At 39.2% G+C, this 116792-nt stretch overlaps 6 protein-coding genes and 2 non-coding genes across 8 annotated transcripts; 5 read left to right on the forward strand and 3 right to left on the reverse strand.

The window, feature by feature from the left end:
• Window positions 1–668: 668 nt before the first annotated feature.
• Window positions 669–3495, reverse strand: ved (ventrally expressed dharma/bozozok antagonist). Its single transcript, XM_084745909.1, has 3 exons — window positions 3140–3495; window positions 1623–1882; window positions 669–1394 (listed from the first exon to the last, which is right to left on the reverse strand). Exons 1-3 carry the CDS (start codon window positions 3372–3374, stop codon window positions 1035–1037), a joined length of 855 nt encoding a protein of 284 aa, XP_084602035.1. The 5' UTR covers window positions 3375–3495; the 3' UTR covers window positions 669–1034.
• Window positions 3496–17566: 14071 nt separating this feature from the next.
• Window positions 17567–22060, reverse strand: polm (polymerase (DNA directed), mu). Its single transcript, XM_084745723.1, has 11 exons — window positions 21533–22060; window positions 20680–20851; window positions 20183–20281; window positions 19918–20088; window positions 19768–19839; window positions 19340–19460; window positions 19130–19262; window positions 18925–19027; window positions 18522–18821; window positions 18359–18442; window positions 17567–17770 (listed from the first exon to the last, which is right to left on the reverse strand). The coding sequence occupies exons 1-11, from the start codon at window positions 21736–21738 to the stop codon at window positions 17684–17686; spliced, it is 1548 nt and encodes a 515-aa protein (XP_084601849.1). The 5' UTR covers window positions 21739–22060; the 3' UTR covers window positions 17567–17683.
• Window positions 22061–22580: 520 nt separating this feature from the next.
• Window positions 22581–22652, forward strand: trnaq-uug (transfer RNA glutamine (anticodon UUG)). Its single transcript has one exon. It is a non-coding gene; the product is annotated as a tRNA-Gln (tRNA).
• Window positions 22653–24479: 1827 nt separating this feature from the next.
• trnaq-uug (transfer RNA glutamine (anticodon UUG)) lies at window positions 24480–24551 on the forward strand. The gene has a single exon. It is a non-coding gene; the product is annotated as a tRNA-Gln (tRNA).
• A 3455-nt stretch (window positions 24552–28006) lies between these two features.
• On the forward strand, window positions 28007–41470 carry gnsb (glucosamine (N-acetyl)-6-sulfatase (Sanfilippo disease IIID), b). The gene is made up of 13 exons (XM_084746092.1): window positions 28007–28422; window positions 31406–31465; window positions 33745–33948; window positions 35097–35162; window positions 35257–35355; window positions 36890–37057; window positions 37154–37236; window positions 37665–37783; window positions 37874–37977; window positions 38071–38172; window positions 38259–38369; window positions 38882–38992; window positions 39083–41470. Exons 1-13 carry the CDS (start codon window positions 28231–28233, stop codon window positions 39230–39232), a joined length of 1569 nt encoding a protein of 522 aa, XP_084602218.1. The 5' UTR covers window positions 28007–28230; the 3' UTR covers window positions 39233–41470.
• A 555-nt stretch (window positions 41471–42025) lies between these two features.
• On the reverse strand, window positions 42026–44606 carry mrps24 (mitochondrial ribosomal protein S24). Its single transcript, XM_084746417.1, has 4 exons — window positions 44357–44606; window positions 43468–43545; window positions 43155–43266; window positions 42026–42500 (listed from the first exon to the last, which is right to left on the reverse strand). The coding sequence occupies exons 1-4, from the start codon at window positions 44396–44398 to the stop codon at window positions 42217–42219; spliced, it is 516 nt and encodes a 171-aa protein (XP_084602543.1). The 5' UTR covers window positions 44399–44606; the 3' UTR covers window positions 42026–42216.
• Window positions 44607–44853: 247 nt separating this feature from the next.
• On the forward strand, window positions 44854–49412 carry nudcd3 (NudC domain containing 3). Its single transcript, XM_084746416.1, has 6 exons — window positions 44854–45219; window positions 46079–46377; window positions 46510–46642; window positions 47056–47199; window positions 47327–47515; window positions 48998–49412. Exons 1-6 carry the CDS (start codon window positions 45022–45024, stop codon window positions 49106–49108), a joined length of 1074 nt encoding a protein of 357 aa, XP_084602542.1. The 5' UTR covers window positions 44854–45021; the 3' UTR covers window positions 49109–49412.
• A 3670-nt stretch (window positions 49413–53082) lies between these two features.
• Window positions 53083–110976, forward strand: camk2b2 (calcium/calmodulin-dependent protein kinase (CaM kinase) II beta 2). The gene is made up of 21 exons (XM_084746715.1): window positions 53083–53315; window positions 59872–59966; window positions 61951–62010; window positions 63945–63999; window positions 64615–64680; window positions 72416–72488; window positions 77698–77800; window positions 79308–79391; window positions 79478–79572; window positions 80342–80464; window positions 82360–82443; window positions 83835–83877; window positions 85969–86040; window positions 90016–90053; window positions 101544–101612; window positions 104234–104278; window positions 104941–104989; window positions 106604–106679; window positions 108288–108382; window positions 108476–108712; window positions 109599–110976. Exons 1-20 carry the CDS (start codon window positions 53254–53256, stop codon window positions 108709–108711), a joined length of 1623 nt encoding a protein of 540 aa, XP_084602841.1. The 5' UTR covers window positions 53083–53253; the 3' UTR covers window position 108712; window positions 109599–110976.
• Window positions 110977–116792: the final 5816 nt, after the last annotated feature.

Below are 116792 nucleotides of genomic sequence, written 5' to 3' on the forward strand. Positions count from 1 at the left end.
CTTTGTGTTGTCTACCAGTTCTTCAGAGACACAGGATGTCATCATAAACATGGTAAAAGCTGCCAGTCTCCTTCCTGTCCTGCTGCCAGAGGACTAACAAAAATCTTGTATGCACAACACTGCATGAACTTACAAATTATCATGTTTCATCATGAACTAAACTAAGTGCAGCTAAAATTATCAATCAATTAATCAGAAAGATTTGGCATCTACTTTTTGTCATTCTTGTCAGCATTACTGTGCTTCTTGTGTTTGCTTTATGTTCTCACTGGTTAGAGATAACTTAGTTTATCCGTTATATCGACAACAACGTGTGGTCATACTGCTGCAACGTGACTAACAAGGATAAAAATGTACAACCCAGGACTTTGAACACTTTATGTAAATTCCTCACCTTTTGTCAAAACTCGCCATTCTAAGTTCAAAACAAGAAAAAAACGTCAGTAACTACATTGGTGTGGATCTGATGAGAAACTGGTTGGAGGGTTTGGGATGAAGGGTGTTCAGTTCACAGTATTACCTCATGTATCTGTCCAAGAGTACAGTGTCTTTATAGATACATTAAGTGTTGATTAGTGTTGCACACTCAAGTAAACAAGTTCGTCTAACTAGTGTGAACTTACAATTAAAAAAGTTAGTTGAAGTATTGTGGACTCAAAATAAACAAGTTATTTTTACTTTCAAATCTCAACTTTACTTAGTGTTTTTGAGGCAATAAGTTTGCATAATTTTTTAGTACACCCAACTTATTAGAATTTACAGTGTGATTTCACAGTGACATTAATAACAAAAATTTGATAAAACACTTCATAGATTCAGCTTTAAATAAATCCAAACTATACATGAGTTACAAGCAGAGATACACACACGCAGACCATCAGTCATCAGTGTTATTGCACACCACCCTGTTAGATTCACAGCAGGAACTGTGCCTTGTTTCTCAGTATTGATCCTATTAGGATAAAAACAAGAACATTTTTATGTTCCAGAATAACATCAGTTCATTTTGTCTGACAAAATATCTCAGTTTAAAGTCAGTAATACTGAGGGTAAGTCGGGTAGGAGCTCATCAGCGGAGTCGTGGCAGCAGAGGGCAGCATCACTCCTGGGAGGCTGCTGTACTGGTAATAAGAGTCCAGGGGCAGACTGGGGACGCTGGGCAGACTGGAGCTGTACTGGAGGCCGTGTGGATGGACGTAGGAGGCAGCAGCCGGGCCCTCGGGTCCTCCTGCTGCTGCTGAGTGGTACCTGGGGTAGGGCCCCGGTCTGTAGGCCTGGTGCAGCTCAGGGTAATGCATCAGCTGAGAGGCGACGTTCGCCTGACAGGCGTGAGCCAGGGCGTCCTGCACCGACCGCTTCAGTTTCATCCGTCTGTTCTGGAACCAGTTTCTGATCTGAAAACAAGAAAAGTTTCATGAGAAAAATATTTTTCTGTTAGTGAACATCTGTATGGAGGACTAAAGCTGCCAAATTAAAGAAAGCAGTATATAAATGACTGAATATAAACATTCATTTATTTATAAAATATGACATAAAGGGATATTTATTTATTTGCATGAAAATCCCATGATGCACTATGAATGACAACCCTCTCAGTGCATTGATGATTGATTGATTGTTACCTGTTTGTCAGACAGGTTGAGCTTCTTGCACAGCTCGGCCTTCTCCTGCGTTCCCAGGTAAGCGTTCCTCTTGAAGGCTCTCTCCAGGCTGCTGATCTGATCCGCCGTGAACGCCGTGCGGGGTCTCCGCCCTGACGGGGGGGACGCCGGCGAGGTGGAGGCGCAGTCGGGGGGGACCGAGGGGGAGAGGGAGTGACCCCCTTCACTCTCGTACCCGGAGGTCTCCTCCTCCGTCCCGCTGCTGAACCCTGCCTCTGTAACTAAAGAAGAAGAAGAAATCACTGTTAGATGATGTTCAGCTGATTAACATGATGGAAATACACTGTTACTAGTGAGAGAAATGGAGTAGAAAGTTCTACATTTTCTCCTGAATTGTGGTGAAGTAGAAGTAAAAAGTAGCAGAAAATTAAAATACTCAAGTAAAGCACAAGTATTTGAGTAAATGTACTTAGTTACTTTCCACCACTTCAGATAATTATGTTACATCAGTAATTTAGCAAAAGGAACATCGCCATAAATTAACTTTAAAAACTCACAGGAATAATGTGGGTGTAGAATTTAAAAACTATTATCGGAAATCAAAATTAATAATCAAAGGATTACTAAGTTCCAATTTTAGAGGATTTACTAAAAGTGCCAATACCACATGATAAAAATACTCTGTTACAAGTAAAATTCCTGTGTTCAAAATGGTACTTAAGTAAAAGTATCTAAATATAATCAGGAAAGTGTACTTAATTTTCGGTCCACTAATTGTTTCAGCTGTACTTGAATGAAATGTAGGTAAAGTAAACTATCAGATATGTACCAAAAATTTTTTTTAAGTACAGTAGCTTATAAAATACGCTATTTTAGCCAGTATTTATCAGTTGTAAGTTCTTTAGAAACATTTAATAAATGGGTTAATGGGTTCCCAAACTTTTTCATAATCAAGAGCCCATAGATGCACATTTGCCACAGACTCCCAGTGTGAGAGAAGGAATCACCTCTGAGTAACTGATAACTGTATCAATAAAGTCTTCATCATCAATCAGTGATCAAACTAGGACCACTATAAATTATATTAAATCAAAACAGCCCACTCTGTTTCTTTCTGTTTCTTTCCTTTGGTCTTATTACAATATTTGTAAGTGAAAAAAAAACATTTTAATAAATTATTTTGAAAAGCAAGTTTGAAAATCACTGCAGTAACTTTTAAACAAACAGTAATAAATGGTTTATAACACATTATTATGTAGTTGTAAGAAGATGTAACTGTTTAAACACAGTTGTGATGATATAAAATGTCTCTGGAGAAGTTATAATCATTTACTGTTCATTAATAAACACTCAAAGCTTATTATAGTGTGTTATAAACCATTTATTACATGTTTGTGCCAATTTTATGAAGTGGGTATATATCTTTTAACTTTATATAAATGTTCTGTCGACACACAATTGTATTTTCTTGCAAAAAGTTAAAGGCCTAAAATGGGAATACTCCAGAAAAGTACAAGTACTTGAGTAAATAAACTCACCCTGGTTACTGTGAGATGTTTGGTGCTGCAGATTGAATCCTGAATGGAGGCCCTCGTGGTTCCTGTTCTCCTCCTGCTCAGATCCGTGCTCAGACTTCGTCCTGCAGTAGAAACCGGGCAGACTCTCCGAATGTGTCCCACAGGCGGTGGGTCCAGAGACGAGGACGGTGTCCGTCCCTGTCCCTGCAGGCTGGCTGCTCTGGGCCATCCACTCGATAGAGAAATGTCCCCTCATGGCTGCAGAGTTTGGTCCTGAAAAAGTAGATCCTTAAGTTTAAAAAACAATAAAAAAAAAAGTTGTGTCCAGAGTTTGCTGGTGTGTCCTGATGCTGCTGGGAGAGTCCTGTCTGTCCCCTGTCCTCACTGCCTGTCTGTATTTATAGGGGATGTCCCTCCTCATCTCGGACTCCCTGAGCCCAGAGATCAAAGCACACATCCTCCCTCCCTCCTTTAGTTTTCACAACTGGAGTAATTAAGACGTCTCATTCAGTCTCAATGAGGCTGTTACAACAAGGCTCCAGTGAGTCTGGGAAGGACCCCCACCTCCTCCTCCTCCTCCCCCCTCCTTCCTGCCTCCAAAAACAGATAATAGACACACCTCAACCCCAAAGTGTCTGCATCTCCTCTACAGACACATCCAGACTGTAAATACTGTAAATACAGACGTGTGTTTCTGTTTCCACTGAGGACTTTTACAGTTTCAGTCTCTAAAAGAAGCTAAACCGTGTCCTCAGACTGTCCACAGTCCTAATATGTGATTAGTAGGCAGTACATTATAATGGAGGGATTTATGTGGCTTGATGACTAATTAAAGGGATAGTTTGGAGTTTTTGGGGTGTGGTTGTATGAGTTAACTCTCCACAGTCAGTGTATTACCTGCAGTAGGTGGAGGTCAATATGCACCCAGTTTAGAGGAGCAGCAGAAGAACCTGGTGCAGGAAGCTAAGCAATGTACTGCTGTGGACAGGGTCAGCAGCAGTTTAAGTGTACACTATATTCAGAATATTTTCATGGCTTTACTTTGCCACCAGACAGCCTTATTTGATTGGAAACTGCTGCTATATAAGCCAAATATTGCTCCCTGTAAACCAACCAAACTCCATAGTCAAAAACAGCACTTTAACCTCACAGAACTCACAAGTTGTTGGTCTACTGCTACATCCATCTGTTAGTTTGTTTGTGTTCTTGGGTGTCTTTGGTGTGTTAAATGTTTGGTCAGATTGACCAAAGTCACACAATAACACAAACAAACTAACAAATCAAGGCAGCATCTGTTGTGTTCTATGAGGTACAGTTACTGATTTTGCAAACAGAGTTTGGTTGGAGAGAGTGACGAAGTGATTTCATGTTAGAAAAGTCTGTCTGAGAGTAAAGTAAAGCAGGGAAAATCTTCTAAATGTAGCATACACTTAAACTGAAATTGATTTTTAGGTGTCTAAAATACATTGTATTGTATTAATACATGTATTACTTGGACACTTTTTGTTGAACCTCTGTAACCAAACCTACACCTTTGTTTATTTGTAACATAACTTTATTTTATCATCATGTAAAGACAAACTAAGAAAACCGGTTGAAAGTGGTGATGTGTGACTTTCACACAAAATCTCACTTTTGTTTGTTTTTGTTTTTTTTTTAAATAAATTATTCATATTCCAAATGCACAAAACCATGTTGGGGAAAATCACTTTACATGCAAACACATATAAAAGACAAGTAAAGACAGGCGTGTTTCTGCTCTATTTGTGTGTATAAATAGTGAAACAACATTTTTTACAACCTTGAACTGTTCTATAATAATATTTTGAGTGATTGTCTGATATGTTTTAATAGTTTTCTGATATCAAACGATTCATTGATTTATCACAGACATCACTGTTGGCTTTAGGAAACTATAATGAACATTTTTCACTATTTCCATTAGATTTATTGATAATCACTTTTTTTCCCCAAACAGCTGATGATCAAACTCTGAGCCAGTGTTAAACTGCTCATCATGTTCAGGAAGTTCTATAAGGTTGATGACAACATAATGAGCAGTGAGTGGATCATTGGCTAATCCCAGGATGATCCCAGATTAAAGACAAACTGTCCCAAAGTTACTGATGACCTGATGGAAACAACACATCTGACGGGCTTTCAGTTCGTCTTATCTGTCTTTTAACTGATCAGGATTTAAATCGAATGATCCTACAGTGATTTTAAATCAATAATCACAAGAAATACATGCAACTGTGCTGTGAACTTCACACAGTCCAAATCAAACCTTTTGCACTCCTCCATAAAACTGCACAACTTCTTCATCTATTTAAACTTAAACACTTGTCACACTTGTAAATATTGTTTCTACTATTTTACTTTTTAGTTTTTTTTTCATGTGTTTATTATCTATATTCAATTATTTCCTTGCTTTAATCTTTTTCTTTTTAAAAAATATTTTTAAATAAACATTTCTGATTCTGTTGCAGCAGAAAATTAAAATACTTAATTTAAGTACAAACATTTGGGTAAATACAGAGAAATACCTTTTAACATGGCTCTTTTTAAACAATTTACAAACAATAATTTTGCTATAAATTCACTTTTAAGTACTAAATACTCAGAAATATTGTGAAATTAGTTTTGATATACAGTAGGACTATAAAATGAAATAAAGATAAATCCATTATTTGGTCACAATAAATTAAATTTTGTTCTTCTCTTCAGTTCAGGTGACTCAAAGTATAAATATACTCTGAACTTCCTCCGTTCATCTGCAGACATACTGACCGTGTTTCACTTAGAAAAGAGAAATATAGTTTTATGTCGCAGATTTGTTGCTGTTGCTTCTAATTTCTAATCTTCTGTAAAACAACTGCACCATTTATCTAAATATTGTTTAATTAATTTGATAAATACATAAATATTTCAGCCTAAATTTCAGAAATAAAGATGTGGGATGGATTTAAATTTAAGAAAACATCTGTCTTTTCATCCATTTATTTATTCATCAGTTCATTACAAAATATGTAAATATATTTGTATTTGCAGTGGTGGACGAAGTTAATTTACTCGAGTACAGTTTTGATGTAGGCTACTTGTACTTAAGTATTTCCACTCACAATATGGAGGCAAATATTGTACTTTTTACTCCACTACATTTATTTTGCTGGGTAATTTAATTTAAATTTAATTTAATCTAAATTAAACTACCCAGCAGTATGAAATAAATATTTAAAATTAGCTCCATGTTTATCAGCTGCAACATTAAAGTGATGATTAAAATACAATAATATAATATATGTGACTCTAAAATGGGACATTCTCCATGATGAGTACTTTTACTTATATTTTGATGCTAATAATTAGTAATTTGTAGAATATTTGCTTTTCCATGATTTCTTTATTTATGTTCATGTTTAAGAAACAAACATCCATAAATGAAGCAATAATAAATAAAATAAAACAAAATAATAGAAATAATGACCAAAGGAAAAAAAAACTGAAAATAAGACAAAAAAAGTTTTAAATTAAAAGAATACATGAATGATGATGATAATAATTAATGTCACTTTTCTATGTAATAATAAGAGCACATTTAACCAGGCTGGGTGTAAGAAAGTGTTTGACTCAGTAAAGAATCCAAATACTTCTTCCACCACTGAGTATATGTTAAAATTAAGGTGAATTTCAACGTTTATAAACAATTAAAAAGACAAAAATGACCCCGGATGAAGCTGCACTGATACTAAAAGTTGTGTAAAACGGGAGTATCCTCAAGGAAATTGTCTAAAGTACATCAAAAGTGCAGTTAACAAGAGTACTTGAGTAAATGTACTTAGTTACATTCAGTCACACATAATGGAAACCGATGGTTGATCTTTTCTGCGGCGCCTTAAATCATCTTAAACCCATTGTGTGTTTCTCAGTGTTGAATTGGGGATTTGGGGATCAAGTTAAGTGACTGATAACGAGCCGCAGACGATGATCCCACCTGTGAAGTGGCTCATCTCGTCCTCCTCCTCCTCCTCCTCCTCCTCCTCCTCCTCCATGATGGACAGACCTGAGACTGTCTCTGCGCAGGACGACAGGCGCTGTTTTGTGTGCAAATGGTGCGTGGATCAAACACATCGACGATTTTAAGGGATTAATCGGCTCAATCACGAAGAAGCTCCCATTGATAAGATAATAGAGGGCTGAGAGGGGGCCGTGCGCGCGATCCGTGCGCCTCCACCGTGCGTAAAGAGGAGAGGAGAGGAGAGGAGAGGAGAGGAGAGGAGAGGAGGAGTGTTAACAGCTCATTAGGGATCATGAAACACTTCAAAGAGTCTCTCTGCTTTGATACCGACACCTTCAACACGAGACAGAGACCATAAACCTGCTGCTCATATCTGCTGGAGGTGGAGACAATGAAACAACCAGCAGAAGAATCAAATAAAATAACAAAAACAAAATCATGATGTTGTCAAAGCTTCTCAGTGCTCGAATGTAACTAAGTACATTTACTCAAGTACTGCATGAAGAAATTTGAGGTAATCGTACTCTGAGTATTTTGTTTTCATGCCACTTTCTACTTCTACTCCACTACATTTATCTGACAGTTAAATGGAGAAAATAATCAGCAATGATCCTGCTTTTACGTTAAAGGACCAGTCTGTAGTTTGGGGCATGTAGCGGTGAGCTTGCAAAAGAGCCAGTGTTTGGTTTGTCCGTTCTGGGCTACTGTAGAAACGTGGCGGAATCCGTGTAAGAGGATCTGGTCACCGTTCACTTCCACTGTTTGAGATTCTGAAACATTGTTTTCCTGTGAAACTCCAACAGAGTTTTGTGGACTGAAAAACTAAACTTGAGCTTGAGTCAGCGTGAGGATGAGTAATGACTGAATTTTCATTTTGGGTGAACTATCCCTTTAAGTAAAAGTAATATAAAAATACTCCATTACGAGTAAAAGTACTTACTAATCGGCAAAACATATTTCAGAAGCAAATATTTTTCACACAAATCACCCTGATCAGCTTAGAGCTGCTTGACACGTGTTGTTGTTTCCGCGTCCCGTCCTCTCGTCTCTCTGTCTGTATCCGTCCTTCCCCGTCTGTATCTGTATCTGTATCTGTCTGTGTCTGTCTGCCACATCAAAGAGCTGCGAGTCCTGCGTGTCGCGGAGCAGGACGGGAGCTGAGCTGATACCATCCAGTCCACAGACGGAGGGGCAGCGAGCGAGGTGACGATCAGGACCCCTTTGAACTCCGAACTGTTCCAATCACCTGCCTGTTGTCTCTCCGTCAGCCACGTCCAACTGTCTGAGATACTTTACCTGAGTATTTTAATCCACTTTATACTTGTACTGCACAACATCTCAGAGGAAAATGTTGTACTTTTTACCGCACTACATTTATCTGATCAGTGTAGTTTTTCACAGTGGTGGATACTACTTAAATACAAACACTACAAGCTACATTACCAAAATATTACTCAGTTACAAAAAAAGTACATAGAATTTGGTGCAAAAACTGCTCAGAGTATTAGTTACTTTTAACTGTTGATTTCAACACTAACAATCGATTAATCAGTACTAATCGATAAGATACGAAACAAGTTTATTTCCTCACTTTCAATTGTTTTTCTATTTTTTCATTTTTATGTCCTGGTTTTCATTGGGCTGGTTGGAATCAGATCATCTTATTGGCCATAAAAATGCAGATTTTGGATATTAATTCAATTGACTCTTTGCTAAGCCCCGCCTCCAATCATAGCTTAGCTTAGCTTATAATATATATATTAAAAAATATATATATTAGGACTAATTTCCTCACAAAAGTTAAAGGAAGTTAAGGGATAAACACAACAACATTTTATGATTTTGTGTTTATATATTGTTAATATTCTTCTATTATGTATTATTCTGTTCTTTCACTTTTAACATTTACTGTTGTCTGTATGTCGTACTTATTGCGTCTAATATGAGATTTTGTTTTTGGGACAAGTTTGATCAAAGACGTCACGCCAAAAAAAGAGCTGAAAATATCAGAAACTGCTTCAGACATCACCCAGGTGGTACGGAGGAGTATTAGTGCCAAAAGGAAAACAATTTTTTACTTTATATTTGGAGAATAAAGTCAAAATGTCTGTAATATTGCTTATATTATTATTATTGTGTCTTTTTTTTTAATGTCAAGAATAAATTATTTATTTTGACTTTGTTCTGGACATGTAAAATTAAAAAAAAAATCTTCCTCTCATTTTTCCCTTTATGTTTGGCACTAACGCTCTTTTGTAAAGGCGAGATAAATTAAAAAGTTTGGTGAATAAAAAGTGTCAAAAGGGGCAAAAGTTGTGTTTTAAATTTTAGAAAAGATTAGAGAGATTTAAACATTTGGCCAGACGTTACTTTACACGTCAGGGTGGGAGGATATTCACTGTTACCTGCCATAAAAGCTCATGAGCCCTCAGGTGAGCTGCATCGCGGCCTGCAGCTCGGAGATTTTAGGAGAAATTTAAATTTCACAATGTAAAGACCTAAATGCCTCACTTCATCCCTGCGCCCCCCCCCCCCCAGTCCTCCCCACCACCACCATCCATATGATGAGGGGAGTCGCAGCGCCCGCTCGTCCACCAGGACCAGTCCCGCTGGCCCCATCAAAGCCCCGGGAGCCTTTGATGAGGTTGATAGGGATCAATGGGACAGGGGAAGAGGCCTTAACTGACTGTGTTACAGACGGGGCGGGCAACTGCTGGAGACTGCCGGCGGTGGAGATCAATGATTATTGGGCGTCATCAGCACCTTCATCTGCATAGAGGAATCCATTCAGCATCAGAAACAGACTCATTTTAACTCGTCTCTTAGCTCCTGTGTGCTAAACTGCACCTCCGTTAAAGGAAAAGACCGCTTTATTATTTCTTTTATTGTTACCTCTGAAGGAGGCTGATGTAAGGTTTTGTTTTTTTTACTTTAAGGAAGAGAAAGTATAAAATAGATTATGTTTTTTTCTCCCTTGTTATTTCTACTTTATTTGTAATTTTACTTTTCATGCTTTTCAATGAGAATGTTTTTAATTTATTGTTTGAATAAAAACTAAATAACTTTTAAAAAGTTCTTAAAATGTCATATTTATTTTTGTAAAATTTAGGATGCACTCAGCGGAAAATCTCTTACAATGCTAGTTAAAGTTAAACATTCATAGTGATTTATAACTTGATGCCAAAGTGACAACAGTGTTAAAAAGAAGCCACATAAAACATTATGAATGCTGAACTTATAATACATTATGCCCACCACTTATAATACTATACTAAAGCTTTATACATGCATTATAATGTCCAATGAAAGTGCTTATGATGCATTATAGACATGATCGTGCCAAAACAACAACTTTAGTCAGTTATAGACACATAAAGAACTGCTTTAACATATCATAACAGATGTACAGTGCTGTCAATTTACATGAAGCTCACCAAGTCTTGCTATAGTGTTTTATTGATGTTTATAAAGCATTATTTCAGAAACTTAGAAGTCTTAAATCGTTATGAATCATTATGTCTTTATAAGTGGCTAAAGTCATTGTACTTATTATCTGCTGATGATTGTTCTTTCAAACACTGTTGTCTCTTTTTCATGGAGTCATGTCTATAATGCATCATAAGCACATTCATAAGACATTATACATTTAAAATGCTGTCTGAAACCAGTCATAAATGAGTATAATCACATATGAAGTCTTATAGCAAGGTTTATAAAGTATTATAAGTAGTGGACATAATGTATCATAAGTTCAGCATTCATAATGCTTTATAACACCATCTTACAGTGCTGTCCTTTATAAGACATTCATTTTCAGAAACTGTATAATCTGTTATGATACGTTTGAGCAGAGCTTCAATTTTTTTTCTGTGTCTTCATAAGTGGCTAAAGTCATGGTAGTTATAATGTGCTGTGAAACCCAGGATTCAGATTTGTCTTTCAAACACTGTAATGCATTATAATGACATTCGTATACTGTGCTAAGAAAGCTTTATGACACTCTGTATACATTTTTCTAATCATGCATGACAACTTTTAACAAGGTTTATTAAGTTTTATAAGTGGTGGACATAATGTAAGCTCAGCAATCATAAACATCATACAAATGCTAATAACCTTATACCTGCTGTGTATTATAACAAATTATACATTTTAAGTGTCTGAAATCCAATCATGTCTTATAAAACTTTAATAATATGTTATAGCAAGGCTTTTTGAGTCTTTTGCATAAGTCTATTGTTTAATGTTTATGAATGCTGAACTTCGAAAACATTATGTCCACCACTTATATTACTTTATAAACCTTATCATAAGTTGTCGTGCATGATTATTAACATTAATAGAATCTTATAAAGCCTTTTAAATGCATTATAATGCCTTATGAATGTGCTTATAATGACCTCATTATGACCACCATAGGACACATAGAGAACCGTTATCCATCATAACAGATTAAAAATTCTAAGTTTGTGAAACAGAATGTCTTATAAATGTCAATAATACACGATAGCATGACTTTGAACTTTATACAAGTGAGGGCTCTGTATATGGTTCATAGCGATTATAAGATGTTTATGAATGCTAAACTTATATTACATTATGACCATCACTTATAATACTTCAGAAAACATGTTCAAAGTTTTCATGCATTACTATAAGAGTTAATAAAGAGTTTCATAAAGCTTTTTTAATGCATTATAATGTCTTGTGAATGTGCTTATAATGCATTATAGACATGACCTTCATAGAAAGTGTTACAGATGAGTTTTATTTGGCTCTGACTGTAGAATTTTATCTGTAAAACACAGATGGAGACAGACAGCGAGACCAAAGGAGACACTGGCTCAGAGAAGCAGAGATCTGAGCAGCACCAGGTTGGGACATGTGTCCCCTCTGGTCTCCTGTCAGGGCCCGAGGTGGAGGGGTGGGGGGCCGAGGCATGGAGGGGTGGGGGCCGAGGCATGGAGGGGTGGGGGGCCGAGGCATGGAGGGGCCGAGGCATGGAGGGGTGAGGGCCGAGGCATGGAGGGGTGAGGGCCGAGGCATGGAGGGGTGGGGGGCCGAGGCATGGAGGGGCCGAGGCATGGAGGGGTGGGGGCCGAGGCATGGAGGGGTGGGGGGCCGAGGCATGGAGGGGTGGGGGCCGAGGCATGGAGGGGTGGGGGGCCGAGGTGTGTTTGTGTCCATAACAGAGCAGCAAACAGGCCCATTAGAGATGAAAGAGTCTGAATGGAGCCAATCAAAGACGAGCCCAGCAGGAGACCGTTACCCCACAGACAGCAGCAGCCTGAGACTGGGGCCGACGACGATGAATGACCCCTCATCATGGATAAGGAGCATTTAGACACACACACACACACACACACACACACACACACACAGAGTCAGGGTTACTGTCTGTGTGTTCACATATGTTTCTGTCTTTCAGATATTTACACACTGAGTCTGGTGTTTGAACACAAAAGACAAAAACAGACGCAAACAAAGATCACAGATTGAGCAAAAAGCCTCAGAGTGAAAAAAGTAAAATGTTACCAATAAACACAAGTTGGCGTTTTAAAGGGCCAGCTCACTCAAATAATACAAAACAAACAAAAACTAAAAAAAACTTAAAAAACTAATTGTTTTTTGTTTTTGTTTTTTTTGGTTGCTGTGTTTGTATTAACTGAGTTCACTCTTCCTTTTCTATTTTCATATGTTTATATAAACTACCAGCGTAAATTCTAGACATTATCAGATGGATGAAGGAGTGAAGGGGCTGCTGGGAAGTGTGGGCAGATACAGAATGATGCATATGTGACTTGCATCTGTAAAAAATATTTAGAAAACAAACATAGATGTGGTTTATTAACTCCACCACGGAGATGATCTTTTCAGAATTGTTTGTTTGTTTGTTTCATCAGCAGGATTATGAAAAAAAAAACTACTGGCTCAACTTTCCTGAGATTCATATTCCACATCAAATGATGATAATTCAACTGATTATTGTACACTGGAATTAAAACTTCGCCTGAGTGAAACAGAATACATTAAAAAATACATTATGTTAAGTAAATATACATAAATTATGATGTTGTCTTTACACAAACACACTCGTTGTTCTTTTAATATTTTGTCAGGTTGAAAAATTGTTAGGAACCACACTAATATTGCTACTGGTTGTAAATTCCTTTCTTTCATCAGTTTGGGCAGATTTTTGAGAAATTACTGAGCTGAAAAAATTTAAAATCAAACCAACCAGACAGTTCTGGACGTCATTAGTTTTTTTCCAGGAGCTATTAAAGTCCTTCTTTCACAAGTGAAATAAATTTACATTTCCATAAAGGAGCTCCTGTCTGTTCTCTGTTCTCACAGACTGGAAGTCTCCTCGGCGCGGGACGACGTCACTCTCATGTCTCCTTCTCCCTCAGAAACTTTTGGTTCACACATACGGTGTTAAAAACAGCCACGTGTCGACGGTGATGCAACAACATAAAATAAAACTCGCATTTCTTCCTTATTCTGCGTTTATTTCATTTTATACAGCATGTTTCATTCATGTCACGAGGCTCACCTGTCTTAAATTTGAAAATGACAGTTTGTTTTTGTTTCATTTTGAAGAAAATACCTGTAGAGGAAGAAGTGTGTGTGTGTGTGTGTGTGTGTGTGTGTGTGTGTGTGTGTGTGTGTGTGTCATGTCAAAGGGAGTGGATGTGAGAGGAGACAGAGGTGTGAGGACTGACGCTGCCTTTGATGTTAAACTGGTATTTAGAGGTTAATGAGGCTGTTAGGAAGAGGTGAAGGAAACGCCTTTAAGTTCACACACACACACACACACACACACACACACACACACACACACACACACACACACGGGAAATGTATGCGCAGCTCTTGAGAGTCCTCTGCTGCTAATGAGGATCTCTGTTCCATCAAGACAAGAAAGTATCAGGAGGTTTATTTAGATTATTACTCAGGATTTAATACGAGAGCTGCTGTGAAAGAAGTTTTAAGACTCTTGTGAGTAAAAGTAGCACTGAAACTCCACTGAAGTACAAAAGTATTATAATCAAAATGTACTTTCAGTGGCAGAAAGAGAACTGAAAATCTGTTCCACCTGTTTTCACATGTTTGGATCTATTTTTCAACTGACAAGATTGTGATCAATATGTCCTGGTTTTCATTGGTCCGTTTGTGATCAGATCACCTGATTGGCTGCTAAAATTCAGATGAAAGGTTTGGATGTTGATTCAAGTTGCAACTATGGGTGTTAAAGTAACTAAGTAGATTACATCTTATAATGAATACTTAAGTACAAGTAAAAGTACAGACTTAAAAACATTAACTCGTAGTTTGGTCCAGTGGTTCCCAACCTAAGGGTTGGGCCCCTCCGAAGGGTCACAGGATAAATCTGAAGAGTCATGAGAAAAAAAACAAACAAAGAATTTTACAACACAAACAACTTTTCAGAATAAAATATAATAAATTCAGTTTTTCATGATGCCTTTCATTCATTAAATTCAAAAATGACACATGTTGTTTTTTAGGCATGTTTTTGCAATGAATTTGCAGACACTGGTGAAAAAAGCTCAGAAAAGTTGTGAGTTTTTTTAAAATATTACAATTAATTAAAAAATAAAGTGAGAATAAAGCTCTATGAAACCTCACAACAACGGCTCAGAATTACAAAAAATCTAACACAACATATATTTTTTATAAATGTAATGTTTAGAGCTCAAACTCAAGTCAAAACAGCACAAAACTGCAAATAGAATTGATAAATGTCAGTGTTTCAGCACCTGTGACAAAATAATAAAAGAAATAAAAATATAAAAATAATGTGAAAGCCTTTCTGAGACGTGCAGGTCTGACTCTGACATTTGTGCAGGAAAGTGTTGTGATGATAATGAGCTGAAATGATTGGTCAGATTTGTTTCAAGGGAAACTGGGCAGAATTACAAACCTGTGCTCTGCAGAATTCATGGAGATCAGTTGGATTTGATCAACATCGTAACCTCCTGGACTGACTGATTATAACCATACCTCTGGTCTTTTTTGATCTTATATTAATTTTAATTGATTATATTTTATTTTTTGTTGTTTTTAGATGCAGTTCTTACACGTAAAATTCACCTTGTGTTTGAAACAATTCATGGAAAAAAGTTTGTTTTGCCACAAACTGATTTTACTGATAAAATACAGAAATATTATCAACAAAACGTCCCGAATCTGTAAGAGAATGTGATCTCTCTGTAGTAAAAGTTGTCATTTTGCAGTGAAGTGCCTCCTGCTGTGACTGATTTCTGATCCTTTGTGAAATGATCAGATTGTTTGCACTGATGCATCGATGTCAGAGCAGCATGTGACTGTTGGAGCTGCTGCAGGTGTCATGAACACACATCAGCACTGTTTGTGTAATTACACTCACAGCCAGAAGGGGGAGACAAACACTGCAGGTTTGAATGAAAACAGAAGTTTGAAGGGAAAATGTCTCTTGACATCTGAAACATGACTGGAGGAATAAACTACACAGTGATGTTGTTGTTTTTCATTTCAATAAAAGCAGTTTACAAAGAAAACTGGTTTAGAATCAGTGATTTTTCATGTTGTTTTGTGTAAAATCTAAATGTGACACACGACTACAGTAAAAAGTATAATACAGTTTGATATTTTCCTCTGAGACGTGCTGGATTAAAAGCACAAAGTTCCTCTGACTTGTATTTAAGTTCAGTAAATGAACTCGATGACTTTCCTCCATGTTTGCGCCTCGTGGCGTCTCTGTTGTGGTTTTGTCTTTACTGTCTGTTCAGATGAGACGAGGAGGACGTTGTAGACGACGGGTCACCGGGTCACAGGTGTTTATGAGAGGAAATGTTCCTCTGAAACCAGACGACACGCGGGAACATCAGCATGATCACGACTTGTTTGCAGAGCTCTAACCGAGGGCTGAACAATTTAGAAAAAGTGTCTGATTGTCATAATTTTTACTGATATTAAGATTAATTAATTTATAATTTTTAATTTTTTAATTTATAATTTATAATTAATATTACAGGGAATTCCTTGGCAACTATTTTGATAATCGATTCATCAGTTTGGACCTTTTTTCTTTTTTTTTCTGATTTCAGCTCCTCAAATGTGAATATTTTCTGGTTTCTTTATTCCTCCCTGACAGTAAACTGAATATCTCGGACTTTAGGAAACACTGATCGACATTTTCTGATATTTTATGGACAAAACAGATAATCGATTAATGATATAAAAGACCTGCAGATTAATTGATGATCATCAGTTGCAGCCCTACAGAGAAGAATCTGATGTGTAGACCAGCGATTCAAATAAACTTTTGATTAACTGTTCAGCCTTATAGTCTTTACATTTGATTTGTTAACAGAATATAAAATATCAGCAGACACATCTGTTAATATTTAATTGAAACATATTTTATTGCAAAAATACGAGCAGAGCAACAGATCAGCAGATAAAACAAACATCTTAGAGGAACTCATGTTACAGAGGCAGCAGCGTTTATTATCTCAGTTTATCAGAAACATGAAGCTAAAATTACTTCAGTCAAACACAACAGTCCTGCAATAAATCCTCATCCTCTCATTGTATTTCTTATTGTCTCCAATATAAATACATTTAATAAACTAGAAAAAATAAACTAGAATCACAGACGTTTTTTTCTTTTTTTCTTTTTCAAGTAAGTTTTCACATTATAAGGAATTTGGCTCAAAGAAAAGAAAAAAGGCAAAATCATAAATACAAAATAAAAATGTACAATTAACAATATGTAAAATATACAGTATATTCTTCAGTGAGCAGAGCTGCAGCTGCACAGTGTTTAAAATAGGATATTGATCCTTTATTATATAAATTATTAATTTTGCAAACACTAATTCAAATTGTTGCTGCTAGAATATTAAAACTGATAGTTTGTTGAGTCCCGTCTGCACAACAGTTCACTTTAATAAAAACAACTGAAGTGAGATGAACGGACTTAAAAAAAACTTCATCTTATTAGACAAAACTGATGTGACAAAGTTTTCTTTTGGAAACATAATCAACAGCTGAAAAAATTAAATAAATTACAATAAATGTTTTCACAATAATGCAATAATTTCATATTGTAACATATCATGTTGTGATAAAATTGTAATGTGATTCAGAGAAGTGTTCCTCTTATTTAAACGAACCCTGTTGATATAAACAGGGTGGACAAAATAATGGAAACACCTGCACTTATAATGCAATACAATTCAGCAGCAGCACAAACTACATCCTCCAAAATGACCCTGCAGCTGCATCAGAACCACTAAAGGAGGATTTACTGCAGGACGCTGAAAAAAACGGAGTCTGAAAGTATCATGAACATGCAGCATTTGTCACTCAGTTTAATTTCATTATCTCATCAGTACCTGAAGCTAAAACCCAGAACGATGCACAGCTCTGTTTCGGGTCTGAGCAGCTGAGTCTGTGTGAACTCTTCACCCTCTTGTCTCCACGTTAAAACAATCCTCAGATGGTTCCAGCGTCGCCCTCCTGCAGGAGATCATCGGGTGCGTTCAGGCGTTTCTCTCTGACGGTGGAACGAACTCCAGACCGAGATGAGCGAAGATCTCCTCCTCTGACGTCGCTCTCAGATACGTTCTCTGGAAGAACAAAGAAAAATAAAACGACATCCTGCTAATTCTGCAAGAAAAAAGACAAAGTATAAAATATGTTAAAGGGTAACTTTTTTCAGGGAAAATTAAATAAAATAAAAGAGTTTTTTTTATGTGGAACCTGTTTTCAATAATTTAGTCACAATGAGAATGAGCTGTGAACCCGACTCATCGTTATTTCAGTGCCTGAAAATTAAATGATTTTAATTAAAATATTAAAATCACAACCATTGATTTTAATCACTTTCACTTAAATGAACTGACTGTATTTTTTTAAATACATTTTTGAAGTTTCTAAAACTCAAAGCTTTAAGTTTATTTAAGGATGAAAAGTAAATTATCTCAAAGTTCAGAAGTTGGTAAAAACTTTTTCAAACTTTGAGAGTTTGAGTTGAGCTTAAAACTCAAAAATCTACTGAAGTTTGTCACCTTAAAATTTTCTCAGCTTTTTTGTTTTTACAGTGTAGAGCAACGATAACTGGAGATTAAACTGCTGGTTTTAAGGCCTGTGTGTGTGTGTGTGTGTGTGTGTGTGTGTCTGTGTGTGTGTGTGTGCGTGTGTGTGTGTGTGTGTACCTGTCTGTTGTCATACAGAGCGTGGCTGCTCAGAGACATGTTCTTCTCGTGTCCGGCCCAGCGTCGCAGCTCTCTCTCAAACAGCTGTGGAGAACATGGAGTCAGTGTCTCAGTCTGTTTTCACCGTGGAACCTCGTGTTCTACATCATTCATGAACCGTCACCTTGGATCCCGTCCAGCCCAGCAGAGCAAAAGCAAACTGGCTGATGGGAGAGACGACCAGGTCCACTCTGACAGCTCTCCACGGTCTGCGTCCGGCGGCGGGTTCTGTCTGATTCGCCTTCGGTCCGCCTTCATCCGAAGCGCGTGGATTTGGATCAGGTGTCTCTCGTTTCTCCTGTCTGCTCAGTTTAAAGATGGACAGACACCTCTCGAAGCGGTCCATGTTGGAGGAGGGCCGAGCCGGACCGTCTTTGGACTCCAGGTAAGAGTTCCTGCTGGTTTTCTGGTACAACAGGAAACCCTGAAGAGACAAAAAACTGTTTGGTGCAGAGAGAATGTGGCAAATACAGATCCAGTTTCTTAAAAAGAGACACGACTTCAGCAGCCAGTGACTCTGAGCTCACCTGTGATTCCAGCCGGGAGACCACTTTAGGCATCAGTCCCACCTCCCTGCCCTCCTCCGGGTGAGTTATCAGGAAGTCAACATCATGGCCGCTTGACTTTCCCCTGTGAGTATTATTTAAACAATTTACTCTCTGACACTGAACACAGAAAGATGAGACTCTCCTAGAAAACGTAAAGACGCTTCAGGTCAAAACTGGCTTTCACCTCCTGAATCCTCCAATCAGAGTCATGCGTGCGCCTGGTAACACAGACCGAACAGCCTCCTCCACGATCTCAGCGATGACGTCAGCCTCAGCCTTAGTGACCGGCTGGTTGAGGTCATCGTAGTGCTCGAGGCCTGAAAAGACGAGAAACGGTTGATTCGGAGGGAGACTTGATTAAATACAGACTGAGTTCAGACTGAGACGCACACACCTGCCTGCTGAGCCCGATTGAGGGTTTGTCCTGAATCCTGCAGCTGCTGAAGGCTCAGTATCCCGTCTCTGATCCATCGATCTGCCGTTTTTGATCCGACTCCGAAAATACCCGTTAGAACCTGAAATAAACAAATTATCACCGTCACTTGTATGATTTTATGATCATGTCTGAACTGTGTGTGGTGTGACGGTCGTGCAAACGGCGTCCACTTTGAAGTAACCAAAACTGAACTGGGTGACCAAACTCTCATCTCAGTTTTGTAGGATCAGGATCACATCTCTTGATTCTGAAATACCCAAATCTGAGATTTACTCCTGTCGGTATCATTCTGATCTGGATTAAAAGTTTTGGAATACCGATCCCCTGGTGACCCTTCAAACCTTCCCTGAGGGCTGGACGAGGACTGTGACCATCAGCTGACGTACCTTCAGTGCTTTGTATCGCTCAGAATGCTTTGTAGATTCAACTTCGCTTGATGCTCCGTTCTCCAAAATATCCTGCAAGAACAGAATAATAAATTATGATTAAATCCTCTTGTAATAAAGGAGGCAGAGGAGGGGAGATTTTCTACTGACTCTGATGACTCTGAGTGAATGTTCTCCGAGGCAGGGCAGCCCTCTGAGCTGCGTCATGGCCGTCACCGGTTCGGGGAGAGCCTTCAGCACGGCGGCGGCCCGTCGGAACGCGACGCCTCGTCCTTCCTCCTCGCTGAGCTCAGCGTTTTCAGCCAGGAGAGACAGAGCGTCCTGAGACGGAAGACAGAACAGCTGGATGATATTTTCTGTTTCTGTTGTTGTGTAGGATGAGTGTGTGTGTGTGTGTGTTCGCTGGGGGACGTACGGTGAGGACGGTGTTGTGGTTTTCCAGGGTGGTCCTCCTCTGACAGGCGTAGCCGGGTACAGAAAACGCCACAACCTCTGCTTCATTAACCTGCAGCTCCTGAGAGACACCAGAGTCAGAAAACAGCTGGAAAACTACAACATCTGTAAACATCAAACTGCTGAAACTAACAGTTTAACAGTTAATTCAGTGTTTTTATTTAACACCATTAAACATTTCTGTGCAACTTTGTCAAAAATTAGTCATTAGTCAAATTGTCAAAATTTAAGAATTTGAGTTTGGCTAAAGACAAAAATCTGTTGAGGTTTTTTTTTAAGCTTTCTCAATTTTTTCATTTTTGCAGTGGAGACAAATAAACAGAACTAAATGACATATTTATTGCAGAATAACATTACTCAGCAAAATGTGATGATTTTTTATATAGATAAAAGCAGATCAGTGTGTCTTTAGTTGTGTCAAAAGAAATTTAATCAAAATGTCAAATTAAAAAAAAGCACCTGTAGTTTATGTCTGTCCAGTATTTCAACAGGATGTCCTGCGCGCATGCTCTCTGAGAACCAGCTGACGTCCAGGAGGTGAGCAGGAGTTCGACCTTTGACCTGCGAGCCGAGCCACGTCCTGACCTCCTCACCGCTGTTGTTCTCAGAAATGACGTGCGTGACACTCTCACTGTCAAAAAGACGAAATTCAACACGTGAAACAAAGGATGACAAACTTCCTGATGGACGTAAAACACGACACCATCGTCTTGGAACAGTTAGTCAGCTGGTTTTGGACCGCGGTCCACGACCTGCAGCTCCAGACCCGCATGTGGCTCTTTAGTCCTTCTCCAGTGAAAAAAAAAAAAAAAAGATGAAGTGTTTTTTTTTTTTATTATTTTCATTTATAATAGGTCTCCACTGTAAAAAAAAAAAAATTAAAAAGTTAAGAAAAATTTTAATTTTAATGCAACACACTTCAATAGATTTTTGAGCCCAACTCAAACTTTTAGATTTTGAAAAAGTTTAACCAACTACTGATCTTTTGTTGGGATAATTTAATAACTTAATCAATGATTTAATTTAAAACGTCTCAGTGCTTTTTCCTTGACTTTTTGTCATCTTCTTGAGTTCACTATGGATGCCAAATTAAGAAAATAAAACTCTTCAGGTAAAAGAGAGAATTTAAAAGCTGAAGCTCTAAACAGATTTTCTTTTTCTTTTTGTCCATAAATGTCTGTTTTGATTATAAAGGTTGCAGATCCCTCCTCTCGTGTCTAAACTCATGTCACCACTGACTTTCCATTACATTTTCATTTTTTTAAAAAGTTATTTATTTGTAATTTACATGTTATTATAAAGTTGATCTCACCTGAACGTCTCCTCCACCTGAAATCCTTTCTTTCGTCCGAGCTGAGAGAGAAAAGCTCTTCGACTGGCTCCCATTTTTCTCTCCAACAGGAATAAAACCACCTGAGGGAACTGGTTTGGTCCTTTATCTCCACTGATGTCACTCCCAGTGTTCCCAGTGTTCCCAGTATGTGATGGGATGACTTTTCTTCTCTTTAACGGCACCATGGTTCACTCTGATGTTCAAACAGCAGATAACAAGCCTACAAACATGTCGGGATAAATATTTGATTTGTTTTTTTGGCTAATTTCGACATTAGCCGTGTTCACTCCTGTCAGTCTCTCATCATTTATCTGTTAGTTTGATTTTAAAAAGCGATTTATCATAAAATATTCATGACTGTTCATAAAATGAGAGGACGTAGTTACGTCAAGGTGTCAAACGTAACGGATTTTGTCTTCTAAAGCAGGTTAGTGGAAGGTAAAACCACAACAAGCAGCAAAACTTCAGTGCAGCTGCCTTAAAGTTCCTGTGCATCGTCAAAATAGTTCCGACTGGAAACACGAGACGCGCGACACGCTCAAACTTCCGAGTGGAGGTGGAAACCAATCTGTGCCAAAATGAATAAATAAATGTTAAAAATACTTATGTTCAGCCAAACTAATGAAGCCTATTGGTGCCATTACAAAAAATATTTTTTAATTTTTACAAGGGAGCTGTGAGACAGATTTGTCATTGTTTTGGTGTGTAAGCATTAATTGAAAATATTAAAATTATAACTATCATTCGCTTTCACTTCAATGAATTTACTCTATAACTTTTTAAATACATTTTTGGGGGGTTTCTAAAACTCAAAGATTTTTGTTTATCTAAAAAGGAAAAGCAAATTATCTTAACAGAGGATTGGTAGCTGGTAAAACTTTAAACTAAAACTAAATTTAAGAATTTGAGTTGGGCTCAAAACTCAAAAATCTTAATAAAATCTAAAAAAAATAACCTCTTTCACTTTTAGAAGAAGAAGAAGAGCCACATGTGGCTGCAGAGCTACAGGTTGCTGACCTCTGGTTCTGGTTCCATGGTGTAATGGTTAGCACTCTGGACTTTGAATCCAGTGATCCGAGTTCAAATCTCGGTGGAACCTCATTTAAACAAAACAGACGGAAAGATCAATGCACACTGAAAGAATTTAAGAAGCAGTGTGTCAGATTTGGTGATGGTTTGCAGACACCTGTTGCCTCACCCTCCCCTTCCAAGAGACCCTACAGAGAATCTTTGATATGATGCTGCTTCTCTCTCTCGTCTTTCATTACTCAGACATATATAATGACACTCACTGACTTTAATACTCAAGTCTAAGTTTTCTCAGCTCTCTCAGAAACAACTTGGCTGAGAGTCAAAATTCTTAAGTCATATTAATCTCTCAAGTCGTTTGCATCTGGTCTTTTGCTCCAAAATGTCAAGTTTTAGTTTTTCTCACTAAGCCTGGACGCCGATTATTTCCCCCCGAGGATGTATTTGACTGATTGAATAAAAATCACAGTAACAGCACTGCCACAAGTGTTTCACAAATTTGCATGTTGAAAGTGATGCATCCTGAACAGCAGTGACTGATCCCCTCGTGATAAATACATGCATGAATACACACAGATACATGAAACCAACAATATTAATTCAGCGTAGCTGCAACTGGGTCTGCAAACTGGACTGGATTTTGCAGCCTCAATCAGCAGATTGAGAGCAGCTGAATGCAACTGCCTGTTTTCACCTTTAGCAGGGTTTGACTTTATGACTTTATGACCTTCTTACAGTCCGAGACAACGATAATGTTTAAACTTAAAACTTAATGAAAGCAAGATGCTGAATCTCACTGCAAAATAACAGTTTGATGGATTTGAACAGCTTTCAGAGAACTTGATATCTACCATCTGTGTTAATTTTGGTAAAATTTAAATTGAGTTCCAGCTGTTTTGTTTCTTGGATCCTTCAAAGTTGATCCATCCAAAGTTTTGTCTCTCAGGATTAATGGAGGTGAATCTTCTGCAGACTCCTCCTTCAGTCTGATCCTCTTTGTCTCTTCGGTTGGTTGAGTTCCTCAGTACTGAAGATGGTCCAGTGGGGAAGGACGTCGACTGGCGGCGTGGAGACGTGGGATCGAACCCCCGGCTGAGACTACCTGAGGTATGTGACAAAGGTGTGTGTGTTTGTGTGTGTGCTTGTGTTTAAAAAACTAAAACACTCAAAACAAAAACAAACCTTAAAAATAAAAATATAAACCCGCCCGAAAGCGCCTTGCGTACATTTCTCGTCGTCGTGAATTTCCGCCGTTCTCCGATTTCATCACCGCTGATCTTCAAGGGAACAAAGAACAGGTAAGTCCAGGTGGGTCGAGCTGGCTGGCTTGATAAAAGCCAGCTAGTGAGACAGGTTTTTGTGTCTCACAACACTATCTGAATTATTTTTGACTTATTATTTAATGTAAATGATGCTTTCACATAAATTTGCATGTTGAACTTGAACAGCAGTGACTGATCTCTTAATAAATATATTAATAAATCTTCATAGTCTCAGTGATTTAAAGGTAACAGACAAAAAGATCAATGCACATTCAAACCCAAAGTGTTAAAGGACCAAAAGTGAACTCGCAGGTCTCAAACATGTTGCTTCACCCTCCCCTTCCCTTTGGAGATAACAGCTGTACAGATGTCTGACTTCTCACCAGTTTAATCAAACTAAACTAAATGGTTTGTGGGGCTCAAACAACCAAAGAAAACATTTTAGGAGTTCAAAACCTCTGTCTCTTTTCAGAAATCACACCCTAAATACTCCACAAACTTTATCACTAGCAGTTTCATGTTCTTTCTGCTCTTATGTTCCCCTGCAGAAGTGGCAGTTGGTGCGATCTTTCCACCTTTTAATAAAGTTTTAAGTATATTACTCGGTTCCTTGAATCTGTCTGCAGTTCTGTAGTGGTTCCATGGTGTAACGGTTAGCACTCTGGACTTTGAATCCAGTGATCCGAGTTCAAATCTCGGTGGAACCTCATTTAAAAATCAACAGACACTCAAACTGTGTTAAAGGACCAGTCTGTAGGATTTAGTCTTAGCTTGCAGATCGTCCCACCATGAAGGAGAACCTACAGGTCCTCAGATTCAAACCACCAGACTGAAGAGCAGCTCCTGTGAGACGGTCTCTTTGTTTTTTATTTTTATTTATCTCTACAATCAATTACAATCAACCAATCAAAGAGGGAACGACAGCAAAACCTTTTCCAACCTCGTTGTAAACAATAATTAAATCACCTTGTATCTTTACATCCTTGTGTCTATAGAACCGGTGTTCAGTTTGTCCTCTTTGGGCTACTGTAGAAACATGGTGGACTCAATGGAAGAGGAGCTGCTGCCTCATTCTAAGGTAACAAAAACACAACATGTTTTTTTATTTTCAGGTGCTTATACATGAATAAAAACATACCTGAGAATATTATATTTCATTTCTGACATATTTTACCAATAAATCCCCCTAAATCTGAGTCAGTGGATCTTTGATACCGTTCCACTGTCTTTGTCCTTCACTGTCTTTCTGTCTCAGGTCAGTTTTAAAACTGTTTTTATCAGTTTTGGTGCATTAATCCCACTGTGTATGTGTTTGGTCTGTCTGGGGTTTTATGATCTTTTTCTGCCCCCTAGTGGCCAGAAAGTGATTAATGCAGCTTTAACAGATATATTTATCTTTCTGGGACAGACACAAATGAAAAATAATTCATGCATATTTTCTATATTTGATGCATGAATGTGGTGAGGTATTCAAAATGTATTTTATCATGAAAAATAGCATGTTATAGCACATCATACAGTGGTAATTATAGCATTGTGACAAAACTTTGTGCACTCTTTATGCAGTTTAAAAACAGTAAAAAGTTCCTTCAACTTGACTTACAGTGTTGTAATTGGTACAAATCAGCTCTTTTACATGTCATCAGCTTTAAATGAGGTTCCACTAAGATTTGAACTCATATCACTGGATTCAAAGTCCAGAGTGCTGATCATTACAACATGGATCCTCCACACGACAGCAACATACATGATATCAGTGTGTACATCATGCAGAGCACATGACAGAGAGTCTAGAACATGTTCTGTGGACATCTTAAGTTGTCAAAAATTGGCAGGTAGGTTGCAAATTCCCTCCACCACTTGAGCAGACACTCCAAAAACACTTTCTACACTCCAGTAAACTACTTTATGAAAATCTTCAAAGACATACGACACTCAGAGGAAGGACTGAACCTGAAGCGTCTTGTTTGCAAAGCAGTCACGCTCTGAACTGAGCCACAGAGAACAGAGATAAAGATCAGCTGCTGAAACTTTTCTCCCCATGTATTTTGGTGTGGTGTTGAATCACCACCAGATGGCGCTCAAAGACCACAAATGAAAAAAAAAAAAAAAGATTATTTAATGTTCAGTTAATTCAATATTCATCAGCTTCTTTCTTTAAAATCTCTTAAAAAAAAAACTTTAACTCAATAAAATTAAAAATCATTTGGCTGGCACTCAACAATTTTAAGTTTCTAAACTTTTATTACAAATAATTATTCTGAGCTTTTGGTTTTACGGTGTAGTTTCAGATCTGCCTTTTCACACATCAGCCCTGGTGATTTCCTCAGTCATATGGTCACAGAAACCTTTTATAGGTCCTGTTTGGCAGTTCAGAATCACACCTTGCCCTCAGTGTCTGTGAGCTGAAGCTCTATAAACAAGCTAACACCTGTTCGTCCGTGACGCTGTGAGGGCCAGAAACTCATGATTCAACAATAGTTTTAAATTTAAGATGTTTTAAATAATTGTGGCGCGGGCAGAGCTGTCATGTGAAATCTGCCTCTACATGCAGCCCTGGTGTTTATGTGACTCAGTGTTTTATCACCACGCTGCGTGTTTCAAGATGTTTTCTGCTCCAACACACCTGAATCAAATATTCAGCTGTTTATCAGGTTTCTGCAGAGGCTTGATGACGGGCAGCGTTTTCACTTTCAGCAGGACCATGACTTTCCCAGGCTGTGGATCAGAGACACAAGATTTACTTCAAGTTTTAAATAATTATGACCCAGGCAGCTCTGCAGACGGACCTTCATGTTTTTATCATTTGTCTTCCTCCTCTTTCTTCTTCTTCCTCCTCAAAATGCATCATCTGCTGTCCAGCAGTTACAGTTACTTTAATAATTCCCTCTTGAGTGAAATTAAATTTTCTTCTTTTTTAAAAAAAAATATTTTGTTTAAATTGTCATTCTGCATCGAACACATTTCCATAAAATTAAATTCAGATATTGTGTGCATACATCAATCATCCATTTGCCTTATTTAGAGATTTGTATCAAACACACATTATTGTTCCAAACAGATTATTTGTGTTAATACGCGTCCGTCTTTAAATTGAAAAAAATGGTAAAGTAGTTGTCCTTTAAAATAAAATAAAAAGTCTCTGTCTGTTGAATTTAATATAAAATGAACTTAAAATATGTCGAGGCTTTCTGTAGTGGATTAACATAATAACATAATATAGAATAAAAGTATATAACATGACACAATATAATATAATTTAATGTACTACAGACTATAATATAATATTGGCTGATATAATAAAATACAATGTCATAGAACATAGTATTCTATGTTGAATAATATTATGTAATGAAATTTCATTTTTAAATAATGGCTTTCTATATTAAATATAATGGGAACAGTGTGATAAATTACAAAAGTACTTTTTAATAAATAGATCTAGATTTAACATAATAAGTCTAATCTAATGTAATCTAATCCTTTATAATATAATATAATATAATATAATATAATATAATATAATATAATATAATATAATAATAAGGTAGCCTAGAATACAATAAACTACAAAAATACTTCTTTATAAATAGGTCTTTATTTTGGATGTAACATAATAAGTCAAGACTTTATTATTTTATTTAATAGGCTTAATGGATTTCTATATTTAATCTACTCTAATCTAAAAGTATATAACACAACATAACATAATGTGATATTAATGTGCTGCATACATAATGTAACGTAACAGAATATAATATATAATTTAATTAATAAATAAGTTTTTTTTTTTTAAGAAATGGTTTTCTTCGTTGGCTAAAATTATATCACAAAATGAATCACTTTTTGAAGGGGGGGCTTTGTATATGAAATATAATATAATATAATATAATATAATATAATATAATATAATATAATATAATAGTTGTGTATGTCACTAAATGTGATTATAGTTACCATGGTAACTGTGTATCCATCCTGTCAGGATCATTTCAGTTGTTAAAGTTGTATAAAAGTTGTGTTAAGTCGTGTTGAACAGTGTGTTCTCAGTGTGTTCACTCCTCCCACTGATCATATGACCTCCAACACTCACTGCACTTCCTCAAACTCTCACAGTGTGTGTGTGTTTGAGAGAGTGTGTGTGTGTGTATGTGTGTGTATCTGACCAGCTTAATTCAAACCACACACACACACAAACTCAGTCACACACAGACACACTCCCCTCTGAGCAGGAAGTGAAACCGAGCTTCAGTTGAACAGCGCAGTGAACAGAGTGTGTGTGTCAGTGACAGAGTCACAGTCACAGTGTGTGTGTGTGTGTGTGTGTGTCAGAGTGTGTGTGTGTAGCAGCTGCAGGCCCGGTGCTGCTGCGGTGCGCGAGGCCTAATGGCAGGTCTGAGGAGCGGATCGGGAGCGACGGTCGCCCCCCACGCGGGACTCCCAGCAGCCCTCACGCTCCTCGCGCTGCTGTCGACGCTGCTGCTCACCTGCTGCGTCAGGTGCGCCGAACCGAGCGTCAAACCGAGCAACATCATCCTGATCGTGTCCGACGACCAGGACGTTCAGCTGGGGGGGATGGTGAGTAAAAACACCTATCAATAATCACATGTATTGATCCCAGATAGACCTGTGAGCGTGTTTCTCATGCTCTTACCTTCACACACACACCTGTCAGGGTGTATAGTGTGTTTATATTGATGCAAAGTTAAGTTTAGAGTCACCTTATCACACTTTATGGTGTTTTTATCACATTATTATCCATATTATATCGACACAGAAGCTCAGAACTGGGCTGTTCAGTCTGCTGGTCTCAGGAAGGAAACATGTTTCACTGCTGGAACTAAAAGTTCATTAATCAAGTGAACTGATAGGCAGAATTCATTCATTTACAACAGTTTATAATAATAATAATAATAATAATAACTTAATGTATGTAACATTAAGTAAAATTAAATAGAAATGACAACATGTCAATAAAAATAAAGGGATTAGAATAGTCGATATAGATAAAGATGGAACAGATAATAAGGCGACATCCTGTCATATCAATTCAAATAAACACAAAAGATTAAAATAGTTTAAACGACGACATCACATAAGATCAAGTCTATAAAACAAGTTGGATAAGAGTTTATTGATCCACAGGAGACAGATGCAGGTGAACACAGGAAATAAATTATCATGCTCATAAATAAAAGGTATTAAATTCTGGCTATAAAGTTATAAAGTGAATAAGAACTGTATCAATAAGATAATAATGATTATAGATTATGAGTCCAGCTGCTCTGTTACCGGTCATGTGTGTTCTCCAAAAATCTTCAGTTTGTTTCTTTTTTTTTTATAATGATATTGTCTGATATTGATCACTGACCCCTGAAGTGAACTGGCAAATATCAAATAGTCGCCCAAACAATCAATATATCAGATCATGATGAAACTTGTGAAACATGTTTTGTCTCATAGATGGATTTCTGGTTTATAAATGTTACATCGTGTGCACACATTCAGCAAAACGTCTTTGGTAGCTGGTCAAAAGATTTTATTCAACAGCTGTAATCAACATATATTCAGTGTAGTTTTGTAAATAACTGCTGACTGAATCATAAAATGTCATATCACAGCTTGTAAAATGTAAAAACAGTAAAATGTCGGCTGACTCATGAAGTCGCCTCACTAAGTTTACTATGTGATGCTGACGTGTTAATTTTGCTCAACTTCCCTGTTTTTTGTTGGTTATTGAGGCTGTTTATCAAACGTAACACATCAATAAATTATTTTACTCAAAGTGAAAATCACAAGACATGGGACACGAGCGAAAACTTTGTAGGTCTGTAACAGTGACGAGCCGACGCCGATTATATCAGAAAGTACCTCAGACTGTGCCGATTGCATCAATACATTAGATCTCAGTAATGGTGAGGAATTGATGAGAAAACACACTGAGGCAGAGATCTGCAGCGAGGGCTGGCGAGAAAGAGCGAGAAAGAGTGAGAGAGGAGCGCAAACAAACTGTTGACATGTTTACAGGCTGCAGGCTGTGTCTCCTGAAGTGTCCTCCTCGATCGTGTCCAGGAGGGAACCTTTGAACTCGCGAGATCATGGATTAGGTTAGAATAATCAATCCCACAGGATTAGAGACCACAGGTCTGGGGTTTTCTTTTAGACACGACCGTCCTCCTTCTCGCCAGCACGGCCCAAGAGAGGGAGAGGAAGAGAGAGACCCCACGCTATTAGGAGAAAAAGTTGCTAAATTTGTCACTGCTCGCTTTTTCTAAGTCACTAAAAGAGCCTGGAAAGATGCTAAATCTTTTGGCAACACTGGTTGTGCTGTGTGGACAAACGCTGCCGTCTGCCCCCTAGTTCCTCGTGCATCTCTGTGATGTCATCGCACTGAAACCCGTCTACAAGGACGCTCTAGAGGGCACTTTATCACATTACATCTACCAAAGGGCATCCAGGAGGGCAGTCTTTCGAAACATGGGGGTGACCCTTCCCCACTGAGTCTGTGAATGCTTTGCCAGGTGTTTTGTGTCGGTCTGTGGAGATTTTGTGCAAAGATGCAGCCACAAAACCTTAAAGGTGTACAGCTGAGATCAAAATGAAGGCAGAGTTCTAAGTTGGATGTGATCCGAGCAGTTCGCCGGAAGTAGTGGGCTCTGAATCATAGTTGTAGCGCCACCTGCAGGAAATTAGAGGCTCTAAACTCTTACAAGCACCGACAAAAGTAAGCAGAAAGTTTATGTGAACATAAACTTTACTGGCTTTTCTATACGGTGGTATTTATACACACGTAACTGTTAATTGAGTAACACCGCTGACACGCCCACCAAACCAGAGAAAACGTCCTTCAAAACTTGTTGCACACCATTTTGAGAAAACACACAAAACTGTGTCCCAGATCTGACTGCAGTTTGTTCTGGAACAAAGCCTCAACTAATAATTATCTTCATTAGCAATCAATCTGCTGATTGTTTTCTCAATCAGTTGATTATCCATGTGGTCTGTAAAATGTGAAAAGGGACAATTACAGCTTCCCAGACCCCGAGGTGACACAATGAAGTTGATTTCTTTTGTGCAAAGAACAGTGAAAAACTTAAAAATATCCAGCTGACTGTCGTGTAGGATGAGGAACAGCAGCAAATACTCACATTTGAGCAGAGTGATTTTTCCTATTTGCTTGAAAAATTACTTAAACAATGAATTGATTGTTAAAATAGTTGCATTTCAATATGCATTGTCACTTGTCAATTAATCTGTCACCTAATCGTGTTTGATCTTCACCAAATAATGGTAGATAAATGTTAAAATAATCAATAGTTCCAACTGTTAAAACCACGTTTTTCAGACAGTAACAAACACGAGCGGTCCACCCAGTAACTGTTAATTAAACAGAGACGTAACATTAAAGTTAACAAGTTCATATCACTGTCGGTGCTCATAGACCTTCTCAGTTTATTGTTATTTATAGAGCAGAGGCTGTTTTGTCCTTTGATTTCTCTCTGGGCTCTTTTGCATGTTATGACACTTTGGATGTTTGTCTGTTCTTGTTCCTGTTCTGCAGAACCCGATGAAGAAAACTAAAGCCTTAATAGGAGATGCAGGAGCAACATTTGTGAATGCTGTGAGTATTTCCATTTCATGCTGCTTTATACTTTTTATTTCAGAGGGAAATGCTGTACTTTTTACTCCACTGTATTTATTCTGCAGCTGCTGGTACATTTCAGATCAAGATATTTCATTAAAAACAAAAGTGAAGTTTATAGAATACAGGCATAGACTGCGAATAAAGAAGAACCACTTCCTCCTGCTGTACAAAAATGAAACCAAATGATCCCAGATACGAGTGCTGCCATCTTGCACTGGTGACATCATTCATCATCAGTCAGAGTCTATGCAGCGGTGATCGAGGTTTGAGTCGCAGGGTTGAGGTCAGTCATGACGTGAAACCACTTTTTATAGCATCAAATAATTAATGAAAACCAAACTGATTGGAAAAATAAATACTTGATAAAATATCAGCATGATACGAACTACCTAAAATGACACAAACCATGTTAGAGAAAAATTTATTTTGACTGATGTGACATTGAGGGGGCGGGATTTATGACCTATATTGCACCCAGCCAGCAGGAGGCGATCAAGATGTTCTGCCTTCACTTTTGAGGATCTGTCATTTCGTCCGTCTTCATATGCAGCCAGTAAATACAACACACGGTTAAAGATTAAACCGGCGGTTGTGAAACGTCTTGTGATGTGTCAGATGTCTCTGAGTCGTCAGCTCAGTAATTTCCTCTCTGAACTTCTCACATGGTCTCATGTGAACTCGACAAAAATCTGAACGCAACACTTTTGTTTTTGCTTCCATTTCTCACGAGTTGAAGTGAAAGATCTCAGACCGCTTCTGTGCACAGAAAAATGTTTATTTCTCTCAAATTTAAATCACAAATTTGTTAAAATTCGTGTTTGTGAGTACTTACTCCTTTGCCATCTGACAGGTGTGTCATGTAAAGATGCTGATTAAACAGCAGGATTATTCCACAGGTGTTCCTTGAACTGGTCACAATAAAAGGACACTAAAATATTTAATATTTAAAATATTTTATTAGTCGTTTCCAAACTGCTTTTCCTTCAGTTCTGAAACGCCTCTCTTTTTGTTCTTTAAAATTCCTGCAGCGCCTGAAGGCAGCAGGATATGTTGATGAAGAAGTGCAGCACCAGAGCGCGGTGCCATTACACACAGCTGTTACCTGTGTTTACCTTCACTAAATCACCTGAAAATGAAACCAGGCTGACAGATTATAACCACACAGACGTCTACACACATCAGACTTTATAGCTTTTCAGGAAGTAGACGTCTGGTTGCCACGGCTCATCTCTTTTCTAAATGGAAAATCAGACTCTTGGGTGCAGATTTGTGTTGATGTGTGTTAGGCTGAACAATTTGGAAAGAATATCTACCTGCAATTATGTTTTACTGATATTGCAAATGTGATATGATTTGCAATAAACCTTTCAGATATTTTTTTTTTTAACTTTGAATCATGAAAACTGAGATAAAAACATAAGTGTGAACACTTTTGTTGAGACGAATAATTGTGTGATGCCCAAAGAAGTTACATTTTCCAATACTTCATAAACAAAAGTAATGATTAGAAAAAAGTAACAGAAATGTGCTTTTTCGTCTTTCCTCTCCCACTGTAGTCTGCTGGAAACCCCTGTACAGCCTGTATGAAACACAGTGAATGTTGTGTCCTATGAACTCAGATGAGACTAGTCTTGGTTGCTAAGAGACACATGCAGGGAAATTTGAGTAATTAGCCTAATGAGCTAATTAATGAGCTGGAAATGTCCTGTTTGCCAAATTATAAAATACATTCAGGCTGTAATGAAGCATTTTGCACAAATAATTGCATAAGTTTACATTTCTTGACGTCAACAAACATGGACTTAGACCCTCAAGTCCTCTCTCAGCAACCAGGGTGAATTTCATCCACTGATCCTGCAGACCAGACCGGGTCGAAGCCCACAGGAGATTTTATTTGGGTCCCCAAGTAAATAAAAAAAAAATATGAAGGAAATTCTGCAAATTTAAGATTTATATTTGCAGTACACCTTTTATAAAACATTTAAAATATGAGAGGGAAAAATAAAAGCCTGTTAATTAATTAAGTCTAAAAGCACTTCTGTTAAATTTATTTCTCATTTATAAAGTTTTAACGTGTGTTTTCGAACACGCAGCTGCATTTGTCTTAGATTACACACAGTTTTAACATGTTGAAACTGAAAGATTTACACATCCTCATCTCCACTGTCATGCTTCTCTTTCATCATCTTTTTTTCCCCCCACTCCTCCTCTGTTCCCCTATTCTCTTCCTCCTCTCGCTTCCTCCTCCTGTGAAGTTTACAGTCACGCCGCTGTGCTGCCCCAGCAGGAGCAGCATTCTGACCGGCCGGTACCCCCACAACCACGAGGTGAGGAACAACTCTGTGTCTGGGAACTGCTCCAGCCCTCAGTGGCAGAAAGGCCAAGAGCCCGAGGCCTTCCCCAACTACCTCAACAAGCAGGGGTACCAGACGTTCTTCGCTGGGAAATATCTGAACCAGGTCTGGACAAACGCTTTATCAGTTTATAACACTTCCTGTTTTGGCTGGGGGGGGCGGGGGGGGGGGGGGGGGGTCATGCACTCTAAATGCCGTGTCAAAGTTGCACCATTAGTTGGTCGAGTGTTGGAGTTTCCCCACCGGCCGTTACTCTTTCAAAATGAATAGGAAAAAACATTAGCTGCATACCAGAACCAGTGTTAAACCGACGCTGACTGCTCAGGGGGCAGGATGTGCTGCAGGGTCGTGGTCAGGTCGCAGCGGCTTTGGCAGCGGTGGTGGGTGGGTTAGTCACCTTGGTTTTTATTGTCTTTCTGCAACTCGGGGCTGCACATTGAAATGAGAGTTTTTATGCTACACAGAAGATACAGATAATTAGAGTTAGATCATCCCAAATCAAACATGCATGTGGAGTTCTCAGCCTTCGCTCCAGTATAATGGGATGAAAGGACACTCGGTGGTGCTGAAGGATCACATATACAGAAAAATTCTGCTGATAAAACAAACAAAAAAAGGCCAATATCTGGCTGATGGATACATCTGTCATTAAACACAACTGGAACCTCTGACATCATGCAGTGACTCAAGTTTTGGATTCACTAACAAAGACCTCACCTTATGTTCAGTATAAAGATATATGGGATATGATGGGATTTGAAAAGGATGGAAGAGGGTCATGTGCGAACGGATGATAGAGATCAAAGGGAGGAATGAAAGAGTTGACGAGAGGGATGGAGGGAATCGATGAAAAGGATGAAGGATTTGAGGTATAAAGGAGTAAAAGAGCGCAATGAAGGGGTTGAGTGATGGAGGGACCAAGGAGAGGGATGAAGAGGACGAGGAATGAAGGGACTGAGGAAAGGGATGAAGGGTCAAAGAGGTATTTCTGCAGTCACTCAAATGTTGGATTTCTAAGTATAAATCATAAACTGCTCCTACAGGACAAATAGCATGTTTAAGCTCTTTTAGTCTGTGTAAGATAATATGAAACTGCCTGAGTAACAACCAAGGAACATTATCAAACATTTACTGACGTACAAACAAACAAAAAGCAGTGGATTGAGGGATTGAGGGCCACCCAGCATCCTACCCGGGGCCAGATTTGACCCACAAGCCACAAGTTGTAACTCGACTGTTTTTTCTGTCATCAGTATGGTAAGAAAGACGCAGGAGACGTCGGCCATATTCCTCCTGGCTGGGACCAGTGGAACGCACTGGTGAGTCTTAAACACACGCATGTAAACACACATAAATACTAATATTTCTGAAGTACCTCTGCAGTCACAGCAGCCTTTTTCGATGTGGTTCCAGGTGGGGAACTCACAGTACTACAACTACACACTGTCAGTCAACGGCAAAGAGGAGAAGCACGGAGACAGTTATGAAAAGGACTACCTCACTGACCTCATAGTGAGTACTAATCACGTTCTTTAGCGCTGTGTGTAGCGAGCCTGTGATCAGCAGTCATGCATCTGTACAGACGTTTCTGTAAAGGTTTACGGGAACAAAATGACTGTTCACCTCCAAACTGTCTGAATCAGCTGCTGCTGTAGAAATGTAAAATGTGTGGTGAGTCTTCTTTGTCAGCCAGTCAGCAGGGTGGGATGTTAATCATCCACAACTGGTTGGTTCAGTAGAAACGTAAGAAAACAGGTTTGTACTGCATTTCACTTCTGTCTCAGTATTCACATTTAGATTTTAGAGCTTCTGATTGAAGGCTTTTGTTTTCTTTGCGTTTTTATTTAAATCTGTGTCGCCCTCTGTTTCATGGTGTCACGCTCCTGCTGCTGCGATCACCCTCGTCAGCTGACGGACGAGTCTCTCTGCTTTAATCATCGTTTATGAGGGCTGAACTTTCTCTTGTCAGCTGCCCGGCTGGCTGCCTTCGTTACGTAACGAAAGGGTTTGTTGTTGCACTCTCATAAAGTTGAGGAACTTGTGGGCAGCAGACTAAACAACATTATGAGTTTACAACCGTGCTGCTTTACACTGGTGGCACTTTCTAATTTGTAATTTAGGTGCAGCCGGTAATACGTTTTATGTGTCACTTTTTTTTTTGTTAGTTCCCATACATAAGTGGGGCTGGGATGGTTCACTTATCTCCCGTTTTGATACTATCACGATGAAGTATTGCACTTCAATATGATGATTTTTTGTGATTTTTGTTTGCTTTTCTAACACTAGAGCGTGGGAAAAAGTTCAGTTGTACACTTTGAGAGGCTGTATATCACGATTCATATCTCCAAAAACAATGGACATCACATGTCAGTTGGTCTTTGAGTTTTATTACAGAAACATCGTTGCTATACTACATATAAAAGTGGTAAATTAAATACTTCTGAAGGAAACTTCAGCTGTTCCTGCTCCAAAAGCTGCACAAAGCCCCCAATGTGAGCATTCAAATTAATATTCTTCACATAGAACCGTCCTTTCAAAACTCTGGACTTGACTGCATATGAAAATGGGAAATAAAATGCACAATGGCATAAATAAAAGTATATACTTTTTTAAATAAAGTGCTGTATCTGTCTGTTCCTGCTCATCAAGTAGTGAAAAATAAATAAAATATAAATATATATGCTTCCTTCTCTTGGTAGAAGAAGTTGCATAATTTCCAAAGTAATTTCAGCTTTGAAAAGGCTCCATTAACCCGCTGTGAGACTGTCACGTCTAATAACATGTATTTTGCAGAGTGAGATCAGTTGTTATTTTCCTGGTGTGATAATGACTCACAGATGTAGGAAATGTACAAACCTCCGTGTTCAGCTCGGTTTATTTTCTCACGCGGTCATTTACAGACTGTTGGTGTTTGTGGCCCGATATCTGATCCTGGTTCGAACAAACAAAGACGCCGTTGTTTCCTCTGAGCCTCCCCACCTGCGTTTTTTAATTTAAGGTGAGATTTTGTAGCGTATTCAGTCTTGTCTTGTATTCGTCGATCCAGGCGAACCGGTCCCTTAAGTTCCTGGACGACAGGAGCCCTCAGCACCCGTTCTTCATGATGCTGTCCCCTCCAGCTCCTCACTCCCCCTGGACGGCTGCACCGCAGTACCAGAAAGAGTTCAGCGACGTTAAAGCCCCTCGAGACGGCAGCTTTGACAAACCAGGGAAGGTTTGTCCAGCTTAACGTCAATCATTATTAAATCCGATAAATGTTTTTCTAAACAGTCTTTTCTAGTGAATCTCTATTTGTGTGTGTGTGTTTCAGGACAAACACTGGCTGCTGCGTCAGCCCAGTAACCCCATGTCAAGCAGCTCACTCGACTTCCTGGATAATGCTTACAGGAAAAGGTACGACTGACCAACATTTCTCTGGTGTGTTGTTTCCAAGTTAACTGTTTGTATGAACATTTATGAAGTTATAATGTCGTGTTATGGCGGGATGTTGGCTCGCTACAAGTCTTGCAGTGTTGGAAGAAGTATTCACATCTTTTACGTAAGAATAAGTAGCAGTACAACGGTGTAGAAATACTTTGTTACAGGTCAGTGCATTCAAAATTTTACTTTAGTAAAAGAACATAAATAAAAGCAGAGTCAGCAGGATTTTTCTGAGCTGTTCTTAAATGCATCAGGACATCAAATACCAACGTTTTGGATTGGTTGGTTTCGGTTCCAGCCAGTGACCTTTGTTTCATGCCACACCCTCAATAAAAAAACATCCAAAAATTATCTTAAAACGAAACTTTAAGAAAACGTCTAAATAATGGTGTGTCCTGCAGGTGGCAGACTCTGTTATCTGTGGACGACATGGTGGAGCTGCTGGTGAAGAAACTTGAGAGTGTAAAGGAGCTGAACAACACCTACATCTTCTACACCTCAGACAACGGCTACCACACAGGTCTGAACGCTCTGCGACCAGAGAATCTCCTGCAAATACACACAGTATTTCCTGTCTGTGAGCTGTAATCGTCTGTCCTCTCCGTTCCAGGTCAGTTCTCTCTGCCCATCGATAAGAGGCAGCTGTATGAATTTGACATCAGGGTCCCGCTCATGGTCCGCGGCCCCGGCATCAAACCCAACCAGACACTGCAGGTCACAAACAATCCTCCGCTGCAGAAAAGTGGCTATAATCTTTGCCTCTAGTTTGTTTGTTTTTTTTAAATTCTTTCTTTACGTCTCCTTCAGGCTCCGGTGTTGAACATCGACCTGGCTCCCACCATACTGGACATATCTGGTACCAACCTGTCCTCTGTGAACGTGGACGGACAGTCTTTCCTCTCTCAGATGGTCAGCTGTTTCTTTAAATGTTTTCCTGAATGTTGCTTTTTCCTCGATCTTAAAAACTAAACTTTAAACTCTGTGACTGTTTCTAGGCGCCGTCTCTGCGTAACGGCACAGTGCGTCCCTTCTTCTTGGTTGAGTACACCGGAGAGGGACACCCAACAACAGATCCTGCTTGTCCCAAACTCGGCCCTGGACTGTCTGTGAGTGTCTAGACTGTGTAAAATGTAAATTAAAAACAGGAAGCATAGCATAGAAATATTTTCTGTTTTCTTTACTCCTCTCTGACAATGAAGTAAATATCTTTGAGTTGTGGACAACAGAAGACATTTGAGGAAGTCATCTTGGACTGATGAGCGCTGATGAACATTTTCTGGACCAAACAACTAATCGATTAATCATAATAATTATTGCCAGATTGATTGGCACTGAAAATAATCATCGTTGCAGCCCTGCAAAGATGTTTTCTGTGGAATCTGATGTGTTGGCCAGTGCATCTCTGCAGCACCACAAATATTTTACAAACAAAAGTTTTATCAAGTATTTCACCTCCTGCTATTTGAAAATTGCAGCAGACCAGATTGTGATTTCAGTAAATTTTTTTTTAACTGTTCAGCCCTATATGACAGTAGTGCAGAGCATTAAAACAAAATGGTAGCAAGAATTGTCAATAATTCTTAGTTGTCACATTAACTCAACACTTGATTTTCTCCAGCAATGTTTCCCAGACTGCGTGTGCGAAGACGCCTACAACAACACGTACGCCTGCGTCAGGACCCTCGACAGTAAAAACAACCTGCAGTACTGCGAGTTTGCAGACAACGAGGTACAGCAAACGTGTTTGTGTTCGACATACTGGTACGTGTGAGTTGCTGTGCGAAAAAGACTCAGCGTCTGTTCTTGTTTGTGTCCCCAGTCGTTTGTGGAAGTGTACAACCTGACGTCGGACCCCCACCAGCTGGAGAACATCGTGAAGAAGGTGGATCCGGCCGTCCTGCAGGCGATGAACCAGCGGCTCATAAAGCTGCAGTCCTGTGAGGGCGACAGCTGCCGCAACATCAAGTAAAGAAGAAGAAGAAGAAGAAGCAGCCAAACAGACTGCGTCATACTCAACAGTGGAAGGTTTACCACAAGTATGATAGTTAATAGAAAGGCCATTTTTCACAAATATGTTTCCTACTGTGAAGTTTTGACACGTCACAGGAGGAAAAGCTCAGGTGTAAATAATAAAATCAGTGATGGCTGAGTTCCATTTAGCTGTTTCAGGGTCCTGGTGTTGTGCATGCTGGCTCACTGTCACACCATCATGGTTTACTGGGACACCTAAACAGAACAGAGCCACCTTTAAAGGAAAAGAAAACATTTTGGGAAAAACATATATTCACTTTCTTGCTGAGGGTTAGATGAGAAGATTGATCCCACTCTCATGCCTCTGTGGCTGGAGACAGTTAGCTAACGTTAGCATAAAGACCATTTCCGCTGCTTAAATCTGCTGCTAATAAAACAATCATTTCCCCAAGAAGAACTTATTTAATCTTAAAGGAATAGTTTGATAGTTCTAGATTAGTTAGTTTCTGAGAGTAAGATGAGAAGATTGATACCACTCTCATGTCTGTATGCTAAACATGAAGCTACAGCTATGAGACAGTTAGCTTAATGTAGCATAAAGACTTCTGTACAAAAACATAAAATAATCTTTTTGAGGGTTAGAGGAACAGAGTGAACATTAACCACTCTACATTATGCTAGATATGTAGCTGGAGCCAGTAGCCAGTTAGCTTAGCTTAGCAGAAAGACTGGAAACAGGGAGAAACAGCTAGCCTGGCTTTGTCCAGAGGGAAGAAAATATAAATTGCAGCACATCTAAAGTTCACTAAGAAACTTAATGTCTTGTTTGTTCAATCGGTACAAAAACTGGGCACATAAACATGAGTGCTACAACTGACTGCGTCTAGAAGTCACTGTGGCTAAAAGTTTAGCAAGCTAGGAAGTAGGTAACGTGATGCAGGAAATGTAAAGTCATAATGAAAAGATTACGCTATGGGGAACATTTTCCTCAAACATAACATTATGAAGAAAAACTAAACTAAGACTAAAACACCATCAGCTAATGCATCATAACTCGTGAACTTTGCTTCCCAAAATGTTGACCTTTTCCTTTAATGTCATCAGTAACACCTGTGCTTTTTCTACTATGACAAGTCAAAATGTCTGCTGTGAAAAACATAAATTTTTTTCTGAGCTGTGCTCGTATATTTCATACTTTTAGTTTATTATCTTTCCTCTGAAGATAAACTTACCCAGTTCATGTTTTGCAGATTTACTCCACCAGTCTGTGAAGAGTTTCTGCGTATAAACTGCACTATAAACTTTTTTCTTTCCAGTGTTCAGGGTTCAAAACGACGTCTGAACGTTTTCACAGAAACACAGTATGTTTATTTGTCAGGTGGAGATTGATCATTTTGTTCTTAAATGATGCACAACCAAAGCTGTCATTAAACCATTCATCTCTAAAGGGGTAGTTCAACATTTTGGGAATATGTTCAGTTGAGAGTTGGATAAAACGATGGATACAAGGGCAGCAACTAACTATTTTCATTGTCTGTTAATATGATATTTGAGCTTTTACAGAGGCTTTAAGTGTGGGACTGTTTCTTGGCGGGTCTCCGCCGGCTGGTTGCCTGATAAGAAATTGTCACAATTTGTCGTGTTGACATGTTAATTTTTGTACAAATTAAACAAAGAAGACATTCCGAGTTAATTAGAGAGCTTTAGAGGTGCTGCAAGGTGGATTTTCGTACTTTTGGACGGAGCCAGGCTAGCTGTTTCCCTCTGTCTTCTCGTTTGTGCTAAGCTAAGCTAGCGGGCTGCTGGCTCCTCATCCAACTCTGAACAAGATTTCCCAAAATGTCAAACTGTTTCTTTCTGATTGTATCTGCAGCTCTTCTAATGGAAGAAGTGAAGACAGAAAGTCTTTCTTGAGTGGACATGATTTGTTGTGCCTCAGATTTAAAGAATGGACAGTTTTTTGTTTTTATTTTAATCCTGATATTTGTTTATCACAATATTTTACAGCACAATGAGTATTAATAATAACATTTGTTAAGAGCCTTCCTCTTTTAAAAATGGAAAAAGTGCTGTGACGTTTTGTTTTTAATTGTGAGGAATTCATAAAGGGAAGTGAACGCTTTAATCCAGTGTGCCTTGTGTTTGCACTGACAATTCTCATGTGCCTTTTAAATGTGAATGTAGTATTTGCACTGTGATGAAATTGATTACAAATAAATCCAAATAAGCATTTAAATGCATTTGTCATGTGGATCTTTTTGAATGGTGTCAAACAGCAAAACCAGAATAACCAATATATTAACGGTTAATAAATGGTTTATAACACCAATCATCAAAGTTTCGCACCAGTTCCACTGATCCACACGTACGTCTCAATGAACCAACTCGATGTTTTCTCTTGTTTTTCACTGGGTTTGTTTTGCATTTATATATATATATTTTTATTTTGTCACAGGTACTGAAAAGAAAACGTTTATCATTGCTGTTGACATTTATCAACACTCTGTGCACCTTTATTTTATCATTTCATTCTGTTTTGACTGAGTTCAAGCTCTAAAAACATTCTGCTTCTTTGTGAAATAACCTCTGGGTGTATTTCTTCATTTAGAAATAAAGCTCTTTTTTTTTTTTAAATATAATTATAAGCTGCTATAAAATCAGGCATTTTAGGCTGCAACAATCCCCCAAAAAGGCCTGTTAAATCCTGAAGGGACTGATCTTTTTCTCCAAACTACAAACCTTCATGATAACTACAGTACATATACTACTACAGTATATACACAGACAAACAAAGTGTTTCATATATTTATTAAACAATTTCAGACAATGTTACAACGACACACATATGACTGTATTTCCTTTAATTATAAGAGTTTCAGAGGCTGAAAACCTTTGAAAAGTCAATTTTTGGGAGCAGGAACAGAGACGGGAACAAAGTCACCAACATGTTGAAACCTGTAGTATTATCAGTACACAGTTCCATCAGAGGTACTTGTACACAGCTTTATCCTGCAGGGTCTGAATCTCTAACTTGACGGGACATTTGAAGAAGTGCGACAGCAGTGACTCTGAATAACCAATCAGGAAGTAGAACTTCTGCGGCGGTAGTTTCTGTAACATTAAAGCGCACACTATGAGCATGTTTCCGCGCCGTTTGATCACGACCTCATTGGCCAGGCAGCTGTGGAAGGTCCCGAACATGAAACGCCTGATGAAGACGTCCTCTAAGGTCCGTTCAGCTGCTCCGTCTTCACCTTTGAGGTTACCTGGAGGAAACGGGGACGAGAGTCGACCTGAAACATCCACTTCTATGGGCCAGTGAATTATACAGTTCTTAATCATACTTGACCACGAAACTCTTGTTTTTCTTTGCCCTCTCCCCATTTTCTTCCAGGATCACATTTCTCCTGTATTACTGCTGATTTATGCCATTTTTTCTTTTCACTGTCACAACCTGTTTCTGGCACTGTGCAACTCCAAACGTCCAAAATTTCCACCTGGACAGCAGACAAAAACACAGCTACACCAAACCAGACTGAAAGGAATTCCTGTTTCTGACGGAAAGTTTTTTAAGAATGGGGAATGCATTTTGTAAAATCTGCATCATCAATTTTCTTTTAGGGCAAGGTAAAAAATAAATAAAAGAAAGAAAACTAATGAATACTAGTTTATGTCAGAGGGGTGACTTATTCTGTATTTCTTTCCTGAGAATTAAAGAGTAAAACATAAAAATGCTGCAAAATGGAAACATGTTTTTGGGTTACAAAATTTCTATTTGCAGACAAAAATAAATTCTAAATAATCGAAATATTCTAAATACAACGTACACTTAAACTGATATTGGATGTTCCTAGTTGTCTAAAATACATTTTGCTGAACTATCCCTTTAAACTGCTCTCTAACATGTTGGTTGTACTCACTGGTGTGCTGTGACAGCCATCCTTTGCGGTGGCCGATGTAATGAGGTGCATGTGCTTGTTCGTAGGTCACAGGTCTGTCTCCTTTCCCCACTCGGACGCGAGCTGCTCGATTCTGGAAAATAAATGAAACAAAACAAAAAGAAAGACACCAAATGTCAGTAAAGGATTATCTTAAATTTATTTGTTTCGAAGGTTGCTGGTGAGCAAACTGATAACAAGGTCTGAGAATCTGAAGGAGGAGTGCTCACTGCATCGAGACATGTTACATCAGCCCGATGGTTAACTATGCAGATATTTAGGGCACAGTGTTTACCTTGCAGCACACTGCAGTGACGTGGAGGGATCTGCTTCCAGCGGAGCTGCACAATGAGCTGGACCTGGCAAAGGCAGCCTGCAGAGAAAACAGAAGAAACACCATGAAAGATTAAAACCATTAAATTACTATGAGAGGTGCTGAGAACAGAAGGTTTTTATGGGCTTAATGTTCAGAAATAATTTTGTCTCAATGCCTGTGGTTAAATATTGCCCTTTATAAACCTCAAAAAAATAAATTATGTCAACAAGGAACAGTAAGGCGGGGCTCTGTTGTTAAAATGCATAATATTTGATGAAAAGTGAATCACGACTTCTTTCGGACTTGAAACTCAGAGTTTAGGACTTGGCATTTGACTGCAAAGACTTGAGACTTGCAGATGATTTGTAAAACTCTGGTAGGTTTGATTAAGCACACATTAATTTGGTAAAATGCTCAATATGAGCACAAAATGATGAAGGCCTTGGAACTAGATTTTAACTGAGGACCCTTCAAGAAAGTATTCCAACCTCAGCAAACAAAACATCTGTATATATTTCTTTACTACTAACTAGTTATTACATATCGAGTCCATATCCTTTCATAAGCCTCTTTGGCTTCCAGCCAAACGTGCACAATGTTTCAATTTTTTGTTATTTTATTGTCTTTTGTATAAATATATGACGTGCAAATAAACTAGATTAAAATTAAACTACTAATTCAGTGGTATCAAACGTTTTGAGGCATCAGCAGTCAGACACGACACTGAGGCTAAACGGTATGTTTAGCTAACAGTTAGCTTTCAAATTAGCATGTTCTAAAATCGTGCGGCTGAATTAATTAGAGCTGATCTATATGTGCAATCGAAACGTGAGTTAATAGAAATGTATTAAACTTTAAATATCCTTACCATTAGCCTCACGCTCCCTGTGCTGCTCAAGGACGCCGCCATGTTTTTTGGAGTATTAAAATGCTAGGAGCGCACGAAGCTAACAGAGATAGTGGAGACCTATATGAACTAATTTGTTTTTATTTCAACGCCGTTATAGTTTTAACATAAAGTTAAATCACATAACTATAATGATTATAGGTCGTGTCAAAATGGCAAACTTGTTATTTCTCAGGGAATCTGTGCCTGTAGAGCGGAACTGTTTATTCCACAGTGAGGCATTTTTCCACCGGACGACTATTGAACTGTACCCACCGGATAGAGAAAAAATAAATGGTTTAGAAAAAGGCATGCTGTCAGTGCATTGATTATAATCATTGTTAACTTTATTAATGTGTGTAAAATACCACGCTGTATATTTATTTTGTGTTTTTTGTTTTTATATGCGATTATGTTTGTAAGAATTTACGCATTTGTAAAGAGTGTGCACTTATTTTGAAATAATGGGACCGGAAGTGTTATTATTGTTCTGGAAGAAGGAGCACAGCCTTTAGGAAACATTACCCATCAAGTCCTACTTATTTATAAACTTGTATTAATTGCAAACGGCTCTTCATTTCGGTTCGCAACTTGTCTGTTGGGATACTTTAAAGGTCGGTGAACACGGAGAGACGTTAGAAGCCGTCATGGCGTCGCCGCTGGAGATGACAGAGATGTACGACAACGCTCTGCTGGGGATCCTGCAGCACGTTGGAAACATTCAGGACTTTCTGCAGGTCTATTTTGGGTTTTTGTACCGCAAGACGGACTTTTACCGCCTGCTGTCAAGTCCCAACGACAAGATGGGCTTCCCTCCCGGTGTGGCGGAGAAGATGGTGTTAAAGGTGAAGTTTGTCAACATGTAAAATGTTTTCAGTACCATGGCAACATGGTAAAAGATCGACTTCTTCACCTTCAAGTTCAGCTACATTATTTGCACTTGTATTGTTATTATTCGCCATTAAACATCGAAAACATAGGTTATAATATTAGGTACATTTCTGTCATTGATCTCCTATGACAGGATTTTGTAGTTGCTGTTTTGTCCACCTCATTTAAATAACTGCAGGAAACTACAAAATATCGGTCGGTATCAATAATTATCGATTTTATAGGTCGTGAGTGACAACATTTTGTGGAAGTGGTGAATGTGATGCGGTAAATTTTAAACCTCATTTTTAAATTAATTTCCAACAATTTTGATCGTCAATTTATTGTTTTGAGTTAATTTTTAATTTTAAAAAATGTCCAAATTCTCAGATTTCAGCTACTCAAATGTGAATATTTTCTGTACTAACAGAAATGAGCACAGAAATATTAATATTAGATAATATTATCCCAATGTGATGTGAATTGTTTTTGGAAATATGTCTCATGATATTAAGTCTCTAGAAGTCTGTGATGCAACATTTTCCTGTGGTCCAGTGTTAGAAAAGCAAACAAAAATCGAAAGAAATTTCAATATTAAATTGCAATACTTAAGAATTGTTATTTATATCAAATGGGCACTCAAGTATTGTGACAGTGTTGAATCAGGAGATTAGAATATTGTCCTAGTTTTAATACCCTTTCATGTTGAAAAGTTGTGACTTTTTTCTAGTGAACCAAAAGTTAAAAATTACATACAGCAGCAGTAGTTCAGTTCCTCCTGTCTGATTAAAGATGTCTGCTTTGATCTGTGATCATCTTTTCTTCCCTCTTCAGACATTTAAGCTGTTCGAGAAGGTGGCAGAACACGACAGAGAGCGACAGCTGAGCGAGCTGCAGAAGAGAGAGGAGAGTCGGTGCGTTCCTCCGGCCGTTCAGGAGCTGGAGATCGCCGCTGAGCCCGCCGAGGAGGAGCAGAGCACAGAGGCGGCACAGACGGAGAGCACCCCCCTGAGTGGAGGGGACGTTTCGGCCGAGGCGACGGTCAGCTCTCAGCCCGACAGCAGCAGCAGCCGTCCAGGACAGTCAACTCAGGGAGACCAGGCAGCTGCAGCCAACACAAACTCAGCAGAAGAGTGAGTAAACTCTGTCAAAGCCTCTTCTTTTTACTGATGAATAAAATCTCTTTAATCAGTAATAAGTGCAGCGTTTGGGCGCAAACCCTGTGAGGTATCGTAATCATTAAATGATTCTGTGTGTCGTTTCAGGGGTCAGGACAAGTATCAGTCAAACCCTGACAGTTACAACGGAGCAGTGAGAGAAAACTACAGCTGGTCTCAGGACTACAACGACGTGGAGGTCCGAGTGTTTGTGCCAAAGATGGTCGTTAAAGGCCGACAGGTAAACGCAGTGCGGTGACTGGGCCTCACGCACAAACATTCTCTTAAATAGTCTCTTATATTTTCTCTCCACCAAATGTTCTTGACCGTCCAAACTGTGCTGAATGATGAACCCCACTTTATTGTAAATTGGAGGGGCGTGGCATTTGTTTTCTGTTAGCTAGTAACGCCCCCTCAACTCTACATAAGGACAGGTGTTGTGCCGTGTGCAAACACTCTGACACACCTGCCCAAGAAGGAGAGACACTGTGACAAAACACTGCAAGAAAACATAGATAAATCCCAGAAATCAAACAAAATGGAAAGAAAATGTAGTTAGGAACAAAAATAAAAAGAAATTTGCTCGTTCGTTTGTTTGTTTCTTTCATGACGCTGATTGTCTCACACTGATTGTGTCCCGCTGGTTGTCCTCAGGTCAGAGTCGATCTGCAGCCCGGCAGCATAAAGGTGTGTGTGAGGGACGGAGCCGAAGAGAAAACACTGATGGAGGGAGAATTCACCCACAAGATCAACACCGAGAACTCTCTGTGGAGTCTGGAGCCCGGCAGCTGTGTGGTGGTGAGGGCACACACACACACACACACACACACATGCACACACACACACATGCACACACACACACACACACACACACACTTTTCTAAACCAACAACCTTTAATTTCCCTCGCTGTGGTCGACCTGCAGCTGTCGCTCAGTAAGACCTCAGAGGTTTGGTGGAGCGCGGTGCTGAAAGGAGAACAGGAGATTGATATAAACCAAATCAACCGCGAGCGCTCCATGGCGACGGTTGACGACGAGGAGCACGCCGTCTTGGACAGACTCACCTTCGACTACCATCAGAAGCTGCAGGGAAAACCACAGAGTCACGAAATGGTGAGAAAAACCCAACTTAACAAACGCTTGAAGACATTAAGGGGATAGTTTGGATTTTTTTGAAGCGTTGTTGTTCGAGCTACTAAAAAGCTAAGAAATACACTGCTGTGGACAGGGTCAGCAGCAGTTTAAGATATACGTAGAATATTTTCATGGCTTTACTTTGCTGTTAGACACTTTTCAGATGGGAAATCACTGTTATAAAAGCCAAATATCCCTCTCTTCGAACCAACCAAACTCCATCGGCAAAATCAGTAATTTTACCTCGCAGAACACTGGAGTTGCTGGGCTGCTGCCGCCTCAACCAATTAGTTTTGGCGACTTTAATTAATCCGAAACTAACCACTGAAAACAGAGAACTCACACAATAACACAAACAAACTAACCTAAAGGCAGGAGAAGACCAGCAGCTCCTGTTCTCTGTGAGGTAAAATGACTGATTCCGTTAATGGAGTTTGGTTGGTTTGGAGAGAGCAGTATTTGGCTTATATAACAACCATTTCCTGACAGAAAAGACACCTAAAGAATCTATATCAGTTTAGGTATATATTTAGAATATTTTCACCACTTCAACCTGCTGTCAGACTTTCCTGACAGGAAACTGCTGTTATAAAAGCTAAATATCACTCTCTACAAACCAACCAAACTCATTCACTTCTGCCTTGATGTGTTTGCTTGTTTGTCTCATTTTGTGACTTCAGTGTTTCAAAAGGACAGTTTGGATTCATCAGAGTCACAAAATAACACAAACAAACTAATGGATCGAGGGAAACAGTCGTGTTCAGAAATCAGTCACCGGCGCAACAAAATAATTTTTCACATTCACACGCTGTAATTTACACTGAGATGTGGAGTGAAAGAGAACAGAGAAAGAGAACACCAGCAGGTCGAGGTGAAACTGTGAATAAAGTAAAGAATCCATTAAAATATGCCCTGATTGGGAAATCCTCGCTGTTTAATTTTGGTCTGATAAGTTTTGTGGGTGTTTTTTTTTTTAAAATCTTTTTTCCAGCACTGTAATCGGAAAAAATCTTTTTGCAGACTGATCTGATGTGAGAAGAATCTCCTCAGTAACATAAAATCAGTTCATTCACTGTGTTTCTTAGTTTATTAAGTAGACTTTTATTTTATTTATGTAAAGTAGATGAGAATTAAGAGATATTTGGGTTTTATGTTTATGTAAAAATGATTTATTCAGACATGAGAGCAAAATGCATGAAAGGGGCTGAAATGTGTGTTTGATTGTGAATACTGAGACGCTGAAAAGGCTTCACAGATTTAAAGAAGTGAAAGAAAAAGAGTTTAATGTCTAAATCTGCAGCAGTTAGTTTTTATTTGTCAGTGGTCGGTTACAGCAGGTCGACTCACCTCTAGATGGCAGTGTTGTCTTTATCAGAGTGGACGGTTCAGGTTTGACACCTCTTCCTCCTCTTCCTCCTCTTCCTCCTCTTCCTCCTCTTCCTCCACGTGGCTCTTTTACAGAAGGTGCACGAGATGCTGAAGAAGGGCTGGGACGCCGAGGGCTCGCCGTTCAAGGGGCAGCAGTTCGACCCGTCCATGTTCGACATCCCGCCCAGCGCCGTGCAGTTCTGAGGCGGCGGCGGCCCCGAACTCAGCCAAATACGAACTGTTTATTTTACAGGAAGTCGACGTTTGTGTTGGAAGTTTGTCTTTGACTGTAAGAGCAGAACTGAAGCTGTTTTGTGTGGACGGACGGACGGACAGACGGACGGGAGGAGTTACAGATGTGACGAGGTCGTTGTATCAAACCTTCATTTGATGTTTTGGCAGAGTGACATCTGATAGACGTGAACTTCGTTAACTGTTTTGCTCTTTATTTAATGAATAATACAGTGCCTATATCAGGGGTCTGCAACTTTTAGGATCTGAAGAGCCAGTTTTGGCCAAAAAAAGAGAAAATAAAATCTGTCTGGAGCTGCAACTATTAAACTTTCTCTTTTTTTTTCATTTGGGGTCCATAGGTAGTTTATAGAGACTCAATTTAAAAAAGTAAATACATGAATAGAAATTGATAAATGGAAATATTCTCAAATTTCAATCAATCAATCAATCAATCAATCAATAACTCGTCCACAACAAAGGAAGGAACAGCTGGACAAACTAATAAACTTAGAGCATCAAATCAAATGTAATATTTTCTGGTTTCTTTCCTCTCTGACAGGAACGAGGACGTCATCTTCAGTTTTGATCAACATTTTTCAACATTTTCTGACATTTCATGAACCAAACAACTAATTGATTAATTGAGAAAATAATCAACCAATTAACTGATGATGAAAGTAAACCACTATATCATACAAAAGAATTTCATGATATTTTATATCGAGGTAATCCAAGAACATTAATATTGTGATTCTTGTTTAGCTTAATTTAAAAAATTACTCAGAACTGTTAATCAATTATCAAAATAGCTTCAGCTTAATTTAATAGTTGTTTAATTATAGATCAGTTGTTGTAGCTGTTGATCAATTTAAATATATAAAAAAATGAAATTTCCACTCAGTGAAGCATTTTTTCACTGAAGGTCGTGATAATGAATTATGGTAGTGTATCGTTCTGTATTTTAAAATTGTAATCTTACTAATAATCCACGTTTTTACTCTGATTACTTCTTGTTTTATCTGTAACTATAATGGAATACAGTTATCTTTATTTTTGTATCCAGATTACATAATCCCATCAGATGTAATCTGTTACTCAACAAGCCTGATAGTGGAGTGGATAACTGTTCAGGCTCCTTTGCTCCCCTTCAGACAGGAACTTATCTTTTATCTTCCTTCACTGGACTCTGATCACTCGCTTCATTAAAAACTTTTTCTGTTTCCTGACACACGAGAGAAACTAATAACATCTTCCCGTCTTCACTTAGTCCAATCAGAAACATTCTGCTGAGCTGTTCTGACTCCGCGTCCATTAATCCACGGCGGCGTAGTGCTCCGATACGTTCCACACCCGTCTGTCTTTTCCACCGTCCACATGGAAAGAGTGAGCTGATGATGGGAGGAAGATGGAAAGATGGAGAGACAGAGTGAAGTGACTGAAGCCTCGTTCCTCCTCATCATCAGCTGGAGGGAAGAGCTGACATTTAAATATGAAACATAAGATCAGATGTTTGTCACATACGTTTCTTTTTTTAGTCTCTCTGAAGGAAATGAAACGAGTTCCTGATGTTCACCTCCTTTATTTAAAGAACATATCAGTCGATATCGATAATTATTGATCGTACAGGTCAGTGGTTCCCAAACTTTTTTTTCACGCCCCCACCTCAAATTAAATTAAATCAATAGCTGATTAATTTAATTTAATTTAATTCATCAACTATTTTGATAATCAATTAATCGACAAAAAGTCAAAATTCTATAATGAAATGACTATTAAATTAATCTTCATCTATTTTGATGATTGATTAATTGTTCTGAGACATTTTTTTTATTTAAAATAGTCAGAAATTCTCTGATTTCAGCTTCTTAAATGTGAATATTTTCTGGTTTCTTTCCTCCTCTTTGACAGTAAACTGAATATTTTTGAGTTGTGGACAAAACAAGACATTTGAGGACGTCATCGCGAACATTTTTCAACATTTTCGGACATTTTATGGCACAAACAACTAATTAAAATAATCAAGGAAATAATGGATAGATTAATCAATAATTTAAAAAAATGTTACAGGAAGGACAACACTGTGACAGGATTAATTAATCAACTGTTTGAGAAAATGATCGACCGATTAATCAACAATGAGATAAAGGTCAGCACGACACTTTATTTCTCCTATGATCATTGGTTATTTGTGACTTTACACAAAAGCAGCCGACACGCCCATTTCAACCAGACAGGACAGAAAATTATTATTTATTCTGCCTCTGATCAACAAACACAAACCTGAACCTCAATCGTTCTGAGCAACAGAGGCAGCGAGTTCTAGCCAATCAGAGGCAGAGTTCCCAGAGTACAGGTGGGAAAAAATAAAGCATCAATCGATCAATCAAAACCGTCCTCTACTGTCGACTAGAGCGAGTGCTGGGATGAGTCACTGGTTTGAGTTTTGAATCAAACTTTAAAAACAAAAAGGTTTTGCTGACCTCTAATCTGTTGTTGAGATAATTATTTTTCCTCTTAGAAAAACTTGAATGTTTTAAGTTTTAGAAACAAGCAAAAATGCTGAGTAAACTCATTAAAGTTAAAGTTAATAAATGAATATTTTAGAAGCAACCATTTAATTTTCCTAACAAACCGTTGCCAGATTAATACGCCCTAAATGTTTGGGGTTTTTTTTTGCAGGGCTGCAGGATTTGGCAAAAGAAACATATTGCAATTATTTATATATTTATGAGTCACGGTTAATGGGAATGATAATTTTGCATTACAATTTTAATTTTCAATAAGAAAAACTATTAAAATCATGATGATGCGACATTTGTTGGGGTCTGCACAAAACAAAGCTTACAACTGGAGAACAGAATCTGTAGGGCAGCACTTCATTATTTCCATCTTCTTGATATTTTGATGAATTGTGCAGCCCAGATTTTACTTTTATTTTGTTAAAAGTGACTACAGATGCAGATGCAGACCCGCAGACAGCCAAACAGTCCTGTGTAATTACTGAAGTGCACTGAGTAGAAGTGCATTAAATTTTCTGCAGTTTTTTGATTCACTGAGGGCTTCCTCATGAAAGTCTATAAATAGACTCAAACCGGCAGCCCCAGTAAGTTCCAAGTGAAGTAATTTCATTATCGTCTGCAGGCCTCTCTTCATTATATGATTTATAATAATGTGTAATCAAACGCTGCGCTCCCCCGCACTCTTCAATCAGCACACTCCCAGCCTCTGATTTCACTTTTTCTTTACTTCTTTTCACTCTAAAACTAAACTATTTGTTTTAACTTGAGAAAGTCAGTGTCTGGGCTGGTCATTTTGTAATCATTCAAAACTAGTCAAACAGATTTATTCAAATTCAGTTGAGAAAATGTTCAATTAGCTTAAGATATTAAGTTGAAACAACAACTCTTCAGTCGTGTTTTAGATGTTTCCCTGCTCCAACACACCTGATTCAAATGATCAGGTTGTTGTCAGGCTTCTGCAGAGGCTTGATGACGAGCTGATCATGTGACTCAGGTGTGTTGGAGCAGGGGAACATCTAAAACATGCAGGACAGGGGTACCTGAGGACCAGGGTTGGGGAACACTGATGTACGTGACTGAAACGTGGGTATCATGTATCAAAGTCGGAGAGTTGCTGACGCTCAAACAAAAAGTGTCGCAAACATCCCCGGTCTCCCCTACCAGCAGATTCCTGCCAGATTCTGTCCAAAAAAAAAAAAAAAAGTGTGTTGATTCCACTGTAATTTTTTTTTACAGTGTCGCTCTTTTTTCTGATCCGGAGGAACACGTCATGTGGTGAGCTCACATTACCAGTTAGAGTGGTATTTAAAGAGTCCGTCCTCCCCGCCTGACAGAGCGGAGAACCCACAGCCGAGCGAGCCGGTGGGACCGTGTCAGCGCGCGCGCGCGTGAGAGACTCCCTGTGCGTGTGTGTGTGTGTGTGTGTGTTTGTGTGTGTGTGTGCGTTTCACACCGGGCTGCAGCTGAACCGTCCGGAGGTCTGAGGTGGGCGGAGACAGAGAGCACCGAGAGGTCCTCCTCCTCCTCCTCCCGTCCGTCCGCAGCGACGCACCGAGCGCATTTCGGACTCCCGCACCCGTCCGAGGAGGAAACATCATGGCAACGACTACTTGTACACGTTTCACAGATGAATACCAGCTGTACGAGGAGCTTGGCAAGTACGTCTCACCGCTTTTTTTTTTCTCTCTCTCTCTCTGAGTCTCCTGCCTGCATGACCCTGTTCTAACCCAACCGCACCAGAGCCATGAGGGATGGAGCTCCTGCACAACATCTGCGGTGATGGATGCAGCTCCATCCCTCCAAAACAAAACGCACGCTGCTCCAGAGCCTCTAAAATTAGCCTCAGTGCATGGCTTCTTTTTTTTTTTTTTATTATTCTCACACCATCAGGGGGCAGATAGTTGGATTTTGCATGACGGGGCTGCAGGAGCACTTCTGGGCAACCCCCCCAACACACACACACACACACACACACACTCTCTCTCTCTCTCTCCACCCACTCCTCCACCTCCCCACCTCGTCTCCTCCTCCTCTTCTCTGCTGCCCAAAGGCTAATTAGGGACAAACAGGCCTGATATGAGGGAAGAGCTCAAGTGTTGGAATTAAGCTGCCTCATCATCATCAGCTGGCTTTAATCACAGCAGCACACTGCTTCAGGGCTGCAGCCAGCCTCTGGTTCCTCGATTAATCGATTAGTTGTTTGATCAGAAGACGGTGAAAACTGTTCAGAATTGCAGCATCAAATGTCTTGTTTTGTCCACAACTCAAAGATATTCTGCTTGTTGATGCAGAAGAGTGAAGAAATCAGCAAATATTTGAAATTAAGGGGCTGAAATCAGATAAATTTGACTTTTTTCCTCAAAAAATTACTCAGACCAATTAGTCGATTAGTCGTTTAGTCTATAAAATGTTAGAAAATGTTGCCAAATGAAAGAATTTTGGTTTGTTTTCTCAAAAAATGACTCAAATTGATAAAATGTAAGAATGAGGTGAAATTTTTTTATTGTTTCTAAAAGCCCAGGATTACATCCTCAAATTTGTCGAAAGATATTCAGTTTCGAGTAAAGACAGAAAATATTCACATTTAAGAAGATGAAATCAGAGAATTTATTCTTTAAAAAAAATAACCCAAAATTATTAATTTATGATCAGAATAGTTGGTGATTAATTTAATTCTGATAACTAATTGATTAATCGTTAGTGGAGATGTCAGAGAACACTGCTGCTGCTGCCTTTCATCTACACAAGGTGATATCTAGAACCATAAATGGTTCCTCACCTTGTCCCCAGAGGAGATCCCGCTTTGGTTCCTGGTACAACCTTTTATACAAGAAAGTTATACCAAGAGTCTAACATAGAGGGTTCTACTTAGAACTGTCTGTGAAAGGTTTCACCCAGAACCCCCTATGAGAGGCTCCACAGAGAACCCTTCTATTGTGTAATGGTTCCACCCAGAAAACTCCTTTCCAGAACCTTTCCACCTTCTAAATTTGTGAACAAGAACAGTGTTAGAACAAGGTTCTATGAAAACCTTGTTTTAATATTCCAGTGATCTTATCTATAATACACCTTGGGGGTTCTACCAAAAACCCTTTTATATCATTGTACAAAGAACCCTTGATGAAAGAGTTCTTCAAGGATTCTAAAAGTGCTAAGAAGAACCTGCTTGGGAGAACCTTTGTTATATTCCAAGGGTTTTATCTAGATCCAAACGAGAGGGTTCTACCAAAAACCTCTTTTATATCATGGTACAAAGACCCCTTGAAGAAAGTGTTCTCAACAATCTTTGAAGAACTCTTTCTCCAAAGAAGGGTTCTTAATGGAACCCTTAGTCTTACAAACAACACCCGGCAAAACCCTTTTCGTTCATCAGAAGCAAATGGTTCTGGGTAGAACCTCAGCCCTTCAGGGAGAACCCTTTTAGAACCCTTGTTTCTCAGAGCGTGTTGTTGATCTTGTGAGGTGTGTCCTGTGTTTAAAAGCAGGCGCAGTAGAAGAGATAGAACCTCAGCCCTTCAGGGAGAACCCTTTTAGAACCCTGGTTTCTCAGAGCTCGTTGTTGATCTTGTGAGGTGTGTCCTGTGTTTAAAAGCAGGCGCAGTAGAAGAGATAGAACCTCAGCCCTTCAGGGAGAACCCTTTTAGAACCCTGGTTTCTCAGAGCGTGTTGTTGATCTTGTGAGGTGTGTCCTGTGTTTAAAAGCAGGCGCAGTAGAAGAGATAGAACCTCAGCCCTATAGGGAGAACCCTTTTAGAACCCTGGTTTCTCAGAGCGTGTTGTTGATCTTGTGAGGTGTGTCCTGTGTTTAAAAGCAGGCACAGTAGAAGAGATAGAACCTCAGCCCTTCAGGGAGAACCCTTTTAGAACCCTGGTTTCTCAGAGTGTGTTGTTGATCTTGTGAGGTGTGTCCTGTGTTTAAAAGCAGGAGCAGACTGTTGAGGATTGTTGGGTGTGTTTTTTTTTTGAGGATTGCTGAGGATGTGTGGCCCCTAACAGGATGCAGACTAATGGAGAGAGACTGGAGAGGCTCTGGGTGCCACAGTGGGTAGATGCAAAGTGGACTCAGTGTCTCTGTCAGGTTGTGCGTGGGTAGAGAGGATCTCTCTCTCTCTCTCTCTCTCTCTCTCTCTCTCTCTCTGCAATGTTTGCCTCACAGGAACATTTATTCCACCACACCAGCACTGGAGGGGATATAAAAAAAAAAGGAAAAGAAAAGAAAAGCTCAGTAGAGCTGAGAGCTCGCTGCTGGTGGATGGTTTCACTTCTCGTGTTGATATTTTCATTTTACAGACTGCTTTGACTTGTTTGGTGACGGCTGGGATCTCCAGCCTCGTGTGTGTGGGATGTGATGATAAGTTAAAGACAATAGACTGAAGCAGCAGCTGCCCTCGCTGATAACAGAGCTTCACTGCTGTTTTGCTGGTGTTGTCACTTCTCGTTGTTGTTGTTGTGTGTTTGCTCTTTCTCTCTCTCTCTCTGTGTGTGTGTGTGTGTGTGTGTGTGACGCCGACCTGACGATGATGAGCAGGTCAAGTGTTGTGAGTCAGGCTGATGTGCACCGCTTCAGTCAAAGTTTAAGTAATAGGTTGATTAATAAAAAGTTGACTGACAGACAAAAAGTCACATAGCTATTTTTATCTAATTAATTTTTTTTTTTTCTGTTTTTGAAACCAGTCCAATTTAATTTATAAGTTGTATAGCCTATAAAATGTCTGAAAATGGTGAACAATGAAAGAATTTAGATGTTTTCTTCTACAAAATTGTCAGGAAATGGTGAAAATCACCATCAATCACCGTTTCTAAAAGTCTGAGACCAAACTCTAGACTCCAACTAGCGGTTATTTTCATGATCAATATTTTTTTCGATTAGTTGTTTGTTCCAGAAAATGGTGCAGTATATTGATCAAAGCCCAATATGACGTTCTAAAATGTTTTGTTTTGTCCACAACTCAAAAATATTCAGTTTACTGTCAGAGAGGAGTAAAGAAATTAGGAAATATTCACATTTAAGTGGATAAATCAGAGAATTTGGACTTTAAAAAAAGAAAAATGATGACTCTATTAATCGTTGCAGGTCTACTTTAATCACAGTGGCACACAGCTTTAGAGCGACTAACCAGTCATCATCAACTAATCATTTTCTCAATTAATCGATTAGTTGTTTGGTCAGAAAAAAGACATCTTTATATGTCTTGTTATAAGATAATTCTCAGCCTTTTTGGTGAAGTTAGTGAGAAAACTCAGGACAGAGTGTGGTTTTATTCTCCCTGGAACAAATTGCCTTTGATTTTTAATGAATTATTTAAAAAAAATATATTGCAACTTTCTTTTGCAAATTTCCTAAAAGCTTTGCAACATGCATTGCAATTTTTTTTAGAACAGCTGCTTTGAAATCAGGCATTTTATGACCCAAAATTAGTAATTGGTTTGATTTAATAGATGTTTATTAAGGGATTAACCAATTAATCTTTGCAGCTCTAAACCAAACAACTCGGTGATTAATAGAGAAAATAACTGACAGATTAATCGGCAATGAAAATAATCGTGCATGAGACAAAGCGTAAACCTCTGCTTTAAAGCTGCTTTTCAGTTAAGAAAATTGTTTTCCAGATATATTACATATTTGCTTTTTGGGTAAATGGCCCCTTGAATGTTTTGTTGATTACTTTTGGCTATTGAAAAAACAGAATTAGGTTAGAAAAGATCAGATTTTAGGTTATGTCACACTCTGACTTAAACAAATCCAGGATTTTGCTGCCCTCCTCCTGACTCCCACCTGCCCGGCAGGTAACCTGTCACGTCGAAGCGCTGCCGCCTTCTCCACCGCACAGCCGGAGTGTCAGCGAGTGTCATGCTTACTCACCATGTCTCCTCATCATGCATGTTGGAGTGCTCGTGAGAGAGAGAGAGAGAGAGAGAGAGAGGCAGGGGCTCTGAGGGGTGTGCGAGTGCTTCATTGCGTAACAATACTGAGGTGAGATAAAATTAGCTCTGAGAAGTGACAGAGGTGGTTATTTCTGTTTGTCTCCGTTGGGTTTGATGAGCAAATGTGGCCCTAAAAACTCCTGCACGCACACAATAACAGTACTTATCCTTGAAACGCTGCGTTTCTTCCTCTAATTCTTGACATTTGGTGCCACTAACATCGATGAAATTATTCAAATCAGGGAGAAAAGACGCCTGGAAGACTGGCTTCTGTTTCAAATTGAGTATAGACAAATGTCACACGTGGTTGTTGTTAATTTTCAGTCTTTAAAGAAGGTGGGAGAAATGTCAAGTACAGTGCCTGATAATCACTGGATGCAGAATTTTTCTATAAATTTCCAAGTTCAGGTCAACAAAAGCACATTAGAACGAAGGTAATAATTTCTGAAACGGGTCGTCTGAAATTGTGACCTGGAAATTGAACAAAAACATGCAGCATCTTGTCGGTTCTTTGTTTCACTAGTTTTAAAAACTGAATAATGTTAATTACAAAAACCTCTTGTACTCAGTAACTTAACCTCTGGGTATAAAATCCTCTGTCTCATGTAGAGAGAAGATAACAGTAAAAAATAGGGCTGAACGATTTTGAAAAAAATATCTAATCATTGTTAGTTAATGTGAGCTAACACTACCGTTAGCTACTGTTAGCTGACACTACTGTTAGCTACTGTCACCTAGCACTACTATAAACAAGAACTACCTTTTGCTTTTGTTAGCTTGTTACCTTAGCTGCTAGTTACCGCTAGTTAGCTCATTGAAAATTAAATTTAGTTTAGTCAACTCATCTAAAAGTAGAAAACACACTAGAAAACTGTAACTAAAACATACAAAAAAATTAGCACTCAGTTTCAAGACAGATAATTTAGAGGTGTTGGTAACATCTGTAGAGAAATCCAAAGATCTTCTTTTTGGGAAATTTACAACGGCGCTAACTCGGGAGATAAAAGAATTGTGTAAAAGCAATAAAAGAGCAGTGATACAGAAGAAATTAGCTACTGTTAGTGACTGTCATCAAACTGTACTTTAGTGACCACTACACCATTGTTTAGCTAACACTACCGTTAGTCACTGTTAGCCAACACTACATAGGCTACTTTTAGCTAACACTACCATTAGTTATAGTTAGCAAACACAGCTATTACTTCCTAACACTACTCTCACCTAGCACTACTGTTAGCTACTGTTAGTTAATACTACTGTTAGCTAACATTTCCATTACTTACTATTAACAAACACTGCTGTTAGCTGACACTACTGTTAGTTACTATTAGCAAACACTAATAAGGTACTGTTTAGCTTTACTACATTAGCTATTGTTACCTGGCACTGCTGTTAGCAAGAACTACCTTTAGCTTCTGTTAACTAACACTAGGTAATGTTAGCTAACACAACCGTTAGTTACTGTGAGTGTTAGCCATTGTCACCTAACACTACTGCTACTTACTGTCAGCTAATGCCACTGTTAGTTGTTGTCGCCTAGCACTACTGTTAGCAAGAATTACTTTTAGCTCCTGTTAGCTAACATTACCATTGGTAAACCCTACCATTAGCTACTGTTAGAGAACACTACCGCTACTTTTGTCATTTTCAGCTTTAACTGTAACATTTAAACATATATAGTTAGATATATGGTGAAACACAGTGATGCAACTTATTGATGTTTCTGCTGTGTTTATTTTATTTACTGTATTGCTTTGCCAGCATCTTTGATAAACTTAATCTACCTTACAGTGACATACATCAGTCAGACTAACTGCTAGATTGGGGTAAACTCAGCTCGTCACTTTTTCTTTAGTCTTCAGTCAAGCTTACTTCAGTGAAAGCATGAGATTTATACACGTTGAAATAACATCACGAAAAAAGAAAATGTTAAACAACAGTTATTGCAAAAAGGGCTAAAATTTTAATTTTAAAGTTTAAGTTTTGCACATTATAATTTGTGTTTAAGTTCTGTAACTTGTTCCAATTTCTTTGCAAAAGTGACACTATGTTGTTTACACGTGAAGTTGGCACTCCACTGACACTGGCTTATCTTGTTCTCTCTAAAACCTGGATTCATGTGCATCAGGCATTCAGATCAGGGTGGTGTGAAAGCAAAGAGGAGTCCAGGACAACACAGTGAGGTCGATCTGATAGCTGAGATGCTCCCTTTTGATGCTGACAAAGCTTATATGGCAGCTGACCCGTCTCGTCCTCCTCCTCCTCTTGTCTCCTGTCTCTGTTTCCTAGGGGGGCCTTTTCAGTGGTGCGCCGCTGTGTCAAACTCTGCACAGGCCAAGAGTACGCCGCCAAAATCATCAACACCAAAAAGCTCTCGGCCAGAGGTGAGAGAAAGACGGTAACAGATACCCTGTGACATGGTGGGCTCACAAGAATATGAAGAAGCAGAGAGGCATCATGGGGGTTTTCATCATGGTGTGTGTGTGTCTGTGTGTGTGTGTGTGTGTGTGTGTGTGTGTGTGTGTGTGTGTGTCCCAGATCTGAAAGCTCACATTAGCATATTTTAGCGAGTGTTTGATTCCAGCGTGTGAAGCCTCCACGTCTGTTCCTCTGAGAGCAGCAGATGATGGTTTCAGACAGAATCCACGGCTTCAGAAAGGACGGCAGAAATCATAATTTTCCCCCGAACAAAATGTAACGAAGACACGATTCTAACAGGATAAAATCACAAGTTGATGTTTGATTTTTACGCTCTACTACAGCTTGCTGGTTTGGTTGTAACAGAATATGAATAAGTGTCCCGTTTAAAGCTTATTTGTAGTGTTATCTGATCAAGCAACCTCCTGTGTTGTGTGTATGGTGTAATTACTGCAAAGCAATGAGATTCCTCTCCCTTGTTTCCTTTCCTCTTCTCTCCTATTTCCTCTCTTCGTGCTGGATGCTTCCTTTCATAAGTCTTGAGTTAAGATAGAAGAGGCTAAGACTGGATTTTTCACAATTTGGTACAACAGAAGTAAATCCAATATCACTTTTCAACTTTTATGTCCGTTACCTAGCAACCAACACTACTTTTCTCATCTCATCAAGCTAAAACAACTTTGTAACCTTTTTTTATCATTGAAACATACAAAAAAACAAAAACAAAGATTGACCCTTAATTTCAAGACAGGCTATTAGCTACTTTCACCTAACACAAGTGTTAGATACTGTTGGCTAACACTGCCATTAGCTACTGTCACCTGACATTACTGTTAGCTACTATTAGCTATGAGTACTATTACCTACTGTCATCTAACACTAGTGTTAGCGAATGTTAGCAACCACTACCATTAGCTACTTTCACCACCACTGTTAGCTGTAAGCTAACACTATCATTAGCTACTGTCACCTAACACAACTGTTAGCTGTTAGCCATCACTACCTTTAGCTACTGTTAGCTATCACTACCATCAGCTACTGTTACCTGACACTACTATTAGCTATCACAACCATTAGCTACTGTTAACTAACACTACCATTAACTCATGAACTATTAATTACAACACAACAGTCATGTACAGAATATCTTGAGCTAACAGACAGGTTTTCAAATGGGCTCATCTCGTAAACTCGATAAACACGACCCAGTTTTAATATAACATAACACTGCTGTTAGCTAACACTACTGTTACAGGAGCTAACTGTCTGTTAGCTGCTGTTAGCGATAACTACCTTTAGCTACTGTTAGTTAACACTACTGTTAGCTACTGTTTGTAAACTAGCTAATATTACAGGTGAAAAAGTGTAAATCAGAACGCTAACTGTTAGCCTAAAGTTAGGAGATTTCGTGATGGTAGGATGCTAATTAGGACAGGAACATTAACTTCGGAACTGTTCATCTGTAGTGGCTTTTTTCCTAAACCTAATTACCATGGTTACCAAACAGTTAAGATAGGATCTGCAATTTAGGAAGTGTTTTGTTTCCTTTATTCCTGTCCTTACTCCCATTCTCTCTCTCCTCTCTTCTCCTCTTCCTCTTCTCTTCCTCTTCCTCGTCTCCTCTATCTGGAATGAGGGGTTAAATGGGCATCTGGGACAAATGTGGCCCTCAGGCCGTCCTCACAGATGTATGCAGGAAAGTCATTTGTATGATTTGTGTGAGTGTGTGTGTGTCTCACAACTCCTCATCAATCACCTTGAGAAAAGTTAAACTTTGTAAACTAAAATGAGGTTTTCATTATGACTCAGTTGATTCCATTGACACATTTTTAAAAATAACAACCACCATCAGCTGTATTCTTCTTTAATGTCCACCTGCTTTAAACAGCTTCTTCTTCTTTCACGTGTTTGTTTAAATCTGAGATGTAAAGTTTGACTTTCTTCTTGTAGACCATCAGAAGCTGGAGAGAGAAGCCAGGATCTGCAGATTACTCAAGCACCCCAATATCGGTGAGACTTTTTAAAGTGTTTCCTCTTCGAAATCACAGGTTTAGATCAGATTTAAATTAGATCTGTGGCTCCCGACTCTTTTTAGAAACTACAGTTTACATACAGGGTCTCTGCAGGTCCTTAAAGGGCCATAGAGTGTATATCAAATAGGCTGAAATCCTAATTTACAAGCTATGGTTGAAATAAGCGATGTTCTAAACTGTAAGCTGATCAGCTGTTTATAACTGTCAGTGTAAAGTTATGTCCATTATCCTGAAAAAAGAAGTCCACTGCTCTGAAAATACACACTCTGGACCATGACTTCGGTGGCTGCCTCGCACTGTCCACCACACTCCACTAACATTTTTCTTAATTTAACTGTTATAAACGTCTTCCCCTTCCAAAAGATTATTAATGATTTCTTATGACTCATAAACAGACACTGATTCATTCAGAAAAAAAATCGGCTTTAATTTGAATCCTGATTAATGTGAAATGCACATAAAAAACAGTTATTTTTGTTGAGTATTTCACCATAACATGTTTCCTTGATCTCTGATGACGCAGAGATTGACACAGATTTCTCCTTTAAAAAGTCGAGAATCCTATAATCTGAATTTTAGGTCTTAGTACTGTTATTTTAGCCTTAGGCCTTAGCATTAATGGTAACTGTGCCACTCAACAATAATAAGTGCTTTGGATTTCACATTCATAGTCATGAAATCGGTCTTAAATTGCATTCATTAAGGGTCTTTAAAAAGTCTTAAAAGTCTTAAATTATCCTGTTAAAACTTGCAGAGACGCTGTATACAAGATCATGATTGTGACCCTCTTTGGAGACTCGCTAATTAATCAAACAGTCAATCAGTCAATGGACAGAAAATAAAACAATAGAATAACAATGTTTTAGTGTTTTTTTTTATGATAAGATAAAGTAAGTTTATTTGTATAGCACCTTTCAACAAGAGATTTCAAATTGCTTTACAGGTTGTTATTGGAGCATAGAGTGAAAGGGCGGGACTTAGGAAGGGTCAAGGTTCTAATGGGCTCATCTCATAAACGCACAGTACTGTTAGCTAACACTAACGTTACTGTAACTTAATACTCATATTACTGACAGCTACTGTTAGAGAACATTATCTTTAGCTTCTGTTAGCTAACACTACTGTTAGCTTATGCTGCATTCAAATGGAACTCGTGAACTCTTAATTACGACAAGGAATTTGCAAACAGAACGTTATGAACCCGGAGCTAACAGAAAATTTCAGTTCACAATGTTGTGAACACAACATGGGGGTTGGCATTCTAATGTAAACACGGTAAACACAACCCCATTTGAGTGCACCATAATGCTACTGTTAGCTACTTTTAGCTACTGTCACCTAATACTACTGTTAGAAACAGTAGTTAACAGTCTATTAGCTACTGTTAGCAACAACTATCTTTAGCTACTCTTAGTTAACACTAGCGTTAACTGCTGTTAGTAAATTAGCTACCAGTACAGGTGGAAAAGCGTAAATTAAGACCGTTAAACTGTTAGCTTAAAGTTATCAGAGCTTATTCAAGGTTTTGTGAAGTTAGCATACTTGTTTAATACACGTATCCTGTCAGGTTGCTTTGGAGAGAGTGATGTTTGGCTGATATATCTGTGATTTCCTGTTGGAAAAGTGATGAAAATGTATATATAATTTAATATTTTTCAGCAGTGTATTGCTTAGCTTAGCTTAGCTTCCCACACCAGTACTCCTGCTGCTTCTCCAGTCTGGTTAATACACTGATTATGGATAAGTGTCTCATGCAGCCCCACTTCTAATAATCCAAACTATCCCTTCAAGTCTTAAGGATGTGCAACAAATGCTAGATGAAGACGGATCATGTAAATTTGTGCCTTTGATTTTTCCTAAAAACATCACATCAGATTATTTTGACGCCTCTTTCTCTTCTCTCTCCTGCAGTTCGTCTCCATGACAGTATTTCAGAGGAGGGTTTCCACTATCTCCTTTTTGACCTGTGAGTTGCTTCGTTTCCTCCTCCTTTGCTTCCTCTTCTTCTTCTTCTTCTTCTTCCTCTCTTTTCTCTGCCACGCTGTGCTGCTCTCCCTCTCCCTCTCCCTCTTCCTCCTCCCTCCTCATCCTCCTCCCTCCTTTCTCCCCTGATGCTTCATTTTCCACCACTCCCTTCCTTCAGTCCTCGCTGCATCTGTCTCCTCTAACCCCCCCCACCCCACCACCCCACACACACTCCCCTCCCTTTTACTTTCTTTCCTTCCTTATATCCGCATTCCTTCTCTTCTTCTCCTTCTCTCCTTCATCCTCGTTTCCAAGGCAGTTCCCCCATTACATAACAGTCCTCCCCTCCTTCCCCCACCCTCCATCCTTTGCGGCTTCCACTTTAGCGCACACACACACACACACACACACACACACACACACACACAGATACACTCCCCCGCACTGGAGCCAGTCTCCATGGCAACCCAGTCAGAGTGAATCCTGCAGCCGGGGTTTCCCCCTAATGAGGACATCCCCCTCCTGTGTGTGTGTGTGTGTGTGTGTGTTTGTGTGCTGCCTGAGTGTATAGATGTATATAATTTGGCGTTTTAACCTTCGTCTTTACGTTTCTCAGGGTGACAGGAGGGGAGCTGTTCGAGGATATCGTGGCCAGAGAGTACTACAGTGAAGCAGATGCCAGGTAACCACCCATGATTCTTCATCTCTGGCCACTCTCGTCTCTTCTTCATCCCCTCCATGTGTCAGTCCTCCAGCCTCTGCAGTCCTCCAGCAGCCCGGCTCCCTCTCATTAGCACACACAGACAAATTTGACACTTTTTTTTTTTTATTTTAGCTTTTTTTTTCAGGCTGGATATACCTCTCTCTGCATGGTTTTTCCATGAACTGAATTGCAATCGAGGTCGAGGAGTCGCCCCCCCCCCCCAACCGGCATCAGAATTTACAGACAGATGGAAACGTACACATGCACAAAACGCACACATGCCCACGCTGTAACCCCCTCAGGAGGTAGACTTAAATCAATTTGACTGTGGAGGCGGTTTGTGGAGGCGAGAGAGAGACAGAGAGAGAAGAAAAGAAGGGGAATGAAACATTAAAAAGGAGGAGGGGAAAGAGGTGAGGAAAGAGATGCAGCAAAAGCTGATTTGTTTTTTCTTTTGATCCTCCTTAAAATATCTCTATCTCTCACACCTGAGGGGTATTCCATCAACGTGGATAAAGGAAAAGTCTGGTTTATTTTTGATAAGTCTGGTTAATTTGAGTGAGAGATCCGTTCTGTGACTGTGGTTTAAAGGAATCCCTGCTCAGTAACCATGGCAACTGATACCACTGAACTAACCTGCTCCGTGGCAGGTTAAGGTTCAAGATTAACAACAACATCTTCTCTGACATTATTTTAACTCTCTCCCCACCAGGATTTTTTAATAAAAGTTGTCAATCAGTGCCAGCATTTTTGATGAGACCACAAAATATTCAGTTCTACGAATATGTTGACGTGGAATATATCAAAAGAAAGAACAGATCTGATGGTTTCAGACACAAAAAAGGTTTTATTCTTGCTTCATTCAGTCATGTTTTATAAATATTTGAATGTTGGTTGGTTACATCAGGAAAAAAAAAACACCTGTTAAAAAAAAACAGAAAACGAGACATTTTTAAGCAGAATATCAACTTTACGTTTTTATTTTGTTTTTTTATCACTTAATATTATGTGTGTGACATCACTGTCACCAGTGTGGCTAACATTAGGTGTGTGTGTCTCCCATCCCAAGCCTGAAACACTTTCTGAGAGGCATGGGGGCGGGACTGGTTGTTATTTAGGGTCAGGGTTTGATCAGTCTGTCATGATGACAGTGGTTTTCACCAACTGAGGAAAAACTCTCATCATTTTATTCCAACATTAGAATTGTGTGTGATTTGAATTATCATTTGGTGTAAGACCAGAAAAGAAGCTTATTAAGGACAAAATCCTCGTCATTTCAGCACCATGGACAGAGACGGTAATGAAACTAACTGTGTACTGAGGCGTTTCAGCCTTTGGTCCAATGGGACATTTTTTGGACTATTGGGATTTAAGAACAATGGTCACCCCCACTTACTTTGTTAGCAAGCAGCTAAAGAAATGCTGTCTTATTTTATCGGCATCTGCGATATTATCCTGTACATAAATTTGCAAATTTTTTATAAAGCTGCAACTTTGCTTTTGCCCCTGACACTAGTGCTGTGACGTCTGGTAGATCTAAATGTGTTGATCAATCATTATGTACTGCACTTTTTCTTCTGTCAATTAGCAGTAAGTGAATTTGTAAAATAAGGGGATGTTTAATATCATATTTTATGATCGCATTAGATCAAAGGAACCACAGGTACCGAAAACCAACAGTCCACAAAGTGTCTCCCTGCTAGTTTGATGACTGTTGGTTCTGTCCATGGTGCTGAGTTGGTTGGGTTTTGCTGTTAATATGCTCCCTTTCTTGACCACCAAATGACATTTTAAGTGACTTTACTAACACAGACAAACTTGCACTGTTGGAATAAAATCAGAGGGACAGTTTTACCTCAGTTGCTGCACACTAGAGCTGTGCAGCACTAATATCTAGCAGTGGAGAGTTTAAACACAACACAATATTAACCACTGCCATGAATCTTTGTTTACAGGATCACGAAATATAACATCATGATACTCAATGTTTTTGATATTTTCCTAACTCTCTGGTGCACAACACTGTCATACGAGTCATTAGATGCAGGCTGATCAAACCCCAACCCTAATTAACAACTGCAGGGAGAGTGTGTGTTTGTAGAGCAATGCACCTTCAGAGCAATCTGCATTTTTTCGGGGGGATAACAGGCTGTCGGACAAATGGTGCTGGCTGTGGCATAGCTCTTACAGTGGCAGTAGTGTCACAGTGTTATCCTTAATTACTATAAAACCGACAAAAACATTTTTTTTTGAAAGTAAGGTGATGTTTTTTCAAAGGCAAGTAAAGTTTCTGCAAAAAACACAACAAAAAGCCGACAGCGTCTCGTTCTCGTGACAGCTAGGAGGGCCGGAGACGACCCCTCCTCCGGGGTCTTGTACAAAACACGAACGCTGGGGAAAAAACTGATTACCTCAGCATATCGTCATTCAAAAACCGTGCAGCTGTTTGCAGCTCTACTCCATTGCAGTACTCTTCAACAGAAGAACCTGCCGATAATTAAAACAGTTAGTTTAGGGACAAGTTAAAATGGACTTAGTACAAGTACATTTCTGACCCACCTGCCTGATCGGGCAAGTTAGAAAACTATACTGCTCTTACAGTTAGTATGCAAGAAATTAAATTACTTCACAGTTTTGTAATACTATGACCATAAGTAATGTTACAAAACATGCATTAATCTCTAAACAAACTGATACGTAATAGACGTTCTTAATGTTTAGATGTCGTAAAACTTCATTAGGAATAAATTTAATGAACAGTCCGTTCAAACTGTGAGACATTTCTGTGACCGTCTGTGGCAGAACTCAAGCAGTGTTCCTCGTGGTTCCAAATCCAGTGTTCCTATACTGTAGGTGTCCCACAGGGTTCTATACTCACTCCTCTTCTGTTCATTATCAACAGAATTATTCTCATCTCTGACGTTCTACGTGTCGTGTACATTTTTACATAGATGATATCATTTTATGTGCTCTGTCCTTTCTCTTAATGTTGTCATTGAAAATCTGCTTTACACTCGTACATACGCTTGTTTTAAATGCCAACGAAAAAAAATATATGCAGTTTTCAAGGTTTCCAAAGAATAATTTAGCTTGCAGACAGATATCTTTTATTTCTCCTTCACCAGTGTAAATCTGCCACATACTCAAAACCCAACTGGATTCAGTCTTAGTTTTAATAATATATTATGAAGATACATGTACCAAATCCGGCAAAATTGGTTATTTTCAGGATTAACACTTTAATGAACCTCCCTGTAATCAATCAATGCTGTTTTGTGAATTAATTAGGCGTTATTTCAGTACATTAAAGCAGATTTGAGATTAAAAATGAAACAAAATTGATATTTTTATGTGTTTCAGTGAGGCAGGATTTGCTGCGCTGGCTCTAAATAAGCACCATCAGGGCTGTTATTTGTATTCACAGCCGTGCTTCCATACTGAATTCTCAGCTTGAATGTAGGGCACATATGTAACTGTAATGGTGGCACATAAGAGCCCCGATAATCATCTCAGTGTGGCGACTATTCATGTTTTTTTTTTCCTCTGTATTCTTTAGCTCCACTTTCCCTGTTATTTTCTTTTGTACCCTCTCATCTGCCTTCGTTCTCCCTTGTTCTCTTTGCATAAATTGTGTGTGTGCTCGGGCGCGCGCGTGTGTGTCACTCTATGTGTTTGTGTGTGGGTGTGTGATTAGCATGGCTTGATTACTGTCCAACAGTATCTCACTGACAGTTTTCCTCTCTGTACTCCATCTGCACACAGAATCGCTCCATCCATCCCTTGTTTCTCCTCCCTCTCAAGGGGCAGGTTCACCCTAATACCAAAAAAAAAACATATTTTCTCAATTAACCACCACGGTGGTGTCCAGCCAGCCATGTGGGGAGGTTTGGTTTTATCTGTCCAGGTTTTGAGATATCTCTCTCTTAGATCATCTGCTTCTGCCTACAATAGAGGAGAACGACGTCCATCTGTCTATTTACTGTTGTGAAAACATGCACAGACATTCGTGGTCCCCAGAGGATCTATCAGATCCACTGATATTTCCTCTAGAACCAGCAGCAGGAGGGCATTTTTGGTTAACTATTGGAGAAATGGATTGCCATTAAATTTGGTTCAGACAGTCATTTAGGCAGGGCAATTCAAGGTGGTTTACGAGAGGATAGAAATACATTAAAATAAAACGTTAAAAGAACATTAAAATTGTATTTGAGATCATAAAAACAAAAGCTAGAAGCAAGCCAATAAATGGTTAAAAGATAACAGAAATTGCATTTTAAAAAATCTTTTTTTTTTTTAACCTTTGCTGATCCTCTGACTAGCGCCATCATCTGGTCAGCTGCCGTCGTTGGTTATGTTTTGACATGAGGAGTGAGTGATGGTTAGGATTTGGTAAGAATATCAGGGTCGGCCAATCAGAGGGAGAGTAGGGCGGGTCATGCCGTGCCTTTGCCGCAGTAGATTCATATCAGTCCAGGAGATGAGTCTGTGACAAGTTCTTTGTACATTAAGCAAATATCATGAATTAAGTTATAAATTCTTTCTTCACGTAAAAAAATAAAACATTGTTTCTGGCTGTCTGAAGCACGTTTACCTGCCAACATTTAGCAGCTGTTTGAACACACTGTCTCAACTGATTCCACCGTTTACGCTAAATTTATAAAAAGAAACGAGGAAAGGGCGAGGGACTTTGCATATTCATGAATCCTTGAATACTGAATGAAGGGATGGTGTAGAGCTGTATGTAAGCCTCTCTAACAAGGTGTGTGAACTGCCAGAAAAAGACATGCCAGGTGCAATTTATTACTTTTTTCAGAGCTTTTTATATTGTTTAAAACATGACAGGCGGTGGACGTTTTACAAAATTCTCCAATTTTGTGAGTTGTTGACTTTGGAGCAGCTTCGAAAACTATAACCGCTGTCTGTGACAAATTCTTGTGCTATGCTTGTAAATGTGTCAAATGTTATGCATCAGACCAAGGGTCTGCAACCTTTACAATCAAATGAGCGATTTTGGACAAAAAAAAAAAATCTGTCTGGATCTGTCTCTTTAATTTGACTCAAGAAGACGAGCCACTGCCAAAATTTAGAGGAAAATCCACCGAGCCACAGACGGAGGCTATGACGCACATTTCAGCTGACAAAATATTAAAACTTTCTTTCTAAAAATTGGTGAACAGGCTGCATTTGTTCACAGGTGGAGAATTCAAGAGTCAAATTACACTGTTAAAAAAAAGACAACCTACTGCAATCAGTTTTTGAGTTTTGATCCCAACTCAAACTTTTAGACTTTTGAAATAAACTCAATTACATTTACTTTTCTTTATTAGATACACTTGAATCTTTGAGTTGTAGAAATAAAAAAAAGCATCAAAACTCAGGGTCACAGCTCACAGTGACCCTGAGTTTTGATGCTTGAAAATTAAACGGTTTTACTTGAAAATATGAAAAGTTTTAAGCATCATTAACTTCCACTTCAATGGATTTACTCAATAAGTTTTTAAATACAGTTTTAGGGGTTTAAATTAAAAATTAAAATGTTATTTATTTCCACATACTTTTTCGCCACAGCCACAGGGAGCTACTAAAAAGTGGCTAAAGAGCTGCAGGTTGCACACCACCACATTAGCTTATTTATTTAATTACTATAAAGATTGTTGTGCCCATTTCTCCTAGCGATATACGTTTTTATTTGCATGTGGAGGGGGAAGTGAAATCCAATCACATGTGGTGACTTGAGACATGTGGAGTTGCAGTGCAGTCCCAGGTGTGAACAAGCTGAGTATAATTTCCGTCTCTCTGAAAAGTCCAGGCTAGGAGGAGGGAAAAAAAAGAAGCAGGACTGTGACATACAGTATATGAGTCAGCCTACGATGACGTGCACCAAACCACTGCTGATGTGCTGCTTTATGTGAGAAAAGGTGCAGGTGTTTTGACCTACGTCACGCACGTTACATTTAAACACACCTGTTAGTCACTTTTAATATGTTATTTAATGCACAGATGAGATTCCACTCACCTTCATGTTATCAGAAATCTCAGCTCAGATATCTCAAATCCTGGAAACATAAAATCAAAACTGTCTGCAGAGCAAGTTTGAGACAAGTCAGGAAATATGTGTTGTTGGTAAGTTTTGTTGGTCTGACTCACACTCGCACACGTGTTCCTAAAAACAAAACCCCGCTCCCTGTTCTTCTCTGTTTGACCGTCTTTATGCTCCGTCTCCTTCCCGTGTTCCCTCCTTTATCTGCTCCTCACCCTGTCGTTTTGTCTCCACAGTCACTGTATCCATCAGATTCTAGACAGTGTGTCTTACACCCACCAACATGACATAGTGCACAGGGACCTCAAGGTGTGTGTGTGTGTGTCATTGTGTTGCATTGCCCTGCACCCTCTGTACAAAAGGGTCGACCTTTACATGCCTGTCTTTTAATGTTTCCGATTCCTGCCTGTGATTTTTAATTGACCTGCCTGTGCCTGCTGTCTGTCTGTCTGTCTGTCCGTCTGTCTGTCTCCCTTTGCGTGTCTGCCTGTCTGCAGGTTTTTGCTTTTGGGACTCTTGTTGCACTATTTTAGACGGTCTGAACTAGAATTGTGATTTCCTGTGGGTCCGAGCAGACCAAGCTCCAGAGAAAGTGTGTGTGTGTGTGTGTGTGTGTGTGTGTGTGTGTGTGTGTGTGTGTGGGAAGGCATGAAAGACAATGAAAGTGAAAGAGGGAGTAGAGTTCAGTGGAGTAACAGCAGAGCAGTGTCTACTTGAGACGCTTGGAAACGTGCTAAAATGTTTCGTCAAAGGCGGTGTTACTGCTGAATAAATTACACAGGAGAGTGTGCAGGTTAGACACAGTGCCGCCCACACGGAGCTGCAGCTCACTCCCACACTGCAGCCTGACTAATGTTTGGCTCCTTCCTCAACACAGAAAATAGCAAACTGCACACCCTCTCCCTCATAGTTCACAGACAGGTTCACTCTTCACACTTTTGATGTGTGTGTGTCTGTGTGAGAATGCGGTGTGACCATGCAGCGAGAGATTATTCCTATATTGAATACAGTGACACTTTATTATAACCATCATTAATAAATAGTCAATTAATAGTTAATTAAGATTTAGCTAATAGTTATTTTACTGTTAACAAACATTCAAATACTGTTTATCAAAGTTTGTAATTCCTTCATGCTACACACACTTGCAGTACAGATAATTAATTAAATTCAGAACAGGAAATAGTCACTCACCAGATGCACACTGCAGATATAAGTTCTGCCAGTGTCTATCTGCGTTTTCAAAGTCCCCGGGAAACAAGAACAACCTCTGAGCTGCGACCTGCATGCTGAAAACGGCAAATTAGCACCTGAGATGCTAATGGTTGCAATGTAAACAAGCTGACAGCCTTATAGCTTTTGTTATGTTTAATATATTAATACATAACATGAATTACAGCATTGATAATAAATAATTTTTAAAAATTACCATTATTTCATTGTTAAGTGAAATAATCATTAAATAAAGTTTAATTAACTTCAATTTACTGTTTATGAATGATGGTTAATATAAAGTGTAACTGTGTGTGTGTGTGTGTGTGTGTGTGTGTGTGTGTGTGTGTGTGTGTGTGTGTGTGTGTGGCCTGTATTGCTGCTGCTGCCTCTGCATGTGTGTGACAGTTTGGGGGCTGAATGTGCTCAGACTAACCTGCTCCCCCTGCTGTTTGCGTGCAGTCATTGCATCCAGCAGATCCTGGAGGCCGTGCTCCACTGCCATCAGATGGGGGTGGTACACAGAGACCTCAAGGTGAGTCACCTGCAGGGGTGTGTGTGTGTGTGTGTGTGTTACTGTGTATGTGTCTGTCTGTGTGTGTTACTGTGTATGTGTATCTGTGTGTGTGTGTGTGTGTGTGTGTGTGTGTGTGTGTTGCTGGGAGGGATTTAAAGTTGTGTTTGTCTGCGTCTGACTGTTGTACCACATTCTGAAGGCTGGTAAGTGCAGAATTTAACCCCTGCATGTCTGTGCACGTGTGTGGGCCTGATCTGATCCGTGCATGAGTGTCTGCCTTCGTGTGTGTAAAAGAATAATGTCTGTGCATGCATCTGAAGGAAGCTGCTTCAAGGTTTTAGGAGTGATGATGATTGAACTTTAAAAGTGAAAGAGCAACTTGGCAGCAGCTGGAAATCTTGTTTTTGCTGGTTGAAGTTCTCACCTCGCTGCAGTGACGCAGAAGTGGGCCGCAGTACGCCGTGATGTCACTGATGGGCGTGGCTGCAGGTGCAGCAGCAGTGAAACAGCTTTTCAGTCTGGTGTTAAGTTACTTTTAAAGTTCATTAAATTGCTCCAAGTGATCAATATAACATGGGAATTCCATAAAATCTTAACAATATGAGTTGAAAACTTTGATGAATTTGGGTTAAGGCTAGATTTTGTGGATTAAAAATTTAAATTGCAGCAACATAAACATATTTATCTATTTATTAAACTGACTTAACTTCCTATTGGACAAAAGGACTTCTGATCGGCTCGAGTATTGAAAAGGAAACTCTTTTAAATTGAACAACATCCCAAAAATATGCAAACAACAACAAACAATGAAAATAAAAGTGTTATATAAACAATTAATGAATCGTTTATAGCACACTATGAATGTGTGTAATGTAATGTAGTTGTAAGCTGATGTAAGGATGTTTTAAAGTCTTTTTTTTAATGTGTTTTAGTGTGTGAGGATAGAACCGGTCATGTTTCTACCATAATATCCACAAAATATAGCATCAAAAATGAAATTATTTAAAGGAAAACTTCCTCTTGCTGCCTTTTAACTGTCTAATAAATGACTGTAACTCTGCCTGAAAATAATGTAAATTCATCTGTTTTCAAGGAGAATCTATAAAAAACAAAGTTGAGAAAACTTAATTTCAAAAATGTTTGAGTTTTACATCAAACTCAAACTATTAAGTTTTGAAATAAAATAAAAAAAAGGTTTTGCCAACCTGTAATCTTTTGTTGTTCTTTAGATAAACTTAGTTTTAACACAAGACTTTTAAATCTGCTTTTATTTATTTGTAGCACCACATTAACACATGTTGAAGGGACAAAATACAAAATGTAATGTTTGTCCAGAAATCCAGTTTATCTTGATGGATTATTGATGCCAAATTGACACGTAGACTGTCGACATGTAGCACATGTGGTGTTTTTCCAAACACACGAGGAACCTTTGTCACATTTTAAAGGGAGTTTGGTGCAGTTTTCTCCCTGCAGAGCATAGAGACTTTAAGTTAAATATGAAGTGCTATGTATATATGCTATATATGCTATATGCTAAGTATATCTCTTTTAACATTTGGTCACCAGCAGGACAGAAACACAACATAACTGCAAAAGTGTGATAAAGTTGTCTGATGTTGACTGACAGTTAGTTATTGGTTTAATTGATAGTTCACAGTCTAATAATGTGTGTTTGTATTGATTACTGACAGTGGCTGATCAGGCTAATTATCAGATAATTACTTAAACTGTTTTGTCATCACACAGTGTAGTTATCACTTGATGTTATTGCACCATTGGTTGTGGCAACATTTTTGCTGCAATGCTGCAGTAAATTTGTATTTACCCTTAAAATGACTAATTGTTTATACACATATATAAATCATAAATATGCAGGTTTAAAACAGATTATAAATGTGATTTAAACTTATAAACACAGCTGTGATTATGACTGTGTTATACAGCATTCATTAACTGTTTATAAAGCAGTCAGAGGATTTAAAGTTAGTGACAAATACATTCATAAACACTGAAAAATGTTCTTGTGTCTGCTTACATCTGCATTAAAATGTGCTACAATGTGATATAAGCCATTTATTAATTGTTTATAAAATTGTGGGGTTACAATGCAACGATACCAAGATGCAGAACAACACTTTGATTCTCATCTGCGAATGTATATATTATTTACATATATTTTAATAACACACGCTGTCCTCGGCTCACCTGGTGTTATTACAGTGGAGTTATCGTTTGTGAGACACGGCTAAAAGATACAAGCTGGTATCTCATATCTACTGTCCTAAATATAAAAACATCAAAAGGATATTGTGCAAATTGTGACTTAATGCAGTGATTCTAATTCTTTAATTCATCAATTATAAACATCTTCCCACTCGTCCTCTTCTTCATACAGGAAGGAAAAGAAAAGAGCAGGATCACCTCGTACCGGCTGTATTTTTCTCTGACTCTGTCTTCAGAGTTAAAACAACCTGACCTTAATAACAAGGAGGAAAAATGTCAAATCACACCTCACAGGATCCATTTATTCTTCACAAACTCTGCTCACTTTCTCACTCAGTTTTAAAAAAACACAAAAGAAATAGTTTGTAACTTTCGAATTTTCAGCCTGGATCCTATTTTATTGTGTTTTAATTTCTAAATAACTAATGAGGGCAATAATTTTCTAAATTAGCATAATACTGAGTGAAACTGCTGCAGCTGTCAGCCACAAAATCCCTAACAGTGTAATCCTTTGGGGCAATTGGGCACCATCAAAGTACGTCCACTGAAAGTGCTTGCTTTTGCCACCAACAGGCTCTGATTATTATTCTAAGTGACTGAGAACAATATGAAAAGGATCCCTACAGAGAAAGACAATTTTTTAAAGATTAAAATCCTTTTTGTTCTACCAGAATAAAACTATCCAAACTCCAAACTCTCCAGACTCCATTTACAAAAATGATAATTTTATCCTTGTTTAAAATGCCTCATTTAAACTTGACAGAAGCAAAATAAAACTCACCAAAATCATCTTAGTTCATCTCTCCATCAATCAAAAAAATGCATTTTAATTAATAATGAAGACAATTACTAGTTGCATCCCTCGACAAGATATGAAGATGAGCATTAACCTGCGATACAGAAAATGGAGAAAGTCCAAGCTAAACCCTTATTTAGCAACCCATGATACTTTATTTATATCGACTTGTGTTTCAATTAAATATGTTTTTATTCCATAATAAAAAATAAAACAATAACAAAACATTTCTGTGCAAACCTAAACAGGAGTCTGCAGCCATGTTAGCAGCTCTGTGAGACTCAAAGAAAATGTTAATGATAGTCGCCATCTTTGTTTAGTGTATTTTGTCTGTTCGGTCGTGAACCAAATTACTGACCTGTTCAGGGCGCAACATGGAAAGTCAGTGTTGTTTTTCCATTAAGCTGATTCATCCTGTCTCCAGTTTTTATGCTAAGCTAAGCTAATTGCCTGTTAGCTATAGCTTCATATTTACCACACAGACATGAAAATGGTATCAATCTTCTCCTCTGATTCTCTGCAAGAAAGTAAAGAAGATTATTTCCCAAAATGACAAACTATTACTTCAGTATTCTCCCATGAATCAATGTACAATTGTCCCAAAGTGGCGTGAAACCTGAGAAAAATCTCAAATGAATTTAGGATATATTTCAACACTGGGATCTTCAAGGCGCTGTAAAGTAACTTATCATGTTACTTAATTTTATTTTAGATGTCAGCTGCCCCTTTAAGTAGTTCAACTTCCTGTTCAGCCTCCTCTAACTGAGGTTTTAAACCCGCCTGCAGAGGGCGACATAATGACCGGATCACCACCTCCAGCTGTGTCTGTGACACTGTGGTGGAGTGATTATTGGCTGATGTCACGGATCAATCACCATCAGCATTAACCGGTTATACAACGAGGAGGCGCCGCCCGTCCCCGTGCGTATTGTGGGCCGTAGATGTTTTGTCAGATTGCTGTTACATCAGCGTCTGAGCAGCAAAGACACGACTGTTGCAAAAAGACAAGCTGTGTTTGGTCTTGCTCAAGTAAACAAATGGCCAAAAAGGCTTATCCACATTTTTTAAGTCCCATCTGTCTGTCTAAGCCTCTGAGTGTGTGTGTGATAGAATATGTATGAGTGTTGCTTTGAATGTGTGTGTGTGTGTGTGTGTGTGTGTGTGTGTGTGTGTTGTTGTAGTTATTCTTAGTCCTCTGATCTGAGTTTGACTGGTTACATCTCAGTGGGCTCCTTCACTTACATTTATGTTTTCCTATTAAACTAAATATGAAAACCTTAAGTTACCTCAAGTGGTGAATACGGGGGCGGGGCCAGATGTCTATGTTATTGGTTGCGGCTGTGACTCCACCCCCTCAAATTCACCAAAGTTCAACCTGATGCAGAGAAAGGAAGCAAAATTGCCGAACATCTGTAGGACATGACTGTTGAATTTTTTTTTCTGAAAAGTCAATCAAACAGCTGCAAATCGAAAAGAGATGCAAAATTACAAAAAAGAGATGCAAAATTACAAAAAAGAGATGCAAAATGACTACAAAGACACACACAGCGACAACGTGACAACAAAGAAACACAAAGCTGCTGCAAAGACATAAAACAACTCAAAACAACCACGAATCACAGAAGAACCACAAAGAGATTAAAAAGAGACAAAAACTGACCACAAAGAAACAAAAATTATCAACAAGGTGGCAATGACAACAAAGAGCATAAAAATATGCAAAATGACTGCAAAGAAATGCAACACAACCACAAAGAGATCAAACTGACCATGAAGAGAAACTATATTACTGTGAAGAGATGCAAATGGACACAAAGTGATGCAACATGACTTTAAAGAGGCACAAAAAGACTGAAAACAACCTCAAAGAGATGCAACATGACCACTGAGGGACTCACAACAACCACAAGGTGCAAAAGTAACACAGAGATGCAAAATAACTGCAAATAGACACAAAATGACCACAATGCAACATCACCACAAAGACACACAATATGTACTTTCAGTGTGGGAGTTTAAGTCGGGGGGCGTTTACATGTCTGTGTCCGGGCCATGGCTGGTTATTTTTTTTCTGGTTATTTGCGGTTACAAATAACAGGTGTTTAGCTTAGCTTTAGCTTAGCATTTGAAGGTGTTGTGTGTTTGTTAAAGTCACATGACAGGAGCGTGTCACTGACGTGACTCTGTGTTGTGTTGCACATGCAGCCAGAGAACCTGCTGCTTGCCAGCAAGTGTAAGAACGCGGCAGTGAAGCTGGCCGACTTTGGACTGGCCATCGAGGTTCAAGGAGACCAGCAGGCTTGGTTTGGTATGTTACACACACACACACACACACACACACACACACACACACACATACACAGGCACACATTTGCAGTGTGCACACATACATGTTGCAGTTTAGTTTAGGCACCAAAACTGATTCCAGGTCTAAAGTCTGACAGCTGTGAAGACTCCAGGAATCACACAGAGCCACTGTGATGGGAATCCTAATTAAAGGTGCATTTTTAATTAATCCAGGTCCCTGCTTTTCTCTTAACAATAACATCTGCTCTTGTGTTGCCGTCCTCGTCCTCCTCTTCCTCCTCGTCCTCCTCTTCCTCCTCTTGATCATGAAGGGTTGTGCAGCCTGACAGCTCTGATGTGCAGCAGAGTTGTCACACTGAAGGCTGCAGAGCATTTTGATGGAGAAAAGTGAAAAGGCTTCCACAGGACCGTTCATCCATACTGTCATTTTATCCTTTTTGTCAGCGTTCCCCTGAGTCCACCGAACAGGAAGGGATTTTTTTCCCCTCCTCTTCTAATATTAGATCTCGTCTGAGTGAAAGGTCTCTTCTTGATCTTTTTGTTTTCAGGTTCCTTTACTTTTCTTTTTTAATTTTAGGTTACGTTCTTCATCATGTATAAAATCTGCTGCTTCAGACGCTTCCTTCACTCACTATGCTCTGAGATATGAGGGTTCTAAAAGGGTTCTGTCTGAAGGGCCGAGGTTCTACCCTGAACCACTTGCTCCTGTTTTAAAGACAGGGTTTGTCAAGGGTTCTTTGTAAAACTAAGGGTTCCATTAAGAACCATTTTCATCCAAAGAGCTCTTTTTGGAATAGAGTTCTTCAAGGATTTCACTAAGAGTTTGTCAAGAGTTCTTTCACCCTTAATATTAAAGGGTTCTCTTGGTAAAACCCCCTTGGTTGGTTCTAGAGAAAACCCTTGGAATGCACAATGGTTCTCTGTTAAACCCCAGAGTATCTTCTAAATAAAACCCTTGGATAATAAAAAGGTTCTCAAGAGAACACCCTTGGTAAATTTTCAAAAAAATCCCTGGGATATAAAAAGGTTCTCAGTAGGACACCCTGGCTGGGTTCTAGATAAAACCCTTGGAACATAAAAAGGCCTCTGAGTAGAACACCCTGGCTAGGTTCTAGATAAAACCCTTGGAATATAGATGGGTTCTCAGTAGAACCCTCTGGAAACTTTATACAGGGGTTCTATCAGTAACTAAAAAGGGTTCTCCTATGGGGACAAACCAAAGAACCTTTTATGGCTCTTCGGTCTGGTGATTTAGGAGAACATCATGTTTGGGTTAAAATGACGATGATTACGATGAGGGGAGGTTCGTCGTCATGGATACAACAGTAAACATGGTCGTGTTCCTGCTGTTGGACGAACAGCAGCACTACGATGTACCACTTGATTGTAAACATGTTGTTTTGTTGTTGTTTATTTATCAGAATCTCTGTGTGTGTGTGTGTGTGTGTGTGTGCGTGTGCGTGTGCGTGTGTGTGTGTGTGTGTGTGTGTGTGTGTGTGTGTATGCAGGATTTGCAGGGACTCCTGGCTACTTGTCCCCAGAGGTGCTGAGGAAGGAGGCGTATGGTAAACCTGTAGACATCTGGGCATGTGGTAAGCTCTTTGTCTGTGCGTTTCTCACGGCCGCCTCCTCTCTCTCCGTCGTGTCAGTCAGACAAAGGTTGTGTTTTTGTGTGTAGGTGTGATCCTCTACATCCTTTTGGTTGGATACCCTCCGTTCTGGGACGAGGACCAGCACAAACTCTACCAGCAGATCAAAGCCGGAGCGTACGATGTGAGCCCGCCTCTGTTGTCCTGTCTCTTTACATTATGGCTGAATTGAACCAACAGGGATTCATTTTTACACCAGACTGAATTGTGGTTTAACTTTAAATTATGTTGCACCAAACTTTTAAACTAGCTTGAAATGAAGAAAGATTCAATTTAAACCTCAATTTAGTTTTTACTCCAAACCTAAATTCAATTTAACTGTTGCACCAGAACTTTAAACTCCAATTTAAAATTTAAACCAACACTTTAACTTAGAAAATGTTTTGTTAACTTTTTACCAAGTCAGTGAATAAAATAGCATTATTTCTTTTACTTTTTAGCTGGTTGGCAAACAGTCAAACATTTTGTGAACTTTTTAGCTGTCTAAAAACCAATGTAACTTTTTTTTTTTTTACTTTTTAGCAAGCTAGCAAACAATGCAGCATTAAGGAATTGAGAGCAGTTGAAATTGTTTTCCCTCCTCTTTTATACTTATTCGGTCTCAACAGCACTCACATTAATTTTTAATTTATTTAAATTTGGGTAAACAAGCATTGCCATATTGATTAAATTCTTTTTCATTTCAGTTTACGTCATTAAACTTTGATTTACTAAACAGAGATTAGTTTTTAATTGTGCAACAGAGCTCTGCTTAATTTTAAATCTGGATTTACTCATTTTGAACCCAAGTCTGATTCAAACTAATCTTAGATTGAATCAGTCTTTGTTGGTGAAGCCCACTCTAAGTGCCTCATATGCTTAATGTCTGTGTGGGAATGCATGGGTGTGTTTAGTTTCCCTCCCCAGAGTGGGACACGGTGACTCCGGAGGCTAAAAATCTGATCAACCAGATGCTGACTATCAACCCAGCCAAGAGAATCACCGCTCAGGAGGCTCTGAAGCATCCATGGGTCTGCGTAAGTACAATTATAAACACATCCAGCACCCTGTTCCTGTTACTGCAGACACAAGCCACGGCCTCTGTTTGACACTTTGTAATTTGTAAATCCTCCAGCAGCAAGTTTGTGAACATCTGTCCAAATATCAGCACCATCTGTTTCCGAACATGCGATCTGTGGTATCTGCAGATATTAACTTGAATGTTCCACAGGAGGGCAAAAGAGCAGCCTGTCTGAGGGATACGTTCTCCTGCTGTATGTTCTCTTCGTATACGGGAATATCACTGTCAGCTTACGAGCGTCCGGCGAGGATCCTCTGATACGTGCAGTTAAAGTGTTTATCTGTGTTAAATATACAAGTAGAGAAAAAATAGAAAGACTGGATGTTTTTCAGGCACAAAGAAATTTATTGACATTTATCTAATAACCAGGGTTGTTTGAAATGTCATACAAATATTTCCAGAGAAAATATGACTTGTATAATCAGTCAACAATGTAAATGTGTTTACAGCAGGTCTTCATATTAATGTTAGCTGACATGAGATCAGGAAATTATGTCAAAAACAGATACCTCCCTTTTTTATTTATTTACCTAAATCCTATATTTAATGATACAGTTTGGAGAATATCAATCAAAATTATTTTGACTGTCAAATGCATCAACTTTTATACTTTAAGTACACGTTGCTGAGATATTTTCACTGCAGGATTTGAACTTATACTGGAGTATTTTAATATCACAGAACTGCTACTTGGGAGCTCATCTGTGTTCCCAGGGTTCTTTGTTCTATGCTAATACCTAACCCTAACCCATTATGCATTATATAGAGCTGAGGAACACATGACCTTTGGAACATTAGACCCTGGGAAACCACATACAGTGTGTAGTACAAGGGAACGTGGGACCTTCGGAAAATAGGACCCTGGAAGAGCACATACACTGTAGAACTAGGAAACATAAGACCCTGGGAGCATAGTACCTTGGGAACAGGATCCTGGAATGTAGGGACTTGGGAACATAGGACCCTGGGAGGATAAAGCGACAGGAACATAGGGCATTGGGAACACTGGACTTTGGGAACATAGGACCCTGGGAAAGCACATGCAGTATGTAAAACTAGGGGACAGGACCGTGAGAACATAAGGCCTTGGGAACGTAGGACCCTGGAATCATAAGGCCTTGGGAACATAGGGCCCCAAGAACAAGACCCTGGCAAAATAGGACCTTAGGTACATTAGACAATGAAATAGGATCTTGGGAACATAGTACTGTGGGAACATAGGACCCTACTGCGGAATGTCCTGGACACTGTGATCATAGGATTTTGGGAACACAGGACAATGGAATGTAGGATCTTGGGAACATAAAACCCTGGGAACATAAGACACTGGAGACATAGTACCTTAGGAACATAGAGCCTTGTGAACATAGGAAAATGGGGCATAAGATCTTGGGAACATGGGAGAATGGGAACATAGAACCATGAGAACATAAGACCCTTGGAATAGAGAATCTTGGGAACACAGGACAATGCAACAAGGCATCTTAGAACCATAGAACCTTGATTAACGTAGGATCTCAGTACTTCCTCCATTACCTTGCAGAGCAGCGTACTGTCTCTGCCAGCAGCCGGCTCTGCCTCGTATGTCGGCTCATGTACTGTATTATAGAACAGATTCAGTCTACATACGTTTGATGATTGTCAGGACAACGTAAAGCCCAGCTGAATGCATTTAGCTCCGGGGGTTTTTGCCAAAAATGTCGTCACCTAAAGAGCCCGAGAATCAACACATTTCCCGGGAAGCGAGTATCTCCAACAGCTCCCGCTGCCCACATAAACCTGTCACTGTCAGTGCTGCTCCTCTAATGTTTTATTTTCAGCATCTCTGTTCTCTTCTCCGTCTCCCCGCAGCAACGCTCGACGGTGGCCTCTATGATGCACAGACAGGAGACGGTCGAGTGCCTGAAGAAGTTTAACGCCAGGAGGAAACTCAAGGTGTGAAAATGCTTCAAGTTGTTTCTGAGTTTTCAGCTCGTCTACAGTGTCTGCACGTTCACTCTGAACAAATAACATCATATAAATTACATACATTTCGTTTTTACCTGAGATTTCCTCCCCTCTCGTCCATTTCAGCCTTCATCTGTCCGTTAAAGTGTTTGCTGTATTCAGTCATGACGGTGCATTTACACAAAAAGCCCAGATGTTTGTGTGATATTTTGCACCTCATGTGTGAGAAGCAGAGGGACCCTGTCATGTTGTTCTTATCTATTTTGTCCTCTTGTCTAAAATATAATTTAGCTTTGGTGATAATGTACCTTTAGTCATGCCAATAAAGCTTATTTGAAGTGAGAACAACAGAAAGAGAGAACAGCTCCGATATCAGAAAGAGGGACTGATTTCTGTTCTTTCTAAGACTCCGACACCACTGAAGCCTCATAATAACCATTATGAGCACGAGTCGCCATGCTTGCCACCATTTCTCATCGTGAATTCACTGCTTTCACATCAGTTTCATCATTTCACGTCGTTAGAGAGAGAACTCTGCTGCCTGTTTTATAACATCTGGTACTGCACAAGCTTTGAATGACGCTGGGAGCTGGAAGTTGGGACTCTCAGTGTTCGGGGCCGTCAACACCAAGAACGAGTCACTTTAGTTTTTGTCAAAAATTTGTTATAGGACACCCTTTGCCACATGGACAAATGTTTTCTCTTAAATGTGTTTTATTTTAGAGGGTCAAAATTATAGTAACTGCAAAAAGCTTAAGAGAAACCAAACCACTGTAACTTCAGTTACTGTATTCTAACATGCAAGAAAATTAAAAAATATATCAACTGTGTGCCTTATACAACTATACATAACAACAGCATAGAAAAATATTAAAATTAAACCATAACTCTCAGACTCAGCACTACAACCGCTGTGACCCCAGGAAAAAGTTTGATGGTATTTAATATTTTTTTCTGTCGCAGCCTTTTATGTTTAAAATTTTCTGTCAGAAAAGGCTGTCAGACGGCAAAGTAAAGTGGTGAAAGTTCTGTAGAATATCGATAATCAGAATCAGATAATTATTGCCCAGTAGGTTTTTACATACAAGGAATTTGACATCTGACATCTGAATCTGACATAAGAATAAACAAAGTACTTAAAATATAGATAAAGATTAAGGCAAGTATGACAAGTCAAAAACAGCAGCATAAATAGAAAATAGGAAAAAAAGGAAGTGTCAACAAGTATTAGATAATACAAACTATCCCTTCAATCTGTTTCATTCTTGTGTCTGTTGGGAAAAAAAACTGAGCAGGATTCTTTCCCAGACGTGACCAGTTTCTGTCAGAGGTGCACGTCTTCACTCTTTTCACCCTCGTCGTGTCCTTTCCCTCCGCAGGGGGCCATTCTGACCACCATGCTCGTCTCCAGGAACTTCTCTGGTGAGTGCCGCTCGCAGAAAAAGACGACAGTCGAGGGAACATGTCAGCGCCGCCCTGAGCGGGAGAGGAGAGGAGAGGAGGACAGGATGACATGCCATCTGTCTTCTGCCATCTCTTCACACATGCACACACACACACACGAACACACAGCAGGTTGATGGGCGGCAGTGTTAGAGCAAAGGAGGAAACACAGCACAGATATTTGCTCGTGGCTCCTTAGCCGTAATCTCATACACAGTGAAACTTGTTTGCTCGATTCTTCTCGGTGAGCCTCTTTTGTTTGACGACAGACAGAAACAAGACAAACATCTGATCAGTCAAAAGTTACAGAAGCAAGAAAACATTTCTCTGTACGCAACTTGTCTTATTTAGTGTCCCTCGTAACCGGATCTCGCCTGCAAGAAGCTTCTGGCTGCAGGTTTTTAAAGATGCAGCAGAGGAGAGAGGAAGCAACAAGCTGTATGAGACTCGAGGGAGGAGAGATACTGACTGACCAGCGCTCAGTGTAGCATGGAGAGAGACATGGAGCTCGTAGTCAGAGCTAACCAGCCATGAGGAGCTGCTGTCAGACTGTTTCTGTGCACGAGGGAGGAGAGAGGCTGCACCAGCGGTAGAAGTACTCAGATTTTTACTTAAGTAAAAGTAGCATTACTTCAGTGTAAAAATACTCTCTTAGTCACTTTCAAAATCACAATTGAGTGCTGAGTACAAGTTGAATTAATATCCAAACCTTTTTTGTAGCCAACGAGGTGATCCGATCAACGAAAACCAGGAAATATTGACGGAAAAGTAAACACAGGTTGGGAGTGAGGATGTTAAAGGGATAGTTCACCCAGAAACGAAAATTCAGTCATTATCTACTCACCGTCATGCCGATTGAAGGTCGGGTTTAGTTTTTAAGTTAAGGAGAGCGGTGTTGCAGAATCGCCCAAACAATGGAAGTGAATGGTGACCAGTTTTCAAATGTAAAAAAACAACAGAATAAAAATATAAAATGCCTCCATGTTGCTCGTCTGGTGTAATCCAAGTTTCCTAAAGCCCTGACATGCCAAGTTGACTAAAAATAGATTATTTACACCATGTTTTCAGCCTGAATCTTCACTGTAGATCTTTAGCTTGGAGCCACGTTCACGTGCACACTGTTTGAACTGTGTGTGTGTGGTGTGATGGTGTGTGAACGGCATGCTGGGACTTTAGGAGACTTGGATTACACCAGATGTTTTCCTGTGAAACTCCAGCTGTGTTTTGCAGACTAACAAAATAAACACGAACTTTAGTCAGCATGAGGGTGACCAGATAATGACTGAATTTTCATTTTTGGGTGAACTATCCCTTTAATGATTAATCATGAATTGATTAATCAGTATCGAGAATTTAATCAAGTAAAACTGAATCCATAAATATTGTAATATTTGGTCTATAAACAGCAGTAACTGCACCTCATTTATTTGTCTGGCAGAGACATTTGTTGAATAAGAAAACTTAAACTTAAAATAAGAAATAAAAAAGTTTTGTATCTTATAAACACTTTAGTGCTGATACTTTTATTTACAGTAGAAGATCTGAGTATTACGGAGGAGTATCAAGGCCAGGCAGGAAGACTTTTTCATTTTGTATCTCATGAATAAAGTTGAAGTTTAACTATTAGTGCCAGGCACAGGAAAAATAAACAAATCAGAGGAGGAATTTTTGAATTAATTTTTGTATTTTGAGAATAAAGTCAAAATGTCAAGAATAAAAATTGCAGTCTTCCTCTCATCGTTTTTTTCCCTGATGCCTTGCCCTGATACTCTTCTGTAGAGTGCTTCTTCCACCGGTGGGTAGCGGTAACATTTCTTAAAAACTCCAGTGAGCAGCTGTTTTAGGAAATTATTTCACCAGGAAATAAAACTTCATATTTGTGAGATATTTTTAAAAATTTACAGCAGCAGGCTTGGAGCTGCGAGCCACAGACAGGAACTCAGACACAACAAACTTATTTCCAGCCTCACCCTTTAAAATAAAAAAAAACAGCCATGGCTTCTTCTCCATCATCCTAAAGTATCTTCCTCCTCACCATCATCTCATTCAGCCTTCCTCTCTGTGTTTCAGTGGGTCGACAGACTACAGCCCCAGCCTCCGTCAGCGCCGTGGCTGGAACCACCGCCGGCATCGTGGAGCAAGGTAACGTGTTACTCACGGTTTAAACATCCCTCTCTGCCCGACCTCTGGTCTCCTCTCTTAAAACTTAACATCCGTTCCTCTCGCTGAACTTGTGGCGGACGTGATTAAATGGAAATCCCCCCCCCAGAGTCACAGCATCACACAGAGCCGCTAACCCTCAGCTTGTTTTAATCTCTGCTCTCTCCTAAATCTTTTTCCTCTTCCACTCTAATGCTTCTCAAATGTTTGCCAAGGTAAGCAGCCTCATCTCTCATCTGGATCTGCAAGTAGAGAGTATCACTGCTCACATATCTTCGCTTCTCTGTTGTGCGACACGGTCACATCTTGTCCTCCGAGGGGGAATTAGGAGGCAAATTGCATGCAGTTTGTTGTGCACGCTGTAGCTCGGAGTTCAGATGTCTTTCAGTGTGAGCTGCAAAAAAAAAAAAAAATTGTGCAGCGAAGCTTTCAAGTTGAAGCTTCAGTGTCGCCCTGATGAGGGATTAATGTCAGCAGGTCTGCTGGTTTTTCATCACAAACACCAGAACTCACACTCTGTGGCCTCTGGATGTTTATTTTGTGTTTGTTTGTTTGTTTGTTTGTTTGTTTGTTTGTTTTTCTCATGTCCTGCTACACTAAAGGCGAGAAACTACGGACAAAAACATTGTTTTTTATTTCATGCACTGGTCAGTTTACTTTTACTGTAACTGTGTAGCTGCCATCTTGGCCAGAGGGCGACGCGAGAGTTTTCAGTGTCAGGAAGGTGTAACCTGGCTACATCACCATGGTAACCAGGGGTAGAAGTAACTAATTATAAAAACTCAGATTACTGTAATTAGCTGTTGTAGTTTTTTGGGGATTCTTTGACTTAAATGAGTAGATTTTCACATCTGCACTTTTACTCATACTTAAGTATGAATTACATTATGTAATCTACTTAGTTACTTTTTAAATCAGAATTGAGTGCAGAGTATAATTTGAATTCATATCTAAAGTCTATTAGGAGAAATTGTTTCCCATGCACCTGGCATTTTTTTGTAACCTGGGATTTTAGGACACTAACTGTGCCTAGTGGAGAATTTTTGATGTTGCTGAGGTCAACTGATGCCCCATGGAGGCCGTTTGACAGCCATCTTGAATTGTCCACGTGAATGGCGAGAAATGCTGATTTTCATAACTCCTGAACAAGACAACATACGAAGACAAATAAACCCGATTTTTAAACAATAGTGACAACAGGAATCAAATAGAAATATAACTGATGTGGTAAAGCCACTCTTCATTGATGAAAACTAGGAAAATAACACATTTTAGGCTCGTAACAATGTCAGTTTTGCTATTTTGTTTTGCAATAGTTTTCTGCAGAGGCCAAATGAAACTAGTTTATTCTCCTATATCAGTTATTATATTGATTTCAACAAAGAATGTGGAATAAAAGTCTGAAAATATGGTTTGAAAGTCTGAGGAAATGGCATGCAACTCTGTTTTCAGACTTATGTTTTTATATTCTCAGACTTTTCTGTCATATTTTCAGACATTTTCAATCAGTAATTTGCTGTCAACGTTCCTCGTCTTATTTGCAGCAGCAGAGCTGCTTTTTACTTTAGTGTATATTTTTTTATATTCTCCATATTTTTCCATAATAACAACCTGTTCGTCCTGACTGAGGTGGGCGGCTCTCTGCAGATGAAGAGTCAAACGATGCACCAGACGCTCCTTTTTTATGTGAGAGTCTGAAGAAGAAGAAGAGGCCTGAGTTAGCAAACCGAGTTGATAACCGCCGTCGTGATACCTGTTATCTCTGACTGGGGCTTTAGGTTTTGTTGAGTCGGCTCACTCAGAGAAATCCTTACTGTGTGGAGCTTCGTTCGTAGCACAACCGTCAGGTCTCCCTTAAAAAAATCCTTGATCTCAGTGGGACTAACCTGGTTAAATAAAGACTGAATCTTTTTTAAAAAGAGAGAGATTATTGGCTATTTCGGTTCCACAACATGTCAGTGGACATTAACAGCATCATTTGCATATTTAAACAAAATAATAGAAAACATTTGAATAATTGTCTTAATGTAAGTGATCAGCAGAGGAAGGTGATATCTTTTAGTTAATTTTTTAAAACTTTATTCACCCACAGGGTCTTACATGGAATTTTATAAGTAATTTAATACATACAGTATCTTGTTTTGTTTTTTTTTGTATTGTTTTGTTTTTTTTAATTAAATAAGTTTTTGTTTGGTTATTCTGAACCAGAGGCACCTTTATACACAAAACTTTCCAGTTAAATATTTTCTATATTCTGAAGGTTTTAACAGAAGAGTTTGTTCAACATTTTATTCCCCAAAACACATTGAAAATTTATTATTATTATTTTTTATTTATTTATTTTTCATGGCTGTTAAGATGAGATGTAGCTTTATTTAACTCCAGTAGGACAAAATCAATTTCACATTAAAAAGTGAAATAAAACAGAACAAAATAAAATAAGATAAATTAGGACTACTGTATACAGTAAATAGACATGTGGAAAGTATTTTCTGATTTATGAAATAATAAAAAGGGAAAAACATTTTACTTTAATATTTCAGCAAAATGAACACAGAATTTTGAACTTTGCTTTATGCAGTTTTTCAGATTTTTAATTTTCATATTTAATTATTCATCTGTAGCGTCTTGTTTTATTTAAATGCTGTTTTCTTATAATGATCAAAACTCTGAGTCAGAAATCTTCAGCAGCAGTTAAAGACGCCAAACTCTCCAGTTTTATTCCTCTACGTCCACATTTATATTCTGAAGGTTTTTACAGAGGGGTTTGTTTATATTTCATGCATATTCTGATTTATTTATTCATGACAGTTTATTTCTTTTTCTTTCTTTTATTTATCCCTGTCGGGGGAAATTGGATTTTCAAAGATAAGATAAAATAAATAAAATAAATAATAAATAAATAATACACATGTTGACAGTATTTTCTGATTTATGGAGTGAATAAAAGAAAAAAAAGGAAAACCTTTGACTTTAAAACGACAACAAAATGAATCACGAATTTTGAAACTGATTTCTGCAATTTTCAGATTTCTGTTCTGGAAATGTTCGCAAATTAGTAAATATTTCTTTTTTTAAACAGCTGACAGTATTTTTTGATATATGGAGTCACAAAAAGGAAAATTTCGAACCTGATCCTGTTGTGGAAATTAATGCAAAAAAATAAAATAAATTTAATTAGATAATGCCTGATTTAAATACTTAAGCAGAAAACTGCAGAAAACTTAAAAACAAAATATTAATTCTCTAAATGTAAGTGATCAACTGGGGAAGTTTTATTGTGAAACTGAAGTTTTTTTCAGCCGTAGTTTCGTGCCTGAAGACGCTCATCGCTGCGTTGATTCCGGCTGATCCGGATCCCTAATCTTCAGATTAACAAACCCATTATCACTCACCTGCATCTCCGCTCCTCCTCTTCCTCTCATGCTTTCACTCCTAATCCCTCCCTCTGTATCTGTGCCTGTGCGTGCATCTGTGTGTGAGTGTATTTGGATTATATGGAGAATTAGTTTGACTTTTTTTTTTTTTTTTTCTCTGTTCCTGCCTGATGCCCTCTGCTTATCTAATGCTTTGGGCAGTGGATCAGGGTTAGGAGGTGCCAGTTGGATGGAGATTTTTTTTTTAAATGTGTGTGTCGGTGTGTGTTTATTCGTTGGGTTTTTAATGTCGTTTTGCAGGACGGAGGGAGGGGTTTTTGAGGGAGGGATGATTTCTGTCCAGCAGTGTTTTTTTTCCCTCCCCTTAAGGGTGGAGAAGGGGAGGACATATGCAGGGATTGTCACTCAGTTTGTGGTCTGCATGTCCATTTTTTGAGACCTCTGGCGCTTCGATGAGCAGGTGAACCTCCATGCATGCCTCGCCGTGCGTCTGCCGCCGTGTTTGTGTGAGCTGTGGTCATCTGAAGGTGTATGATGTGTACTCTTCCATCTGAGGGTGTGTCGTTCTGCCTCTCCGCAGCAGCCAAGAGTCTCCTCAACAAGAAGGCTGATGTCAAGGTAAGCTAGCTCCTCTCTCCTCGTTTTCATTCGCTCTGTTCCCTCTTTGCATCCTTGGCTGCCCTTCTGCTGTTCGGATGTCCTTCACTGTGTTCAGAGCTACTTTTATTATTCCATAAATATTTGGATGAAAGGCAGACGTGTTAGAGGTGATTTGACTTTGTAGCGTTCACTTTAATATTTTAAAGATGTTTTATTTTGGCCTTAAAGGTGCAGCATGATTTCCTGCTTCTTCATGTCGCAGCTCAGAGATTCATCAATACTTCTGTCTGTAATTTTGGCCTCGATTTTATTAATTCGCCTCATGTGATGCCAGAAAGAGCAGCTGTTTTAATGGTAAAAGAGCAAACAAACAAATAAACTTAATGAAGAACTAGAGTGCTCTGGGGTATTATCTTATAATCCAGCTGAACCAAGTACCACAGATAACATCCATCACTGTAGAAACAAAACATTAAATATTAAAAAAGCCATGAAGAATAAAAGAAAATTAGTGAAATGTGCAACTTTTCCCAATGCAGCTGATGTTCAAAAGTTTAAAACAACAACAACAAAAACAATAATGATAACATTAACAACAATAACGTGTAAGTTAAACAGTACTTGAGAAAACACAAGTTAAATACACTCACATCCAATATTTAATAAAATTATATAATCTAAAATATATTTACTCTTTAAACAAGAAATTCTGTTTACACGCTGTTTACCAGCAGATATTAACCCTCGTCAAGTAAAAAAGACTCAAAAAACACCAAATAAAACAGTTTTTCAAGAGAGATCGAGCAAAAAAGTTGCCAAGTTAGTGTAATTATAAAAGTCTGTGAAAAACAATCCGATCATTAATAGCCAGGAAGGAACTTGTTCAAGTTATAGTTGCTTCCATTAATGACTAGTATCATCTGCATATGAGTGAAAATTAATTTTTGGTGGATAATGTGACCCAGGGGAAGCATGTAAATGGAACAGCAAGGGGCCCAGACGTGAGCCTTGCGGGACGCCACAGCATAGTGGAGTCATTTTTGTAGGCCAACCCCGAATTTAGCATCTCTCTGGTTCACTCAACAAAAAGCCGAGGGGATTTTTCCACTGAACTTGTTTTGTGCAGAATATAAACTCAATAAAGCGATCAAAAGTTTATGATAACTTAGACATCAGCGAGACAATCTTCATGAATGAACTTCTGATTTTTGTCGCCAGAAATAAAACGTTATGATGTAAATGAATCATTGACATGGATCCTAATATTCCACAGATTATTAGAATAATAATATCAGAATAATAAGGAGTTTTTAGTTGGACTGAAGAGGGCAGACGCCTAATCTGATCATTTCTTTACTGGGCGAAAAACACTTCTTCTTCTTCTCCTTTGTTTTCTGGTGGTTTGCAAACTTGAACCACTTCTTCTTCTGTTATATTTCTGGCAGATTAGACGCTTCACAGCAGGCGGTCAACAACATTTTTTTTATTCTGATTAATGTTTAGGGGCACGTAAACAGATCACTTAATTTATCATCCATGTAAAGAGTTAAGTTGGAATTTCTAATTAGATTGACTTCAATCTGTGTCTCTAATGCCGACCTTTTCAGCTGGATGACTGAATAAAATTTGGCGGTCAACACCGCATCAAAGGCCGAGCTCAGATTGAGCCGTCTCCAGCAGTGACAAGTCCTCTAATGCCTCTATTAGACCTGTTTCCGCTCTGTGGAGAGCCCAGAAACCAGACTGTAATAATTCTGACAAGACGTTTATTCTGTTCATAAAAGACTTTAATTGAGAAGAGAGAGCTTTTTCTATAAAAGCAGGCCTGACAGCCATACAATACAGATCAAACTTAAAGAAAGAAAGTTTTTAATGCTGGTCTTTACCAAAGAGGAACACGCGACGAGGATATTTTACACTTTTATTTTGAAGGTTGCACCCTCTCACCCCTGATGCTAACAGCCCTGGGTTGAGGGGGCCGTGTTACCTCCGTTTTGGCACAGCTGTCTCTTTGCATCACTCCACTGCAGACATTTTTCACCTAAAATATCTCCGCGTGCCAAAGTGAAGCTCATTAAAGTATTGCTCTCTGCACCGTTTCATTTCCTGAAGAGAATACTTAAGAGACGCTGAATCTGCAGTGACTCGGACGTGACTGATGTTATCGCTGCACCTCTGTTTCTCCTCGTCAGTCCCACATGTGTCTGCAGTTTGTTGTCTGTCGGGTTCTGTAAGTGTCTGTGATGCACTCTGCACTGTGTGTGTGGTGTTTCTGCTGTGTTGTCATGCATGTGTGTGCTTGCATGAGTCAGTGTGAAGCCATAGGTGGTGAGTTATATTCGACTCAGATGCAGGATGTTGTGTACAGATCTTTTCGCAGAGCTCCCAAAGTCCCAGAGGTGTTTTATCTTGTAGTAACAAGCTGTTATGTTGTGTGCACAACATAACTTGTTTGCACAAGTTATTATCTTGTATAAACAACATCCATAACTTCTGTATAAAAGTTCTTATCTTGTGCAACAGATATTCCCCTTAAATACATACAAGATGCTCACTTTTGCACAAACAGTCCTGAGTTTTTTGTAAGAAGCCTCAGGAGTGATGGGTATTTGTCTCAAACTTGTGCACTCATTTAAATAACTTGTTACAATGAACTCTCTCCCTGCCAGAGTTTTTTTCAGAAAAGTTGCCAGCGTTTTTGACAAAATTCACTGATTTTTTTTTGCACCCAGAGAATTTTCAGCTCTATGAATATGTTAACATGGAATATTTCAAAAGAAAGAACAGATCTGATAGTTTCAGACACAGAAAGAACTGTCCTGTTTGAGCGTCACTCTTTTTTTAAATAAGTAATTGAATGTTGATTGTTGCATCAAAAAATCCACTTTTCAGACAAAAAATTGAGAAAATTGTGTTTTTGTGAAAGAGACATTTTATTTTCATGCTACGTGTGTGACATCACTGTCACCAGTGTGGCATGTGTACCCACCACCCCCCGCCCGAAACAGTCTGTCTGAGAGGCCCGGAGCTGGAGCGCTCGCTGCGCCGGCTGTGGCGTGGGTCCCAGGGGCGGCGGTGTGAGCAGCCTCGCTGTGGAGGTCTGGGGGCTGCAGCGCGACCGGCGATTCTCTCTGTCCCGCAGATCTGCAGCTGAGCGCCGACGTTTTCGTTCTACATAACATCATCTTATTCTGCTGCTCAATCCGGCACTTCTCTTCTTCATTAAGTGTTGTGTGTTGTCAGATGATCCGTCACAGCGTCCCCTACAGCCTGGCAGTAAAAACGGCAATTAACGGAATATCTCGCCATTGGTGAGGAAGGAGTTAAATAAGATGGTGACTTGAACACAAAAGGTGTGGCTCGAACTTGCACATGAAAGTTACTTTATGTGCACAAGATCTTGTTCACACAGGCTATGATAATAAATTCAAGGCGACTGCAAAACAGATGGAGCTCACTGGCACAGAATTATGGGCCATATTTAGATGATCTATAGTGGACGGTCCAGAGTGCATGGTGCAGGGACATTTACCGTCTGTCCAACTGTACTTGGCTCTTTTCCGGGTGCAAAGTAAGATGCAAGACACAGAGAGGTTGTATTTAGTCTCTTAATTAATCATAGGTGTGTTTTAGGCATAACATAAATTAAACCAATCAGAGTGTAATTTTCCATTCCCTTTAAGAGCCAGGTGTGCCTGCCTCTGGCACATTACTATTTAAATTTTCAGTCATAATTAACGTTCGGATTAACAGCAGATGGGTTTCAGGTGGGTGAGATGGGATGAGGAGTCTCCCTCTGTACTAACTCTGTGTGTGTGTGTGTGTGTGTGTGTGTGTGTGTGTGTGTGTGTGTGTGTGTGTGTGTGTGCGTGCACACAATTACACACAACAGAAGCACAAAAGGACGACTGCTGTGACATTAGACCCTGCATTATAGGTGGACCTTCTGACTCCACCGTCTCCCGATCCTCGATCAATTTAACTGCCTATGAGAGCTCAGATATGATCTACTGTGCGTCTTGTGTGTGTAAGAAGCAGAGTGTAAGTGTGTTGTTAACCCGCCCGTGTAGGTGCATCTTACCATCTGAATAAGACATTGTTTAAATCGTAGGAAAAGACTGCACCAATTACTTTTCACTTTCTGTTTGTGCGAGATAGCAGTGCGCCAAAAATGTGCCTCACCAACAGACGCACAGAGGAGCTCAAGTTAATTTGCTGCCTACAACAGTGTGACACAGCAGTGGATTTTCACTCCTGTCCCGTCACAATCCTATGACAGAGTAAAAAAAAGACAAAATCCCGTCTCTGTCCGTTCCCATCAATCCACAGTCCACACACACACACGTGCCTTCAAAAAACTAACCTTTTGTTGATGATTCGCACTTCTGCTCACTCCTGTCGACTTTTGTCCCGTGATAAATAGTGAAACTAACTCGCGTCCCTTCTGTGGGAATCCCACGGGATTCCTGACAGAACGTCAGCCTCTACCACCGACACAGCGTGGACCTTTGGCCTGAAAGTGAAAGCTGCATCAGTCAAAAAACAGCAATCACAGCTGTGCTGTATGTTGCTTTGCACCAGGTGTAACTCTGACATGTTTTGATACGTTTTTAAAAACTTTTTTGCACAAGATATCTATCTCATTTATATAAGATAATATTTTTATAAGCATAAGATATGGATCTTGTTTAAATAAATGAATAGCTTGTGCACAAAAGATATGGATCTGACACTCGCAGGATAATTACTTTATGTGGACAATATATGGATATTTTAGTTATTATAATAACTTGTGCACACAAAAAAACAATATCCTTTTTAGGGACTTTGGGAGCTCTGTAGCTTTTTGGAGATGAGGCGTGTGAATTATATTTAAAAGTGAAGCGTTCGGTCGCTGCCTCTCTTCTCTCTTGACCTGTTTCTCTGTGACTTGCTCTCTTTCATTAACCTGCATCTCCTCTTCCTCCTTCAGCCTCTCCTCCTCCTCCTCCTCTCTCCCCCTTGCACTCCAACCCCCCTCCCCTCTCTCCTCGCGTGGCCCGATGCTAATCTCAGATTATTTCCCACCAGATGATTAATCTATCATTACATAATCACAGCTTCTCCTTTGCTGCACCCTGACGTCACACAAATGCACACAAACCCCTGCAGCTCTTTCAGTGCTCCTGCAGCAGCGCAGGCACCCTCTCTCTTTGTCTCACACACTTATCTCAGTTTGCAGCACTTTCCTGGAAATATGCTCATTTTTTTCTTTCAAAGCAGGCGCAATAACTAAGGGCAATCAGCGAGAGTTAAAATCAATTGTTATATAATGACTGTGTTAGAGCACTTCATCATCGCTAAGGGGGAGTGACAGTTATAACTGAGGACTGATGGGCCTATTATTTCAAAAATAGACTGTTTTCTTGAGCTCTTACACCAAAATTGACACCTTACAATTTTATTTTAAGTAACTGCTCTCTTATTTTTTGATGCTGTGGTACAAAACTGGGTATTAACACATGAAGTGCACAGTAAGCACTGATTTGGAGAGTTGTAGATCGAAACACGGCACGATTTTTTAATATCTACATCGTATAGAGCCCGTTCTCACTCCCACTGCATCAAACACAGCAGCTCAGTCAGTGGGCTGACGCTTGACATTGCAGGTAGCCCTCTTGCGTAATGTTTTAATTTGCAGTCGAAGTCAGGTGACGCAGCATAAAGAGCGAGGAAGTCCGCATATGCATGAGGTGGGGTGGAAAGAAGGGTCAAACAAATACAGGACTCTCACCCAGGAGAATGCGGTTCGTGTCTCGTGTGAAACTAAAATTCAAGCAGCGGTTGTCAGCTTTTTTTTCACCGTGTTCTGCCCAAACTGGCGAAAACACAGTCGCTTTAATTACATCCCCAGTTCCAAAAAAGTTGGGATGTTGTGTAAAAAGTAAAGAAAAACAGAAAGTTTTCAACCCAACTAATAACTTTATTGTTTTTTGCAAATATACACTCAATTAAAATTCACCACTGTGATACATCAGTTACATACATGTTGCTGCAAATCCCCTCATACCATCACAGCTGCTGTCTTTTTAAGTTAGTGCTGATAACAATCTGAATTTCCTCTTATATATATGTGTCTTCCTCTTTGCATGGTAGAGTCATTTGTAGATGCAGAGACAAACTGTGACATTAGCGGTGTTCAAACAGTGTTCCTGAGCTCATGTAGTATCCTTTATACAGTGATGGGGGTTTTTAATGCAGCTTTTAATGCAGTGCTGCCTGAGGGGTCAAAGGTCACAGACCCCTTATGTGCAGAGATTGCTCTGGATTCTCTTAATCTTTTAATGATGTTATGGATTGTAGATGGTGAAATCTCTAAACTCCTGTGGTTTTACGTTGAGAAACGTTGCTCTTGTTGGACTATTTTCCCACACAGTTTTTCACAAAGTGGTGAACCTCCTGACATCTGCCTGTTTGAGAAGTCCAGAACTTTCTCTCTTTCTCTCTACTTTTGTTGCTTTTGTCACATCTTTCTCAAAACATGTTGCAGGCTATAAATTCAGAATGAGTGTCGAACATTTAAATTTAACATTGGAACAACTGGCAGCTTCTCATTAAATTAAATGTCGCCTAATTGACCAAACACCACATTTTTAGCGCTGGTGTGAAGTAAGAAGAGAAGACTTCAGTATGTAAATCAAAAATGATGTTTGTTGAATCAGACAGTGACTCAGAAACACAATGGCAGACTCACAGTGCTGAGCTTCCCGAGTGGAGGATGTAATTGATGTGCAAAACACTTTCATCCATTTCCTGCAAAATTAAACATCATTATTCATTTCAGCAGCGTTTTCTCTTAAAACTGCAGAGCCTGTATTCTAGCCCTTTGTGCTCCTGTAAAATGAAGATTATTCATTCAGTAGAAATATGAATCACCTCCCTCCTCCTGACAAAATCTCTCATTTCAGATAAATGCAGCACTTTTTTTAATGATTTTCTTAGTCTGAGTGTTTCGTGTTTGGAACGTTGTCCTTGATCTAACTGGGCAGGAACGTCTTTGGGCCGTCAGTCAGAAAACAGCTCCCTCCATGACCTCTTCCTCCTTCAGACTGTCTGAAAATGCACCTTTCGAGAAAGACTGAACGCCACCAACGTCAGCATGCAAACATGCTAGTCTGACTCAGGAAGTATTGCCAGTGGCCGACTACTTCAGGCAGCTTTGTCCTCTGGGACGCCCTAAAAACTTGCCTGGATGGGTGTGACTTTGCAGGACATTGCAGTGCACACTTCACTAAACTCAGCGACAGAGTTCATGCATACAGTGCACCAATCGAATAACAGTTTATTTAATGCATGTCACGTATGAAGGCATACAGAACAGACAAATACTTTGTTTGTCTTTCCACTGTTCAAACTCTCACCAACTCTGGTTTAGTCGAAATAAACCTTTGATTCACTGAGTTAGATGTGAAAATATTCTGGCTCCTTGCTGCCTCTCTGATGCTAAACGATCTGAGTACCTCCTCAAACGATGCAGGTCGCAGGATCTGGTGGGAAACCAAATATGGTGCAACACCGGCCTGCAGCCCCTTGCATCGCTAAAACACATCGCAGCAAACAGACATTATTTGGATAAAATGACCAGATAGGGAGAATCTCATGGTTACTCTGTTTCCTAAAAAAACATCTGCAACAGTGGTGGACATTCCCCTTTGGTTGCTCGTAGAAGTGTTTTTCCCTGAGCCACACCTTTTTTACCTGGTAAATAGACTTTTATTAAAGTTTATCTTGCAGGACTGCAGCTTTATTTTCATCTCTATCGAAGCTGTTTGCAGAGTTCACACGTGAGTCTGTTTACACGACCCTCCTCACCTCACGAGTCAGAGAATAAGGACGCCACAGACGAAGACGGCACAGATGAAGGGTTTTTAGTTTGACGTTCCAGCTGAATGGTTGTTTATCCCTGCGGCTGGAGGGCCGGCAGGATAAACACTGCAGCAAATGCCTTCAAAGAAGAGGTCCGGTGCTTTAAAAACTGCTGGCTGATTTCTGCCCTTTGATTTTCAGTGACACTAATGGGCGTCTCTAATTCGGGCGTGAAGCCACGGACGCGGTCACCTCAGCAGCTACAGAAACCTCCTGCTTCACCCAGGAAGGTCCCTATTTTCACATCACAGCTGTGGTGACAGATTTAATCAAGATGGTTTCTTTCAGTGGACTTTAATGTTTCTTATATTTTTCTTGATTTGAAGCTTAAAAAGGAATCAGGATCGTACTTTTCCTGATGTTTAAGTAATCAATACTAACTGATATTTGGTACTGGGTGAAAAGTGGCTGTATATAAATCATGACTTCCTGTGTCATTCGCCGTTTGGCAAAATGTCACCATCTTCACAACAGAGGATTATCATTTAATTTTGATTAGGTCAACCTGATAGGAGGAGCACAACACAATATAAAACATGTCATTTCCTGTTGCCACTAGGTGGCACTATGACTAAATATTGTCATGATAAATATTGTTATCATGCAGAAGCGTTCAGGCCGGGACTCTTATCAAACATGAAGTCTGGGGCAGATTTGACCATTTACACCAAAGTTACAGCAACTTCCTGTTTCATGGCAAAACGTCAAAATTCAGCACCATGCCACGACCACGCCGTTCAGCAAAAACATAATCTTTTAATAAGTTTTCATCTCAAAGGTTTACAGATTGGACGCACCAATTTTGATATTGATCTGATTAATTCTGTTGGAGTACGTTAAAATACAACACCTGGAAATCACCAAACACGGAGTAAAAGCTGCAGAGTAAATTCAAAATGGCTGACTTCCTGTTGGGTTTAGGGTATGGCTCCAAGAGACTTTTTTTTTTATATACGTCTGGACGTTATACATGTGTCTACCAATTTTCGTACACGTAGGGGAAACGTACTGGCAGGGCTACATTGTTGAAATTTTGCAGGGGGCGCTACTGCGGCATTTTGCAACACCCACGCACAAAACGCAAAAAATACATCAATTTTCACCATGACTGATGCGTGTGACAAGACGAACACGTTAAATTTAATTTGGACAAAGACAAAGAAAAATAAAAAATCCTTCAGAAACCAACTATTGTGATAATCGATTGACACTTTCGGCTGGTTTTTGCTGGTTCCAGCCTTTTAAACATGAGGGTTTGTTGCCTTTTCCTCTTTTTCGAAGACGTGACTTTGGGTTCTGGGATAAGAAGCCCATCAGCTCAGAGTCGGGGCCTCCGCCAGGTGAATTGTTCTCAAAAGTCAGATATCTGTTTTATGTAATTAAAACAAAAGTTTGCAGATAGATTTTTGTGCCCCGTGGGCCGAGTCGTGCTGTAACATTCAACTTTCCCTTTAGCATATTCCTGCTGACCTGCTGCTTTTAAAATCAGAGGAGCTTTTTAAATAGTTTAGTTTTCATACCTGAATAGAAACGTTCGTCATCCGAGTCCACAGGAGGCACGGACTCACTTTAGAGGCGTTTCGTCCCTCTGTCCCTCCACAGTCTCATTAAAGTATCCAAAAATATACCAAATACAGTACAAGTGGGTGTTTTAAATGAGAATCTACACATTTGCAAATATTGTTGCATCATCTCTGAAGCCATTTCTTCTCGCCTACCCTTCTCCATCATCTCCCTGTAATTTGATTTCTGTCCCTCTTTTTTCTTGAGTCTGACAATCAATTACAGGCAACCTGCTGAGGAAAATAATGAGCAGAAAATGCAGTTAGTCGACTGGTTTCAAGCATGAAGCTGCTGCGTCGTGTCTGCATTTATGTGTCTGTGCATGTTGTCATGGAGGAGTTGGTTACGAGTCCTTATAAAGCAGCGCGTCTGTATATTTAGCATGTCGTTGGCTGCGTGTGAATGGCCTGTTCGGTCCTTTCATAAGCGCTGCGTCTCCGTCCCTCTGACCTCATCTTCCTCCGCCTGGAACGAGGCAGCTGAAAGTTGTTTACTCGGGAGGGATACATTACGAGACATTTAATGTCTGCTGGAAGAGCACATGCAGTTTGGCGAAATGGATGTGATGCTTGTTTCTTTATATCTGACAGATGTTGCAGAGGTGCACAGCTGTCATTGGTTTCATTTGCCATCTGCCAAATCCAGTGAAAGGCGATGAAAATGAAAAAGCCCAGACTGGAAAATCTGAGCCCTGACTGCCATTGATTTATTTTATTTTTTTTTTTATTTATGTTTTTTACAGCAGATAGAAATTAACTGACATGCAGAGTTTTGCACAGGCAAAAAGTACACACAGTACTGACTCATCTGTACTCAAGTAAAAGTGAAAAACTACAGGCTCAGGAATGTACTCAAAGTATTAAAGAAAAACATAGTTTCACTTACTTTTTTGCCTTGTTAGTTTTTTGTTTTTTGTCTTTTACATCTTGTTACATCTTTTATGTTGTTTTTTTGTCTTGTTACTTTTTTTTATGTGATTTTTAATCAGTTAGACCTTTTGTTTTGGCTTTTATATCTTTTTGGTCTTTTGTCTTTGTCATTATTTTTCGTCCTGTTATGTAATTTACGTTTTTTTTTTACATTGTCTTGTTGCATCTTTTTGTCTTATTAAGTTCAGTGTGTCATTTATGACTTCTGACATCTGTTATTACTTTTTCATCATGTTACATCTTTTTGTCTTGCTACGTCTTTCATGTTATATTTTTGTCTTTTACGTTCTTTATGTCATGTCCTTAATGATTTTTTTGTCTTGTTACGTCTTTTGCGTCATTTTTTTGTCTTTTACGTCTTGATACCCCTTTTATGTTTTGTAATGTCCTTTATGACTTCATCTTATTATTATATCTTTTTTGTCTTGTTACATCTTTTTTTTTTGTCTTTTTTATGTCTTATATGTCTTGTCACATCTTATATGACCGTTTTGTCTCGTTACATCTGTCACACTTGATCTTCACTGTCAGTTAAACCACAGAATCATCTTTTCTTCGTCTTTGTTTGTTCTGCTGAGGTTGAACTCAGTCTTGATGTTGGCAGGCGGCACTCAGTGATACAAAACATATATTGATATTAAATACTAACAAGCCTGTTTTGAAAATGTAAAGAGTATAAAGTACAGATATTTGTGTTAAAATGTTGCCAGTAAACATGAAAAAATTGTCTCATACTCGGGTAAAGTGCTGTTACCTGCCGCCATAAGTACAGAAATGAAGTATTTAGTTACTTCCCAGCTCTGCTGACATGATGAATTGTGTAAAACCTTTCTGTCTAATTAATTCTGTAGTCATAAATGTGGGGAAGCCTTTTTTGGATCCACAGCCTGTCTGGTTTTTGACTGACTGCTCTGCAAGTTGGACGACTGCGCTTCACCTATTTTTGTCTCTGGAGCGCTCTGCTGCTTCTGTCTGCTATTTTTACCTGTATTACACTGTTTTTTGGGGTTTTTTTACACAGTAACTACCGACTTTACAGCCAGCAGATGGCACCTCTCACCGTCGCTGCTGCTGCTCAACACTAATGTAACACTTTGTGTTTCCTGCACAGCCGCAGACAAACAGCACGAGAAACAGCATAGTCACCAGTCCCAAAGGCAACGTCCCCTCTGCTGCACTGGTATACAGCTCTGTGTCTGTCCGTCTGTCCGTCTACCTGTCTGTTACACCTTTAAAAAATGCAGTGTGTGTGTGTGTGTGTGTGTGTGTGTGTGTGTGTGTGAGAGTCAGAGAGATGCAGAGTGGTGTGTGTGTAGTTTTGGATCAGAGTGATTTGAGTACAATTTGGGAAATGCACTTATTCCCGCTCTTGCCAAGAGTTGGAGGAAAAGATCGATAACACTCTCATGTCTGGACATTAAAGGGATAGTTCGGGGTTTTTTAAAGTGAAGGTTGTACTTATCCACGATCAGTTCCTCTGGAGAAATGAACCCATGTGGTCACTTATTTTTATGTAATTAAATTTTTTTCTATATTTTTTTTATAGATATATGAATGCATATTTATTTGTCTTTTTCTTTTCTTTTTCTCATTCATTTCTCTTTTTCCCTGAATATCGGGGTGTTTGTGTGTGTGTGTGGCTGTTTGTTCCTTAAATGCCAAAAACCAGTAAATATAACATTATATATAAAAAAAAGAGGAAACTGCCTTTTTATAAATATTGCTCTCTCCACAGCCACCACATTTTATATTGTTTAGAACATGATTGGAGGTACACTTTCTATGCAAAAATGCAGTTTTCAGCTGGTCAAATAAGGAGATTTCCCACTTTTCTGTGTTCATTATTATACTTAACTGAATATTGTTGGTTGTGGACCAAAACAAGATATTTTAAGACATCACTTTGAACGTTGAGGAACTGGTATTGAAATTTTCTGGCATTTTATAGACATTGCAGCCCCAGATTAAACGAGGTCATTAGCTTTAGGTTCATTTGTAAAGGGGCAAGTAAAAATTGACTTCAGGCTAGTGGAAAAAGTTAACATTGAACCCTAATTGAGAAGATAATTGACAGATTAATTGACAATGAAAATAATCTTTAGTTGCAGCGCTAAAAGAAAGTCACAGGTGTTATCGGTGGATGGATCCAGCTGTTTCCTCATGTTTCCAGTCTTTATGCTGAGCTAAAATAATCGTGTCATTCCTCGAGCTTCTTATTTTACTGTTAAACATGAGAGTGGAATCGATCTTCTCACCTCACTCTGAGAGGCTCGTGTGTCTGTTTGTGTCTTTTATTTTTCATGAGATTTCTCAACAGATTTCTCTGGTTTCATAATTACACAACAGTGACACTGTTCTAGATTGTGTATTGTGTTTAAAATGGTAAGCATTGTGTTATTTGTGTTCTTCTGTTTTTATCTTGTTGTCCCAGAAAAAGACCAAAACCAACAACATGTTAGTCCGTCTCTAAATACTTTCTGACTTCCTGTCTGTGGCTCTGTGGTTTCTATAAAATTATATTGTTATTAAATGTTACTAAAATAGGAGGAAATTGTACTGTTTGTATTATTGGGGACTATTTTTAGCAGCGGATTAATCCAGAGTTGTAAAGTCAATACATCCAGTGTTGGTTTTGGTCTCTCTTTTTTTTTTTTTTTTTTTTTTACCATTGTTAACAATAAGAAAGAACTGAAATATCACCAGGCGTGTCCTTTAAAAACCTTGTGCAGAATTTACTCTGTGTAGGATACAGTACCATTTTTATTGCAGAAAAGTTGTATTATATGTGATTCAATCTTTATGAAATGGGACAAAGAGTGATAATTATAATAATAATAATCATTAGCATTGATGGTTTCATTTGGGAACTCTTACAGCCATCGTCCATCATGAACATTCAGACCTTTGTGTCATGACTGATATGCAGGGAAACAGTGGATAGATCCATAAAACGAGATCCAAAACAGGCAGGTTAGAAAGTTAGAAATGCAAGGAAACAAAGACACAACGCACATGATGACAGCTTAACAATCTGACAAGGAGTAAAGGACATGGACAGTTAACTGCAGGACAGATGAGCAGAGGTGGGGACTCACAGGACGTAGACTCGAGTCGCAAACACCAGTGACTCGTGACTTCACTTGGACTTTTTGACCTGAAAATACTTGAAACTTTCCCCACAAGTCCAAAAATTAAAGTCTGTTATTTAAAAAGTGAACCATGATGAACTAAGGTCACATTATGAGAACAAGTTGGAGAGTTTCAGTTTGCGAAACTTGTAAGTAGAGGTGAATATTAACGTAGTTATTAAACAAATGCTAAGCTAATGTTAGCATAAGAGCTAAATAGTTAAGGACTTGGGACTTGCCGGTCTTGACTCAGCCATGTCTCCTAGAAAATACTGTTCATGTACAAGAAATTTAGAACTGCAAATGTTTTTTGGGAATGTTAGGGAATTTAGGTAAGTAACGGTAAGTCCTTGAGGTTACTGGCGTGACCCTTCACTAAGCCCCGCCCTCCTTAGTTACTGTTGCTACGCCTTTCAAGCTTTCCATTCTCACACTGTATTTATGCAGTTTGCAGTGATAACTGTGGCAGATTTAACATCAAAACTGGGAGTTAATTGTTGAAACACAAGACAGGAGCAGATTGTGACACTTTGTCTCTCTTCAGAATTAATATATTTCACTCATCTCTCCTTCTTCCCATGTAGTTGCATCCTGCTCTCTAATAAACTCTCATTTTGTCATCATGAAACATCCCCTCCCTCTCTTTCATCCTTTCTCTCCATTCTTCCTCCAGGAGCCTCAGACTACTGTCATCCATAATCCAGTAGATGGGATCAAGGTACATCCTCGTCCCTTCCCTCCATCTCTTTATTCCTTGTCCTTTTTTTCCATTTCTCATCCTTGTCTTCCTCACTCCGTTTCTCGATCTGTGTGGGCAAAAACGTGCACTTTTTGCAGGATTTGTTGTTTATTTCGTTGAGTGTCTTTACGTATCTGTGTGTGTATCTGTTTTTTGTGTGTGTGCATGAGAGAGGTGGAGGGAGCGTGGAGCTGCTGTGGTGGTGTTGGAGGTGTTTGGTTGTCTTACACTGCCCCTCTGTGTTCAGATCAATGGAGCTCAGTGGTTCTTACTGCTGCTGCTGGCTGAGCAGTCCATGTCACCAGATTAACCCTCACCGCACTGTTTCAGACTGTGTGTAACAGTGGCTGACCGTCATGTGATGTACACTCGTCTGTGGCAGCTCAATCTGTAGACGGGATTGTGCCGCTGAGTCACACCTACAGCTCTGTCTCTTCTTTATTTTTGGCAAAATCGTGGTGTTGAGATCGAGTCGTGTTGTAGATTTGATGGCAGAAAATTGACTGGTGTGTGTGTGTGTGTGTGTGTGTGTGTCTGCGTGTGTATGTGTGTGTGTGTATATACCAGCGCCTGTGGGTGTATGCATGTCTGAATTTCATTTTTTAAATCGTAATTAGCATTTCTGTCTGTGCATTCTGCAGGAATCGTCTGACAGCAGCAACACCACTATTGAGGATGAAGATGTGAAAGGTCAGTTTCAAACCAAACTCCATTCACAAATTTATCAATTTAAAGTTTATTTGTTTACATGCAAATGTAGCATCTCTGAAGAATATTTATCCATTACATTTCAAAATTCAAATGAATCCCTCTTCACATCGGCATGATTTAGATCCACTGTACAGAACTTATTTAAAGGGACAGTTCACCCCAAAATCAAAAATACATATTTTTCCCCCTACTTGTAGTGCTGTTTATCCTTCTAAATATTTTTGGTGTGAGTTGCAGAGTTTTTGAGATATCAGGTGTAGAGATATCTGCCTTCCCTCCAGTATAATAGGACTAAATGGCTCTCTTGTGTCTTGTGGTGCTCAACGCGTTGAAAGCATGAAAAATTCAAAGCCAGCTCTTTTCCAGAAATCATGACCCGGTTACTCAAGATAATCCACAGGCCTTGATGTGAGAAGTTTCATGTTTCTGCAGTAGATTCAAGATTCAAGATGTTAATTGTCACACCAGTTATACAAGTACAATCATGTGAAAAAACCTGGCTGGAATAAAGAAAAGCATTGCACAGACTTTATGTTTATGATCTACTTTCTTTTCTAGAAGAAAGAAACTAAAGTAACTAGGTCAAGATTTTTGGAAAGAGACATTGCTTTTGAGTTTTGAAATGTACTTAATGTATTTTTGGTAATTTGAGCATCACAAGCCAAGTGCAATTTAGTCCCATTATATTGGAGAGAAGACAGACATCTCTACACCTGATATCTCCAGATCTCTCCAACTAACCCCCCAAAAATCTAGAAGTTTAAACAGCGCTGCAGGTAAGAGGAACTGTCCCTTTAAAAACTAGACTTAGTAATTTAGTGCTACTTCCTGCTTCTCTACATCTCAGAGGGAAATATTTTATTTTATTGTTTATTTGCACATATATTTATTAATTAAGGTTTTTATACTTAAAGCATACAAAAAGCTCATAAAGTATTAAATGCAAATTGTAAATAGCATAACTGTCACAGAGGACATTTTACTGCGCTGAACAGGTTAAGTACATTCTTCTGATTTTACTTTTATACTTTCAATACTTGTAACAGAGTATTTTTACTGTAGTTTTATTTAAGTAGAGGATCCTGCACGACAGACAGACAGACTGTCAGAGAGAGATAGAGACAATCAGAGCGAGCTAAGCCTTCCTGTCAGTGTGGGGAGGAAGCAGCGAGGGGAGAAGGACACAGTAAATCTCATCTAAAGGGCTGGGACAAGAATAGCGTGATGAGCCGGAGCAGCAGCCTCCTCACATGCAAACACAAAGAGATATGATACGTGATGGATGGAGGCAGAGAACAGTGACGGTAACAGCAGCCGGACGGAGACGGAGGGGACGGTTTTATTCTTGAAAAGACAGGCGGATATCTGGGAGAGGATCATTTGAGAGTCATGAGGGAAACCGCACAACTTTTCTGAATGGGAGTAGTTTGAATGCGTGCAGTAGCATGGAGCATATCTCACTCACAGATGAACGAGAGTTGACTGATGAGATTTACAATGAGTAACAAGCTGCTAGGTGAGTCTGAGTCCGCTCGTGAAGAAGTTTTTAGCTGCTGACTTTATTCTCACATTGCATTTGTTTCTTCTCTGCAGCTCGCAAACAGGAGATCATAAAGATCACAGAGCAGCTGATTGAAGCTGTCAATAATGGAGACTTTGAGGCCTACGCGTGAGTCCGCCGCTCATTCTTTGCCTTTCTCTATAAAAAAAAAAAATCTCCACAGACGTGTAGGAGAAGTCTGATTTTATCCTGTGAAATGAAAGCTCTCCGTCAGCCGCAGAGAAACCATTACTGTGATTGACACACAAATGTGTTTTGTCTCTGTATTAAAAGATTAAAGAGTAATTGCAGCCATTGTTTTATCCTCTCTCTCCCACCGTACCACACAATTAAGAATAATGCTGAGCTGAGTGACAGAGGGGAGGCGGGGGGGGGGGGGGGCTGCGATGGAAGCCAGTAAAAAGAAAATATGATGAAAAGTCATGCATGATAAAAATGAAAAACCCTCAAGGTGAGTCAAACTGATGAGACAGTTAGTGGTGGAATGAAACTATTTTTCCATGTTTTGTCTGTAATCCGTCAAAGTACGTCCACTGAAAGTGGCTCAGATTGTTATTTTAAGTGTCTGATGACATTATGGAAAGGATCCATGGAGAGAAAGACCTTTTTGATAAAGAGAAAGATTTTTTTTAAACTAGAACGAGAATTTATTGGTCTGTTCAAAGCCACTAAACTCCACTTACAGAAACAGTCATTTACTCACTTCATTCAAACTCAACAGCTACATTTTGCTGATAATACTTACATGCTTTTGTTTAAGTACGACTTTGACTTTATAAGAGAGAATTTATTATGAGAGAATATTTCTTTCACTTCTGGAAACTGTGGAAAAGTTGAGTCTAAATGACAGGATACTAAGTTAAGAGTTTTAGTGTCTAAATTATGAGATATGAAGTACAACTTTTCAGTAGGGAAAAAGTAGTTCCTACATAAAATTGCGCAGATCATGAATAGCGTAATGAAAGTCTTTTTTGCTTTTGGAGAGAAGTCAGACATCTGATTTCTCAAAAACTCTGCAATTCACAATAAAACTATTTAGATAAATAAATGGCACTAAATGCCAGTGGAGATGTATTTATTTTTGATTTTAGGGTGAATTGTTCCTTTATTTTGACTTACTAACTCAAAATTGTAACACAGTGAGTCAAAATTACATATTATTTAAGTTTTGTCTCAATAAGTCAGAATGATGACATACTAAGTGACTTTCTGGGATTTTCATTTTTATCATGTCAATCTTTCCATTAGTTTCTTTTCCTGGTGGAAATTAAGGGTTTCTTTCCATGTCAGAGTGATACTATGATGTCATCAAACAGGGGCATGACCAAAGTGGGCAGAAGAGTGAATTTTCTTGTTTTCCAGATTTATATGATTCACACTGCACTTCTTCTCGCTCTGGGTTAAAGCCTCTGTACAGCCACACAGGTGTTTTCCGTTAAACCTGGCTGATTATCTTCTTCTAATTTTTAAGCCCCGTTTCCCACTGGCAGCTTTTAGCCCCGTGTTTAGTCGATTTTCAGGGGCTAACCTCACAAACTCAGGGCTAACTCTGCTCAGGAGCAGGGCCAGCTAGCCCTAGGCTAAAGTCAGGCCCACTTTGACATGTACCAGGATTGTGCAGTGTGAACGTTTTTTTTGTTAGCCTGGGGTTAACATTTCCTTTAGCTTGGGGCTAAATATGGTGGTATCCTGACTTTATCCTGCATGTTCTTACAGGAAGATCTGCGACCCTGGTCTGACCTCGTTTGAACCAGAGGGGCTGGGTAACCTGGTGGAGGGAATGGACTTCCACAGATTTTACTTTGACAATCGTAAGAACTACAGTTAAAAAAACATTGATGATGTGTTCATGAAGTGACTGAGTTGTTGATAAAATTCAAAGTCAGGCCCCTCTCTCCCGTCAGTCCTCTCCAAGAACAGCAAACCCATCCACACCACCATCCTCAACCCCCACGTGCACATGATCGGGGACGACGCCGCCTGCATCGCCTACATCCGCCTGACGCAGTTCGTCGACGGGCAGGGCCGCCCTCGCTCCAGCCAATCAGAAGAGACCAGAGTATGGCACCGCAGGGAAAGCCGGTGGCAGAACGTCCACTTCCACTGCTCAGGAGCTCCTGCTGCCCCGCTGCAGGGATGAGGTACAAACACCCGTTCATCACCTCAGGTCTTTACTGATAAACTAGTGTCTAATGGTTTTTGTCATGGGTGTGTGACACGCCAGGTGAGTTCTGATCCCCTGGTATCACTAACGCCCTGAACAAGTTGTGTGATGAGAACTGTTCTTCATTAAGAACTTTTGGGAGATAATTTGCATGAGAGTAGGATGAGAAGATTTGGGAGCAAATGTGATAAAACAGCTGGATTTCTGGACAGTTGTTGCATGTGAACACTGTGAAATAGGACAGTTGTGTTTCCTGACATGTTCACGCAGGTAAACCTGTAACGAAGCACATCACTGGTGTGTGGGCTCAGACAGAAAACAATGGCTGTGGGTGTTTTGATGTGCGTCACACACCGCCAGTGTTTCCCTTTAATCACTTAGGGACCCTTTGTTTCTTTCCTGGCTCCACAAAATAGGGGAAAAATCATTTTTTTCATCTGGTTTTACTACAAACCAAATCTGAGGCAGAACCATTAAGACTGAACTCCCATCAAGGTCTCCTGTAGTGTCTGACAACATGAAGTAAAGGATCACTACGGGCTTAGACCTTTTTCAGGCAGGATCAGTAATTTTATCTCGCAGAACAGGGGAGTTACTGGTCTCCTGCTGCCTCAAGGCAAGGAAAGTTTATTTATATAAAACCATTCAGACACAAGGCAATCCAAAGTGCTTTACAGGAGCGTAGAAATACATTAAAATTAAATGCTAAAAGAACAAGTACGAACAGTAGCATGGATATTTTCCCTGATTAACAGGTCAAAAGCAACACACATTCTGGATTTTTCAGCGAGGGAGAAGGAGTACAGATGAGTTTTAAGACTGTTTGCAGATCAACTTGACCGTTTTTTCTCCTTTGTTTCCAGACACGAGACTGACGAGGAGGCCGAGAGGAGCAGAGAAGGAGTAAGTGGATCATCTGAGAGAGCGAATCAGCGCTGAGAGAGAGGTGCGGGTGGATGGAGGGTGGATCAAAGGAGTCTGAAGAGTTTTTTTTGGGGGGGGGGGGATCACGGTGACGTCTGCACTCTGCACACCCACCTCGCTCTTCTCTCTCTGTCTCTCTCTACAACCACAGACAGTCGCACCGACGCTCCCATCGGCAAAAAAAAAAAAAAAACCTACGCTACTGCAGAGGGTGCATCAGCCAAAAAAAAAACAGAAAAGAAAAAGAAACTCTTAAAGCCCGGCGTCTTGTCTTCGAGTCGGCCCCGTTCGTGGCCTGGACTACACCCGTCCTCCTGTCCTTGAGCGTGGCGCTCTCCTGTCGAAGATTTCCCCTTTTACTTCTCCTCAAGCCTAAAATTATTGTTCCTTACTTCTAGTATTATTATGGCTGCAGTCTATTGTTGTGCTCTTTCAACTGTACAGTATATTTCTTAGTCCTTTTCAACCTCTCATTCTGGTATCATCTTCTTCTTCTTTTTTTATGATGACGAGCATGACTCTTACCTGTGTTCTTCTTCTTACCAGTGGCTGTTTTTCTGCACGACTAAAGGCTGCCTGTGTGAAATGAACAAACTGTACCACCACGTGTCTCACAGAGAAAAAGAGATCGGTGGGTGTATTTAATTATCCCTTTTGTTTTGTTATTCAGTGGAGCGTTTGTTTTTTTTTGTTTTGTTTTTTTTCTCTGTTCTTTTGTCCCTCTTTCTCTGGAGTGTAGTTGACCCCTGAACCGACGCCTCCGTGTTTGCACCGGACCCCTCTGAGCCGCTCTGTGAGACAGTGAAAACCATGCAGCATGCTAAGATATTACTGTCGTTCTTAATTGATTCTCTATGTACTGAACATTGCAAGCTAACTACTGAGATTATGACAATGGGTGAGATTATAGTATCACGCTGTTTATGTAAATTTGCAGTTTCATCGTGGTGACTTAACTACAATTATGCTGTAGATGGTATTTAATTGCATGATATTCCGAGTTAATAACATTGGTAAGTTGGGTGTTATCGTGCATTTTGTTGATTTTTCTCTTTTTGGACTGAACTGTTGGTGAGCTATAATCTATTGCCTCTATTTTCTGGGCTTTGTAAGTGCATAAACTATTTTTTTGTGTTAATATGATAGCGTACTATACGAGGAGGCAGAGGAAGATAGTGAAAAAATATGCCTTTTGAAGAAGTCGCTGGTTCCAGATGTTTTAAAAATGGCTCTTTACTGTGTCAGAGACAAAACTATGGAAGCCCTGAGAGGCAAGTGAGAAAAGACAGGAAGTCTAAGTTGTTTTCTTTCCTGTGATTATGACTTAAGATCAGGTGGGAAAAAAAGGTTTTGCCAGGTGAGATATGTTTTCCAGGATCAGTTTTTCAAGTGTTTGTTGTTGTTATACTCATTTTGGCCACAAGAGGCTGAAGTGCACCACTAAAACATGGATGCTTTTGTAGCCGAAATGCAACCAAAAAAGCAAAACTTTATTTTGTCTGCAGATGACATGGTTCTGTTTGCTTCCTCAGACCATGACGCTCAGAACGTTTGTTCCAACCCTCACCTGCGTTCATGAGCTTCCTTCTCGCTTCTTAACCTGTCTGCAGCAGTGAAACACGGTGGAACTGACCTCACTCGACTGTTTACTGTGAGCTGATTAGTCTGTCTGTCCACAATGATTGCTGACTGCAGGAGAAATGCACTTTAAAGTGACTTCATGAACGTATAGAGAGGAGGGGAGACAAGAAGAGAGACTGGAGGAACAAAACAGAGAGAACCGTCACACACAGCTGGTGTCACTGGCTTTTAGCTAGTTGCTCATTAGCTTACAGCTAGTCTTGTGTAGCTCGACCTCTCTCCACAGCTCTCAGCACTGGATGAAGGTCTGGCTCAAGTGAGTAGTCGAGTGAGTAGCATAAATAACCACAAATACTCCCAAAATGATCCCGTGGTCAAACTTTTAATAGTTTTTGTATGAACATGCCATTAAAGATGAGGTGAGGAGCCTGGACATCCAGAGAGATATAGTTCCTTCACATCAAAAAGAGGCAGAGAACCCAAGGTGGATCCAGAACTCACTGTGGAGGGGTTACATATCTGTCTGGCCTGAGAACGACTCCGGAAGGAGCTGGAAAGCATTGCAGGGAAGAGGAACATCTGGAATTCCTTGCTCAGCCTGCTGCTGCTGGGACCCGACTCCAGATTTGAAAATAAATAAAAATGGATGGATGTTTCACATATAAAGATTAATAGGAACCTGGCAAAACCTTTTCATTCACCTGTTCTTAAGTTGTAAACACAGGACAGAAAATTTAGATCAGACGGTGAAAACGGATCAGCAGATTGTTTTTTTTCCTCATTTGCCTCTCAGGGCCTCAAGATCACACTCCGCTTTTAAAATGCGGCTTTTTACTTCACACTTTGGAAGAAAAGACACAAATGTTCAATGTATTTTAAACAAGGCGTTGGAATTTAGGACCCACAGAATTTTAGAGATACTGAAGTTAGAACAATTTGACCCAACACCAGAAATGAAGTCAAGTTTTTTGTTTAATTATGTGGAATTTTCATAAATAATTATAGCTGATGGTTCAGTTAAATTGTATGTAAATCTCCTGTGAAAACCATGTATCTCCAGAATGTCAATTTTGACAATGCACCGCCCTCTCCTCAAGAGGGCGCCAACATCTAGTGTGAGAAGAGAGAGGCTGCGAGGAGGGAAATGATTAACTAATGCAGGATGTCTAGTTACTTAATAACAGCTTTTACGGCATTTTGTGATTGCTTTGGCTCATTTTTTTTTTTACAACAGAGAATTAGGAGTTACAGCACAAAATGCTTTCAACTTTTCTTTTTCTGGAATTGCTTCTAGCAGCTTTAACAGGTCAGTTTAGCTGTATTGCACATTGAAAACTGAGCCAAAGCAGTTGTAAAATACTGTAAAGTTGAATTATTCACAATGGAGTCACATGTTTTAGTCACACTGACAAACACTCTGCAGGTTCTGTGTGGTTTTTTTCCACCGTGTGTAACACTGAAACTCTCAGAATCGGGCACAAAGCCAAAACCAACAGTCCTCCTTCCTGTCCAGTCCAAACATTAATAGTATCAGTGCTTTAATAGGATTACTGCTCACTTAGAGTAATTGTCCCCTTTGGCAAACAATCCTTATTCCATTAGTTAGCACTTGGCCGGGGTGTCACGTTTAGACCACTTCAGAAGAGCCTCAGGATTTATACTTTTGTTTTTCCCTCAGTTCAGGTGAACGATCAGGAGAGAAACAGAAACAGAACGCTGCTGTGTGTAAAACAAAGCTTTTCTCATTTCCTTTTTATATTGATTATATACTTATACTGACAATGACAATGATGATGATGATTCCTCTGGTGTGCATTCCAAGTCTTATCAATATTAAAATGTGATCAGATGTAATCAGTGTGTGACCCAATAAAATGACAATGCAGAGAGCACCTCACTCCCTTCTCATATCTCCACGCTCTGAATACAAGTGTTTGTTTGCATGTGCAGAGATTTCATTGATTATTTACTGTAATCCAGGTGGTTATTAAGTATTAACCAGAGTCTAGAGGCAGACTTTAACCTGAGTGAGTAGAAACAACTCGAAACAGCTCAGGGATCAATAAAGGGAGTCGGTGGGTGCTGATCACAGAGCTGCTAAATAGTGATGGGAATTCCGGCTCTTTTTAGCGAGCTGGTTCTTTTGGCTCGACTCCCTAAAAGAGCCGGCTCTTTCGGCTCCCAAGTGGCTCCTCAGATTTTTTGTTGCTCAAATTAATTTATTACCCAAAATTATGTAAAATGAATTACTAATGTAAAAAACGTACATTATATCAAATGTTTATTATTTATATGGCTTTGTTTATACACTCAATGTACTCAACATGGAGGAGAGTACTACAATATTTAGCAGAGTGCTTAATTTTGACAACAAACACCACATATTATATTAATTACTAATTTTCTGTGTAATTGTAATATTTAACACTGGATATATTAGTCTTCTGTTGTGCAATGAAGTTTTAATCTGTCAGCAAGCAGATATTTTGTCTGATAATAATAAAGATTATATATATATGACTTATATATGACTAGCGATCAAGAACGCACTTTATTTCTTCAGCTATGATCGTGGTCTGCAGACTACAGGTAACTTATTCTCTCATAACTGTTTGAAAACTGTCCAACTTGACTGTAGATTTTCGTCTCCACTTCCTGCTGCGGCCGCCTGATCTCGTCTACTTTCCAGGCGAGGCGCAGTTCATCTCAAACGAGTGTATTTTCTCACCTTTCAAGCGTGTTGTCTCTGTAGCGCATGTTCTCTCTCGTCTCCCTCCCACCTGCTTATGTGCTCACTGTGTTGTGTGTCTATAACCCCCCCCCTCCCCCTTCTACTCAGTGTGGACACACACACACACGCCACCAATCATGTGCGACTTTAACAGGAAAAAAAGAGGAGAAAAAAACAAATCGGCTCCCAATCAAGAGCCGTTCACTTCAAAGAGCCGGCTCTAAGATCCGGATCGTTCGCGACCGACACATCACTACTGCTAAAGACTTACTGATTCAATAAACACACAAGAAACAGACACAGTAGTGGTAAGTAACTAAGATTCACACAGGAAGTGTACTTAAGTACTTTACTTCCTTGACTATTTACATTTAATGCCTAATACGTGTACTCCTCTACACTCCAGCAGTCACAGAAGGAAGTAATCACCTGTGTCATATAATTAAAAGTAGAAATACACAAGTAAAAGTCCTGCATTCAAAATTTAACTGAAGGACAAAAATAATAGCATCAAAATGTAAAAGGTACCAAAAGTAAAACTACTCATGCAGAATGGCCTATTTAATGCTGCAGCTGGAAAAGGTGGAGCTCATTTAAATAATTAAAAAAACTGCTATTTATGCATCATACTGCTGTCAGATAAAGTAGCATCGAATGTTAAATACTCAGAAGTATAATCTGTAAGATTTACCCTTTGCTAAGCCCTGCCCTCCTTAGTTACAGTTGCTATGTCTGTCAAACTTGCACATGTGCAGTTTGTAAGGGATAATGTACAGTGAGGTCATTATTGTGAAATAAATCCCGAGTCTCAAATCATCCTGAAGGGGTTTATTTCACAATAATGACCTGCTCACTGTGCAGCATCCCTTACATACTATAATATTAATAATTATTATTATTATTATTGATGGATGAATGTGTTGATCACGGTAAATGTGTAGATAAATTTAATTATTTTATGTACTGCTGAGTAGCTCATATTACAGTTACAGCAGGTGACGTTTTACTGCACAAGTAGTACTTTTACTACTGAATCTGTGAGTACACTTTGGTTATAATACTTTTGTTCTTTTACTTAAATTATATTTTGAATGCAGGACTTGTAGTTACTCATAAGGGAGTATTTTTCTAATGTTTTATTTGTATTTTTAGTGAAGTAAAGGATCTTCTCTGGAGAGGAATCACTTAAAGAGGCCAACATGGTCAGGATGGGACGGTCATTAACTCGCTCGTTACATAATCAGCATGAGGACAAAGGTTGGTGTTTATTGCTCTGTTCTACATCTGGCACCAAACCAGAGAACATAAATGTATGTGCTTCTGTAAAAGCACCACAGGTTTGAGTCCAGGAGACCAGACAGAACAAATCATCATTAACAGAACAAAGGTGGCTGCGTCTGATCTGATCAGATAAAGTTCACTGTTTATCTTAGACCGTCATAATATATTATTTTACTCTGAGCTGTGTCTACATTTAGAAACAATTCAACAATTCATGAACGCTAAGTTCAACAGGTGAAACAACACCCAACAGTAGTAAGAACAGCAACAGAACCAACACTGAGTCAAAACATCCCGTTGGTTCTGGGTCAAATTGCCCCAATATTACGTCAGTTAACATTTAGTGAGTCCATGTTCAGAAATTATTAAAATGTACATTATTATTATGAAATAATGGTTCCACTTCCTGAAGGCCTGAGGTTCTACCCAGAACCATTTGCTTTGGAAGAACCCTTTCTTGAAGAAAGGGTTTGTCAAGGGTTCTTTGCAAGACCAGTGGTTTCATTAAGAACCTTTTTCATCCAAAGAACTATTTTTTGAAGAGTTGTTGGATTCCTTGAAGAACTCTTTCATGAAGGATTCATCAAGGGGTTTTTTTGTACCATAATACATAATGTTCTCCCTCGAACCCCCCGAATGTGTTCTAAATAAAACTCTTGGAATGTGAAATGGATCTCTGTCAAACCCCCTGGTTTTGTTCTAGATAAAACCCTTGGAAATAAATACGGTCTATAAAAAGACTCTTGGTGGAACCCACTGAATGTGTTCTAAATAACACCCTTGGAATGAATAAAAGTTCTCAGTAAGACTTCTTTGGAGGGTTCTAGATAATACCCTTGGAATATAAAAAGATTCTTGGTAGAACCCCAGAACATGGAGACCTAAAAGTCTCATAGTCTTGTAAAGTAAGTTAAAAAATGAAATAAACTCTACTAAAGTACTTCAAGTTACACTTCAGTAAAATATCTCTTAAATAACTCTGATTACTGTTCTCATATATTGAGTGCATTTTATTTTGCTGAATTTGTTCCTACAGAGGCCACCGTATCTCCATGTCCTGCTGGCACTCACTTTCATGTTAATGTGTGTTAATGTAAGTGGTGTTTTGGCAGCAAAACTCTGCTGGTGATGCTAATGAGCTCTTTGTGATGCGAAAGACACACAGACTGAGAGACACGTTAAAAGACCCTTCAAACCAGGTGGTCAAACCTGAGAGTCTCTGAGCAGCAGCGATGGAGGGAGAACTCAGTTCCTTTACTTCACACAGACAAAAAAACCAAAAAAAAAAACACACAAGTAAAAGTGCTGCATTCAAATAAAAGAAAGTACAGAAATGCTACAGTACCAGCAAAACATACTGATAGGTACCCTGTGGGGTTTTCTTGTAAATAAACAAAAGTTATGTTTACAGTTTGTGTGTCCTTGAGGTCTAACAAACACCCTTCCTTGAAAAATATTTGCAATGCTGTTTTTTAATGTGTAAAGTCATGTATTGTTTACATCCATATTAACTTACAACTCCTTTTTCTGCTGTGAAGGA

This window comes from Lutjanus erythropterus, chromosome 20 (genome assembly GCF_056507025.1).
Source record: "Lutjanus erythropterus isolate fLutEry1 chromosome 20, fLutEry1.hap2, whole genome shotgun sequence".
Classification (NCBI taxonomy): domain Eukaryota; kingdom Metazoa; phylum Chordata; class Actinopteri; order Lutjaniformes; family Lutjanidae; genus Lutjanus; species Lutjanus erythropterus.

Bases quoted from the DNA above. Each gene is read 5' to 3' on its own strand.
- ved (XM_084745909.1), bottom strand. From the start codon at position 3,374: ATGAGGGGACATTTCTCTATCGAGTGGATGGCCCAGAGCAGCCAGCCT. The intron at 1,883-3,139 runs GTGAGTTTATTT...CTTCTTCTTTAG, and splicing joins AACATCTCACAGTAACCAGG to TTACAGAGGCAGGGTTCAGC. The intron at 1,395-1,622 runs GTAACAATCAAT...TCTTGTTTTCAG, and splicing joins TCAACCTGTCTGACAAACAG to ATCAGAAACTGGTTCCAGAA.
- mrps24 (XM_084746417.1), bottom strand. From the start codon at position 44,398: ATGGCGGCGTCCTTGAGCAGCACAGGGAGCGTGAGGCTAATG. The intron at 43,546-44,356 runs GTAAGGATATTT...TTTTCTCTGCAG, and splicing joins CAGGGAGCGTGAGGCTAATG to GCTGCCTTTGCCAGGTCCAG. The intron at 42,501-43,154 runs GTGAGTACAACC...CGTTTCCTCCAG, and splicing joins ATGGCTGTCACAGCACACCA to GTAACCTCAAAGGTGAAGAC.
- polm (XM_084745723.1), bottom strand. From the start codon at position 21,738: ATGGTGCCGTTAAAGAGAAGAAAAGTCATCCCATCACATACTGGGAAC. The intron at 20,282-20,679 runs GTGCTTTTTTTT...GGTGTCTCTCAG, and splicing joins TGGACAGACATAAACTACAG to GAGCTGCAGGTTAATGAAGC. The intron at 18,822-18,924 runs GTGAGCTCAGAG...TTGTCTCTTCAG, and splicing joins TCTCCCGGCTGGAATCACAG to GGTTTCCTGTTGTACCAGAA.
- gnsb (XM_084746092.1), top strand. From the start codon at position 28,231: ATGGCAGGTCTGAGGAGCGGATCGGGAGCGACGGTCGCCCCCCACGCG. The intron at 37,784-37,873 runs GTCTGAACGCTC...TCTCCGTTCCAG, and splicing joins AGACAACGGCTACCACACAG to GTCAGTTCTCTCTGCCCATC. The intron at 37,978-38,070 runs GTCACAAACAAT...CGTCTCCTTCAG, and splicing joins AACCCAACCAGACACTGCAG to GCTCCGGTGTTGAACATCGA.
- camk2b2 (XM_084746715.1), top strand. From the start codon at position 53,254: ATGGCAACGACTACTTGTACACGTTTCACAGATGAATACCAGCTGTAC. The intron at 64,681-72,415 runs GTAACCACCCAT...GTTTGCGTGCAG, and splicing joins TACAGTGAAGCAGATGCCAG to TCATTGCATCCAGCAGATCC. The intron at 77,801-79,307 runs GTATGTTACACA...GTGTGTATGCAG, and splicing joins AGACCAGCAGGCTTGGTTTG to GATTTGCAGGGACTCCTGGC.
- nudcd3 (XM_084746416.1), top strand. From the start codon at position 45,022: ATGGCGTCGCCGCTGGAGATGACAGAGATGTACGACAACGCTCTGCTG. The intron at 46,378-46,509 runs GTGAGTAAACTC...GTGTCGTTTCAG, and splicing joins AACACAAACTCAGCAGAAGA to GGGTCAGGACAAGTATCAGT. The intron at 47,516-48,997 runs GTGAGAAAAACC...GCTCTTTTACAG, and splicing joins AACCACAGAGTCACGAAATG to AAGGTGCACGAGATGCTGAA.